Raw genomic sequence first — 144,179 nt, 5'->3', positions numbered from 1 at the left:
GTGGCATTAACCCTGAGTGTCATTTGGCCATGCTCTCAGCTTTGGGGTTCCTGTGCTCTGAGTAAAGCACTGGCAGCTGGGTGCTCTATTCGGGGCGGTAGCGGCCAGGGGAAATCCACCCCAAAACACTCTGCAGCTCCAGCCTAAGGAGCGAGTTTTGGCGGACAATTCAGAAACTCTCCTTGTCTATCCGAAACCCCTGTGTGACTCACATCCTTTGCATGTCAGTTACTCCTAATGCTCCATAGTTTGTTAACAAGATACTCTTTCCATGTACGTGAGGAGGGGAGAGGTGGGCGGGAGGGGCAGAGAGGAGGACGGATGGAGGGGAAGGAGAGAAAGTGGAAGCAGAATGAAAGAGAAGAAGGGAATCCCGCCTTTCCTAGTTTTCCCCGGGCCACACAGCACCTTCCTACTGTTACAGAGAAAGAATAGTCATGACGCTCCTTAAAGATAATGAGGCAGACTTCATTTAGGTCCCTAGCGATTCGTGCAGGGACCAGGGTGATGGGATTTTACAAAGGATACGACTCAACTCCGGATGCCATGTGGGCCAGTGGGGGTCACAGCCAAGGGGCAAGGAGGGGGCACAGGTGGGACATTCCTGAGAGGGAACCTCAGGGCTTGGAGGGGCTCTGGCTCAACCCACCTACCAGTGGCGGGTGGGGATGAGAAACTGGATCAGGTGTTGAGGCTGGAGGGTCCTTGTAGGGTGACTTAGCAGGGTGCTTGCTAAAGTTGGCTTTTACCAGGAGGTGCACAGGTGGGCCTGAGAGAAGTGTCAGGACCCGCATTAAAGTTTGGTCAGGCAAAGAAGCTTTGTCACTCCTCAGCCTTCAACTCACGAAGGACTGAAAATTCCTCTAACTTCCTTCCCCACTTGGAAGCCCTCTGGTTCTGAAGTTTATCTGACACCCTGTTTGCCAGTGACCTTACATATCAGAGTCCTCACATCAGTACTGTTTTCCTCCCCTTAAGTGTTGATGTTCACCCCAGTTTTGTCTTTGGGCCCTTTCTTTCCTTGCTGTACGTACTCTTCACGGGCAAGCTCAGCCACCTGTTGGGTTTCAGCCTCCATCTGTAATCTAGTTTTTCCTAAATCTGCTCCGTCTGCAGGATGTCCCTCCCCTGAGCTCTGGACTTCTGTGTTTAACTGAGTATGCGACAGTTTCCCCTAGACATCAGTTCAGACATAATTCAAATGGACGTTTTCTGAAATTGAACTGATTTTCTGATAGCAGTCCTTCCTTTGGAATTGCACAGATAGTTCAGGAATCTGGGCTCTCACTGGAAATCCTTCCATCCTTTTCTTTGCTACCCATTTTCTATACGGTTACAGAACTTATATTAATTCCAAGTGTCTCTTCCTTTCTTTTGGCTTTTTATTTGGAAATAGAATAAATAGATAAATAACATAAAATATCAATAAGAAAAATAAGTAAAAGAAAGAAATGGAGAAACCATACCTGGGGAAATACCTTTTAACAATTTTATATTTGAACTATTCCTTACGTTACCCACAATTGTTAAGAAAAATTAATGAGTTGAAGAAAACTCTTATCAAATAGAAAATATATAAGTGGAAAAAATTCCAATAATGTTTGCATTCAGTGCTCTCAATCACTTGACAATAAACTAAGTTTGAATGGAGTACTTTTATTATTTTAGATTTTTTTTACTGGAGTATACTTGATTTACAATGGTGTGTTAATTTTTTCTGTACAGCATTGTGACCCGGTTATACATATACATACGTATTCTTTTGTATATTCTTTTCCAGTCTGGTTTATCCCAGGACGTTGAATAGAGTTCCCCGTGCTATACCGTGGGACTCTCTTGTTTACCCACGAATGTGGTACTTTTATAGAAGACAAGCTCTCCAGCGTGTTTTTGTTGGTTTTGCTTGTTTTTCAGCGGGCCTCTGAGGCTGCCCGGATCCCATCGTGAACGGCCACATCAGCGGCGACGGCTTCAGTTACAGGGACACCGTGGTTTATCAGTGCAAACCCCGGTTTCCGGCTCGTGGGGACTTCCGTCCGGATATGCTTGCAAGACCCCAAGTGGTCCGGACACACCGCAGTCTCTGTCCGTAAGTACACCTGTGAACTAAGTCAGCGGGTGCTTCCCTTCGTGGTGTTTTCTTTTGTCATTAGGTCGTAACACAGACACGTTTAAGCTCAGAGAAAGGATGGAGAGCTGTCGGAAGAGAGAGAACGTGGGCGCCCCTCCCCTTCCGTCTTTGGTCTTCCTCCCATTCCATGTCCTTCCGACGCCTCCTGCAGGCTCCCTCCACATGTAATTTGCTCACCAGCTCATCTCAGATGGGTCCCAGGATGAGGGATGTCAGGCATGCATTCCCCCAATGTTATCCCAGGACGACAAGGTGGAAAGAGCATCCGACCAGAGGAGGATAGAGGTGCTGGGTCCGAGTATGCAGGTTGGCTTTGCAGGGGCCCCACGGTAGCCAGCTCCCGAATCTTCTGTGTTGTTTTGTGTTTTTGTCATTGCTTCATCATGAGCACAGAGAGTTTGTATGCAATCCTTCCTTTAGTAAAGAGGTGAAATTGTATGTAACCATTGTCCTCAAACATTATAACTTGAGAGACAAATGCTGACTCCTATTTTTCTCTCTTTTTTTAACATCTTTATTGGAGTATAATTGCTTTACAATTGTGTGTTAGTTTCCGCTTTATAACAAAGTGAATCAGCTATGCATATACATATATCCCCATATCCCCTCCCTCTTGCGTCTCTCTCCCTCCCACCCTTCCTATCCCACCCCTCTAGGCGGTTACAAAGCACCGAGCTGATCTCCACGTCCTACGTAGCTGCTTCCCACTAGCTATCGGTTTTACATTTCGTAGTGTATATAGTCCATACCACTCTCGCCCTTTGTCCCAGCTTACCCTTCACCCTCCCCCTGTCCTCAAGTCCATTCTCTAGTAGGTCTGCGTCTTTATTCCTGTCCTGCCCGTAGGTTCTTTGTGACCTTTTTTTCGTTTGTTTTTTAGATTCCATATATATGTGTTAGTGTACGGTATTTGTTTTTCTCTTTCTGACTTACTTCACTCTGTATGACACACTCTGGGTCCATCCACCTCACTACAAATAACTCAATTTCGTTTCTTTTTACGGCTGAGTAATATTCCATTGTATATATGTGCCACATCTTCTTTATCCATTCATCTGTTGATGGACACTGAGGTTGTTTCCATTTCCTGGCTATTGTAAAAAGAGCTGCAGTGAACGTTGAGCCCTCTTTCATGTGTTTGGTGGCAATCTGTATATCTTCTTTGGGGAAATGTCTATTTAGGTCTTCTGCCCATTTTTGGATTGGGTTGTTTCCTTTTTTGATATTGAGCTGCATGAGCTCCTTGCATACTCTGGAGATTAATCCTTTGTCAGTTGCTTCATTTGCAAATATTTTCTCCCATTCTGAGGGTTGTCTTTTCATCTTGTTTATGGTTTCCTTTGCTGTGCAACAGCTTTGAAGTTTCATTAGGTCCCATTTGTTTATTTTTGGTTTTATTTCCATTTCTGTAGGAGGTGAGTCAAAAAGGATCTTGCTGTGACTTATGTCATAGAGAGTTCTGCTTATGTTTTCCTCTAAGAGTTTGATAGTGTCTGGCCTTACATTTAGGTCTTTAATCCATTTTGAGTTTATTTTTGTGTATGGTCTTAGGGAGTGCTCTAATTCCATTCTTTTACACGTAGCTGTCCAGTTTTCCCAGCACCACTAATTGAAGAGGCTGTCTTTTCTCCAATGTATATCCTTGCCTCCTTTATCAAAGATAAGGTGACTATATGTAACTGGGTTTATCTCTGTGCTTTCTACCCTGTTCCATTGATCTATATTTCTGTTTTTGTGCCAGTACCATACTGTCTTGATGACTGTAGCTTTGTAGGATAGTCTGATGTCAGGGAGCCTGATTCCTCCAGCTCCGTGTTTCTTTCTCAAGATTGCTTTGGCTATTCTGGGTCTTTTGTGTTTCCATACAAATTGTGAAATTTTTTGTTCTAGTTCTGTGAAAAATGCCAGTGATTGCGTGATAGGGATTGCACTGAATCTGTAGATTACTTTGGGTAGTGGAGTCATTTTCACAATGTTGATTCTTCCAATCTGAGAACATGGTATATCTCTCCTTCTGTTTGTATCATCGTTAATTTCTTTCATCAATGTCTTATAATTTTCTGCATACAGGTCTTTTGTCTCCTTAAGTAGGTTTATTCTGAGATATTTTATTCTTTTTGTTGCAATGGTAAATGGGAGTGTTTTCTTAATTTCACTTTCAGATTTTTTATCATTAGTGTATAAGAATGCATGAGATTTCTGTGCTTTAATTTTGTATGCTGCTACTTTACCAAGTTCATTGATTAGCTCTAGTAGTTTTCTGGTAGCATCTTTAGGATTCTCTGTGTATAGTATCATGTCATCTGCAAACAGTGACAGCTTTACTTCTTCTTTTCTGATTTGGATTCCTTTTATTTCTTTTTCTTCTCTGATTGCTGCGGCTAAAATTTCCATAACTATGTCAAATAATAGTGATGAGAGTGGGCAACCTTGTCCTGTTCCTGATTCTAGTGGGAATGGTTTCAGTTTTTCACCATTGAAGAGGATGTTGGCTGTGGGTTTGTCATATATGGCCTTTATTATGTTGAGATAAGTTCCCTCTATGCCTACTTTCTGGAGGGTTTTTATCATAAATGGGTGTTGAGTTTTGTTGAAAGCTTTTTCTGCATCTATTGAGATTATCATATGGTTTTTCTCCTTCAATTTTTTAATATGGTGTATCACATTGATTGATTTGTGTATATTGAAGAATCCTTGCATTCCTGGGATAAACCCCATTTGATCATGATGTATGATCCTTTAAATGCGCTGTTGGATTCTGTGTGCTAGTATTTTGTTGAGGATTTTTGCATCTATGTTTATCAGTGATATTGGCCTGTAGTTTTCTTTCTTTGTGACATCTTTGTCTGGTTTTGGTATCAGGGTGATGGTGGCCTCGTATAATGAGGAAGAGTTTGAGAAGAATAGGTGTTAGCTCTTCTCCGTTTGATAGAATTCGCCTGTGAAGCCATCTGGTCTTGGGCTTTTTTTTTTTTTTTTTTTTGCGGTACGCGGGCCTCTCACTGTCATGGCCTCTCCCGCCATGGAGCACAGGCTCTGGACGCGCAGGCCCAGCAGCCATGGCTCACCTAATAAGACTTTAAATGTCATACCTAAAGATTACTTCATTTATCCCTTTAGGGGTCTTCAGTTTTACATCTAGCAAAGCTTGTGGTCTTGCGTCTAACAGGTTCTACATCAGGCTGCATTACAAAATGGAAATAGATTATTTTGCTTTTCAGCATTCTACTTGCATTAGGATACACATTCTTGCCACATTAGGATGTGGCAAGAATTGCTTTTAAATACTATCTTGCACACAGTGTGTTCCACACGAGAGGGCTCAATTTACAGAATTTTCAAAGAAAAGCGAAAATAAAGTGATATAGATATACTTAGTATAATTTCTCATTGATGTCTAATATTTCTGTTAATGTGTGTGTGCTGATTCATTTCCATAGTACATCCTGTCTGACATTCCCAAAGGTAGTATTGTTATTATCATTAAGATAGTCAAGACTTGGCAGAACTCTGAAAACAAAACATCCCCAAATTTCATTACTGTAAAGTCTGATTTAATAAACATCAGTCCTTTAAAAAAAAAAGCTAACTTCTTTCTTCTACACTAAATGGTAAAAGTTCAAATCATAAGTTAATATGATTATATTATAAATATAAATTCCATAGAACGCTCACATTATTAATATATGGTATAAATAATTGAATTTTTCTAAATCCCATGATCTTTTCCAAATTCACATTTTGATTTTTGAACTAAATCAAGTGGTTCTATATACTGTCCTATTGGTCTCTTAACTCTCCAAGGCAAAGTGGTATGATTAGATTTATTTATCTGTCAATTGAACAAGTTTCTTTTCTTGAGATGTTTGCATCAATATTTCAGGCCTGGTTTTGCTTATCTTCCTTCACTTTCTCCTCCTGATGAGATACGAGTCAGTATAATTTTAAACCTCTGTGATTCTGAATTTTAAGTGGTTTAATAAGCCATCATTTCCTGAATTTACTCAAGCTGCTATAAATTTACCAAATGATGAATACTTTATTATGCCACTCAGCTATTATACAAAAGCTGTGAACATTTGCTGGTTATATTTTTGAATATCTTTATGGGTTTTGTTAATGCTAAATTCTAGCAGCGCCTTCCTTAAAACCAGGAGACACCTCTGCTACCAGGAAATTAAAAGTAAAATAACAATTAAAAGCCTTTTAGAGAACACAGAGCCTTTTCGTAGGAGTTTCCTACCTTCCCTTGGGTCACGGTGACTCATTATCAAGGTTCCCAAAGTGTAATTCATCTTTTAATATATAAGGCAGTTTCACACAAGAAGTTTTCTCACTTAATTTTGTGCACTTCCCTGGAAGAAGGTTGACCTAGAAAATCTTCAAGTTTTCTTCCGACGCTAAGAGTTTGGAATCATTAGCTGACCCGGTGTCACAGAAAATCACATACCTGTGACATGTTCTAAGGAATGGACAACTTGTGTGTGCTTAGGTGGGGGTTTTCCTGGGACCTCAGCTCCTAGATCTACTTAGTAGAAAGAAGGAGGAAGCCAGAAGTACCAGATGGGAACAAGGATGCTCAAGGACCCAGTCAAAGAAGCTGGTGTTGATACAGGCTTCCCAGGATGCACAGTTTAAAGAGTGTGACTGCAGTCAGGTGTGGAGAGGGGAGGGGAGCCCGGCATTACTAACAAGGAAGGCAAAGAATGACATGACCTGTCAAGCACATATGAGCTTCAAGGTTCACGCTGGTACTCGGGGGGGTTTTCGGGGAGGAGTGTTTTATCACAGGCTTCTATAGACTGTGGGGCTGATGCGACTTACACATTGGAACGAAAATTAAATTTGGTTTAAAAGCATGGACAGACTTTGGCCTATTATTGGGGCTTGTAGATCTGTGCATCTGGGATAGGTAGAAATAAGACAGGATTTAACCAAAGGAATCATCATTAATTGTAAATATCACTTCAGACTTCTATGTGTGTGTGACGGCACATCCAAAAGGAGAGGGTAGTTAGAATATGTTTGTTTGTGCCTGATAGTACTTCCATGTTCAAAAATAATCTATCATAATAATTAGTTATGCCAGTTATCGGGGGTATAGCATGACCAGAGTCTAATAACGTCCTTGCAAACTATTCCAAATAAAATTGTTATTCCAACCAAATTCTGTTTGGTTGATGCAGTTCCTCTTGGCCTCTTTTCTCACTCTTTAGTCACTCCAGTCTTTCACTTTTTCTTCATTTCCAACTTCAGGGAACTTGTCAGATAAACAGACTCTGAAAGCTCTGACAAATTCCTTGAATAAATGTGTTCAGGACCTCACATGGGAGCGAGGGCACCTTGACAGGAAATGGGACAGCGCAATGCAGGTCCAGATATCATACTAACGTCAGGTCCTTGGTGGTCCCCCGTGCTACATCCTTCAGAATGCAGTGGGCAGCTTCTGGAAAGACCTTGGGTTCACGTTGTATCCCTTGAATATCCAGATAAACTAAAGCCACTTAAACAACAGCACATGTTCATGATTATAAAACCTCCTGACTCTCTCCATCCCTGTATACAAATATGCTGTCAAGGAAAAGGAAAGAGAGTGGAAGCTGCATGGGTCGGTCCATGTTGAAGACCCCAAAGGCCCTGATTTAGAGATGAAGGTACAGAGGAGGGCAAGTCAGAATGGATTACATCAATACCTCTGTCTAGTGTGTTTGTTTATTCTGATCCCACTGAGATCTTGGACATGTAAACCAAGTTCAATCTGTCACTTGAGAGGAGGTATATTTTTAAAGTTCCCAGACTATCATCATCCTTCTTATAAATGGCAGAGACATTTAAAGCTGCATCCCACTTGAGAGCTTTGGGCGTTAATTGTTAGACTTTGGAAATTATTAGGGTATTAATGTAAGGAGAGACAGAGAGAGAAATAGAGTGGGAAGGAGTGGGAGGGAGAGGGGAAGAGAAAATTGGAATATCCAATCAAGGTGAAATGATGTGAAGCAGTTGACTTCCATACTTTGTACCATTGTAGGGACTGCTATTATTGGCCAAATTATCTAAGCAAATAGAAGCAATTACAATTTTCAGAGTAAAATCAAACAAAATATTTTTTAACTTTAAGAATTGTCAGTAACATCAAGGATATATGTTATTAAAACTAAAAATATTCACGTAAAAATCAAATACCAGTGGGAATGCATCCCTTCTGAACCCTATTTTTTCAAACTGCATTTCATTAGAAATATCATGGTTATAGGGAAGACATACTATATCTCTGTTATAAGGGTTCATTTTCTTTCAGATTATCTTCAAAATCATACTGTATTGAAGATGTTGGTGATGCTATAAAATACTAATAGTATTCATTATAATTGTTATTTATTGCCATTTTGATTATTATTATATTTAACTTTTGGATTGTCCTAATTTTTAAAAGTTATTTTACAGAGGCAAATAAAATCACTGTGTGCTCTCAGAGACTTTATGGTCTGGAAGATAAGAGACACATATATTAGGTGCATAATCTAATTAATATTCTTTCCTTTTAGTATCAACATGGAGCCCAGCTATGATTTCCTACATATCTATGAAGGAGAGGATTCCAACAGCCCTCTCATTGGAAGTTTCCAGGGCTCTCAAGCCCCAGAAAGAATTGAGAGTAGTGGAAATAGTCTCTTTCCGGCATTTCAAAGCGATGCTTCTGTGGGCTTGTCAGGGTTCGCCTTTGAATTTAAAGGTACTGCGACCAGCTTAAGTTGTGAGGAAAGTAATTTGTATCGAGATTGCTTTACATAAGCATTTATTTATAAAGTCTTGCCTATCTGTTTAATGCATAAAATTCTGACATCTCTCTCAATCATCTGGGGAACAGGGTCGATGTCGCCAGTGGAGAAGAAATTTCCAACATGCATTTCTACCTTAGCTGAAAGAAAAGAAAGTGGGGGAGGGAGATTTCTTTTTCCAAATTCATGGCCATTTAAAGATAAATTATGATTTGTACAATAAATAATTTGAGTATATGTGTTTTGCTATCTTAATTTGTTTCTTCAGGATGACTCAGTTGAAGTACATAAATAGCTTAGTCTGGTTTTTGTTTTTTGGGTTTTTTTGTTGTTGTTTTTGGGTTTTTTTTTTTTTGGCTTGCAGGATCTTAGTTCCCCAACCAAGGAATGAATCCGAGCCCTCAACAGTGAAAGCGTGGAGTTCTAATCACTGGACTGCAAGGAATTCCCAATAAATAGCTTAGTTTTATCTCAAAATTTTTCAAGATGTAAAATATCGATTGCCATTTCCCTGTCCTGACCACCCATGGTGGTTGGTTTGATGGGGAGCAAGCACTGATCCTGGTCGGCACTTTCTTCTTTGGTCACCTCATGGTGACTCCCACTTCTTTGGGATCCATCACCCCCTGTCACTAGCATTCAGAGAAAACAGACAGACAGACTCACAAACAAAGATCACCCCAACCTAAGCATTTTGCTGTTGGGTTCATGAAAATAAACATATATATTTTTCAAATCTGTTTCTCATGTGAACAAGGAAAACACGGGTACATTACAAAGAATCAGAGCAAAGGATTTATCAAAATATTCATTGGCAGTAGTGAGTGCTTTATAAAAAAAATGAAAATATATACATTTATTTAAACTTTTGAGTTAGTTATTAGTTACTAGAATTATAAAATAAAATATAGGGTATGTTTCATCTATGTTAACCCTTTAATGGACTTGTATTTCTTGATATGTTTTTTTTTTTTTTCGCGGTATGTGGGCCTCTCACTGTTGTGGCCTCTCCCATTGCAGAGCACAGGCTCTGGACGCGCAGGCTCAGCGGCCATAGCTCGTGGGCCCAGCCGCTCCGCGGCATGTGGGATGTTCCCGGACCGGGGCACGAACACGTGTCCCCTGCATCGGCAGGCGGACTCTCAACCACTGCGCCACCAGGGAAGCCCTTGATATGGTTTTTAAGTAGGAAATTAATCTACTTCCTCAAAAACACCGAAATCTACAAATTTACTGATCTTTGGTACAATATACAATTAAAAAAAAATTTAAACAATTCAGCAGTTGAAGGAGTTGCTGTGCTTTTTGGATGGGATCCATTAATGTTCATGAATAATTAACAGCAGTACTTTTAAGTATTTGCCATATCATTAGATAGTTTCTGTATTAATAAGAACTCATTGAAGTACATGTCACCATGACAACGCCCATTCTATAATGAGTAAAAAATCACACGTTTCATCTAAATATAAGACTGTAAGGAATGGGAGAGAATATTTGCAAATGATGAGACTAACATGGGGTTAATATCTAAAATATATAAACAGCTCATACAGCTCAATACCAAGAAAGCAAACAATGCAATAAAAAAATGGACAGAAGACCTAAAGTGACATTTTTCCAAAAAGAAAGACATACAGATGTCTAACAGGCACCTGAGAAGATTTTCAGCATTGTCAGTTGTTAGAGAATTGCAAATCCAAACAACAATGAGGTATGACGTCACTCGAGTCAGCACGGCCATCATGAAAATGTCTACAAATAACAAATGTTGGCGAGGGTGTAGAGAAAAGAGAACCCTCCTACACTGTTGATGGTGCAGCCACTATGGAGAACAGTATGGACGGTCCTCAAAAGCTAAAACTAGAGTTGCCATATGAGCCAGCAATGGACTACTACTCAACCATAAAAAAGAATTAAATTCTGCTACTTGCAGAAACATGAACGGACCCAGAAAAATTATGCTTAGTGAAATAAGTCAGACAGTGAAAGATATTGTGTAATATCACTTGTATGTGGAATCTAAAAATAATGCAAATGAATGTATATGCAAAACAAAAACAGACTCACAGACAAACTTACAGAAAACAGACTTATAGTTACCAAAGGGGAGAAGGAAGCAGGGAGGGACAAATTAGGGGTATGGGATTAACAGATACAAACTACTATGTATAAAATAAATAACAACAAGGATATTTTCTATAGCACAGGGAATTACAGCCATTATCTTGTAATAACTTATAATGGAGTATAATCTTCAAAAATACTGAATCACTATGCTATACAAGTAACACTAATATAACATTGTAAATCAATTATACTTCTATAAAAAAAAAAAGACTGTACATCTGTCATCATCTTGTATTCCCCAGGGCATCCTAGGGTAAGAGAATCTGCGGATGAGTGAGTAAATGCAGAAGAACTTCTGTCCCTCATGATAGGGGGACAGGGCTGCCTCTTTGTTCTGGTTCTTTGGGGGCCAGCAGAACCTTCTAAATGGGTGCTAGAGCTCTCATGCTTTAAAAGTTCTCCAGTGGAGCCTGTGAAAAAAAAAATCATCAGAAAACAAGGAAGGACACAGCAATGATACAGCATCCAGCAAGTACAAGGCCCCATACGGTGAGGGAAGCAGGGAGTGGACCTGGCTCTTGGGCTTGACCAGAAGGAACCATGGGGCAGTCCTTCCGAGTGACCCCAGGGCCCCGGCGGCTTCGGTGCAGGCATTCTGGTAGGCGTCCGTAAGCAGAGCCGACAGGAACCAGGGCGGAGCACACCGCATAATGAAGTCATCTCATTGGTAAACGTGACAACTTGTAAGCAAAAAGCGTGCCATGAGTTATCACCAAACATCCTGAACTGACAACTGAGTAAATGCAACTAAAAGCTTTGATGCAGTGCATTTGGAGAAATGAATAAAAACTGGCCACCAGAGGTCTCAATTTGCAACACAGAGCAGAAAATCGTGGGAGTGGTATTTAACCAAACAGTACACTAAACCAACAGACACTGTAACAAAAAGTGATCAAAAAGGCTGAGCAGGCAACAGGCATGTAGTTTATTCTCCATCATTTTTTAAAATATAATTTTATTTATTTTATTTTTTATTTTTGGCTGCATTGGGTCTTCATTGCTGCATGTGGTCTTTCTCTAGTTGTGGCGAGCAGGGGCTACTCTTCGTTGCGGTGTGCAGGCTTCTCACTGTGGTAGCTTCTCTTGTTGCGGAGCATGGGCTCTAGGCGCACAGGCTTCAGTAGTTGTGGCTCGCAGGCTCTAGAGCACAGGTTCAGTAGTTGTGGCACACAGCCTTCAGTAGTTGTTGTTCGTGAGCTCTAGAGCGCAGGCTCAGTAGTTGTGGTGCATGTACTTAGATGCTCCACAGCATGTGGAATCTTCCCGGACCAGCGTTCAAACCCGTGTCCCCTGCATTGGCAGGCGGATTCTTAACCTCTGTGCCACCACGGAAGCCCTTTCTCCATCATTTTATAGGAGAAAAATATACGCCCTAGACCAGTGCTTGTATTTATTAGACACTCAGTACATTCTGTTCGATGACAGAGTAAATGACATCCGATGGAAGGATTGTTCTCGTGCCCACAGTTTTATTTATTCATCCCTTATTTGCTTAAAATAAACAATCTGTGTTCTCTATGGCATCTAAGGCAGCAGTAAAGAATTATCAGAATGTCACCTACTCCTTGAAATATCCAAATTGGTTTTCAATAAAGTGATTAGAGTGTTGGTCCCAACACAGTACACAACTATTGCTGTGAGTCTCTAACCAGAGCAAAAATAGAGAACCTGGAGGGGTTTCCACAATTTATATATATTATATAATATATTCATGATATATGTGATAATTAATATATTATACATGGCATATGATACCTATGATGTATGATAATATATAATACATATATTACAGATGCTATATGATACATCTGATAATATATGATGTATGATATATGATATATATGATAATATCATGTATGATACACGTGACAGTATAATGTTTATATATTTAAGTTGCACTTTAACCAAAGTATGTAAATAAAATATTCTAATAGCTGGCTATAATAATTAGTCCAACGGTTGCCAAAGAGATCTCTGTTTGGCTGATGTTGACACATAGGTCATTAAAAATATAATGAGAGATATTGAACAAATACAGTTAAACAGGCCTCTTCTCTGTCCTGCCGGACGTCACAGAGTTTCTGCTTTTCCCTCTTCCACTGTTTGTTATCCATTCCGAAGAGGATGTAGGATGTAGTTTTCAGAGCCCATTGCATCTTTACTCTTTACCGGCGTACCTGCCACAATCTCCCAGGAGCATCTCCTTCCTAACACTACTGTGTGGATTTACTCATTGGCCATAGGTAGACACTCAGGAAGGGAAAAATTCTTAAAAAGGAGCAAAATCCACATTGATCACAACCCCCAAAAAGGTAAAATGCAGGCTTCCATTTCTACTTTCCAGAGATTTTTTTATGTATTTGCTTAACCCTGGGGCAAAGATTGTCAAGCCAAATAGAAAGAACTGAAACATATTTATTTTATCCACTCAAGTTATCCTTGAGCCTATATTGATATTAATAACCCCATTCATGAATTACACGTTCATGACAAATAGCATTTTCTTAACTTTAGGCCAAAAAGTGAAGAAAAACATTTCAGTATAACATCTATATTGATCCCTTGAAGATTTGTAAAATTCAGTTCAGAGCCTTCTGACATTACAAGGGGCTTTGCTGATGGAGTGCAGGACGTTGACAAGCACAAACAGAAAGCAACTCAAATGATGGAATTGCACACAACAGAAGGAGATATAGATACATGATTTAGAGACATTTGGAAGGTCTGCTGAAATATGACATTTACAATGTTAAGGCTACCAAGACATAAGTGGAACTATGTCCTGTACCACACAGCTACAGGACTGTGAGAAAGAAAGAAGAGAGCTTTGTATTTATATCTGGGAAAAGAGAGGCTTTTAGCCAATGCCTCCTTTAGTGGCCCCCAGAGCTGGACAGATCTCTGCAGTGTGTTTTTGTGAAAGTTATTTAACCGCTCTTGAGCTTCAGATTCTCCAAATGTAGAATGGAGCCACAGATCATCCTCACGTTGCAGAGGTGGGGTGAAGATTTGAATGAAAAACATGCAGTGTACCCAGCTCAGCGCCTCATACATAACATGCCCTCAATTCCTTTGAGCAGTTATTAGAATTAGAATAGAACTGTGTTGAGCAACTATTACATCCCAGACACAGGGCTTGACTCTTATGGATCAGGGTATATTCTTGCCTCCTTTATCAAAAATAAGGTGACCATATGTGCATGGGTTTATCTCTGGGCTACCTTGTTCCATTATCTGTATTTGTGTTTTTGTGCCAGAACCATACTGTCTTGATTACTGTAGCTTTGTAGTACAGTCTGAAGTCAGGGAGCCTGATGATTCCTCCAGCTCAATTTTTCTTTCTCAAGATTGCTTTGGCTATTTGGCGTCTTTGGTGTTTCCATATAAACCGTGCAATTTTTTATGCTTGTTCTGTGAAAAATGCCCTTGTATGCCCGTTTTAATGTGCTGTTGGATGCTGATTGCTAATATTTTGTGGAGGATTTTTTCATCTTTGTTCATCAGTGATATTGGCATGTAGTTTTCTTTCTTTGTGACATCTTTGTTTGGTTTTGCTATCAGAATGGGTAGCCTCGTAGAATAAGTTTGGGAGTGTTCCTCCCTCTGCTGTATTTTGGAAGAGTTTGAGAAGGATAGCTGTTAGTTCTTCTCTAAATGTTTGGTAGAATTCTCCTGTGAAGCCATCTGGTTCTGTGAAGCCATCTGAAGCCATCTGGTCTGGACTTTTGTTTGCTGGAAGATTTTTAATCACACTCTCAATTTCAGTGCTTGTTGAGTGGTCTGTTCATATTTTCTATTTCTTCCTGGTTCAGTCTCAGAAAGTTGTGCTTTTCTAAGAATTTGTCCATTTCTTCCAGTTTGTCCATTTTATTGCCATATAGTTGCTTATAGTAATTTCTCATGATCCTTTGTATTTCTGCAGTGTCAGTTGTTACTTCTCCTTTTTCATTTCTAATTCTTTTGATTTGAGTCTTCTCCCTTTTTTTCTTGATGAGTCTGGTTAATGGTTTATCAGTTTTGTGTATCTTCTCAAAGAACAAGCTTTTAGTTTTATTGATCTTTGCTATCGTTTCATTCATTTCTTTTTCATTGATTTCTGATCTGATTTTTATGATTTCTTTCCTTCTGCTAACTTTGGGGTCTTTTTGTTCTTCTTTCTCTAATTGCTTTAGGTGCAAGGTTAGGTTGTTTATTCGAGATGTTTCCTGTTTCTTAAGGTAGGATTGTATTGCTATAAACTTCCCTCTTAGAACTGCTTTTGCTGTATCCCATAGATTTTGGGTCGTCGTGTCCCCATTGTCATTTGTTTCTAGGTATTTTTTTATTTCCTCTTTGCATTGAGTCACTGAGGTGTATGTGTATATGTCTGTGTGTGTGGTGCTACAGACTGTGAAATGAATCACTATGAGTTGTGTGTGTGTGCGTGTGCTGGTATAGACTGTGCATTGAGTCACAGTGAGCCGTGTGTGTGTGTGTGTGTGCTGCTATAGGCTGTGCATTAAGTCACAATGAGTTGTGTGTCTGTGTGTGTGATGGTATAGACTGTGCCTTGAATCACAGTGAGCCGTGTGTGTGTGTGTTTGTGTGCGTGCTGGTATGGTCTGTGCATTAAGTCACATTGAGCCGTGCATGTGTGTGTGTGTGTGTGCTGGTATAGGCTGTGCATTGTGTCAGAGTGAGCCATGCATGTGTATGCTTGTGTCTGCTGGTATAGGCTGTGCTGTGCATTGTGTCAGAGTGAGCCATGCATGTGTCTGCTTGTGTCTGCTGGTATAGACTGAGCATTGAGTCAAGTGAGCTGTGTGGGTGTGTGCTGTTTGTGTGTGTATGGTGTAGGCTGTGCACTGAGTCACACTGAGCCATGTGTCTGCCTCTGTGTGTATGGGCATGTGGGCTGGTATAGTCTGAGCATTGAGTTAGAGTGAAGTGTGTTGTGTATCTGTGTCTGTGCTGGTATGGAGTGTACACTGAGTCACAATGAGCTGTGTGTGTGTGTGTGTGTGTGTGTGTGTCTAGGTGGTGGTGTAGAGTGTGCACTGAGTCACAGTATGGTGTGTGTGTGTGTGTCTGTGTGTGTGCTGGTATAGGCTGAGCACTGAATCACAATTAGGTGTGTCTATGTGTCTGTGAGTGCTGGTATGGGCTTTGCATTGAGTCACTGAGGTGTATGTGTGAGATTCTGTGTGTGTGCTGCTACATGCTGTGCATTGACTCACAATGAGTTGTGTGTGTGTGAGTGCTGATATAGACTGTGCATTGAGTCACAGTGAGCTGTGTGTGTTTGTGTTTCTGTGTGTGTGCTGCTATAGGCTGTGCATTGAGTCACAATGAGTTGTGTGTGTGTGTGTCTGTAATGGTATGTGCTGTGCCTTGAGTCACAGTGAGCCGTGTGTGTGTGTGTGTGCTGGTATGCTCTGTGCATTAAGTCAGATTGAGCCAGGCATGTGTGTGTGTGTGTCTGTGTGTGTGTGTGTGTGTGCTGTATAGGCTATACACTGAGTCACAGTGAGCCGTGTGTGTGTCTGTGTGTGCTGGTATGGGCTTTGCATTGAGTAACTGAGGGGTGTGTGTGTGATACTACAGACTTGGCATTGACTCACTGTGAGCCTTCTGTGTGTGTCTGTGTGTGTCTGAGTGTGGTGATATAGGCTGTGCATTGACTAACAGTGAGCCGTGTGTGTGTGTCTGTGTGTGTGTGTACTGGTATAGGCAGTGCTTTGAGTCACACTGACAAGTGTGTGTGGGAGTGGGGGGTTGCTATATGCTGTGCACTGAGGCACAGTGAGCCGTGTGTGTGTGTGTGTGTGTGTGTGCTGGTATAGACTGTGCAGTGAGTCACAGTTAGGTTCTGTGAGTGTTTGCTTGTATGGACTTTGCATTGAGTCACAGTGAGAGGTGTGTGTGTGTGTGTGTGTGTGTGTGTGTGTGTGTGTGTGTGTGTGCTGCTACAGACTAAGCACTGAATCATAGTGAGCCATGTGTTTGTGCTGGTACAGGCTGTGCAGTGAGTCACAGCCGTGTGTGTGTGTGTGTGTGTGTGTGTGTGTGTGTCTGTGTGTGTGTTGGTATAGGCTGAGCATAGAGTCACACTTAGCTGCGTGTATCTGTGTGCTTTGCATTGAGTCATTGGGGTGTGTGTGTGTGTTTGTGTGTGTGCTGGTATAGGCTGAGCATTGAGACACAGTGCACCGTGTGTATGTGTGTGTGTTTAGGGGCTGCTATAGTCTGAGCATTGATTTAAGGTGAGATGTGTTGTCTGTCTGTGTATGTGCTGCTATGGACTGCACACTGAGTCACAATGAGCTGTGCATGCCTGTGTGTATATGCACTGGTATATGCGGAGCATTAAATCAGTTAGGTGTGTGTATGTGTGTGTGTGTGCTGCTATGGGCTTTGCATTGAGTCACTGAGGTGCGTGTGTGTGTGTGGTGCTACAGACTGTGCACTGAGTCACAGTGAGCCTTGTGTGTTTGTGGCCGTGTGTGCTGGTATACAGTGTGCACTGAGTCACAGTGAGCCGTGTGTGTTTGTGTGTGTGTGTGCTGGTATGATCTGTGCATTAAGTCACATTGAGCCATGTGTGTGTGTGTGTGTGTGTGTGTGTGTGTCTGCTGGTACACTCTGAGCATTGAATCACAGTGAGGTGTGTGGTGTGTGTGTGTTTATCTGCCTGTATGGACTGTTCATTGAGTCACATTGAGGTATGTGTGTGCATGTGTCTGTGTGCTGGTATAGGCTGTACATTAGTCACATTGAGCCATGTGTGTGTGCTGGTACAGGCTGTGCAATGAGCCACAGAGAGCCGTGTATGTGTGTGTGTGTGTGTGTTGGTATAGGCTGAGTATTGAGTCACATTTAGATGTGTGTGTGTGTGTGTGTGTGTGTGTGCTGGTATAAACTGTGCATTGAGTCACAGAGAGGTGTTTGTGTGTGTCTGGCTGTGTGTGCTATTATAGGCTGTGCATTGAGTCACATTGATGTGTGTGTGTCGGCTCAATATGATTCTAAGCAAAATGCTTATGATAAAATGGTAAAGAAAAAAAATGGGTAAGAAACCTACACATATCAAGATTGGTGCAGAGGGAGTGATCAAGACAGAGTAGTAGGACATGAAGCTCACCTCCTCCCACGAATACATCAAAAATACCTCTACACGTGGATCAATTCTTACAGAATATCTACTGAATGCTGGCAGGAGATCTCAGACCTCTAAAAGGGCAAGAAAATCTCCACATAACTCGGTAGGACAAAAGAAAAAAAAAAAGAAAGTGAGAATGGAATCAGGAAAGGACCTGCACTGCTGGGAGGGAGCTGTGAAAGAGGAAAGGTTCCTGCACCGTGGAAGTCCCCTCACCAGCGGAGAGATCAGCCAGGACAGGGGAGAGCTAAGGAGCCTTGGAGGAGAATGCAGCAACTGGTTTGCAGCAGCCAGAATGGAGAGAAACCTGCACAGACGGTCAGTGTCACTGCTCTGCACTCCCCAGCCTGAGATATGCGTCCGCCAGTGCCGGTATGATCTAGGTGTGGAAGCTTGGGCTTTGGAGATCGGACCAATGGAGAAGACTGCGGTGGGCTGTGCAGAAATAGACTCATGGAGAAGACTGGGGTGGGCTGTGCTGAAGCCTGAGGCAATGGCATCTGAGGGTGTACACGGAGGAAGCCTGGGCCACCTTAGAGGCCAGGTGCCACTGTGTAGGCGACGCACAACGGGATGGGTGGGACCTGCCATTACAGCTTTTTTCCCTGCATAAGCTCTCAGGAGGCAGGACATCACCTAGACGAGCTCCAGGAGCCGTCATGAGCCACCTCTGCTCCCATCGTGTGCTCTGGGGGCGTGCATGAGCCACCACCGCCAGCAAGAACCCCACGACCGCACACCAGCCACTGCATATGCATACGCCCTATCAAGCCAGCACACACTGAGGAAAGAGGCAACAGGCATCCATACTAAAAACGGCCCTTGCACCAAAAATACTAAACCCACACAAGCTACATAGGGACACTGCCACATACAAATATCCCTCCACACCACAGGAGATAAAAGTGTTTCTCCTAAACTCACAGAATAAGAGAAATATAAGTAAAATGAAGAAGCAGAGGAACCACTCCCAATTAAAAGCCCAAGAGAATTCCCCTGAAAGAAACAAACAATGGAACAGACCTCTTTGGTCTAATAGACACCAATTTCTCAAAGGAGATAATGAAAATACTGAAGGAATTAAGAAAGACTATTGACAGAAATGCAGACTATTGTAAAAAGGGACTAGAAACTATAAAGAGCAACCAAGAAAAATTAGAAAACTCATTTGCCAAAACAAAAACTGAACTAAAGGCAATGAGTAGCAGAGTAAATAGTGCAGAAGAATGAATAAGTGACCTGGAAGATAGAATAATGGAAATCACCCAATCAGGAGAGCAGACAGAAAGCCAAATGAAAAAAAAATGAAAGCAATATAAGAGACCTGTGGGGTAACATAAAACATGCCAATCTACACCTAATAGGGATTCCAGAAGGGGAAGAAAGAGAAAATGGGATCAAAAATGTGTTTGAAGAAATGATGGCTGAAAACTTCCCAAACTTAAAGAAGGAAACAGATATCCAGGTACAGGAAGCACAATGGGTCCCAAACAGGGTAAACCCACACAGAGCTACACCAAGCCCTATTATAATAAAAATGGCAGAAGTTAAAGTGAGGACTCTAAAGGCAATAGGAGAAAAACAAAGAGTTAATCACAAAGGAACTCCCATAAGGCTATCAGCTGATTTCTCTACAGAAACATTGCAGGCCAGAAGGGAGTGGCAAGATATATTCGAAGTCCTGAAAGGGAAAAATCTGCAACCTAGGATGCTCTATCCAGCAAGATTATCATTTGGAATAGAAGGAGAGATAAAGAATTTCTCAGACGAGCAAAAACTAAAAAAATACAGCAATGCTAAATGCTAAGGGAAGTATTGAAAGGTCTTCTCTAAATACAAAAGAAGTCAAAGTATATAGGAAAGAGAAAATCACAATTGGAGAGCAAATCACCTAAATAAGCCAGTACCCAGATTTTTAAAAAATTTCTATGAAAGTGATGATAACCACCATGAACAGCAAAAGGATGAACGTGGAGTGTAAAAGAGGACATCAAAATCATAAAATGTGGGGTAGGAGAGTAAGAAAAATAGATTTTTTTTTTCAGTTCCTCCAATGTGTTTGAGCCTATATGACTACCAGTCTAAGGCAAGCAGATATAGGATGAGATTAACATACTTGAAAAACAGGGTACCACAAATCAGACACATACAATAGAATCACAAAAAACAAAAAGAGAATATAATACGAAAGAAAATCATCAAACCGAAAAAGGAAAAAGAAAAATAAAGGGACAAAAAAGAAATATAAAATCAATGGGAAAACAAGGTTAAAATGGCAATAAATACATATCTCTCAATAATTACCTTAAACATCAATGGACTAAATGCTCCAATCAAAAGACACAGAGTAGCAGATTGTAGGCTCTTGTTTTCTAATCCAATATGCTGCCTAGGAGACACCCACTTTACGGCACAGGACACACATAGATTGAAAGTGAGGTGATGGAAAAAGATATTTCATGGAAATAAAAGAAATCAGGGGTCACAATACTCGTATCAGACAAAATAGACTTTAAAACAAAGGTCATAAAGAAAGATAAAGAACAACACTATATAATGATAAAAGGATCCAACAAGAAGTGGATTTTACACTTGTCAACATATATCACCTAATATAGGAGCACCCAAATACATTAAATAAATACAGACATAAAGGGAGAAATTGACAGGAATAAAATAATAGTAGGAGACTTTAACACCCCACTCACATCAATGGACAGATCTTCTAAACAAAATATCAATAAGGCAACAGAGGTCTTAAATAATACAATAGGACAGTTAGACTTAATTGATATGTTCAGGACATTACATGCAGAAAAACCCAGCATACACATTCTCTTCAAGTGCACATGGAACATTCTCTAGGACTGACCACATATTAGGGCATAAAACAAGCCTCAACAAATTTAAGAGGATAGAAATGATCTCAAGCATCTTTTCTGACCACAACGGCATGAAACGAGAAATCAACCAGTGAAACAGAAACGAGAAAAAAATGATTACACAGAGACTAAACAATATGCTACTAAAAAGAAACCAATGGGTCAACAATTAAATAAAAGATGAAATTTAAAAACAACTTGAGACAAATGACAATGAAAACACAATCATACAAAATCTACAGGATGCAGCAAAAGCAGTTCTTAGATGAGAGTTCATAGTGATACAGGGTAAACAAAATCGACAAACCTTTGGCCAGGCTCACCAAGAAGAAGAGAGCGAAGACCCAAATAAACAAAATAAGAAATGAAAAAGGAGACATATCAACTGACACCATACAAACACAAAACCATAAGGGAATACTATGAACAATTATATGCCAATAAATTCGACAACTTAGAAGAAATGGACAACTTTCTAGAAACATACGGGCCACCAAAACTGACTCAAAAAGAAATAGATAATTTGAACAGACCAATCACTAGAGATGAAATAGAATCCGTAGTTTACAAACTCCCCCACAGGGCTTCCCTGGTGGTGCAGTGGTTAAGGAGCCACCTGCCAATGCAGGGGACATGGGTTCGATCCCTGATCCGGGAAGATCCCACATGCTGCAGAGCAACTAAGATCGTGTGCCACAACTACTGAGCCTGTGCTCTAGAGCCCACGAGCCACAACTACTGAGCCCATGTGCCACAACTACTGAAGCCTGTGTGTCTAGAACCCGAGCTCCAAATGAAGAGTAGCCCCTGCTCACCACAACTAGAGAAAGCCCGTGCATGGCAACAAGATAGTGCAGCCAAAAATAAAATAAATATAATAAATAAATTTATTAAAGAAAAACTCCCCCTCAAACAAAAGTCCAGGACCAGATGGCTTCACAGGCAAATTCTACCCAACATACAAAGAAGAACTTATACTGATCCTTCTCAAACTCTTCCAAAAACCTGAAGAGAAGGGAACACTCCCAAAGACATTCTATGAAGCCACCATCACCCTGATACCAAAACCAGACAAAGACACCACCAAAAAAGAAAATTACAGGCCAATATCTTTGATGAATATAGATGCAAAAATTCTCAACAAAATATAGCAAACTAGATCCAACAACACATAAAAAAATCATACATCACAACCAAGTGGGATTCATCCCAAGCTCATAAGGATGGTTCAACATATGCAAATTAATCAATGTGATACACCACATAAACAAAAGTCAAAAACCACTTGATCATCTCAATAGATGCAGAAAAAAGATTTGACAAAATTCAACATCCATTCATGATAAACACTCTTACCAAAGTGAGTATAGAGGGAATATATCTCAACATAATAAAAGCTATTTATGACAAACCCAGAGCCAATATAATACTCAATGATGAAAAGTTGAAAGCCTTCCCGCTAACATCTGGAATAAGACAAGGATACCCACTTCCACCTCTTCTATTCAACATAGTATTGGAAGTCCTAGCCACAGCAATCAGACAAGAAAAAGAAATAAAAGTTATCCAAATTGGAAGAGGTAAAATCGTCATTATATGCAGATGACATGACTCTCTATATAGAAAACCCTAAAGACTCCACACAAATACTAGAACTGATCAGTGAATTCAGAAACGTAGCAGGATACAAGATTAACATACAGAAATTGGTTGCACACCGAGGCCACAACAGTGAGAGACCCGCGTACAGAAAAAACAAACAAACAAAAAAACTAAAAATTGAATTACCATATGATCCAGCAACCCCACTCCTGGGCATATACCCAGACAAAACTCTAATACAAAGAGATACATGCACCCCTATGTTCATAGCAGCACTATTCACAATAGCCAAGACATGGAAACAACCTAAGTGTCCACTGACAGATGAATGGATAAAGAAGATGTGGTACATGTATACAATGGACTAGTACTCGGCCATAAAAAAGAACAAAATAATGCCATTTGCAGCAACACGGATGCAACTAGAGATTATCATACTATGTGAAATAAGTCAGAAAGAGAAAGTCAAATACCATATGATATCACTTATATGTGGAATCTAAAATATGACACAAATGAACATATCTATGAAACAGCAACAGACTCATGGACATAGAGAATAGACTTGTGGTTGCCAAGGGGGAGGAGGTTGGGGGAGGGATGGAATGGGAAGTTGGGGTTAACAGATGTAAACTATTATACATGGAATAGATAAACAAGGCCCTACTGTATAGCACAGGGAACTATATTCACTATCCTATGATAAACCATAAGGAAAAAGAATATAAAAAGAGAATATATATATATATGTATAACTGAATCCCTTTGCTGTACAGCAGAAATTAACACAACATTGTAAATCAACTACACTTCAATAAAAAATAATAATAAAATGACTGAGAGAAAAAAAAATGATTGGTGTATTTTACTCTGTGTAAAGTTTACATTCAAAGACAAGCACTGTAAACAAATACGGCTCACTAGTTAATGTCATGCTTGCTGAAATACTTAAGGAGACATGTACTAATGTCTGCAATTTACCACAAAATGCATCAAGGGATAAGATGGATTGGGGCTTTTCTGGTGGCGCAGTCGTTAAGAATCCACCTGCCAATGCAGAGGACACGGGTTCGAGGCCTGGTCTGGGAAGACCCCACATGGCGCAGAGCAACAAAGCCCATGCAGCACAACCACTGAGGCAGCGCACCACAACTACTGAAGCCCGCGTGCCTAGAGCCCGTGCTCCGTAACAAGAGAACCACTGCAATAAGAAGCCACACACCACAGCAAAGAGTAGCCCCCGCTCACCGCAACTAGAGAAGGCCCGTGCTCAGAAACAAAGGCCCAACACAGCCAAAAATAAAATAAATAAATTTTTAAAGAAGAATAATGAAAACCAAAATGCATATGAAGCATAATTCCAACTTTAAAAATATGAGCTGAAGTATTTACAATAGCCAGGACATTGGAGCAACCTAAGTGTCCATCGACAGATGAATGGATAAAGAAGGTGTGGCACGTATATACAATGGAATATTACTCAGCCATAAAAAAAAAACGAAATTGAGTTATTTGTAGTGAGGTGGATGGACCTAGAGTCTGTCATACAGAGTGAAGTAAGTCAGAAAGAGAAAAACAAATACCGTAGGCTAACACATATATATGGAATCTAAAAAAAAATGGTTCTGATGAACCTAGGGCAGGACAGGAATAAAGACACAGATGGAGAGAATGGACTTGAGGACACAGGTAGGGGGAAGGGTAAGCTGGGACAAAGTGAGAGACTCGCATGGACATATATACACTACCAAATATAAAATATAGACAGCTAGTGGGAAGCAGCCACATGGCACAGGGAGGTCAGCTCGGTGCTTTGTGACCACCTAGAGGCGTGGGATAGGGAGGGTGGGAGGGAGGGAGATGCAAGAGGGAGGGGATATGGGGATATATGTATATGCATAACTGATTCACTTTGTTATAAAGCAGAAACTAACACACCATTGTAAAGCAATTATACTCCAATAAAGATGTTTTAAAAAATGAGCTGAAAAAAGATGGAGAGAAAGTGGGCTAAAATATTAACTGTGGTGAATTAAACATGGTTTTTATTCACTGTTTCATATTTCATGCACTAATTAACCAAGTTCTCTTTTTCCAAAATCCACATGCTATGCTCTCCATAATAAAAGCAGTATCACCTGCCCTCTTGCCCAAGGGAGAAAGGCCCACTGGGCAGCAACAGCTCCCCACTTGTGCTACCCTCCTGTGACGGCGGCTTTGAGCACCTGATGGGGCCCCCAGAGTGCTCTAATCACAGCTGTAGAGATGTGTCCTCGTTGGCTTCACACGGATGACCAAGCCTACGCCTGACTTACCTGCTTTGGTTCCCAGGTGCAGCCCCACCTACCCTGTCTTCATCTTTGCCCATCACGGGTGCTAACCGCCTGCCAACTTCTTCCAGCCACACCCTCTAGCTTCCTAGCGTCTTGTCGGTTATCTGAATTTCTTATTTTAAGTCATCTTTGTCCAGAAGCTAAAAAGGGAAACTTTATAAAATTTTCTATGTAATAATGTAAAATCCCTGCATGGCAAATATAGATAATAAACAAACAAGGAATTATAAAATGACAATTGAGAAATACTTGGAAGATACAGGACAAAGGGCTGATTCACCTAATTTATGCAGAGCTCAAAATCAAAAGTTAAAAAAAGAAGATGGAAAAACCCAACAGAAGACAAAGATGAAGTAAGCAAAGGGTACAAAGAAACACCAATCACCAAAAAGCAGGGGGAAGTGTTGAACCTCACTGGTAATGAAAGAAATGAAAGCCCGAACAATAATGGAATATAATTTCTTAACCTTGCAAATTGCCGAAAGGTCAATGAAAAAGTTGTATATCCTCCAGTTTGAGGATGGGCGATTGGAAAATGAATGCTCATGCATTGTTGTGAAAGCATAAAGTGATGCAACTTTCTGAAGGACAATTTGACCATATCTAGTAAATTTATAAATGCATGGAGCCACTGAGCAAGACCCTGATTGGAATTTATATTGTAGAAATATTTATAATTTCACCAAGATTAGATATATGATGTTCATTGCAACCTTTTTTTAATAAAAGTATGAAAAAAAGAAAGAAAGAAAGAAAGAAAGAAAGAAAGAAAGAAAGAACAGAAAGAACAGAAAGGAAAAGAAAGAATGAACTTGAAGCAGTCTCTGAACAAGGGTCAAATTACTAGGTATTTGTAAAAGTAGAGGCTTGAAGATAGGTAAACAAAGCAAAAATCGAGTATCAAAACCAAATTCTAGTGACTTCCCTGGTGGCACAATAGTTAAGAATACGCCTGCCAATGCAGGGGACACAGGTTAGAGCCCTGGTCCAGGAAGATCCCACATGCCACAGAGCAACTAAGCCTGTGCGCCACACCTACTAAGCCTGTGCTCTAGAGCCCGCGAGCCACAACTACTGAGCCCGCGAGCCACAACTACTGAGCCCGAGAGCCAAAACTACTGAAGCCGGCGTGCCTATAGCCTGTGCTCCGCAACAAGAGAAGCCACTGCAATGAGAAGTCTGCGCACCTCAATGAAGAATAGCCCCCCACCCCCGCTCGCCACAACTATAGAAAGTTTTTTATACTGCACATGTATTAATTTTTAATAAAGTTATATATTATCTTTATCAACATGTGAAGAACACATCTGCATTTTATAAATTGCTCTACGTTCATAAGCATTCTTCTATTTCTCCATCGGAGGGCAGCATAAGACAGTAAATAGCAAAAATAATTTCAAGGTGTTTGGTCTGAAATTGAATGCTGCTCTTCAGTTGTTTATTTTGACAGCCTGCTGATACAAATTAATCATTAGATTGTTTATTTTTCTGATAACTGACTATATATTCACTGTAAACACTGATATATTGGAGAAAAGACAAGTCACCTATAATAAGGGACCATCTGGCATTTATCTTCACATTTCTATGTGTGATGAAAAGAGGAAGGGTCATATTTTTTTTTAAGTCTGCTGACAAAAAGTCCCCCATACAATAATTTTCTAATCTACGGTTCACATCAAATGTCTCTTGAGCATTTCCCTGCTTCCCTAAGTTCTCTGACATGGTGGTTTCTAAAGGCCGCCTGGTGTTCCAGCCTGTGGACTCGCTGTACCTTGCTTCCCTGATTTAAACTGGTCATTAAAGTATAAACTGGTCTTTAAAGTATAAAAGATTTCCCATGTATAAAATATACATAGAAAACTATACCACCCAATTAATCACTACTCGAATTTGATAGATGTGAATTGTTGCCATTTTTACTTCAGATATTTTGAAGAAAGGAAAGTTTACAGGTAGGGTTGGAGGTCCCCATGTCCAATTCATTTCTCTCCTTCCATCCCCAAAGTCACCTCTGATCTGAAGCTGTGCTTATTTTTCCTATCCTTCATCTCAGGCTTTAATTACAAAAGTATGTTCTGTAAACAATATAGTATTGTCCTGAGCTTTTAAATTCTACATATAAATGTAATCACCAAGGCATGTCCTATATTTGCTTAACATTATGATTTAACCCCTGTTGATTTAGACCTAGTTAATTTTAACTGCTTTAAGGTATTATAATTTATAAATAGAATTTATTAACACATTCCCTATTGATAAGCATTTAGGTGGTTTCTAATCATTGAGTATCACTGCCCTTTTGATGGGGCAGGTGCACACAGCTTCTCTAGCTGTTATACCTAGAGAAGAATTAAGTTTGGGATTCCAGCAGAGGAATGGCGGGTTCGAAAGGGTCATCCCCTTCAGCTCTACTGGCTACTGCTGAATCACACTCCTGAATTACCAATTTTCAATTCAGTGGGTCGTGAATTAGTCCCATTTCCTCACTTCCTCTTTGTGGTAGGAGGCATGGCTTTAAGCACCTCGGAGGTTAAGCATCTCTTCGTGGTCACTGGCAACAAGGTTTTGTCTTTTGTGAATCCATTGCCTTTGCTTATTACCTGCTTGGGTTCTTTACCTTTTTCTTATCCATTTGTACAAATTGTGTATCTATGTCTGATTCAGACTGGGTGTCTAGAGAAAGCACGTGGCATGCCCAAACCGGGTAATTTAAGGAGAGCTTGGGCTTCCCTGGTGGTGCAGTGGTTAAGAATCCGCCTGGTAGTGCAGGGGACATGGGTTCGAGCCCTGGTTCTGGAAGATCCCACATGCCATGGAGTAACTAAGCCCGTGCGCCACAACTACTGAGGCTACGCTCTAGAGCCCGTGAGCCACAACTACTGAGCCCATGCGCCACAACTACTGAAGAACATGTGTCTAGAACCCGTGCACCACAACAAAGAGTAGCCCCCACTCGCTATAACTAGAGAAAGCCCGCGCGCAGCAGCGAAGACTCAACACGGCCAAAAATAAATAAATAAATAAATTTATTAAAACATTTTTTATATGTATATATACATATACACATAAACACCAGGTGTTGCTGCCAATCTCTGCCATTCGTTGGCTTGTAGATATATCACTTCAGTGTCTGCCTCCATAACATGGTCTTCTTCCTGTGTGTCTGTCTTCTCTCTTCTTCGAAGGACACTAGTCATATTGGGTTAATGGTCCACCCTATGTCAGTATGACTTCATTGTAATTTAGCTAATTATATCTGCAATGACCCTATTTCCAAATAAGGTCACATTCACAGGTACTAGGGATAGGTACATATTTGAACATATTTGTGAGGGGACATATTTGTGAGGGGACATATTTGAACATATTTGTGAGGGGACATAATTCAACACTCAACAGCAGGGAGCCCAGAGCGTAGGAGCAGAGGACATTCTTCCTGCCAGCAGTATCATGCTGACCTTGGGGAGGTAGCTGGGCTGGCAGAGAAGTCCTGGGGAACAAGTGGTTTGATTTGCTGGGACAGGGCCTCTTTCCCCAAAATGATCTTCTGTGCTATCGCTGAAAATTGCTGTCCCTTTGGAATGTTCAAAGGGCACAATGACTAGAAGTCAAAGGTATGGACAGGGCCCTGTGCTCTGAAGGGCTTGTGCTTGTTTTAATTGTCTACCCTCTTGAAATTATTAGTATTTTTTTAAACAAGGGGTCTGCCGTGGTCTGAATGTTGGTGTGCCCCCCAAGTTCATGTATTGAAGTCCTAGTCCCCATGTGATGGTATTGGAGGTGGGGCCTTTGGGAGGTGCTTAGGTCATGATGGTGGAGCTTCACGAATGTGATCAATGTTCTTTTCAGAGAGACCTCACAGAGCTCCCTAAACCCGTCCACCATATGAAGACGCACCGGATCACGCTGGCACCCTGTTCATGGACTTCCCGGCCTCCAGACCTGTGAGAAAGGAATGTCTGTTGTTTATAAGCCGCTCTGTTTAGGGTGTTTTGTGGAAGCAGTCTGAAAAGGGTCCCGCCTTTTCATTTGGCACTGCAAAATGTAGACAGCAAACTGTGTAGCCAGTCCTGGGTGGGGATACCAGGCAGGGGAGAGGCAGGGAAACAGGCAAAAATCAAACATTGCTGACAGCATGGTTGGCTCGGGGCTGGCTTTTGCCCATTTCTACTTCTGTGCCAGGTTAGCCAGGCTGAAGTTCGTGGAGGCTTGGCCTACGGTTGAATGACACACAAATCCAGACTGTTAAATACGCTTCTCATGGAAAGCTGACTAGCTCTTGGCACCTCTTAAATGATAAATAAAGCCCTAACGATTATGAAGTTGAGTAACGGAAACACTAACCAGATGGCTCTCTGAATGAATATAGTAAAATCGTTTTTTTAGATGCCCGCACCCCCGTGCCACCCCCTTCCATGTGTGTAACACAGCGCTTCACAAACCAATGGGTCCGGGCTGGCCGTTTGGATGAGATCCCCCGCACTGCTGATGCTGCCGTCCATGAATCACTCTGTGGACATGAAGGGTTGTAGAAACACAGAGCAACTGGATATCAAGTCAGGAGGTGTAATGGGGAGTTTACGTGTCCACCTGACTGGACCACAGGGTGCCCAGATATTGGGTCAAACATTCTGGGTGTGTTGGTGTGGGTGCTTCTGGAGGAGAGGAAAGCTTGAATCAGGAGACTGAGGAAAGCAGATGTGGGTGGGTCTCATCCAATCCGTCAAATGCTGGAGTAAAACAAAAAGATTGACTCTCCTGTGAGTCAGTAAGTAAGGGGGAACTCCTCCTGCCTGACTGATTGCGCTGGGTCATCCGCTTTTTCCTGCCTTTGGACCTGAAGTGAAACATCAGCTCTTCTGGGGTCTCCAGCCTGCTGGCCTTGGACTGAAACCATATCATTGGCTCTCCTGGGTTTCCCATTTGCTAAGTCAACTTTCCTTACTCAACCTGCATAATCACGTGAGCAAATTCCTTATAATGAATCTTGGTATATGTATCCTATTGGTTCTGTTTCTCTGCAGAACCCTACTACAGAGGTCAGATGGGATAGCTGAGCTTTGATCTCAGGGCTGATGCTTTTTAGCAGTGGCCAGATCACATTGGCCTAGTTACTTACATTGTCTGGGCCTTGATTTCCCCACTAAAAGCCTAGGTAGAACAAATGTTACCATCAATTACACGTGTATTACAGGGCTTCTCTACATCAGCACTGACATTTGGGCTGGATAATTCTCTGTTGTGGGGTTGTCCTGGGCCCTGTAGGATGTTGAGCAGCAGCCCTGGCTTCTACTCATTGGATGCCCATAGCAAACATCTCCAGGTGTTGCCAAATGTTCCTCGGAAGCTGTTTGGGGAAAGTCCTCATTTTTTTTTTTTTTTTTCTTTTGTGGTACGCGGGCCTCTCACTGTTGTGGCCTCTCCCACTGCAGAGCACAGGCTCAGCAGCCATGGCTCACGGGCCCAGCCGCTCCACGGCATGTGGGATCCTCCCGGACCTGGGCACGAACCCACATCCCCTGCATCGGCAGGCGGACTCTCAACCACTGCGCCACCAGGGAAGCCCGAAAGTCCTCATTTTTTATTTATTTATTTATTTATTTATTTTTTGCGTTACGCGGGCCTCTCACCGCTGCGGCCTCCCCCATCGCGGAGCACAGGCTCCGGACGCGCAGGCCCAGCGGCCACGGCCCACGAACCCAGCCGCTCCGCGGCACATGGGATCCTCCCGGAACGGGGCACGAACCCGCGTCCCCTGCATCGGCAGGCGGACCCCCAACCACTGCGCCACCAGGGAAGCCCCCTCATTTTTTGAATACCGTTTTCCAGTCGTGTGAATCGAATGCAACTCAAAAAGGGTGTTAACTGTCAGATGCACGTGGAGAAAATGCTGTGCTCTGACACACGGTTTTTCCATATCATAAAAATCATAAAAATCAATTACAACTTTAAAGGATAACCGGTCACCTATAAAAATCGGCAGGGTTCTGTTGTGAAAGAAGAAGAATGACTATTACAGCATTTACACCCTTCCGTAGACTCCACTTAAATGTCTGTGGCTCGCTGAGCATTGCATACATATTTCGGGCAAGGTACTATGGGAGCTGAAGTGCAAGCTGTCCCCTGCTGAAATTTCACTCCCTATAAAAACAGTGTCTCATAAAAGTGTACACATTTTTACTTTACAAAAAAATGTAAAATGTCCACTTTTGTTCACTCCACCGACAATTTTAGCATTAGAAACAGGGCTTTTTAAAAACCTGTAACATAAGTGATGTATAAAATGTCATTCAATAACACAGATTTCTGGAAAGAGGAACATAGGAAATGTGTATGAAATACATGGAAAGGAAGATTCTACAAGCTGTCTTCTGTGGGGTCTGCTCACCTATGGCCTGGGTTGTACCATTAAAATGGAAACTCTTACATTTATACTTTTCACCATGAATCCACACTCCAATGTAACCACAACTGTTTTATATTACCCTCATAAAATGAGTCTTTGCCTTTTCTAAGCAAAACAGTATTTTTTAATTGGTTCATTTTCCAGTTGTTTGGATTTTTAACAGACACACAGCATAAAAGGGCACCACATTCCAAGCAGTTCTACCAACTCCAGAACCATCCAAGGCTTGATCAGACAGCTGTGGCTCTAGCCTTTGGTTAAAATTATAATATGATCTCACCTGATTTTCAAAATAACTATGCATCTTTTTAAGCCAATAAACTGTGCTATAATCTCTCTAAGTTTCTGAGTCCAGAAGCTTGCCATGTTCAAAGAGAATGTTAGGGAACCATGATCCTTTTGCTTTTCTTTGTTTTTCCCTGTCTGAACCCAGGCAGCGCTGCCTTTCCAGTGCAGGGAGGAGGAAGCAGGAGCCTCTCACCACGCTGGGCCTTTTCAACTCTCAAAATCACTGGGAAGCTTGCAGTATTTCCTTTCTGGCACTCAGGCCCAGTGTGGAAAGAAGTTGCTCCAGACAGGACAAGATATCAGATAATCACTGTAATCCCTTGGTTTCAACAGAATTCCAGCTCCACAAAAAAATGCCTCTCCCCAAAAGCAGCTGAACCACTGAAACCAACAGACAATCGAACAAAAAGTTAACGAAGAAGTCATTACATGAACTTAATTAATCGTAATCTGGTGGTGCTTTTAGAAGCATCCGTTTTTCACTCCGTAGGGTTTATTTACGTGAATAATAAGACAATTTAATGCTCTACTCGGATCTTGCACAAAAAGGAAACCTAAAATTCAACTCTTGTGTTCCCGTTATTCCAAAAGCATATGGGTCTAATCATAGCCCATTCTGACCGCAGTACACAGGCTTTTTCAATCAGATTTTTAACTCAATTTTTAAGGCGTTAAAGAGTAACGGTCACAAGTTTGATGGTTACTCCAAAGAATCGGGAATCCTTGAAGTGTCCCATCTGGCACAGTCTTCCAATGGAAACTAGGTTCAGCCCGCCACACAAGGAGCCCACACCACGAGGCTGGGGCGCACGTTTGTGCTCCAAGATGACATTTCATCTGGCCACCGCGAGGTCGGGGGCGCCTGTAGGGCCACAGCCTGGGGACAGTGGGCCGCGGAGGCCCGACAGGGATGGGCGAGACCGCGGAGGAAAAAGGAAGAGAGGGCCATCCGTCAGCCCCTGGAGAGGAAATTCCAGACGCCCAGCTCCCAGGCTTCGGTGAGCGGGTGACGTGAGGGAACCAAGTCAGAGTGTCCGCCCCGCGGTGGAGGCCGGGGATTCCGCACTTCTGGGGCTCGAGGCCGGGAGAGGGGGAGCCTCGACCCTCGGCCAGGGGTCCGGGGATGGGGGCGCCCGGATCGTCGCCGGGCGCGGAGGACTCACGATCTTCGCCCACACGCGGAGGACTCACGATCTTCGCCCACACCCGGAGGCCTCCCGGGTCCTCGATCCTCTCCCTGGGCCCAAGGTATGGGGCGCCCTAATCCTGGTCGGGGTCCGCGCCCCCCTTACCGGTCGCGGAGGTCGATCCACGACGTCTGGCGCGTGTTGTGGTCGATGTAGAAGACGCGGCCGTCGTAGTCGCGCGCCTCCTCCCTGCCGGTGGGCAGCAGCAGCTCGGCGCTCTCCCGGGCCCATGCGGGTGGCGGCGCGGAGGGTGCCGGGGTCGCGGGGGCCGCGACTGGGGCGCGAGCTGCGGCGTCTCCCGGGGGGGCTGCGCGGGCTGAGGCGGCCCCCGCCGGGCCTCGCGCGGCTGTCCCGGCCGCCGCCGCTCAGCCACCGCATGGCGGCGCGGGCCCCGCCGCCGCCCGGCCGCCCCATGCGCGCCGCCTCCTCCGCCAGCAGCCGCGCACCGACGCGCGCCTGCCGCCCGTCTGCCGCCTGGCTCACTCGAGTCGCCGCCGCTCGTGGAGTCACAGCCCCAGAGCAGCCGCAGTCGCTACCGGCGGCCCCTCACACCCCGCCAACCCCGCTCAGTGTTCTTCCGTCTTCCGCTCCTGCTCCGCGCGCTCCTCCCTCTTCTCTCCCGCTCCACCACCTCCATGGGCCTCGCCGGGAAACCGCATGGGAGCCAGGATGGGCGCCTCCGCGTCCGTCCGCCCCCGGGCCACATTGGAGAGGAAGGAGGGCCGGGAGGACGGCGCCCCACCCGAGCTGCAGGCGCGGCCTGCCGGGGGCTGACTCTTGAGGCCCAAACAACTCCCGGGGGAGAGGGCAGTCACCTCACTGCACCCATTCTCTGGCCTTGCGTGTCTGGGGTCCTCCTCTCTGCCCACTTGGTGGGGGAGGGGAGCTGCGCCCTGGGTCTCCCGAATACCCAGGGTGGTCCCGCGAGGGTGGGTAAGTCCCCGGGAGGGAGGCCGAGGGGGCTCCGTAGCTGGAGGAGGAACCCGAGGCCGGTCCTCTTGGGTGGGACCTGGAGGACACACGTGGAAGTGGGGAGCTGGGCAGGTGGGCACTTCTCATGCCTGCCAGGAGAGCCCAGCAGGGCTGATCCGAAGTCCCCACTCTGGGCCACGCCCCCTGCCCTGCCCTGAGCTCTTGCATCTTCCAGTCTGGAGGATCCAGTAGTGTGAGTGGAGACCCAAATAGGCCACTGCTCGGGCGGAAGCCAGGTCAGCTCCTAAAACATGAAACCTCTATGGTAATTGGTAATTATGAATTATGTTCCACTCACATCTCATAGCTGGAGAAACTGAAGTCCAAAGATGGGGCTCTCTCTTCCTCCAAATCTCCCAGCTACTACTTCGTGCTCCAGATCCCTGACCACAAGACTTAATGCCGGGAAATGCAGGAAAGTATCAGGGAGGTTTTAAAACACTGTTACCGTGATACAAAAAGATATGATAAAAACCCTGACAGCAATCCATATCTAGCTACATAGGGGAAGAGACTAGAGGAAAACCTCCCCAAATGCTCACAGCCGTTTGCATTCCTTCAGTGGGATGATTTTTTTTAAATTATCGTATTTACTGTCTAAATTATTTGTAAAAGGGTTATATTACTTTTATAAGGGGAAAAGTTGTTTTAAAAAAGAATGTGAAGGCATGGAGACTGTAATTGGGACATATCCGAGGGAGGCCTTTCCTCCTCTTCTCCCACCACAACGCAGAAACTTCCTTGCTCCCCAAGAATCTAGCCCCACCCGAACATCATATGCCGGAAATTCCACCACGGGAGTCCTTTTAGTTACACGTGCACAGTTATTAAATGTCCAAGGGAAAGGGATGGAGCGTATCAAAAAAGCAAATACTTTGTGATCTTGCATGTTCCAGAGAATGCCCATGTGCTGAGTGTCCCTACCCTGACATCTTCCCTTCTGATCGGCATGCTTTACTACCAAGGAGGCTGCCACTGCCTTGTCCCTCCCTCCTGGCCCACGCTGCAGTCACCTTACCACCCAACATGGCTGGGCTGAAGCTGCAATCCCGCCCTCCCTGCCAGGCATCGTGTCCTTTCAGAATTTTGCAAATCTGGGCGCTATCGCTAAAAATTATCCTGAATGGGGCTGGAGTGCATTGGAGTGACACCAACCTCAACAGAGAGAGAGAACAGCCACACACATCAAAGGACTCACAGAAGGAAAGGCAAGATGAAAAAGTATCAGATAAAGAATAAGGGGTGGGGGAAGCTACACCCCATGAGGAGCTAAGAGGCAAGTGCTGATGGGCCTTTCCCTGAGGATGAGATCTTCTGGACTCCTCAGACTGGCTGCAGACCTACCATATGCAGGCACTGTGCTGGGCGTTGGGATGCTGCAGAGAACAGGAAAGAGTCTGTGCACCCCCAGCCCGCAAGTCGGGGACTAAACTAAGAATAGGCATTTAGGACTGTGGCCTGTCTACAGACCAAGCCAGGGTGCCAGTTCAGACTGGGAACTCAGGGGAGGCCTTGTGAGACCGAAAGGAAGATGGCTTGGATGAGGAAGCTGAGGCTCCGGTCCTTAGATTCTCGAGTCCTGAGCCCTTGCCCCTTGGCACGTGTAGCCGCAGTCCTCAAGTACTTGCTGATTTACTAGCAGATACGGCGCCTCAGCCAGATCTCCCTGGCTGGGGCGCACACCCTTCTCAGAGGATTACCCTTGGCTGACAGATGTCTGAGAGGTGATACTCCCCACCCCACCCCCGCCCCAGGACTGCTCCTGCAGTATGACAGACCAGGCCCCTGGCCTTGGTGGGACAAAGTGTAGTGCACCTCACCCTCCAGGGCCCCCACCTGGGCTACCATGGCTTTGCTAGCTCCTCTCCTCTCTAGCCTGCCTCCCCTACCCCCATCCATCACTTGCATGAGAACTACCCCTCCTTGAGCACTGCTTCTAGGGAGCCTGAACCCAGAGAGTCTGCTGTGCTTATTCTTCCAAGCACTTAGCGAATATAAACCGTTTGACCATCGTGACAACATCTACACATAGTCCTAACTTCATTTGCACATTAACAGAGGAGAATTGGGAAGAAATGTCACACGGCGTGCCAGTGGAGACAGATGGAAGCCCCTCACTGAAAAGGCTTTATCCACAGGCCCACCCACGGCCCCTGGACCTCTCTGAGTCAGAGAAGTGAAGCAGGCCAGCCGCATTTGTCTTCCTAAAATGAGCCAACAAAAGGAAGAGACCAGAACTTGGGATGACCGAGGCCTCCATCTTCCCTTGTAATGTTTGCCCCAGGCAGAAACGGATGGTCCCTAAAGACCTGTGCGGGGCATTGGGATGGTAGAGATGTTGGTGGGGGGGGGCGGTGAGAGGAATCTTGCCTCCCCAGCTTTGCCATATATTGGGAAGTCTTGTGTGCGTGTGTTGATTGTTAGGAAGAATAAAGCCTGTCTTCTCACAGTCAAGTGGGGCTTTCCATGTTGGACTGAAAAACACAAGCATACACAAAGCACTGCAGGGAAAGGAGGCTTTCGTCTGAGCCGAAGGTACAATTATGCATTCTTTATTGCCTCCATGTTCATACCACAGCCTTGCCAACAAGGAAAAGTACAAACATTGTAGCGACCTCTCCTGGCACCAAGATTTCTGATGGAAAAACAGCTCAGGAAAAATCCACTTAGGCCCTGGGTACTGGAGATGCAAATATTGATACTTGTTCTCCTTGCAGACCCTTTGGGGAATCCCCTTGCACGAACTGTTAAAATGCCCTCACGTGGAGCTTGCAGAATATTTTCTTTAAAATGCTTCTTAAGGAGTAAATCCAACACACTCCTTGCATGCCAGGCAAGCATGCCCAGAGGTTGAAGATATTTACTCGGATTCTGCCTTCTCTTCCCAAAGGATAACCTTGAGTTATCAAGGAAGGTACAAAATTGCCTCTATCCACATTCAATACTTGGGAAGCTTCTGGAAAAGGGAGCACCGGGAGGGCTGCAATCGTCATGTCGAAAATGAGAGAAATAAATACCGCTGGAGAAGTCTCGCCTGCCTAACCTGAGACCTCTCCCCGGGCTCAGGAACTAAAAGCGGGCGGGTGGGGCTATTCCTTGAGGGTTTTTTTCCTGACTTTAAGTCTTCAACTTTAGACAGTTATTTGACTTGTGATCGGAAACGCCCTTGTTTGGATTTTGAGTGTGGACAGGGAGCCTGGGAGCATTTTTCTCAAATGGGACTTCCTTGACTTGGGTAGATTTGTGCAGTTTTGAGGTGAGGTTTTTCTCATGTCCTGATCTTCCATTCCAAAGGGATGGCAGAGTATTCTGATAGAGTCAGCTGTGTGAATAAACCAGGCCATCTGTTTGGCCATTTTAGTGCTTTATTCTGCTGTGTGTTGGCTTCTTCGCGTACAGCAATGCCCTTGGCGTTGGTTCATGGCTGTCATGTTGTAGGCAGACTCGGCATTTGTACCTGGGTTATTAAACTTCAGTTTTAAGAAAAAAAAAAGTAAGACCAATTTCTCTCCCAAACTTAGAATATTTGCTGTCACCCACTTGCTTCCTCTCCAGGTCTCCCCTCCCAAAGCTATATTTTTACTTCTCCTTCCCAACCCTTGGGTTGTGTTGCACAAAATGGGAATGAGCCAAGTGGAAATGTATTCCAGGCAAACCATAATTTTCAGAAGACACAGCTGCCATGAGCCGGCATACTACACGATGCTTCCTCCTGGCTGGGTTCTCTCCTGTTTAGGATTATGACTCTGGTCCCCTGTGGATTTGGAAAAACAGATTCTTCAACTGCAGACCTCTGCTTTAAGAGCCAAGCAGACCAGCTTGGAAGCCTCAGGCTTACAGAAACAGGAAGGCGGATTTATCCGACACAGAAATGAGCAGTCTCTGGGTTATTAACATTTGATGACACCAGCATTATAAATTAGTCTCTTTTGTAGCATGAATGGAACAGTTTTGGAACACAGGCAACGTCGGTAGATCCTGAAACAACAACCCCGAGATGTTTGTTATGTATCAGTGCTTTAAACCTAATAGCATAAAATATGCTGCCATAAGCAAGGTCACCGAAGGCCAAGGTTTGTAAACAAACTCTTCTAGGGTTTTATAGTAATTCCATTCAATGTTGTATTTAACAACATTGGGTCTTACCAGCTCAGGGTGTGTTGGTGAATTATTGTAGCTGTACTTTCTTTTTCAAGTTACAACAAAGAAGTTGCAAACGTGAGGAGACATCTTTACAGATGTGGCTACAGATGTGTAAAAAAAAAATCTCAATATTTTCAAAACGGAATTTCTTTAGTTGGAGTATGAACCCACCTTAGGTTTAAATTCACTATGTCTACAGATCAGTACTGTGCATATAATTTTCGTGGTTAGTTTTCTGGGAATCATACCCAAAAACTTTGTTAAAAAATATAACGTTGGGACTTCCCTGGTGGTCCAGTGATTAAGGCTCCTCGCTCCCAATGTAGGGGGCCGGGTTTGATCCCAGGGAACTAAGAATCCCACGTGCTGCATGGTGCGGCCAAATAAATAAATAAATAAGATTAAAAATAAGGTTAATTCACCATTTTTGCGACTGGTAGTTTCTGTGGGTGAGTTGTATGTGGTTTACATTAGTGACACGTATGTGTTCCACATACATCAACTCAGAGTTCAATGGCCACTTTATAAAAAGGTATTTACCATTTAGGTGGATAATATGTGAAGAACTTTTTTGCCTCTTTTGGAAAAATTCAGTGCCTTTGACATGTATATGTCTGCTTCTTGCAGGGTGCTGTTGATATTAACCTATAGGTGGACTGATCTGTTGAAACTTAGTGTTCTGTTTCCGATAGCTCAGTTGGGGTTGTACGTTACTGGAAATGCCAACCTCGAGCAGTCTGAGTGGTGGACCATGTCACATTTGAGATCAAAGCAGAGTATTAAATGATCAGGATGATGGTGGGAGGCCCAAACTATATCATGACAAAAGCTTTTAGGGATCCATTTGTTCACGAGATGGGGCTTGACCTGTGCCACATGGAGAAATTCTGTGATATATTAAAAGTCTTTTGAACAGGCTGTTGCTTTAAGGAGAAAACAATGCATGGTTCCGGAATTTGCCAGGTTGGAGCCCCACATAACAGGGCCAGATGGCATCATTGCTACCTTCTTGGAGCCTTTATTCGGTGTTAATTAATAGGAGGCTTACTATATTTACCCCGCAGAGTCTATTTTGGGATTATATAAGCTTTCTGATAAGCAAATAATGATTTTTCCATTTTTCATTCTTTAAGATTATAGGTAGTCTCTGTATACATGGGGGAGTGTCTTGTTTTTCAGGCTATAAGGAGTGGGCTTCTGTAAGAATCTTCTTCCATTTAGATGGTCAACAACCACTTCTTGGTTTGTTCTGCATATAATATCTTTCTTTCTTTTTTTTTTTTTTTAAGAGGAGTGAATGGAAAAGTCATTCATTTCCAAAAATAGCTCCCGGATGCTTGGAAATCTCTAAGTTTCCTTTTCTTCCCTTTCGCTCTGATTTTGGAAGTGGAAACTGTGTTTCACCTCTGGTAGGTTCTAGTGCATAAACCGTTGGGTCAAGTGACATGTTAAAAGTCACCGGGTGAGCCCGGTGAATTGCTTCTAGCCTGGGTCCTTTTGCTAATTGGCTGCCTTTCCAGTAAATTCAGTAAAATTAATCTGATGGCATAAAAGCAGAGCTAAGTTTTCCTGAGTTCAGTTATTCCCTTTCAAATCCAGTAAAATGAAGTAATAGTTATAGATTCTTGGCCTCCTGTGTGCTGGGATGGTGGATGGAGACCAAGTTTGTCTGGGAGATGGGAGACACATAAAATGGAGACAGTGATGGTCGCCAGGCACCATTTTCATGTGGTGATGGCTTCAGAGAAAGGAGGAGGGCTCACTCAAGCCTGGGGGTTCTGTATCCTTGTCCATCATCTCCTAGGTCGAGCGTTTCTCGTGCTTTCTCAGTGCTGGGGCTGAGAAGGGGGAATGTGAGGAAAGTGCTGCGGAAGAGGAAGTGCTGGGTGCGTTTGGAATAAGAGAGCGAACCGTTCAGTTTGACTGACCCCGAGTCTTCGTGTACGGCAGGTCAGGCTCGGGCAAGACCACACGTGGCTTGAATCCTCCAGCTGTGTTCTTGGAGGAGCCAGGGCCTCTTCCTTCAAACCCCTCATCTTGTATCTGAGGGCTGTAGCCAAGGCGTGCGCCCCACCGGCTGTGGGAAGGACAGGGACTTGAGCTGAGTCTTCTGACCCTGATGCAGTGCTCTGTCCCGTACGCCACCCCACTGCCCAGTCCCTACTCAGTTTAAGCATACCGCCTCTGTTCGTTTGTTCATTCGATCACCCATTCATTCATTCAGTAACTGTTGCACAGCCTCTCCATCTCAGGCACGCTTCCATGTTCAGGGCTCCAGTGGTGACCGCCAGCAGACAGGTACCTGCCTCCATGGCGCTCACACGTGCCCGTGTCCTCTTCCCTGAGGCCTCACCGTGCTGTTCCTGCCTCCTGTTCTCCCAGCTGGGATCCCTTGGGTCTTAGGACCACGTGGAGTGTTTATCGTGTGCCAGGCACTCTAGGCACTTGGTGGATGCTCTCCCTGAAAGCCCACGGGGGCTGCATGAGTTGTAGGTGGACGGGTGGTGGAGCTGAGGCCAAGGGGGTTGACTTAGTAACCTCGCTTCCCAGAGCCAACGAGGAGGCGTCTGTCTGACTCCGGAGTTGAGCCGAAATTCACTACCTAACCTGACCTTCCTTCCCTTGGCTAGGTAACTGTGTGCCCCTTGTACTGTGTTATACCCACTGGTTACTTTTATCTTATATTCACTGTTGTTTGATATTTAACAGACACCTCCCCCCCGCCGCCCCGATAGAATAATGGCCCTCCAAAGATGGCCATGTCCTAGTCTCCTAAACCTGTTAGTAAGTTACCTTCCAACACAAATGGCATTTGTAGGTGGGATTAAGTTAAGAGTCTTGAAATGAGGTGATCATCCTGGATTATCTGGGTGGGCTCAGTGTCATCAGAAGAATCCTTACAAGAGGGCAGCAGGAGGGTCAGAGTCAGAGAAGATGTGCCAGCAGAGTCAGATGTTGGAGTCATGTGGCCACGAGCTGAGGAATGCAGGCAGTTTCTGGAAGCTGCGAGAGCCAAGGAGGTGTATTTTTCCAGAGCTTGCAGATGGAACACGGCCCTGCTGACACCTTGATTTTGGCAGAATGAAACTGATTTTTGACTTCTGACCTCCGGAACTGTGAGGTAATAAATGTGTGTTGTTTTAGGCCACCTGGTTTGTGGCAGTTTGTTACAGCAGCAGTAGGAAACCGATTCGCCCCATGTGTTGTTTTCCCAGAGACAGTGGAAGCATGTGGTCAGCTTGGTGTCCATTGATAATATTTGGGGGGGGGGTAATTCTTTGTTGTCACGCTGTCCTGTGTAGTGTAGCATATTTCGCAGCGTCCCTGGTCTCTACCTAGTGCCTGCCAGTAGCACACCCCTCCAAGTCATGACAACCAAAAGTGTCTTCCGACATTGCCAAGTGTCCTCTGGGGGCCAGATGGTCTGATGGAGACTCGCTGAGCTCCTTCTATCTACCTGGTTGCAATGATTCACATTTAGGAGCTGAATTTGTTTCGAGCAGATTGGTGGTTACTAAGATGTTCCATAACAGGGGGTAAGACCACAGAGACCTGCTGTCTGTTTTTTCCATGAAGAACGGACGTTAAACATATTTATGTGAAAACCCCTGAATTTACTAACCATGCAAATGGTGATACGAGTACATGAAACTTTGGGAAAGTAGTATGAATGTATTCTTCAATTTGTAGAATATTCTCAATCAATGGGTAGATACTGAATGTCAAGTGTATACAAGTGTATATGCAGTGGAACAGAAGAAAATGAACCTTGGGACTTCCTTGGTGGTACAGTGGTTAAGAATCTGCCTGCCAGTGCAGGGGACACGGGTTCGAGCCCTGGTCCGGGAAGATCCCACATGCTGCGGAGAAGCTAAGCCTGTGCACCACAACTACCGAGCCTGTACTCTAGGGCCTGCGAGCCACAACTACTCCCACGTGGTGCAACTGCTGAAGCCCACATGCCTAGAGCCCATACTCCGCAACAAGACAAGCCACCACAATGAGAAGCCCGTGCACCACAGCAAAGCGTAACCCCCGCTTGCCGGAACTAGAGAAAGCCCACGCACAGCAACGAAGACCCAACACAGCCGAAAAAAGAAAATGAATCTGCTAATACTTCAGTGTTCTGCAGTAACCCAGAGAGAGCTGGCCTGGCCTTCTGCGTGTGTGTGTCTGTGTGTGTGTCTGTGTGTGTGTCTGTGTCAGAGAGAGAGAGAGAGAGAGAGAGAGAGAGAGAGAGACAGGGATCAGGTTGCCTGGGATGCCCCCAAGAGACATCCCCATCCCTCTGTGGACAGAGGAGCCGCTGGTGAGAGGATGGCCTCTGCCTTTGCTCAGAAGCTGTAGAAAGACAGGGCAAGGGCATCCTGAAAAGTTGCTTGTGGAGCTGGGGAATCCTCAACATTTTCCATCTGGAGGGCCCTCTTTTTATTTCGTTAAAGCTCAAGGGGTTCAGGGAGGGAGAGGGAAAGAAGAAGGGAGCTGGCTGGGCCAACCCCTGGGGGACAAGCCCCACAGTTCAGTGGGTGGGACATCGAGCCAGGCAGAGGGCTCCTGTGTGCCAGCCTCAGTGCTGTCAGGAGATCGGGCACTGCCCCGGTGAGTGTGACATTTCCAGGCCACCTGGATCTCGGGCAGGACACCAGAGAACCACTGCAGGAGGTGAGCTCCGTCCTGTGCAAAGGTGCCTGTCTGCAGTGCGGGACAGCCCTCTAGTGTACGGGTCAACTGGGTTTGTCCTGAAAATTACCGCGGTTTTTAAAAATTGAGATATGCTTCACATACCATAAAATGTGCCATTTTAAAGTGCCCTGCTTAGTGGTTTTTCGTGCACTCACAAGGTTGTGCACCTCACCACTATCTAATTCCAGAACATTTTCATTGCCTCAAAAAGAAACCCTGTGCCCTTTAGCAATAACTCCCATCTCCCTCAGCTCCTTGCAACCACGAATCTGTTCTCTCTCTCTATAGATTTGTCTGTTCTAGACATTTCATGTACTTGGAGTCGTGCAGTCTGTGGCCTTCTGCGTCTGGCTTATCTCACTCAGCATCATGTTTTCGAGATTTGTCCGAGTCGCAGAGTGGATCAGGGCTCCATTCCCTTTCGTTGCCAAATACTGTTCCCTGATGGGGCTGCACTGCGTTTTGGAAGCCGTCCTGAAGCGCTCTCCCTGTCCAGGTGTCCTTGCAGAATCTAGGAAATAGCTATGTCTTTAATTCCACGATGTCAGAGAAAACTGACCATTCATAGGTTTAATGTGTCAAGATAGGTCTGTGTGTTTATTCCTGTCTTACCCCTAGGTTCTTCATGACATTTTCCCCCTTAAATTCCGTATATATGTGTTAGTATACGGTATTTGTCTTTCTCTTTCTGACTGACTTCACTCTGTATGACAGACCCTAGCTCCATCCACCTCATTACAAATAGCTCAATTTCGTTTCTTTTTATGGCTGAGTAATATTCCATTGTATATATGTGCCACATATTCTTTATCCATTCATCCGATGATGGACACTTAGGTTGTTTCCATCTCCTGGCTATTGTAAATAGAGCTGCAATGAACATATTGGTACATGACTCTTTTTTTTTTTTACATCTTTATTAGAGTATAATTGCTTTACAATGGTGTGTTAGTTTCTTTTCTATAACAAAGTGAATCAGTTATACATATACATATGTTCCCATATCTCTTCCCTGTTGCATCTCCCTCCCACCCTCCCTATCCTACCCCTCCAGTCGGTCACAAAGCACCGAGCTGATCTCCCTGTACTATGCGGCTGCTTCCCACTAGCTATCTGCCTTACATTTGGTAGTGTATGTATGTCCATGCCTCTCTCTCGCTTTGTCACAGCTTCCCCTTCCCCCTCCCCATATCCTCAAGTCCATTCTATAGTAGATCTGTGTCTTTATTCCTGTCTTACCCCTAGGTTCTTCATGACATCTTTTTTTCTTAAATTCCATATATATGTGTTAGCATACGGTATTTGTCTTTCTCTTCCTGACTTACTTCACTTTCTATGACAGACTCTAGGTCCATCCACCTCATTACAAATAGCTCAGTTTCGTTACTTTTTATGGCTGAGTAATATTCCATTGTATATATGTGCCACATCTTCTTTATCTGTTCATCTGATGATGGACACTTAGGGTGTTTCCATCTGTGGGCTATTGCTGCAATGAACATTTTGGTACATGACTCTTTTTGAATTATGGTTTTCTCAGGGTATATGCCCAGTAGTGGGATGGCTGGGTCATATGGTAGTTCTATTTGTAGTTTTTTAAGGAACCTCCATAGTGTTCTCCATAGTGGCTGTACCAATTCACATTCCAACCATCAGTGCAAGAGTGTTCCCTTTTCTCCGCACCCTCTCCAGCATTTCTTGTTTCTAGATTTTTTCATGATGGCCATTCTGACTGGTGTGAGATGATATCTCATCGTAGTTTAGATTTGCATTTCTCTAATGATTAATGATGTTGAGCATTCTTTCATGTGTTTGTTGGCAGTCTGTATATCTTCTTTGGAGAAATGTCTATTTAGGTTTTCTGCCCATTTTTGGATTGGGTTGTTTGTTGTTTTGTTATTGAGCAGCATGAGCTGCTTATAAATTTTGGAGATTAATCCTTTGTCAGTTGCTTCATTTGCAAATATTTTCTCCCATTCTGAGGGTTGTCTTTTGGTCTTGTTTATGGTTTCCTTTGCTGTGAAAAAGCTTTGAAGTTTCCTTAAGTCCCATTTGCTTATGTTTTTATTTCCATTTCTCTAGGAGGTGGGTCAAAAAGGATCTTGTTGTGATTTATGTCATAGAGTGTTCTGCCTACGTTTTCCTCTATGATGTTGATAGTTTCTGGCCTTACATTTAGGTCTTTAATCCATTTTGAGCTTATTTTTGTATATGGTGTTAGGGAGTGATCTAATCTCATACTTTTACATGTACCTGTGCAGTTTTCCCAGCACCACTTATTGAAGAGGCTGTCCTTTCTCCACTGTACATTCCTGCCTCCTTTATCAAAGATAAGGTGTCCATATGTGCGTGGGTTTACCTCTGGGCTTTCTATCCTGTTCCATTGATCTATCTTTCTGTTTTTTTGCTAGGACCATACTGTTTTGATTACTGTAGCTTTGTTGTATAGTTTGAAATCAGGGAGCCTGATTCCTCCAGCTCCGTTTTTCTTTCTCAAGATTGCTTTGGCTATTCGTGGTCTTTGGTGTTTCCATACAAATTGTGAAATGTTTAGTTCTAGTTCTGTGAAAAATGCCAGTGGTAGTTTGATAGGGATTGCATTGAATCTGTAGATTGCTTTGGGTAGTAGAGTCATTTTCACAATGTTGATTCTTCCAATCCAAGGACATGGTATATCTCTCCATCTATTTGTATCATCTTTAATTTCTTTCATCAGTGTCTTATAATTTTCTGCATACAGGTCTTTTGTCTCTGTAGGTAGGTTTATTCCTAGGTATTTTATTCTTTTTGTTGCAGTGATAAGTGGGAATGTTTTCTTGATTTCACCTTAAGATTTTTCATCATTAGTGTATAGGAATGCCAGATATTTCTATGCATTAAATTTTGTATTCTGCTACTTTACCAAATTCATTGGTTAGCTCTAGTAGATTTCTGGTAGCATCTTGAGGATTCTTTGTGTATAGTATCATGTCATCTGCAAACAGTGACAGCTTTACTTCTTTTCTAATTTGGATTCCTTTCATTTCCTTTTCTTCTCTGATTGCTGTGGCTAAAACTTCCAAAAGTATGTTGGATAAAAGTGGTGAGAGTGGGCAACCTTGTCTTGTTCCTGATGTTAGTGGAAATGCTTTGGGTTTTTCGCCGTTAAGGACGACATTGGCTGTGGGTTTGTCATATATGGCCTTTATTATGTTGAGGAAAGTTTCCTCTACATAATAGAGGAAACTTTGCCTACTTTCTGCAGGGTTTTTATCATAAATGGGTGTTGAATTTTGTCGAAAGTTTTCTCTGCATCTATTGAGATGACCATATGGTTTTTCTCCTTCAGTTTGTTAATATGGTGTATCACGTTGATTGATTTGCGTATATTGAAGAATCCTTGCATTCCTGGAATAAATCCCACTTGATCATGGTGTATGATCCTTTTAATGTGCTGTTGCATTCTGTTTGCTAGTATTTTGTTGAGGATTTTTGCATCTATGTTCATCAGTGATATTGGCCTGTAGTTTTCTTTCTTTGTGGCATCTTTGTCTGCTTTTGGTATCAGGGTGATGGTGGCCTCATAGAATGAGATTGGGAGTGTTCCTCCCTCTGCTGTATTTTGGAAGAGTTTGAGAAGTATAGGTGTTAGCTCTTCTCTAAATGTTTGAAAAAATTCGCCTGTGAAGCCATCTGGTCCTGGGCTTTTGTTTGTTGGAAGATTTTTAATCACAGTTTCAATTTCAGTGCTTGTGATTGGCCTCTTCATATTTTCTATTTCTTCCTGATTCAGTCTTGGCAGGTTGTGCATTTCTAAGAATTTGTCCACTTCTTCCAGTTGTCCATTTTATTGGCATGGAGTTGCTTGTAGTAATCTCTCATGATCTTTTGTATTTCTGCAGTGTCAGTTGTTACTTCCCCTTTTTCATTTCTAATTCTATTGATTTGAGTCTTCTCCCTTTTTTTCTTGATGAGCCTGGCTAATGGTTTATCTATTTTGTTTATCTTCTCAAAGAACCAGCTTTTAGTTTTATTGATCTTTGCTATCGTCTCCTTCATTTCTTTTTCATTTATTTCTGATCAGATCTTTATTACTTCTTTCCTTCTGCTAACTTTGGGGGTTTTTTTTGTTCTTCTTTCTCTAATTGCTTTAGGTGCATGGTTAGGTTGTTATTCGAGACGTTTCCTGTTTCTTAAGGTAGGATTGTATTGCTACAAACTTCCTTCTTAGAACTGCCCTTGCTGCATCCCATAGGTTTTGGGTCATCGTGCCTCCATTGTCGTTTGTTTCTCGGTATTTTTTATTTCCTCTTTGATTTCTTCAGTGGTGACTTCGTTATTAAGTAGTGTATTGTTTAGCCTCCATGTGTTTGTATTTTTAAAGATCTTTTCCTGTAATTGATATCTAGCCTCATAGCGTTGTGGTTGGAAAAGATGCTTGAGACAATTTCAATTTTCTTGCCATTCGATTTTTAACTGGCAGAATGGCAGTGTCACCAGGGCTAGTGTAAGGCACAGTAAGCCCTTTCTTAATGTAAGCTGATATCAAAAGTTCTGTTTCTTCTGTGGCTTCCCGCCTCGACAGGTATTGACTGATATTGGACAGGGGTTTATTTTGGTCTGTGGTAATTTTAATGGCTGCTGCAGATGTATTTTCCCTATGTCAGTAGGATCAAGTGACCCCAATTCTTCAGGTACTAAGCCTGGCAGTTTCTTGTTCAGCATCACTCTCAGTCACAAACATTATATGATGTAGACATCTGAGTAATCTTTTAGGGCTAAAACCATTTCTCCCTTAACAGTAAAAGAAATATGAGCATCATAAGTTTCTAATAAATCTATACCTTTCAGGTTAATAGGGGTATATTCTACTAGGAAAAAGGAGCTCCTTTGTTTAAGTTCTCCTAATTATAATTCTAAAGGTAATGATTTAAGCGTCCTAATATTTGCATTAGAAACCCCTACCATCTGTCCTGAGGTGTTAGAGAGAGAGAGCCTTTAATTTTGATAGGGTTCAAAATGTAAAAGGTAGCTTCTGTATCTATTACTGCTTTAATTGTTTTCTCCTCATATAATCATGTGTATTTCTTCCAGGGTGTTAGAGAGGAGGAGGTTCCCTCAGATCAGCCTTACTCTTGTTTAACTTGAAATTACAGTCTGTATCTGGTTTCCCTTCTAGGTCTCTCTTTTCTTGTCTTGCAGTTTCCCCAGTAATGACCCGGTGTTGTTCAGTAAAAGCAAATTTCAGAATTTACCAGTCGCGGATTGAATAGGGTTGGGTTAACTTTAGACTGACATTGATTATTTAATTGTTGCAACTGAATGTTCATAATTTTTATAGAGGCATCTTTTTCTTTTTAGTACTTTTGAAAAGTTGATCAGCCAGCATGACAAGGGCATTTGTATGTGATACAGACAAATCATGTCTAAATGATTAACATGCCTAAATCGTGTCGTTTAGAGCAGCCGATTCCTCATCCAGACCTTCTAAAAAGATGGAGTTAAGCAAAGAATCATCTTGGTGGTTAAAGAATGATTCGGGTGTCATGCCGTAATATTGTTTAAAAGTTTCCTTGAACCTCTCATAGTGATCCAGGATTGATTCATCTCGTGTTTGTTTACGTTGCTGAATCTTTGACCAGTCGGCAGTTTTTGGAAAAAGCTCTGTGATAATTCTGAGTAATTTGTGAGCTAACTCCTTGCATTCACCTTGAGCCTGTGGGCTGTATAAATCAAAATTTGTTAAGGGGTCTCTCCATCCTGCTTTCTCTACTTATTCCTTTGTTTGACTTTTAGAAACTAATAGCTGTATTACTTGATATAAATCGGAAAACCTGAGCTCATAGGTTTGGACGATTAGCTCAAAATCCTTAGCAAATCCCAGTGGATCTTGAGTACATTCGAGAAAGTCCTTAGCTAAACTAAGTTCTGCTCGGCTCCAGGATGTGTACGTAAGCGCAGAGTACAGTTCACCTCTTCCTGTAATAGGTTTCTCCTTCAAGGGAGCTATGAGTACTTCTGATTTTATGTCTTCCTTTCCCGGGGAAGGGGAAGCAGCAGGAGAATGGGGTTGGTGGAAGAGAGAGAGAGCGCGGGTTAGGCAGTTCGGATAAAGGAGGATATAAAGAAGGAACGGAGTGAGAGACAAGGTTAACGCTAGTGGCTTTTAAAAATTCTAGTAGCATTTTGAGCAACCTTTTGTTGATTTTTTGCGAAGAAGTTACTTTATCATTTCCCCTTTTAGACGCTTCTAAATACCAATTGAAATAAGCATTCCATTTCTGTTTGATCTTTTTCTAGCTGCATATGCAAAAAAAAATCCCCCGGTTTTCAAATGTCAAAACAGACCCAATTGGGCCATTTAAGGTTGAGATCTCTTGGTGTAATTGCCCTAATTCGGTTGGTCCTTGCAAGCGTGAGCTCCATACGTATTGCATGTGAATCTGGCTAGAGTGTTAGTGTGGAGGCTGGCTTTCTGACACTCCATGTTTCCCTGTTTGAGAGTGTCTGTTTCCCATTTTAAAGTTGAATTTGTTGGGGATAAAATTTTCTAGTGAAATTGTGGGGTGGGCCAGTGTGCTGCTTGTGAGTCTAACTCCTCCGGGATTTTGCCCTAAAGTCGTTTTAGCTCCTTTTACGTGTCTTGGGTTTTCCCTCTGGTAATGTAAAACCACCACAATGCTCAGAACTTATCCGTGCTCCCAGCAGAGCAAGCTTTCGTTAAAATGAGTGGGTTTCCGCATAGGGATGGTTGCACAGTACAAGGACTTGCCTCCACCACTGCTGCAAGTTAATTATAGAAAACCGGACATCTCAAGTGAATGAATGCAGCACTTTTCTACTTAGGGGAAGATACAAGAGTCTGGGCTCACTGAAAGCATTCCTTTGATATGCACCTTAGCTATCTAGGGTCAGAATCATGTTCTTTCCCATCCTGAGTCCCCTCTGGGTGCACCATCGGGGGCGGCTGTAGTGGCTGAGGGCTTGATGGTGGGCTTCCTGTTTTTATCTTGAGTTCCCTCAGGGCTCAGCACTGGGGGCAGCTGTAGTGGCTGATGGCTGTTGTTCACTGATATGGCAGGTGGCATCCTTAGTCCACAGCTTCATAAGTATTTTTTAAAAGTTAGGTATTTCCTTTGAAGTCCTATTTGTTTATTATTTAGTTGCATTTTGGTTTGTTTCTTTTGTTGTTTATTTGGGATCCAGTTAACAATCAAGTGTTCCATTTACTTAACATGATATAATTTCTTTTCTGATTTGAGAATACCTTATAGATATCATACCCTTTTCCAGTCAAATTCTTCAGTGTATTTTCCTAAAAACAATGATTCTGCCTCATTACCATAGTAATCAAAATCAGAAAATTAACTAATTAGTACTATTTTCAAATCTATAGACATATTTAAATTTAACCAATTGAAACACAAATGTGGTTTAAAGAAAAAGAAAAAAAGTTTGTCAAGGTTCCAATAAAGGTTTATGCTTTGCTTTTACCTCTCAAGTCCCTTTATCTTCATTATTCTGGAACATTTTTGTCTTTTATGACCTTAACATGTTTGACAAATTCAGGCCCATTATTTTGTGGGATGTCCCTCCATGTGGCTTTGTCTGATTTTTCCTCATTAGATTCAGGTTTGTGTTTTTGGCAGAAACATCTAGAAGTGACGTCGAGTCATATGTGTACTATCAGGAGACACATGTTGTGAATTTGCTATACTGCTAAAGAAGTCAGCTTTATTTATGTTGTTAAAATGACGTCTGTCAACGTTTCTCCACAATAAAATTAATATTTTTCCCTTGTAGTTAGTAAGTGTCTTGGGGGGAAATCGTCCCCCTTAATTTTTAAAAGTAAATTTTTTGTTATAAGTTTGGAATCACAGCTTTGTTTTCCTGTCCTCTGTATCATAATCCAACACTGTCATTTATTTTGATGCTAGTTTTATGCTTTTAAAAGAAAACATGAAGTTGTGAGTTTCAGTCTTTGCTAAAAATCCTGAAGCAGTCCTAGGAAACCATGTCCCTAGAGAGCAAACAGTTTATAGATCTAAAAATCAAAATATCGGTCAATTTTAGTCCTATTTGATTTATGTGAATGGATCCATAGTACAAGTGTCTGATTTTAAGTTTTTTTTACATTACTTTATTGTAAACTCCTAGATTTAATCATGCCATTCTCTTTTCACAGCCAGTTCTTTAGCCTAGGTCTGAGGTCCTCAACCTGATAATCATATGCTACACAACGTATATGGATTTTTTTCTTGGGGAGAGGATCCATAGGCTTCGGTATATCTTTAACGGATCATTATGGGAACTTTTTGCATAAATTGCCTTTATTTTCCACCCACATTAGTTTATTTTTCATTTCAGCCTCAGATTGATTCCCTTAAACATCTTTCCCTTAGGTCATCACTTTGCTTAGGATGCTGTATCTTTTTTCTGACTCATCAGTGCAAACCTAGGTACTTTATCCTAACTTGCAGACCTGCTATTAGCTAAATAGATCTAATAGGCTTTTTATGGCTTCCCCCAACCCCCTAGTCTTTTTGGTGCCACTTTAAAGTTTTCTCCTGAATTTTTACATTTGCTTTGTGCCCACTCTATGCCATTTCAGACTGCGTTCTTTTTCCTTTTATGTCGCACATTACTCAGATTTTCTTCTTGTTGATTTTCCCTTAGTAATTCATCCTGAATTCCGTGAGTATTTACATATTACAGTCAATACTACACTGTTGCATATTGTTTTCATGTTTCTTTGGAATTCTTCAGGTATTTAATGTGTGTAACTGATCTGCTCAATGGATGACACATTTATTGATAGCAGGGACAATATATAGTTTTCTTTAATTTTTGTAGATACCAGTACCTACTCTCCATATCTATTCTTTCCTCAGGTATTTATTGAACACCTGTTATGTACCACCGATTGCACATGCAACAGCACAGAAAAGAAACAGCCCTGCTTTCAAGAGCATGCATGCAAGAGACCAAATAAATCAGTAAAGTATAATACTGATTGTTTTGAGCTTTTAAAGCTTTATTAAGTTTTTTATTGTGGCAAATATATAACATAAAATTTACCTATTTAACCCTTTCAGGTGTATAATTTAGTGGCATTAAGTACGTTCGTAATGTTGTACAGTCATTGCCATTACATTTCCAGAACTTTTCCGTCATCTCAAACTGAAACTCTGTACCCATTGAATAGTAACTCCCAGTTCTTCCCAAACCAGGTCTTAGTAAACACTGTTCCACTTTCTGTTTCTCTGAGATTGCCTAGTTTGGCTACCTGCTATAAATGCGGTCATACAATATTTATCATTTTGTGTCTGAATTATTTCACTTAGCATATGTCTTCAGCGTTCATCCATGTTGGTTGCATCAGAATTTCCTTTCTTTTTAAGGCTGAACAATATTCCTCTGTACATATGTGACACATTTTGTTTATGCATTCATCTGTCGATGTACACTTGAGTTGCATCCATCTTTTGGCTATGATGAATAATGTTGCTAGAAAATTGTTATACAAATATCTGTTTCAGTCCCTGCTTTCATTTCTTTTGGGTGTATACCTAGAGATAAAAATGGGTCATCATATGGTAATTCAACAGTAAATGTTTTAAGAATCCATCATATTTTCTTCTACAGTGGCTGCACAATTTTGCATTCCTGTGAGCAGTGCACTTGAAGTTCCATTTTCTCCCAGTCTTTGCCAAAACCTGTTGTTTTCTGCTTCTGTCACAATAATTATCCTAATGGATGTAAAGTAGTATTTGTTGTGGATTTGCTTTTTATTTCCCTAGGGATTCATAGTGTGATCATATTTTCATGTAGTTTAATGGCTATTTGTATATCTTCTTTAAGTTCTTTGCCAGTTTTAAAATCAGATTTGTTTGTTTTTGACTTGTAGGAGTTCTTCAGCTACTTTGGATATTACTTCTTTACTGGATACCAGATTTGGGTATATTTTCTCCCATTCGGTGGGTTGTCTTTGAGGTCTGTTGATTGTGCCCTTTTTACTTTTGTGGCCTGTGCTTTTGGTCTCATATCTAGAACATCATTGCCACGTTGTGGGAAGTTTTCCTCCTCTCTACTAAGACGGAAATTAATGGCTATAAACTCTTACCTTACAAAGGAAGAAATATCTCAAATCAACAAACCAAAACCTTACAACTTAAAGAACTAGAAAAGAGGAGCAAATAAATGACAACTAACACAAGGAAGGAAATAATGATTAAACCAGACATAAATAAAATAGAAATCAACCCTGCTGGCAACCCTCCTGACCTAGGACTTGAGTTCCATAATTGTGAAAAAATACTTTTCTGTTGTTTAATCTCCCTAGTCTGTGGTATTTTTTTAATAGATCTTTATTGGAGTATAATTGCTTTACATTGTTGTGTTAGCTTCTGCTGTATAACAAAGTGAATCAGCTATATGTGTGCATACATCCGCATATCCCCTCCCTCTTGCGTCTCCCTCCCACCCTTTCTACTCCACCCTTCTAGGTGGTCACAAAGCACTGAGCTGATCTCCCTGTGCTATGCGACTGCTTCCCACTAGCTATCTGTTTTGCATTTGGTAGTGTATATATAAGTCCACGCCTCTCTCTCACTTTGTCCCAGCTCACCCTTCCCCCTCCCCATGTCCTCAAGTCCATCCTCTGCGTCTGCGTCTTTATTCCTGTCCTGCCCCTAGGTTCTTCAGAGCCTTTTTTTTTAGATTCCATATATATGTGTTAGCATACAGGTATTTGTTTTTCTCTTTCTGACTTACTTTACTTTGTATGACAGACTCTAGGTCCATCCACCTCACTACAAGTAACTCAATTTCGTTTCTTTTTATGGCTGAGGAATATTCCACTCTATATATGTGCCACACCTGCTTTATCCCTTCGTCTGTCAGTGGACACTTAGGTTGTTTCCGTGTCCTGGCTATTGTAAACAGAGCTGCAGTGAACATTGTGGTACATGCCTCTTTTTGAATTAGGGTTTTCTCACGGTATATGCCCAGTGGTGGGATTGTTGGGTCGTATGGTGGTTCTATTTTTAGTTTTTTAAGGAACCTGCGTATTGTTCTCCATGGTGGTTGTATCAATTTACATTCCTGCCAACAGAGAACCTCAGATCCCAGGGAATATTCATCAGAGTGAGGTCTCATGGAGTTCCTCATCTCAGCACCAAGACAGCTTTACCCGATAGCCTACAAACTCCAGTGTTGGAAGCCTCAGGCCAAACAACCAGTAAGACAGGAACACAATCCCACTCATTAAAAAAAAAGAGAGAAGGCAAAAAAATACGGCACAGATGAAGGAGCAGGGTAAAAACCTACAAGACCAAATAAATGAAGAGGACAGAGGCAATCTACCCCAAAATGTAAGAGCAGACACTGTGCTGCTTTTTAAGAGCAGCTGTGGCAAACTAACACCTGAAGAAAAAATGATTTGACCACCGTCATTGTCAAAACACTCAAGGACTTAAGTAGAAATAAAATCCCTCAACATATTAAAGTCCATGTATTGAAAATCCATAGCAAACCTCATATTAATGTTTGCTTCACATACTATAGAGCTCTTACGTTTGGTTCAAATGTATTTATAATTGTTAAATTTTTCTGAGGAATTGACATTTTTATCAATAGACTTTTCATCAATATGTCAATATTAAATTGACATATATATCAATCTTTGCATTTTGTAATGGTTTTTGGCTTGTATATCTCCCTTCTCTCTTCTGGTTACTATTTCCACAGAATATTTTTTCTTTTACTTTCAAGCTATCTGTGTCTTTAGATCAAAAATGGGTCTCCTGAACAATATGTTGTTGGTTTCTGTGTTATGTGTTCTGTCAGTGCATGTCTTTGGGGAGTTTAGTCTCTTTACATTTAAAGTAATTTCTTACAAGGATGCTTTCTGTTGCTGTGTTGTTACTTGTTTTCTCTGTATCTTACAGGTTTTTTTGCCCATGATTTCCTCCATTTCCTCTTTCTTTTACATTTAGTTGATTTTTTGGTTGTTTGACATGTTTCGTATCCCTTCTCATTTCCCTGTATGTATATGTGATAGGTTTTTTTGTGTGTGTGGTTATCATGGGGATTACATGTAGGATCCTAAAGTTACAACAACCTAATTTGAATTGACACCAACTTCACTTCAGTCGTGTACCAGAGCCACTGATAATAATCCTCAGAGTGAGAAATCAACAAGATGGCAGACGAGGAAACTCTAGGCTCTCTTCCCCCATGGAAACATCAAATATATAATATACAGGTCAAAATAGTTTATAAGAACTTTAGAAATGAGTTAAGAACCAAGTACATGTCTAATCAAGAAAAGCTGCATTCAAAACAGAAGGAAATTTCATGCCATTTTGCTCACCTTTATCCCAGACCCTTTCCAATGTAGCACAGCGTGTTTGGGAAGAAAATGCCAATTCTCATTTCTTCTCTTAGGCAAAGGTAATGAGTGGAACCTGCTTACAGTGTTCTGCCTTACCTGGGGACTACCGTAAGGGCTGGTTCTTGTCTTGCCAGACTCACACCACTAATGGTATAGTTTGGATATCAGCTTTGAGGCCACATATATCAGGGCTGGTGCCACAGTATGTTAGAGCCGCAGGGGGTCTGCAGTCCTGCTGTCAGCCAGGAATAAGAGGTTATAGGCAGATGAATATAACAGAAAATACGGTCCAGAAAAGAACCAGGGTGAGAATTTAGTTATATTAAGACGTTTAAAGGCAGCTGTATATACTGGTAACAGGAATCAAAGCAAGCCCAGTCCTAGGAAAGAAACGTCCTCAGACAACTTTTCTAATTGCCTGTGTCCTCCACGCTTCTCCTTATCATCTTACTGTGGTTTCCTTAAATGTGTCCAGGAATTTCTCTCTTGCTGCTTTCTGTGTTACATCATTATCTTTGTTCAGTTTGATACTAATGTGTCTTGTTGTGGGTCACCCTGAGTTTATCCTACTTGTAGTTGTGAAGCTTCTTGTATTTATATGTCTATTTTGTCAAATGTGGAAAGTCTTCCTATATCTTCAAAAAAATCTTTCTACTACTTTCTCTTTTCTCCTTATAAGGATCCCATAATGGTCCACTGACACAGTGTCCTATAGATCCTATGGGCCGTGTTCACTTTCCTTCAGTCCTTTTTCTTTGTTTGCTGGATTCCTTCTTTTCAATTGTCCTGTCTTCCAGTTTGCCTCTTGTTTTTATATCTAGTTAAATATGTCATTTTACCTCTTTAGTGAATTTTTTCTTTCACTTGTTTTATTTTTTTCACCTCCAGCTTTGCTTTTTTAAAAAGTAATTTATATCTTTTACTCATTATCATCATTATTATTTTATTCATATATTGTTTCCTGATTTCCTTATTTTTTGTCCATGTTTTTTTCCTTTTGCTCTTTGGACATACCTAATACAATTATTTGAAATTGTAGGTTTGTTGTCTGTGCTTGCTTTGAGATGATTTCTGTTGCTTTATTTGCTTCCTTTGAATGGGCCATCTTTCCATGTTTCTTTCTATGCCTTGTGATTTTTTTTGGTTGTTGTTGAAAATTGCACATTTGAAAAAACAGGCACTTTTCCCAGATTTTGCAGACTGTGAGCCTCGACATCACCTTGAAGTGAAAGCTTATGACCTCCCCAGTTTTTTCCGTCAGTGTGTGTTGAGTCTTTCCTTCAGCGTGTGTTGCCTGACCCCGCTTTCTGCTTCCTCAATTCCCCTATATAAATAGCTCAATTTTTGAAGGCTCAATTTTCCAGATTGTGTGTACCCAGCTTATTGTAGGGCTTTTTGTGGTCTATTGTATGTTTATACCAGTAGGTCAGTCCAGCAGCAGCTTTCAGGAGTCCCACCTGCTGCTTCTGATCCTTTTCTATGACTAAGATGGGCCATGCTGCTTCTCCTGCACCTGAGATTCAAGTGAGGCAAAACTAGTCCAAACCTTTAGCTCCCTAACATGTAAAAATGTTACAAGTAAGGTCTACCCTACTTTTTCTAGTTTAAGGGAGGGAATTGGGAACTAGGCTGCTGTCTCCTCTAAGTTAAAAGACCATGGTCAAGGGTTAGTAAAAAATGAAATGCTGTAAACTTTCCTACCACTTGAATATTTTTTCACTTTGAATATTTTATCATTTTTCTTCATTCATTTGCTCACTAAAGACTGCGATTGTTTGCAGAGCTCCTGTGGGTCTATTCAGCAGTGTATGGTTTTGTTTTGTTTTGAGGTATAGTTGAGTGCTTTTTGATGTTTCCATGAAGAAACCAGGACTTAGAGCTTCCTAGTTCACCATTTTCGCAAAATCACCCTGTTTTAAGAAAGCATTTTAACAGAGAGGCTAACGAACAAATAATATCATGAGGGTTTAGATTTTTAGGAATGGTGGTCATTTTGAGGCATCTCTGAGAAGGTGAATTTTGAGTAGAGACCTTAAGGAAGGAAGTGCAGGAGCTGGGGAAGAGCATGAGGCACTGAGGCACTGAGGTGGAAGGCCTAATATGGTCAGAGAATAGCAAGGAGCATGGGCTGGGGCGATGAGCAGAAGCAGTTGTCACAGCTGAGAGCAGAGTTAGTGAAGGGGCCAAATTATGTAGGGTCCACTCAGGACTCTTGTTTTTTTTCTGAAAGGGGTAGGAAATTGAGGAGTAGTTTTGAGGCCAGGGGTGACGTGATTGTACTTCAGTTTTACGGGGATCTCCATAATTGCACTAAGAATTGACTCAAGGGGAGGGTAGGCATGGAATCAGGCAGGGCAATGAGAAGTGTGTAGCACTAATGTGCTGAGTAGGAGATGATGGTGACTTGGATGAAGGGTTGGTGACAAGGGGTCAAAAAACAGCTGATTTTTTCTCTCTTCACTTTATTGAGATATAATTGACATAAACACTGCGTAGGTTTAAAGTATACATCATAACGGTTGGACTTACATACATGTTAGAATGATACCAGAGTAAGTTTAGTGACCATCCATCATCTCACATAGACACAAAATTACAGAAATAGAAAAAAATATTTTTCCTGTAATGAAAACTCTTAGAATTTACGCTCTTGACCACTTTCATATATAACATACAGCAGTGTTCATTCTATTTATCATGCTGTACATACATGCTTAGTAGTTGTTTATCTTGTAAGTGGAAGTTTGTACCTTTTGACTGCCTTCATTGAATTCCCCCTCCCCCAATCCCCACCTCTGGTAACCACAGATCTTGTCTGTTTTCAGTGAGCTTGTTGGCTTTTGAAATATAACTGACCTACAACACTTTGTTAGTCCCTGTTATGCAACATACTTCTGTACATGTCAGAGTGATCTCCACAGTAAGTCGAGTTAACATCTGTCACGACACAAAGATAGTGTGCAGGTATTGGCTCCGTTCCCCACCCTGTATATTCATACCTGTGATTCATTTGTTTTGTGATTGTAAGTTTGTACCTCTTAATCTCCCTCACCTATTTCTTTCCTCCCATCACCTGTCTCCCGTCTGACAATCCCGTTTGTTCTCTGGATTTATGACTCTGCTGCTGTTTTGTTAGGTTTGTTCAGTTATGTTGTGTTTTTAGATTCCACATATAGGTGAATCCGTACAGCATTTGTCTTCCTCTGTGTGACTTATTTCACTAAGCCTAATATGCTCTAGGTTCATGCATGTGCAAAATACTTGTAATTCTGAAAATTGTGCCAACGCAGTTTCTCTTGGTCTAGATAATGGAGTGTGAGAGAAAGACAGGAGTCCAGGATGACACTAAGATTTTTTTGCGTGAACAAATGAAAAACTTTTGGTAGAGTACAGAAATTCACGTTTAGACTCATTAAATGTGAAATGCCAGTTAGAGCTCCAGTGGAAATGGCAAGGTTGTTTGGTGACTCCACTAATTTAATGCTTGTGTTCTAGAAAGAGTCGTGGTAAACAATAAATTACTATCTAGGTTGATAAGGAAACCAACACAGAAGATCTCTTCCCGGAAGAGGTGGCGAGTCTGCCGAAGGGGAGGCCCGGCCGCAGGGCCCGCGGCTCGCCCTTCACGCGGAGCAGCCCCGTTGTCCGTTCCCAGACTTTTTCGCCCGGAGCGCGAAGCCAGTACATTTGCAGAGTAAGTCGGGAGTCCTTTGCCACCTGCCTGGAAGGATTCTTCATCGGTCGCAGGTGGGGCTGGGCAGCAGAGGGTTGGAGCTCCCGGCAGATCCTCATCTGCACGCAGGGTTGAGAACTCTGAGACAGGTGGAGGGGGAGACCCCACCTGCTGTGGTCCGTGGAGACAGGACAGCAGGTTGGAGGTTGGCCGGCCGTGGCCGTGTGACAGTGACGGCACGGACTAGCAGAGACGAGGCGCTGTTGAGGATAAGTGCTCACGACGCAGCACACTGGGGCGCCGTTTGGCTCGAGCAGAGCTGTGACCCTCCAGCTCCTCTGACGGGGCTCGTTGGAGAAAGCATCTTCCCTTGAAAGGGCTACCAAGGGGCCGCTGCATTAGGGCAAAGCCAGAGGTTGATCATATGAGAGAGGCAGACCCTCAGGCTTCCGTGGGAGACACTGAGGGGTCTCCAGGCCCACCCTAAGGCTCAGAAATTGTCTAGGACTCACGGAACTCAGAAAAGCCGTCGTATCCACGATGATGGTGCGCCGCAGGGAAGGGGTGCAGACCGACGCGCAGAGGGAAGGGGTGCAGACCGACGCGCAGAGGGAAGAGGCGTCGGGCAGCGCTCCGGAGAGACGTGGCGGAGCTTCCAACCCTTCTCCCGCAGCGGAGTTGTGCGGCAGCTCTCACTTCCCGGAGCAGTGGCAGCGTGCCCGGAGCACAGCCGACCAGGGACGCTCACCCGAGGCTTGGTGCCCAGGGGTTTTGTAGGGGTGGTCACGGGGCACAGCTCGTGGCTGGCGTGGCTGACCTTCATCTGCAGCCCCTCCAGGGTCAAGCTGGTGGCCCAGGGCCCCCCTCACATTGTCAGCAGAGACTGTGCGGCCGGGCCAAGGTCCCCAGGTAAACAGAGACACTTAGAACGTTCTAGGGACTTACAGGTCACTGCCCAGGAGCTGAGCAGGGAGCCCATCTTTCTTGGGCAGGGAATCCTTTACTCACAGGAGGGAGCAACAGGGGCTGGGGCCCGAGTGGCCACGTTTGCGAGGCCTGCAGCTCCTCTCCCCACGCAGTGAGGTGTCCCGGTCGCGCTGCCCCGGGCAGCCCAGGGTCAGGCGGGGCACTCCCGCCCCATCAGGCTGCGGCCCTGTGGGGCCTGATGCTTCATCACGCGGCTGGAGGTGCCTGATCGAAGGCCATCCTTCCTTATCCTAGACTCCTGCTGAACCCCTGTGGAGCAGCCTCCCGCCTGCTTGCTGAGGAGGACGGGGCGGTGAAGGAGGAAGCCCTTCACCTCCCCAGAGACAGGCCTCCAGCCCCTGCACTGTGCTTTGCGCCCTGCACAAAGGCACACGCACTGACCGGCGATGCTTCTAGAGGCCTCTGTTTTTATATATGTTTGTGATGACTGGGAGGCACGTAAGTGCAGTGCTGCAACATTTCCTGCTATCTGGGGTTCACTGGCATGGAAAGTAAGGCCGTGAAGGCCAGGACTTTGCTTTCACACAGATACATGTTGATCCTGAAATGAAGACCTGCCGCCAAATGAAATACGTAACGTCTCGGCTCCCGTGAAGTCGGCATTATTTATTTTTCTTTTTAAAGACAGGCCTTTTCCCTTGACGGGCAGGGTGGGTGTTAGTGGTGTGGGCTTGTCCTCCTGCCAGGAACGAGGCTCTTATCTGGAACGCCACTCTTCCCAGCTCTTGCCAAAGCTAGAAACACAGCAAATGAGAATGACTGATAAAAAGTGAAAAGCGCTGAGGGGAGTGCGGGTTTTCATGAGCGTCACACCGTACCAAGTGGCAGTTGGCATTGATAGGACCGAAATTGTGTTGCGCGATTAGCCTGGAAAACCTCAGCTGGTTCGGTTGATGGACCTGAAGCAGGGGTGGGGCCGGGGGTTGGTCTGCTATTTGGTTTGTCTTTGTTTGGCCTGAAACTCTTGTGTGGGGTTTTCTTGTACGCGAAACCCAAAGTCTTGGTAAAAGCTCTAAACGTCATAACTGTTCGAGTACCTGCACGAGAAACAAAATAATCCAGTTCAGAGTACACAGAGAATGAATGTTGAATTCTTGAGGAAGTGTTTCTGAACCTCCATCTTTTTGGTGTAGCTTTATCGTAGTGACAGCGACAGTTCAATGCTGGCCCGCAAGTCCCCCCTTGTCCGAAACACTTTGGAAAGATGAACCCTTCGCTATAAGCAGGTATGTGCCACGTAGACTAATCTGCCGTCTGTATGTACGCTGGGAGTTATTTCCACAAACCTGAAGGGGTAATATTTTAGGTAAGATTAATTGAAAGGTAATATGTTTATTTCCTTGTTTACTTAGATATAATTTTTAAAAGTGTATGTAATGTCAATGTTACCAGTATTTGTTAATTTCCTAAGATAATGTCATAATCTAAGATAATACATGATCTTTACATTTTAAAATATAATAAATTAATAAACAGCCATTCTGTATGAGAGATTCTTCTTTCTTTTTTGACAAGGGAGTATATACAGTTTAGAAAATTTGGGTCTTTCACCGTGGCGCATTCTCCTACATAGGACTGTTCTACAGTTTTCCTTTATATACACCGGAGTTTTTCTCCACGTCACGCCAGTTTACACAGTTTTGCTCCTTTTAATTTGTAAGGTAGTGGTTCCCTGACTTTCCTGGGCAAGAATTCTTTGAAAGAAAAAGAAATTCCCAGATCTCCTTGTGGTGGTTGTATTTAGAGTAGCCGCTGACTGAGAGTGATAAGAAAATACATAACTCAGCAACAAAAGTATTTCTCAGCAGCCATGCTGTTGGCATTTTGGCCTAGGTCTGTCTTTGTTGGGGGCTGTCCTGTGCACTGTGGGCCGTTGAGCTGCATCCCTGGCCTTGACCCACTAGTTGCCGGTACCACCCCCTCCCCCAGTTGTGACGACCAAAAATGTCCCCGGAGGGCCCAAGTCACCCGTGGTTGGGAACCAGTGAGCTCTACTATGAATTCAGGAGAGCTTTTAAATGAGTTTGTGTTTATTAAGTCACTTAGATTTGCATTTAACTTCTGTATATGTGCAAAATAGTGTTAGGGGTGTGTAAAACGCATACAGTTATTCAGTCCTCCCAACAACGCTGATAGGCTCGTGGAGTTGTGATTTTGTTGCACTAACTGCCTTCCCCAGCGTTGTTAGCCGTGGCGTGGGAAGTACTGCTCTCAGCTCCGTGTACAAAATTCTATTGTCATCTTAGAGCTTTCTTGAAAACAGGACACTTGCTTACTTCAGGCGTGTGTGGGGACGAGCGTTTTTTGTTGTTGTTGATGTTCGGCCTCGCTGTGCGGCTTGCAGTTGTAGTTCTCTGACCAGGGATTGAATTTGCAGCCCAGCATTGGAAGCGGGGAGTCCTAACCATCGGACTACCAGGGAATTCCCTGGGGAGGAACGTTTTTGACAGCTTGTGTGTGTTTAACCAGAAAGCCCTCAACGTGGTTTATAACGTGCTTTTTTCCCGTTATACAGTAGGCCATTAAGATTTTGCCATGTCGGTCTATTTTTCATCTTTTTACACAGTAGCTGCGTTTTCTGCGGGCCTTATAATGTAATTGATCACTTTTCTCTTGTCAGGTATTTAGGAATTTTTCTGTCATAAAGCTTTTGCACATCATCAGCTGTGCCTTTCAGGTGCAAGTCAAATGAAATTTCAGAACCAAAGAAAACACAACATTTTGTGGCTCTTGCTTATATTGTCAAGTAGCACTTGAGAAAGATGACGCCCTCCTGCCCCGTGTGAGAGGGTCTGTTTCTCTGCGCTTTAGCCAAAGCCTAGGTCGTCATTACAGCGGACAGCTTGCTGTCACTGGCTCGTTACCGGAGTGGAGGTTTGAACTCGTGTGGCCCCCATCCGTGTTGTGTTGGCGTCGGGCCACGCTGCGGCTGTCTCTCTCCAGTGGGGTCGGTCACTCGGGGAAGAAGTTGCGGGAAGGGCGCGGGCGGGGTGGGCGCGCTCACGGCCGCGGTCTCGCAGCCCTGCAGGTCCTCCGTGGCGGCGCTGGCGGCGCGCACGTCCCTGGACCTGGAGCTGGACCTCCAGGCGTCGCGGACGCGGCAGCGGCAGCTGACCGAGGAGCTGTGCGACCTGCGCGAGCTGCGCCAGCGCCTGGAGGACGCCCAGCTCCGCGGCCTCGCCGAGCCCCCGGCCTGGCTGCTGCGCGACGAGCGCTTCCGGAGCCTGCTGCGGGAGGCCGAGAGGCAGGTGAGGCCCCGGCCCGCCAACGCGGGGAGGGGGCAGGCGGCCGGGCCTTTCTCTCCTCCCGGTGCCCGGAGCTGGCAGGGGCTTCCATCGCTCTTCCTTAAAACTGGAAGCAAACCCGTCTGGTTCACCCCGCGTTGCTGTTCCAGACGAGACAGACCAAACTTGACTTCCATTCAAGAACAGGCCGCTGAGAAGACGCTGAAGAAGGCCTCCAAAGGGGTGTGCCAGCTGCGCGGGCGGAACCTCAAAGAGCCCATCCAGCTGGGTGCAGGCGTTCAGGTGGGGAGAAGCCCAGGCCTCACTCTCGCGCTTGATTTTTACTGTCATACCTTTGTCATTATAAAGAGTAAAAGTATTGAGAAAGACCCACAAGGAAGTCGAGAACAAAGCTGGAATCCCCACTGCTGTTAGCATTGTGCGATTTTTCTCCTGATTTATTTTCTGTGGAGCTTTAATTAAGGCCAGGTATGATCATTTTTGTTTAATTTTGCATTCAGCTTATTAAGAATTAACATACCACATGTTACTGCCTAACCTGTTATTTTTTTCATGACTGATTTCATCTAATAAACATAATTCACTTACTGGCTCTTGTAATATCTTTTTATGTTTATGATCATAAATAACAGCAACTTACATATGTACAGTATGTGTTATCTTTGCTTTTTAAAATTTAGAGTGAAGCATACTCTATATTCAGGAAAATGTTCTTTTCTTACGAAGATAGTTTAGTGAGTTCTCATAAACTGAACATGACAGAAATCAAAACATTATCAGCATTTCCAGATTACTCTGCAAATTTCCTTAAACACTGTGTTGAATTCTAATGACATAAATTAGTTTTGCATGGTTTTGTTCTTTTATACAGCCGCAGTTAACACAGTTCTATCCATACTACTTTGTGCCTGACTTTTAGCTTTGTTTTTTTCTATACCTGTAATTTTTATGTCCTTATCATAAAATAACACAAGATATTATAACCACTTCCTTCAGTTTTGATTTAGAATTCATCTATTGATATATTTTTAAAATGTATTCATTTGTTAATAGAACAAGAATGAACACTTACTATGTAGCAGGCACTCTTCCAGCCACTGGAGGTAAGTCCCTGCCCTCCTAGGAGTATCATAAATTCTATTAGAATTTTGAAAATTTGTATACGAACATATATTATGGAAATTCAAATTCTGATTGTTCTTTGAACAAGGAAAGCCATCATTGATATGAGAGCTTCCTGCCAGCTTTCAGTGTCTGCATATCACCTTCTAACATAATTTTCTCCATGCCCACCCAGGGAGAAGATCACATTTTTCACGAGACCGCGGGCTAACATACCTCCGCTGCCGGTTGATGTTTGCTGGAGTATTTGCCTATTTTATTTCTGCGAAGTTCTAAAATTGTCTAGCTAAAATTGTCTTTCAAATATTTGTGCAAAGTTATTAATATACAATTTTTTTTCGAAAGTCTATAAATATGTATTTTTTGATAGTGACAGGAGCAGGGCTTGGCTTTTCCTTGTTGTTAAATTAACATCTCAAACAGGTTATTTTATAAAAGAGTAGCTGTTGTGTGAAGATTCGACAGTTTCCATGCTGTTTTCTTTGACTTGAAGGGTGGAAGACAGAAACTCAGGCAAATTCACTCTATTGTCATTTATTCATGGTTCTTTTCTTCCTCCTTGAAGGAGAATACTGACTTTAAGATGTATTTTAAGACTGAAACTTGGTTCTTCAGTATTTGCCATGTGGTAGATGGATCTTTGGGGCCAGTTTTGTGTTCTGACATCGGAAATGCAAACACTATGTGCTGAACTCGTCACTCGTCCCGTTTCTCCTGTGTGCATTTATCATGTATAGTGTACACTTTCGCACCCTTTATGTTCTGTTAAGATGCCACCTTAGGGGCTCAGTCCTAAGTCAGTGCGGGGTGCGCTTTGCGGAGCTTGGTCTCCCGCGCGGGCTGGGCGCCCATAGCCCCTGGTTTCCGTGCACCTTTCCGTGCCCACCCCGGGTCTGAGGCTGGTCACGGAGCCCCCGGCAGGCACACAGCCCACCCTCACTCGGCCTCGGCAGCCCCGCCTGCCTTTCCAGTCCGCCCCATCTGATCTTGACCGACAAGGAGGGCAGTGGTGGAGCTTCTGCTCTGCTGCTCTGCCCTGCAGGAAAGTGAAAATAGAAGAAGGAAGGTGCGTTTTCACTGAGTCACTGGATCCGCTGATGGATAGAGCAGTCACGACATGGACAGGATAACCTTTGAAGGCGCTTTCTTGAGGAAGCCAGCTTCCGTGGGAACTACAGCTACCAGGCGAGTCACTCACAGGAGAGCATGTGCTTTCGCTCAGAAGGCCCCCGCCCATGCTGGAGTCTTGCCAACATTTCTTAAGAAATCTTAGAACTAGCTCACGAGGAAAAAAATTTTTTTGGGGGGGGGAATTCTTTATGAAATAAAACTATACCATTCTTTTAAAATGCCAGATGTTATAGTTTGCCTAATATGTATTTATTATATATGAAATGCACTCTCCTTCATGAGGCCTCAGAGGAGTAAACGAGGTGAGTCACACAAAATGTAAGAGAAAACGGAACCCTCCTCCTGGGTCTTTGTGCCCCTCCCTTGAAAGTGCCCCTCCCTTGAAAGTGCCCCTCCCCCCTTAATCAGCAGCATCTCTCTTCTCCTTGGTCTGTAAGCACTCCCTTGTATAACCCACCTTCCTTTTCACATTTATTAAAAATGAATTTTGTAAAAGCATTTCATTGATATGTGACCTATCACGGACAGTGAAGTTGTCTGTGGTGGTAAGGCTGAAAACTGTGTGCTTTTTCACACTTGTCACTTCTTGCTATGTATTTCTGCCTCTAGTCCCGGTTTTTTCTCTTTTTTCTTTTGCTGATTTCTCTGCATATATACCCACAACAGAGGTAGAGACACAAAACACATGAGTGCTTGCCAGAAGTGACACCCCCAGGAGACAGCGTTGCTGCTCGGGTCAGGTTGGTGGCAGGCCCTCTCTGTCCCCAGCTGTTGAAACTTCAGATTGATGGGTTGGCTGCCGCTGGACTCGGGGGTGTGTGGAGAGCAAGTCATATGCGTCTGAGGTACATGGCTCCCCAGACGTGGGAGAGCCCCGGCCGCGTTGCCGGGCCTGTGTGTAGGCACTGCCAGTTGAAGCTCTAAGTGGGTGGAAAGGTTGAGGTAGCTTTCCTGCTGACCCCTACAAAGTAGCAACGTGGGGAAACCCACTGTGCCAATACAGAAGGCCCGCAAGGGTTTTCAAATGTCACTGCCCACTAGACACAGGTTTCTGTTTGGAATGCTTCCCCATCCCAGAGTTAAAAAAAAAAAAAAAAAAAAGGAAATCCCTCCTTTGCCCCACCAGAAACGAATGCAGCCCCAGCTTTGGTGTCAGTTCAAGGAGCGCTGTGTTTTGCGCCTTTCCCCTGTGCTTCTCCGCCTCCCTCCCGCGTCTGTCTGCTTTCGCACCTGAATGGGACCATAGTGAGAAAGGAAGGAAAAGCCAGGCCAATGAAGGACGGGGAGGTGACGGGTCCGTGCTGCTCGCAGGCCGTGCTGGAAGTGGCACGTGGACAGCGACAGAGGCCAGGCCAGCAGGCAGGGCACGAGGCACCCTAACTGGCTTCTCTTTCGTGATCGATTGTGCAGCTTCCCACTAGTTAAGACTGCCACCCCCTGGAAAATATCCCACATGTCCGAAAAGTGAAGTCCAGTCGTCTTAAGGCGTATTTTCTTATGTTTAAGTTTGCCCGTAATCGTGCCTTGGACAATCCAAAGTCTGCCACCAGGGTCCTTTAGAAACAGTGTGATGAGTAAAAGGGAATTCGGTCTTCATTTCATCTGCTCACATAATTGTCACCACGGAAATAAGTAACTTTGTGTTGTGGGAATAAGTTATAATCAGTATTCATCTCTGTTTTTATCACTGTTCTAATTGTGTCATTTGTATTGTTTGAAAGCATTTCTTCTACAAAATTAAACTAACCTGCCTTAAGAACAGAATGGAAATGTGTGTGATTAAAAAAAAATGTAATTAGAGACTTAAATATATTAAAATGTATATAATTGTATTCAACATAAAAAATAGAGGTATGAAAATAGAATAGTACAATGAAGACACATGCAGCCCTCTCCCCTACCCCTTCAACATGGATCATTCTTGGCCCATCTTGTTTGGTCTACACCTCCGCCCGCCCCACCTTCCCGAGTTCTGAAGCAAATACCATACACCTTTCTGGTTGAGCTGGAAACATTTCAGTACATATGGCTAAGAGAGAAAGACACACACAGTATCCTTATCACATCATAACATTTAATAACTCCTCAATGGCATTCATCATCCATGGTTCACCTTTTCACTTGCCTCAAGATCATTCCTTTTTTTTTTTTTTTTAACTGAACAGAATCTAAATATCTGTTTATTGGGATTTTTTTTTAAGTCTGTGGTGTTTTGGGGGGAGGGGGAGCTTTCTTGAGATAGAATTCACATACCATAAAATTCACCCTTTTAAAGCATGTAATTCATCAGTTTTTAGTATATTTGGAGTTTAGTATGTTCGTAGTGCAAATGCTACAATCAATTGTAAAACTTTTTCCTCACCCCAAAAAGAAACCCTGTGCCGGTTAACCGTCACCCCATTTCTCCGCCCGCCCCCGGTAACTGCTAATCTTTCTCTCTCTGTGGATTTGCCTATTTTGGATGTTTCCTGGAAATAGAATCACATGCTATGTGTGCTGGCTTTGTTCGCTCAGCATCATGTCTTCTGGGCTCGTCCACATTGTAGCCTGTGTCAGGACTTCACTCTTTTCTATTGCTGAGTAATATTCCTTTGTGTAGATAGACCACATCGTGTTTATTTGTTCGGCAGTTGATGGCCATTTGGGTTGTTTCCACTTTTTGGCTGATAGGGATAATGTTGCTGTGTACATTTGTGTACAAGTTTTTGTGTGGACATAGGTCTTTATTTCTCTTGTCTATACATAAAAGTAGAATTTCTAGATCATATGGTAATTCTATGTTTAACCATTTGGAGAACTGCCAGACTATTTCCAAAGCAGCTGCCCATTTTATATTCCTACCAGCAGTGTACAAGGGCTTCAATTTCTCCACTTCCTGGCCAACATTTGTCATTTTGATCATTGTCATCTTCATAGGTGCACAGTGCCATCTCAGCGCAGTTGTGTCGGTTTTTTTTGTTTGTTTTTTTTATGGAACGCTTCACGAATTTGCGTGTCATCCTTGCGCAGGGGCCATGCTAATCTTCTCTGTATCGTTCCAATTTTTTTAGTATATGTGCTGCCGAAGCGAGCACTGTGTCGGTTTTTAATTCACAGGACCCACGCCCCCTACCACACACACACCTTTGTAATTTGTGTGTTTTCTGATCTCCCACAGCCTGGACTTGGCTCATTGTATCCCTGGGTGTAGTTTAACATGTTCCTCTGAACTTTATTTCCTAAAAATAAATGCTGAAAAAAGCTGTTGTTGAACCTAAAAGCTTGATCAGATTCCCTTTTGTTTTTTTCCTTTCTTTTTTGGGGGCTGGGATGGGTGGCAAGACATATCTTCATCCATCAGGTAGCTTATAATGTTTCTTTTTATAGGGTTTGCAACTATTGATAATCAATACCTAGATCCATTAATTCACTAAGGGTTGCAAAATGATGATGTTCTCTCAATTTTTAAAACATTATTATTTACTTTGAAATGCTTTTATTAAGAGAAACTTACTAGTCTATTTGGTTATCCAGTGGTACAGTTTATATGGGAAAAGCAAGATAAATGCTTGAATTTTTTCTTTATTGACCAGTTTTGAAAATAATGGTTTCCCCAGCACTGTTACAGTGGTGACCAATTTGTTTATGGATTTTTTTTTTTAGTATCGTTATTAACACAAATTTAAATATGTTTGGTGTGCTTTAATCCACTGGAGTGGTTATCCTTATTAATGCTCAAATTCCCTCCTCTGTAGCTGAGGCAGACTGCTGGTTGACTGCTGGGTCCTTTTATATGTCCTCAGGAGTCTAAGATGGCTTCCTTGCTACTGAAACGGAGTGGGACCCTACAGAGCTTTCCCAGGGACAGACACTTGCCCAGGCCCTGTGTCCCCTGCCCACCTCTTGTGTGTAGAAAATCTTTAGCATCTTAGACCTTCCCTGAGTTCCAAAAAGAAAAATTTAATAAGAGAAGAAAAAAAAAAAAAAACAAAAAATATTCAAGTAAGACTTAGAATAACAGTTTGGCCATAAAACAAGGTCAAGGGCCTTTGGTTCTTCCTCAGGGGCTACAGATAATACCCTGGGCCGTACCCTTCAGTTGTCTGCAGGCACTAAAACCTCCACCAGGTGGAAGAAGTTAATTGCATGCTGGTCACATAGACCCCAGACCAGTTGGAACCAGAAGGTTGAGATTGAGATTCCTGATTTTTAAAATCACGCTGTTACCTCACCATCAACCCATGAGAGAATTGTGCACGAGCTAGCTGATCACACACCCTGTCACCCTCTCGCTCACACTGTCTTTAAAAACCCTTCCCTGAAAGCCACTGGGGAGCTTGGATCTTTTGAGCTAAGCCGCCAGTTCTTCCTTGGCCTTGAAACAAACGCTGCGCTTTCCTTCACCACAAGCCAGTGTCAGTACATTGGTTTTGCTGCTCTATGGGCGAGGGGACCAAGTTTGGTTTGGTAACACTACCCTGCTTGACCAGATGTTTGTGACCTGGAAATGGTCATTTCTCCAGGGAGACTTGGTTTCTTGGTGTCAGGAGTACTCGTTACTGCTGGGTTAGTCATTGTTTTTAGATTTATTGTCTGTCTCTGTTAAGTAGACTGACAATATTTTCTTGTCACGCATCTCAATTTTTGCTTTGAAACAAGTGATCAGACACTGCCACCTCATTTTGGAGCAAGATTTGCAGGCCCTTGGTTGCATCCAAAGGCAGAGGCTACACGTCTTTTGGTTTGGAAACACCGTGTCTGGGACCTATGGCGAGAGGCACGCAGCCTTTTAGAATCTATGGTTTTCCGTCCTTCCCACCAACAGACACTCTGGCCAGATTGCTTTTCCTACTCTGCAGTTACAGACAGAATCCCCTGGGTAATAAACACAAATTGTTTTATTGCAATGGAATTAGTTTAAAAGAAACGCTTTGCAGCACTGCCCAATAGAACTACCTGCAATTATGGAATTGTTTTATATCTGCACTAAAATATAGTAGCCACTAGCCATATGTGGCGATCAGGCACTTGACATGTGGCTAATGTGACTAAGGAATTGAACTTTATTTATTTAAAAAAATTTTTTTAATTCATTTAGGCTGTGCCAGGTCTTAGGTGTGGCGTACATGTGGGACCCAGCTCCCCGACCAGGGATTTAACCTGGGCTCCCCGCATTGGGAGTGCAGAGTCTTACCCCCTGGACCATCAGGGAAGTCCCTGAATTTTAAATTTTATTAAATTAATTTAAACTTGAATAGCAGCTTGTGGCTAGTGGCTACCATATTGAAGCAGTGCAATTTTACCCTGTATTACTGTGTAAGGGGAATAATTATGTCCAACTGGCCAGGGGTTACATGCCCTGCTTTCCCCGTGGGTGGGTTTATGTGAGTTGACAATGGTGTGCAAATGAACTGGGCCACGTGGGGCTTTATATATAGGTGTATGTGTGTTAGATTGTGAGTCTTTATAACTTCTTCCACTCGGCTCAAAATATGCTAGGTATTTTGATAAGCAGATATAGGGGTACACATTTTTCCTTGCATCTCAGGCTCCAGTAAGGCTCTGCAAAGCGGTGCTTACTCTTTCCAGAGCCCTCACTTAAGCATCAAAACGCCCCCAGGTGGTGGATCCTTTTACTACCTCTACTGCTCCCCACTTTCTAGAAGGGAAAATCGAGGCTTGCAGAAGCTTGACAAATAGCACAGACAATAATACTGTAATATGGTTGTTATGTAATACTTCAAGATGGTGTCTGAGAACATTTGAAGACAATGTTGGTTCTGGTGTAACGCTGTATCCCAGAGACAGTTTTTTGTTTGTTTGTTTGTTTTACCATGTAGTGTGCTTCCATGTCTATGAAAACTTCCCTTCTCTCTCTGTGTCCCAGTCACTGGGTTCCGCTCCCCAGAGATAACCACCCTTTGCAGCTTCCTGTGCATCAATTCTGAAATAGTCTATGAAGATACAGGCAATCATACTTCCCACGTGCCAGCAGTACCACATTTAAGGGATTATAATGAAGCAGAGCTTCCAGCATGTTATACAATGGTGAACTCTTTAAAATGACTGGGAAGGGCCTGCCCTGGAGGTCCAGTGGTTAAGACTCCCCGCTTCCACTGCAGGGGGCCTGGGTTTGATCCCTGGTCGGCCGGGGGATTAAGATCCCTCATGCTGCGAGACTCGGCCAAAAAAAAAAAAGAAAAACAAAGCCTGGGAAATGGAAGATTTGAGTGAATGAAATTATACTGTATAAGCAGGGTTTCTCTGCTTCGGCACTAGTGATATTCTGGGCTGGAACCTTCTCTGTTGCAAGGCTGTCCTGGGCACTGTAGGTTGGTGAGCAGCATCCCGGGCCTCCACCCACCAGATGCCAGGGCCCCCCCCCTCCCCCCCGCCCCGAGGTGTGGCAGCCAAAACTGTCCCCAGACAGTGTCCTAGTACCAGCAGCAGATAAGAGGAAAAAAATGTAAAAGATTCAAAGGGATTAACAAGTAGAAGTCTGTGAAGAAAGCAGAAGGTGCCAGTATGGAGAAATTAAAGCTCAAAGGTTATAACGTAAGTGTTTGAAGAATCTTTTCAGGAAGGATCTTAACGGCTATCTTTAAGTCTTCGCACATAGCAGAATAAGAAGTGAATTTAAATGGAAGAGAAATTAAGGCTGGACCTACGGACGATGAAATGGTAACATCACTTCTGAGCTGCCATCTTCCTTCCTAAAGATTTTTATGAGCAGAATAACCTAGGATGATTAGGAATTGTTCTCTCCGGGCTTTGCGGTTAAGATTTGAGAATCTTCAAGGAATGAAATCTGCGTTAAAAAGTAGCAAAATGTACATAATCCATGATCATGCCTCCTACAGTGCTTAAAAAAAAAAAAAGCAATAGCTGTTTCTTGTTACAGAAGCAATGCATGTTAATCGTAGAAAAATTAGAAAATGCTGCTAAGCTAAAAAGAAGAAAATGAGAAATACCCTTAATCTCACTAATGAGTGAAATACTAAGGTCGATACTTTAGTAAATTTGCTTCCCAGTTGTTTTCTCTGTTCAAAGGTATATGCTTGCGAAGATATAAATATATTAAACTGTAGGGGAAACTCTTCCCTTCTTCCCTTCTAGGTTTCTTGACTGGTCTAATAATTAAATTGACATAAGATGGATTAACAGGAGAGAAACAAATTTAATTTCCTGTGGTAGGGGAGCCCATAGAATTCTGAGACTCCAAGAAGTCACCAAAGCAGGCAGCTTTTATACCTTCTAGACAAGAAAACCATAAGTTTGTGTAGAATTGGAGAAACAAAGGGGTTTGGGCTTGGGCTAGCAAATTAGTGCAAGTAACAAGGTTTGTTTATACAGCCTTCCAGGTGGTGAATTTCCTGTCTCCGCAATAAGGATGCCTTTTATCCACCTGGTGGGGGGCAGGGTACCTTCACATGCCTTTGGGGGGACCAAGGAAGGTCAGAGTGTCTTTTATTTGCACAGGCTGTTTCTTAAGTAACTTTAATTCAAAATAATCAGTATGCCAAGTGGCCTATTTTGGGGGTGGTATCTTCTGCTTCCCTTCAACACCTACATACATTCGTCGGATCATTCAGCACATAATGCTTTGGAGCTTGCTTTTTTTCATTTAAGACACCGTGAATGTCCTTCCATGTCGAAAAGTATCTATTACCATATCTGTTTTAATTCTTGTGTTGTACCGATGTCTTATAAACCTAATCTATCCTCTGTTTCTGGCCACTTAACTTGCTGCTGGTGCTTTGAGGTCATAAATAATATTGCAGCAATTCTTCCTTTCACGATTCTTTTTTCCTAATGAGGCTAGTTCCTGGAGCAAATGACAGCAATAGCTGTCGGGCCCACTCTATGTTTCAACCCGCGCATATTTGCAAGGTTTTTGGTAGGAATTGCTAAACATCCCACCAGGAAGATTGTTCAATTTACATTCTTATGGCGGGGGGGGGGGGGGGATCTTTTTTTTTAAGTCCTTGCCAAAAGGACAATTTCATGGGTGGAGGTGGAGGACGTTGGAAGTGATCTCATTCTGTTGAAAACTGTGCGCCCCAGTTTTAGGCTTTTCCTGAATTGCCTGTTTGTTGTAATGTTCTTCACACTTGAACAATCACCTGGAGAAGAGAAGGTGAAACTAACCTACTGGCAAAAAAATCGCCCCACGACGAGGAAGGTGCCTCTGCTTGAGTCATTTCCGCCAAGCCGGAACATAGAGCAAGTCACTTCGGACCTCGGAGGGCATTTTATAGACCGCCCCGCGTCCCAGCTCCCGTCGATTCTTGGAACTCCCACCACCATAGTCCCGGCAGCCCAACCCCAGCGGGCAGCGCGTTCCGTGTCGGGGACGCGGGGTTCTCTGTGCACCCGAAGGAACCGACTGTACGAGGCTTGGAAGGGCCGGCCTCCAGAGCCGAGGTGACCCAGCCTGCCGGGCAGGGCTGAGTGGCTGGACGGAGCACGCAGCCTGGCTCTTGGCTCGGGGTAGTGGGGGCCCGCCCCGCGCGCCGAAGGCTGAAATCGGCTTTTGCCTCCGGCAGGAAAATGAGCTTGTCAGTTTCTGTCTCTAGTGGGCCCTCAACCCACTGGAGCATGGGATTTCGGTAGCATTTACATTTTATATCTCAGGAATCTGAAAGCAAAAGGTAAGTTGCTTATCACTCAGAAAAACAAATGAGAGGAAGGACCTGGAATACCGTACGGCCACTTTGTTGATTTTTAAAATCGAGTTGGAAATAATCGATCGCTGTGCGAGACAAGGGCTGTTATTTAGCCCCAAATTAGAGACTGACCTTCTGAACAGAAATGTGGTTAAATCAGGAGGGGATGGTGGTAAAAGGGCCCGGGGTTAAATATAGAAGGACATGAAAGCTGCCGCAATAAATAGCAAGTAAGTAATAACCCTGGCCTGCTTGTGAAACAGCCCGTTTCACATCTCTTTCAGGGGCGCCAGCGAAGGTGATGTTAAAATTGCAATTTAAATTCAAACGAAAGGAAACTAATCTATATGAAACTGGAATACAAATAAAAACAGTTCCTGCTTTTGCTCTTTCACATTTCAAAAACAAGAAAGTTGATATCTTCACTTATTAAGTCTGAAATATGCCATTTCAGATTTATGAAATGATCACAGTTGGAATTTTCTAAGTCCCTCTAGGCAAGGCTATTTCAGTTGTGAATGAGAAATATTGACATTGTACATATTTTCTGTAATAGAAGACTCACTTCCGCAGAATGTGATAAAAATTAGAAAACGTGTAATAATGAGTTATTGCGAATTAACTTTCATGTCTGAGAGATCACATTCTTTACCAGAAGATTTAGGAAAACAGACACAAGTACAACCATGCTTATGCACTAGCCCTTTACTTTGAACAGTCAAATGTTCAAGTAAGAAGTATAACTACGTGGTGTCACTGTTGTTTTCTTCGGCAAAAACACGTTGATATTGGAATGCAGGTATTGAGAGTAATTACAAGCATTATTCATCAGTGCAATTGGTATTACATTCCACAACGTATATGCTTCAAATTAATGTATTTGATATACGGTTTGAAACATGGACCCTCTATGCAAAATATGTATACGCACTCTGTATTTTAACTGTCATTTTGATTTGCACAAAATAGGTTTGTTTATTTAGTTCCACTGCATTTGATAAAGACTCTTTAAAAATAAAAGACTAAATTATTTCCTTTCATTACTAATCACCTTATTGAAATCCTATTACCTCCGTGGAGCCTGGAGTCATTTGGGTCTCCCCTTCTGTGTGCTGTTTGTTTCCCACAGTTGGTGGAAGGCTAGGCCAGCTGCCCACACCAAACACACCGCCCTGAAAGGAGGCCAGAGCGAGGCTTCCCGGCCACTCGCTCTTCGCCTCCAGTGACTTCCAGGGTCTTCCCTCCCTCCCCTCCTCGCCCTGAGGGCGTTACGTGGCGGCGTGGGCCCGCCTCCCGGTGACGTCAGCAGCCATTGCACCGAAGAAAGGATGCGGCGCAGGTGGGCGACCGGCCTGCGCCATGCGGCACTGCAGGTAAGGGACTCTGCAGGAGGAGCCCCTGCAGCCCGTCGGCGCCCCAGAGTGGGGTTTCTGGCTGCTGCGGATGCTGCAGGCACCAGGCAGCAGGGGGGGCGCAGAGGGCGGCTGCAGGCTCACGCGTGACTTGGGTCTTGGCAGGCGCACCCTGGGAAAGTGGGCAGGGGCCAGACTAAAAGACCCGGGCTTCTTTCACAGGAGGGGAAAAAAAATCAGAAATGATCACAGTACACGCATTGTAAGGAGAGACAGGGGCTGCTTGGCAAAGATAACTGTTTACCGACGGTCATTGTGCTTCTTAAATAATGACAACATTTAGTGATTCTCCTTACAGGGGTTTGTCCTCAGTAGTCAGCCTGATTTCTTTCAAAGCCAAGCTGCTTTGCTTGAAATGGAGTGGAAAATTCTTGGTTAGCATTTGAAGAGCTGGATGTGCGGTCTAAATTGTTTGGCATTATTTTGCAAGGTTCCAGCATTTAAAGGGGATATGTCAGAAATGTGTTTGTTTTCTCCAGGTGTTTTAAATAGATTAAAATATAACAGTATCCAATAAAATAAAGCTCCCAATGTGCGTGTAGGAGAGTGCAAACCAGCTACGTCTGTTAAGATCAAAAAGGTCTTTAGAAGGGGGTGGAGCTGGAAATGAACACCAAAAGCCATGAATTTCCAGTGTTCATTTTGTTTTTTACGCGGAACTCTCACTGTTGTGGCCTCTCCCGTCGCGGAGCACAGGCCCCGGACGGACGCACAGGCTCAGTGGCCATGGCTCACGAGCCCAGCCGCTCCGCGGCATATGGGATCTTCCCGGACCGGGGCACGAACCCGTGTCCCCTGCATCGGCAGGCGGACTCTCAACCACTGCGCCACCAGAGAAGCCCTCCAGTGTTCTTTTTAATTCCATTGCTAAGTAATTTGCTTGCTGAAAGAAGGGGCTTGATGACTGCAGTGGCAGATGGAGGAGGGATCAGCTGACTTCAATTTTAGCAGGACAGGAGGTGGGATTTTAATGGACTCTTTTGAGAGTTCACACCTGTGTTTACATTCCTTTCTCTGGTTCACATACGACCCGAGGCCAGGACATGTGTGGGTACCCTTAGGAGGAGAATGTGGCGTTCTTTCCTGTAAAACGTGACCCCTCTGGAAGCCGTGGTATCACTGAATTGTATTGGAACTCACACCATGGATCATTTGACCCATCCAGCAACTATGGGAGGACCTGTAAAACAATGGTATTTTAGTTGATAATTAAATAAGGCATTTTTTTCAGCGTTTGGACACCCTGATGTGTTGCTGCAGTAATTCAGTAATTAATTTACTGCAGTTTTCTTCATTTGGTTCAGGTTGGCTATTAGAGTCAAGGTCCTCAGGCCCCTACCTTCCCTTGTCCCCCAGCCCAACCCTAGACAGAGCAGATGAGAGACAGATGTAGTAGAGACCTGATTCCACTTCTGGCTTTGGGACTGTGGAACCTGGGACAAGTCACTTTGTGTCTTTGGGAGTCAGTTTTCTTGTCCCCAGAGTGACCAAGGAATTTATATCAGGGTTTCTCAGCCTTGGCACTATTGACGTTTGGGGCTGGATAAATCTGTTTGTTGTGGGCACCGTCCTGTGCCCTGGAGGATGTTTCTTTAGCTGCATCACTGGCCTCCACCCACTAGATGCCAGTGGCCCCCGCTCCCCAAGTTGTGACAATGAAAAATGTCTCCAGACCCTGCCACTTGTTCCCTCGTGGGGCTCCATTGCCCCTGGTTGAGAACCACTGATTTGGACGATCTTAGATGTTCTGGCTCTGGTATTCTAGAATTCATTTTCCTATGATTTGTTTCATGGCCCTTGGTCAGAGATCCGATTCCCTTTCATGATGTTGTCAATGCAGAGACTTTTTTATGCTCTGGGGTTCCAGAAGTAGCTTCAGTCAAAAAGGGGAGGCCTGTTTTGTGTGCCAGTCGTAGCTGGGAAGCTAGCTTGCCAGAGTGTCAGGGAAGGAGGGAAGAGCACAAGCAGCACACCAGCGTGTCGGGAACTGGGACAGACCAGGGTCCCCATCCTTATCTGCAAAAGTGGGAATAGGACCCGTGTGGAGGTGTCGAGGGGAGGGAGGGAGGTAACGCGGGTGCTGGTGCCCGTTGTGGCCGTCACGGTCACGCGCTTTACGCTCCAGTGTAGGACTGGCCGCTAAAGGTCTGGCTCTGACACTTCAGACAGCGGCTTTTGCTGCACCACTTCACCTCTTGGAACCGTTGCCGAAAATGTAAATGGGGCTACTGTACTTGCTGGTCCTGCTTCTTCGGCTCTTGGGGGGATCAGATGGATGTAAGAGGGTCAGCAAGCTGGAAACTCCCGGGAGACAGGAAGCAGTCATGGCAGTGGCATTGCGAGGCATGGGCTATGTGTAGTGGGTTTGGGGGAGGGAGCTTATAATCAAACAATTATCCTTGTCCCCCCCACGGGCCTGGGACTGTGGTGTGCCCCTCCCCCAGTACGCTTGCCCTCAGCTCGTTCTCTCAGCCTCTTCCTGGCCCCATAAAAACTGCTCTCCTGGGGGAGGGTTGGTTCTTTAGCGAGAAGGAGCCAGTGTGCAGAGGCCGGGGCACAGGCAGCCTCCTTTGTCCACTTCCAGCCATTTTCTTTACAGGTGGCGCCCACAGCCGGCCAGGTAGCTTGTCCCCAGAATGGCTTGGCACGCTATGTGGGTCATTGGGCGTTGTCTCTGCACCCAGTCAATGATGTGAAAGAAAATGAAAGAGGAGGAGGGCTTCCCTGGTGGCGCAGTGGTTAAGAATCCGCCTGCCAATGCAGGGGACACGGGTTTGAGCCCTGGTCCTGGAAGATCCCACGTGCCGCGGAGCAACTAAGCCCGTGCGCCACAACTACTGAGCCTGCGCTCTAGAGCCCGTGAGCCACAACTACTGAGCCCATGTGCCACAACTACTGAAGCCCGCACGCCTAGAGCCCGTGCTCCGCAACAGGAGAAGCCACTGGAGTGAGAAGCCTGCCCACCGCAAGGAAGAGTAGCCCCCGCTCGCCGCAACTAGAGAAAGGCCCTGCACAGCAAGGAAGGCCTAATGCAGCCAAAAATAAATAAATAAAATAAATAAGTTAAAAAAGAAAAAAAAGAAAATGGAGGCGGATCCTCCATCAAATGAGACTTAAGCGCTGGAATCACTATCCTAGGCAGCCCTGCTGCTGTGACAGAATATCACACACCTGGTGGCTCATCAACGACAGACATTTATTTCTCACAGTTCTGGAGGCTGGAAGTCTGAGCTCAGGGTGCCCGCATAGCTGGGTTCTGGTGAGGGCTCTCTTCTGCATTGCAAATGGCTGCCTTCTTGTGTCCTCGCATGGCGGGAAGAGAGCTCTCTGGCCTCTTCTTATAAGGGCACTAGTTGCATCGTGAGTGCTCCATCTTCATTACTTAATCACCTGCCAAAGGCCCCACCTCCTAATACCATCACATTGGGGATTGGGATTTCAATATATGAATTCTGGGGGATACATTCAGTCCATGACAATAACCAGCTGTAACTTGTGCCCTTGATTGGATCCTGGCTTGAACAAACGTCAGTAATAGGCTTTGGGGACACCTGGGTTATTTTTATGTGCCTGCCTTCTAGATCATGCGAGGAGACTTGTAAATTTGATTAGATGCCATAATCCCGTGGTGTGGTAGGCATCCAGCTCAGCCACTCCTCATTCCTGACACCGAAACGGTGAGATGAGACATGGTTGTTTCCTGCTGCCATGTTTCAGGGTGATCTGTTACACAGCAGTAGATAACTAACACGTGTATATGTACAGGAGTCTTATTTTTCAGTGATGCATGCTGAAGTAATTAGGGGTGAAGTGTCATGAGAGCAAAAACTTTAAAATTTTTTTTTTTTAACATTTTTGGAGATCTTTTTAATGTATGGCTGAAGAGAAGACAGATGAATTCTCAAACCTGCTTCTGCGTTCAGTCTGTTGCAGTATCACATGTCATGTAGCCTCTGGAAAATTCCACTGTACACTCATGAGAGAATGAGAATGGAAAAAGGCAAATAAAAATGTACAATTATTATAAGAATGTTTTCGGCAGCATGGACCCCCTTAAAAGGCCTTGGGGACCTCAGGGTGTTCCCAGACTACACTTTGAGAACCACAGTAATTTACTTTTAAATGGTTCAATTGAATGGAGAGAGAGCGAGAAGAGGCAAATATAGTCAAATAGGAACACTGGTTGAATCTGATTGGTGTTATTAATTGGACTCTTCTCCATAATGTGCTGTGTATTTGAAAATGTGCACAATAGGAAGTTCAAAAGAAGGTAGAAAAGAAATGTAGACTCTTGGACATGTGAGGGATTCTGATTGAGATCTGAGGGTGAAGCCCAAGGGGAGCATTCTTAACCTGAGCTCCAGGTGCCCTTGACCGCACGAACCTGAGGCCCCAGGTGAGACCTGCTGGCCCGGAGGTTCCCAGCTTGCCCGACAGCCCTCCAGCCCTGCACCCTCCCAAACCAGACCCAGGGTGATTAGTTAGTGGCGAGGAGGTTGGGTGTATGAGCCCTCTGCAAATTTTGGCATGTGGGCTGCGGGAAAGGCCTTATTATCAAACCCTTGCTTGACTGTGTTGTCGGCCTGGCCAGAGATAAGTTGTCCTTTCTGAGGGCAGGGGTGGTTTCCTTTCTAGAGAGTGATAAGTAGTTTTTGAATGACTTGTTTTCCATCGAAATAGTAATAGATGCTTTCTGGGAGGATTTCACGCAGGATAAAGGTTATGGAAAGAAAACAAAGTCTCTTTCCCATTCCCGGTCCCCCATCCCACTTGCAAAGGCAACCACTGATAACTGTCTTATATACTGTTTCAGAAAATGTCTGTGCAAATACATCCATCTATAGAATGTACGTAGCACTTCCCTTTTTCTTTTTTCTTCACTAGGATGTAATTTACGTGGAATGAAATGCATAGATCTTAATTCAGTTGGTTTTGACCAACTGAAGAGAACATTCTTGGTACTCCCACAGGGCCTCATCTTGCCCTCCTTTAGTCAAATCCTCTGGCTGGAGGGTACCACCATGCTGATTTCTGTCAGCACAGTTTACTTTCGCCTGTTCTTGAACTTCATATACCTGGAGTCCTATGATCTGTACACTCTTATGTCTGGCTTCTGCACTGATTGTGCATGATTGTGAGATTCATCTGTGTTGTGTCATGTAGCACCGATTCATTCATTCATTCCATCTTCTTGTGAAAGTACTTGGGAGAGTAATATACTTGATAGACCTCGTTTCTCTTAGTCCTGCTGTTTGGAAGCTGTTGTACATCAGCTCGCTCACAGCATGTTCCAGAGTGTGGACAGTGTGCAAGTTTACTTAACCAGTCCCCTCTTGATGGGTGTGTGGATTCCTCAAGCTTTTGTAATCAATGCTTGTGGTATTATACCAATGTCAAAATGCCAAACAGGAAAAGACCTCTGAGATTAATTAAATGCATAGAATTTAGATGTTGGAAGCTAGCTAGCTTCAAAAATCAAAGCAACCCTTATATTTTACATATGACCAAGAGATGTCCCGAGAAGTCAGGTGACTTGCCCAAGGTCACGTGACCAGTGGCAACAGAGTTGGGGAACAGCCCAGGTCCCCAGATGCCTTGTACAGAATGTTCTTTTTTGCACTGTAGGCTCTGTGAGGGAAGGAACCGTGTGTGCTTTGTTCACCACTGTAAACCCAGCACATAGCACGTGGCAGAGTAAGTGTTCATTAAATTTTCGTTGGATGAAAAATTAAGTGAAATGTTAGTACCCTGAGAAAAGACCACCGATATCCTGAGAACTGCAAAGGCGTTTCCATGAGACGTGAGCCTCGATATTCATTCGTTCATTCATTCATTCACTTCCTCATTTACTTCTTTGTTCAACCAGTATCTGTTGGGTCCCTGCTGTGTGTCTAGGCCAGTGTTTCTCACCCTGGACACTATGGGCTCTCGGGCTGGATGATTCTCTGTGGTGAGGGCTGTCCTGTAGGATGTTTAGCAGCGTCCCTGGCCTCCACCCACTCGATGTGGGTTGCAACCGTTCTCCACTTGTGACAGCTGAACTCCAGACATTGCCAAGTATCCCCTGGTAGGGAAAATTGACCCCAGTTGAGACTACCAGTCTAGGCACTGGGGTTTACCATGGAACCAAATGGCCAAGGTTCGTGCCTCGGTGGAAGTGACATTCAAGTCGAGGAAAGAGAAGATAACTGATAGGTTGTGCTGTCGCATGAAATATAGCGGGAGGCGGAGGGTGGGCAGTGGTGGATTCAGAACCCTGGTTAGACAGGGCGGTCACGGAGGCCCGTCTGAGGGCTCACATGTGACCAGGGACTGAGGGGGAGACACGTGAACATCGAGGGGGCAGAGAGCTCGGGCTGAGGGAACAGCCAGTGCAAAGGCCCTGAGGCGAGGCAGCAAGGAGGTGGGCGTGTCCAGAGAAGAACCACCCAGAGAAGCGTGGTGGGAGAGGTGCTTGGAAGGGTGGCTGGGGGGACCCTGTGGGGACTTGGAAGGAGTGGCACCAACCCTGGTGACTCTAGGTGTGATGGCAAGACACTGGGTGCTCTTGAGTGGGAGAGTGACACTTCTGGACTTGTGTTTGAAAGGATGGCTGTGGCTGCTGTAAGGAGAAAAGTCAGAGGTGGGTGAGAGAGAGAAAGCAGGGTGGCCAGCGAGGAGGTGGGGACGGTGGCCACGTGAGCGGTGACCTGGGTGGCCAGGTGAGCTGTAGCTTAGAGGACCGTGCCCTTAACTAAGTTAGCAGCCACGTCGTGCTCGGAGCCAGGCGGGCCTTGGACATCAGAGGAGCACGTGTGGTCAGGTCACACTGTGAGTGTGTGATTACAGCGCCTCGAGCTGGAGGCCACCTGCCGCACCTGTCAGGACAGTGTCACCAGTGACGGGCGGCAGTTCGCAGGGACAGCAGAGGCGACAGCTCTTGTATTCCACATACGACACTGGAAAGGCTCCCCTTCCGGCCTCCTGGTGTGGATGAAGTCGCTCGAGCTTTCTCGCGGGCCCTTGAGCCTGCCGCCTGCCTCTTTCCCCGTGAATTGGCTGTTCTCTGTCTGGAGGGCTACGCCACCCCCTGTGCTGGCCAGCCTGGGTCAACCACGGTCCACTGTCGCCGAGCCCTCCCGTGCAGGTCCTTGTGCCGGTCCTGAGAGCAGGGAGCTGGCCGTCGGTTGGACTGATGGAAGTTTGAGACCAGAGCCTTCCCTGTTGGAGGTGACTGTCCGCCTCCTGGGGTCCCGTGCGGGGAGAGCCCCGCAGGCTAGGCCGGGCCCTCGAACCCCCGAGGATGCTGCGGGGCCCACTCCCACCAGCGGCAGCGCTGATCCGGGGGTGGGGGTGGGGTTTGGCTGGAGGGAGTGTGACACAGACACGCGGAGTTCTGTTAATCCCCTCGGGAGGTCTGTTCCTTGCCCTGGTGCCCGGGGACCTGCTGACTCATTTCTCGTGGCTGCTGTTGCTTCTCCTGGGCTCGCCCCGCACTTTTTACCACGTCTCTGGGGGTGGCCGGAGCTTACCTCCTGCCGGGATCTTAGCCTCCCTTCTGGGTTGCGATGGTCAGTGTAAAATGTATTGTTTCCATCCACCGGAGCCCTTGGAGGTGCTGGTTGGGTTAGGACGAGAGGGGCCACCGCAGCGATCCCAGACACATTATTTTCCTCTTAGCTCCGTCAGGCCTCCCACCAGCCTGCCTTTTGCCCAAAACATAGGAGTTGACTGACGTTTCAGCCCTCACCTTGGTAGCCCCGCTGGAATACGGTGAAGCCACCCCGTGGCCGTGTTCCCGCTGTGGCCTTGCTCTGAGGACACTGCGAAGGACGCCTCTAGGCTGCATTGGAGGACTCCGTGCATTTAACCTTCACGGAGATGCTAGTTGTGAGTGTCTGTGACATTGTTTTCATCCACGAGGGGGAGTAGCCCACATGAGCAGGAAGTAGATTGTTGCGGAGGAAGATGGTCTGCAGAGGTCCCAGGAGAGGGAGGGACGCCGCGGCGTTTCTCACGGGCATCGTCTTCAGCCGCTGTTATGGGCCGATACTGTGTCTCTCAGAGCTCACGTGGTGAAGTCCTAACCCGTAGTACCTCAGAATACGACCTTACTTGGAGACGAGATCTTTATAGAGGTAATCAACTTAGAACGAGGCCACGAGGGTGGCCGCAGTCCAGCGTGACTGGGGTCTTTATAAGAAGAGGAGGTTTCTGCACGGACAGGCGCAGAGCGAAGAGGGTGTGAAGGGGCGCGAGGAGAAGACGGCCGTCTACCAGCCAGGGAGAGAGGCCTGGGATGGATCCTGCCCTCACAGCCCCCAAGGAACCAATCCAGGCGTACTGTCGCCTGGATCTCAGGCTTCTGGCCTCCAGCATTGGGAGACAAGAAGTTTCTGCCATTTGAGCCACCTGGCCTGTGGGGCTGGTCAGGGCAACCCAGGTGAACTAATCCAGCGGTGTTTTCCGGGGCACACGAGCCATCGCCCACCCGGGAGGTTGGACGGTAACCCAGCAGCCTTTACTTGAGCGCTTTCCGCGCAGTTTAGGAGAGGCTTGGCGAGCAGTGCCCTCTCCGTGGAAGCAGGTAGCTCTTGGGTCCCGAGAGGAACGAGGCGTGTTCAGTCCTCTCACGACCCAAGAGGAAGGGCCCTCAGGGCCCCGGTGGGAATCTGGCTCCCTGCTCACTGTCTGTGGGACTTGGGCTTGAGACCTAACCTCCCCTCTGCCTCAGTTTGCTGATCTGTAACGTGGGCCTGAGGGTGACGGCATTTGCTTCAGAGAGTGTCAGGACCCCTGGTGGTGGATGCGTGTGAAGCGCTTAGGACGGGAGCCCTGTACAGAGCCGTTGTTGTTCTTATTACTGTGAGGAGGGGGCTCTGGGGACGGTCTCCATCCTTGGCCCTGGGTGCCGGGAACGCGGAGAACTCATGGCCATCTCCCTGCCCTCTGGTGGGGGGGGGATGTGAGAACAGAGTCCATTGCGTCACCGGAGGCCGTGTGCAGTTGGCCTCGGCCGCTTCCCAGCACGCAGGCCGTGTTCCGAAAGGGGCCACATAGCCGCGCAGCCCTGGGGCCACAGGAACCGTGCCACGGAGGGCGGCCGCGCCCTGCACCAGCTCGCCAGCCTTGGGGGGCAGAAGGGGTGCGGGGAGGGCTGGGTGCTGGGCAGGGGCCAAGGCGGAAGCGGGGGGGGGGGGAGGTAGAAGTGACCCTACCCCTCTGTGCCCTCTCCAGGCACCATTTTGAAGCTGACAAACTTTAATTCTCACGTCTCTTTCTGCGCACCCTGCGGCTTGAGCTTTCTTCTCTTGGGGACGCCCGAGGGTGCCGTGGCCCTCGGCCTCTTGCCACGTGGCCACCAGGGGGCTCGTCTCAGTGTCAGCGCCGCTGGGCCTAACCCCCCCGGGGAGCGCCGTGCGGTGGCTGGAGCATTGGCTAGAGGGGGTGGATGAAGCGTGGCCCGTCACCCGCCTAAAGGTGTCTGCACCTTGAAAGCGAGACTCCATCATCTCAAATGAATTTGAAGTTGCTGGGGTTTCAGGTGAGATGGCGAGGGGAGGGGAGGAGCTTTGACTAGTGGGGGAACTGGCCTCCAGGACGGGCCCGATGACTGCCTCCTGTGTTCATGGCCAGGTGGAGCCTCTCCCACACTGAGTCCCTCAGGGCTGACTGCCACCGGCGGGGTGCGCTGGAAGGGACGGCGTGTGACTCGCCAGGCTAGGTCATAAGAGACGGCTCCTTCCACCTCGCTCCCGTGTGCCGGGAGCCACATAGGAAGTGCCTTTGAGTCTCAGCACGGACGAGACCCTTAGTGTCAGCAAAGCTGGTGCTGTCAGGTATAAATATGGAAAAGCAAAGTTCTCGTTTGCAAAGCTTCCTGAACACAGGGTTTTTTACATTTCCCCTACCCTGTTGTTCCATGAAGAGCAGCTCCCTTTTTTACTGTGGCCAGGGGGCATATCTTTATATCATGCCCCATACATGGAGTTGCTTTGAGCCAAGAGCCTGGTATCCCTGGGCAGAGAAAGCCCTTCCTCCCTGGGACTTCCTGCTGATGAAAGTTCTTCCTTCCTCTGTCCTGCAACGGCCCCTCTTGCCCTTTTGCCAAGAGGCGCTCTCTTCTCCTTGCCCAGGGCTGGTGCCTGGGCTTTCCTGCCCACACTGAGGTTGAGGCCTCCTGGTGGCTGGTGCCGTGTAATTGGTCTCTCTTGCCCAGTGCTGTAAGCTGGGCCCTCTCTGGAGGAGAAACCTGGGTTCCCGAAGACATGTGATCAGAGCCGGGGCCCCGCCAGTTGGCGAGGGAATCCCAGGGCAGGTGCTGGGCGTGGAGGCCACGGGGGCATAGGCTACCAAGGTGACAGAGAACTGACCTTCTCTGGGGGCGCTGCACCTCGCTCACTCGCACACCTCACATCTCCCTGCTTGGCCCCGGAGGATGGCTGGTTAGCCAGAGACGGGTAAGATTCCTCAGGGAAGGAACAACCTAAGACAGGCACAGTCGCAGAGGGGCCATCAGGAGAGAACTTGGGGGCCAACAGAGGTGGGGCATAGACCCTCACCCCCCCAACTTTGCAGGAGCCTGAACCCTCACCCCTTTTGAGAGAGGTCTCTTGTCCCCATGGCTGCTTCGCTTCCCACGCCCAGCTCAGATGGGAACCCAGGTAGTAGACCAGAGACCTGGCCAATGGCAACTGCTCTTCCGCCGCAGCAGGGCTTTGTTTCCCATTTCCTCCGTGAACCACAGCTTTTCTCTGTGTGGAAGCAAAGCTTTCCTCTGTGTGGTTCCCCTTGTCTTCCCCTGCCTTTGCCTAAGGTGATTTTTATAGGATTGCTATTGGTGTTGGGAAAAATGTATAGTTTTAATGCAGGGGTTTAAGAAAAACCCCAAGTTAGGGTAAAAATCAAGAGGAGAATTGTAACTACTTCGGCTCCTTTAATGATTATATTTGTTGGGGAAATACAATGGTGGGAATATTTCTGCAGTAGCTTTTTGATTTTAAAAGAAAAATTGTAAGAGTCATGGCCTCCCAGTGAAGTTATAAACATGTTGGAAAATACCTGGGTATGGTGGCGAGTTTTTATGCAACAGTGAGTTTAATCAATGAGTTTATGGTACAATGCCCGCTCCCATAGTTTTTTAGAAGCATAAAAATAATGTGTATTGTTTTGATTATTATGGTAGGGTTGGGAAATTTGTAGATGAAATGTTATTTGAATATTGTTAATCACTAATAGAATTATATGTTTAAGTTTATGGCTTGATCAAGCAGAATGTACAAGTACAAGAACACTTTAATCTCCTGAGAAGAACAGAGTTCCTGACGTAGATGTGACCAACATGTACCTAACCACAGGAGATGAAAGAGACTCTGGGCGATGGGAAAATTACCTAACTTGTTTTGATCAATCTGCTGATGTAAATTACCTTTGTTTTGTGGCCTATGTGGGGGAGTTTTTGGCGTGGGAATAAGGATGTTGAATTTGAAAATGAGATCACTTTATAGTATAAAAGCTTTTGGAATCTTGAAAATAAATTTGTCAGATCCTTGCATCCAAGAAGAGGTGTCTTGAGTTCTGTCCACGCCGACTCCGTCTTCCCCTTTGGGTGAATCCTGTTCAGCTGGGGCTGGTCCTCGGCAAGTGGCGCCCGAACAGGGACCTGAAGGGGTAAGTATAATTTTCGGACGGATAGGAGTCTCACCGTAGGGTGCTGCAGACCCCCAGTTAAAGGAGAACTGGTTAGGAAGGTGAGTAAGGCGGTGTCAAGATGGGACACGCTGAGTCCAAAGAGAGGCTCTTATTTATTGATATAGTTAAACATATGATAAATGGAAGAGGAATTAAGGTAACTAATAAGCAATTAACTCAGTTTTTTCAGTTTGTACAGGAACAATGTCCTTGGTTTCCAGAAGAGGGAACAGTTAATGTAGAAACCTGGCAAAAAGTGGGGCAAACTTTGCAGGTATATTACGCCCATTTTGGGCCTGAAAAAGTTCCTATAGACACTTTTGCTTTGTGGAATTTAATTAGGGAAAGTATTGCTCCCCTGCCTGAGGGTCAAAAAAACCCTTATAAATACCCTCCTTTATGCAAGGAATAGCTATTGCTATTATTATTGCTATTATTATATTGTAATGGTAATTGTGATTATTATAATTATAATTATATGTATTTATATGTAATATATATATATAAAATATATATATAATAAATAAATAATAATAAAATAAATAAAATAAATAAATAAATAAATAAAATATGTATATGTTTATATAATTATATATATATATTAAATATAATATAATAATAAAATAGTTATGATAATAATTATATTATAATTGCTATTATTACCAACGTTATCAATGGAAGGTTTTACCTCAAGGGATGAAAAATAGTCCCACCTTATGTCAGAAATATGTTGATTAAGCTATATGTTTAATTAGACAAAAATATAAAGAGATATATATTATACATTATATAGATGATATTTTATTAGCTGGAGAGGATAGAACTGTTTTACATGATATATTGCAAGAATTGATAGAGGCTTTAGAAAAATATGGATTAAAGGTAGCCCTTGAAAAAATTCAAACTGAACCTCCTTATAATTATTTAGGGAGAATAATACAGGAGTTTACTATTCATCATATACCTTTCCAGTTAAGAATTGATAATTTAAAGACCTTGAATGATTTTCAAAAATTTTTGGGAGATATTAATTGGATCAGACCCCTGTTGAAAATATCAACCATGGAATTAAAACCCTTGTTTCAAATTTTACAAGGAGATTCTAATCCTTTGTCTCCCAGAGAATTAACTGAAGAGGGAAGATTAGTTATACAAAAGGTAGAAGAAGCTTTACAGAATGCCTTTTTACAAAAAATAGATTATAAAAAGCCATGGGAATTGGTAATATTGTCCACCCCTGTAATACCTACGGGAATATTATGGCAGGATGGTCCCTTGGAGTGGGTACACTTAGCAGCTAATCCTAAAAAAAAAAAAAAAAAAAAAAAATTGTTGCTTCATACCCATTTATGGTAAGTTTAATTATCATAAAAGGAAGGAAAAGGAGTAGAAAATTGTTCGGGAAAGATGTGGATAATATTATTGTTCCCTATAATAAAAAACAATTAGAAGCCTTGTTAATGTTTGAAGATTATTTGGGAATTGCTTTAATGGCTTATACAGGACAAATATTGTATCATTTGCCAAAGAATAATTTATTACAGTTTTTTAAAGATAATGCTGTTATATTTCCAGTATGGTATAGAAAAAAACCTTTGGAGGAGGCTGTATTAGTGTTTACTGATGGCTCTTCAACAGGTAAGGCAGCTTATATTATTGGAAAAGAAAAATATAGTTTAAAAACAGAAGGATGTTTTGCACAGCAATCTGAAATAATGGCAATAATTGAAGTATTGAAGAAAACACGAAATTGTAAAATTAATTTATATACGGATTCATTATATATAGTTAAATTGTTTCCAGCTATAGAAACAGCAACTTTTCCTGATAATAAAAGTAATATTATATTATTACTTAAGTTACTGCAAGAAAATCTTTGGTTAAGACGACAACCCTATTTTATAGGACATGTAAGAGCTCATTCTGGATTACCTGGATCCATATCTATTGGAAATGCAATGGCAGATGCCTTGATAAAGGTTTATGTGATAGAAGAAGATAAATTAAAACAAGCTATAGATTCTCATAAATTACATCATCAAAATGCAGCCGCTTTAAGGTATCAGTTTGGCTTGACTCGAGAAGCTGCAAGAGAAATTGTTAAAAATTGTAATGCTTGCCCTACTCATATTACTGTGTTACAACAGGGAGTAAATCCCCGTGGATTACGTGCAAATGATTTGTGGCAGATGGATGTTACTCATGTTTCTAGCTTTGGGAAATTATCCTATGTACATGTGTGTGTGGATACTTATTCTCATGTTATAATAGCAACGGCTAGAACTGGCGAAGCTTATAAAGATGTGTGTCAGCATTTAATGTTTTGCTTTGGATATTTGGGAATCCCCCGAAGAATCAAAACTGATAATGGTCCGGCTTATGCCTCCAAAGCCTTTTATCATTTTTGTCAACAATTTGGAATTTCTCATAGTATGGGAATTCCCTATAACCCACAGGGACAAGTTATAGTTGAAAGAAGTAATCAGATGCTAAAAGTAATGTTAGCAAAGCTACAAGAAGGAGAGATGAAATATTTCTCTCCTCATCAAAGATTGAATCATGCTATGTTTGTGTTAAATTATTTAAATATGAATAGCATTGGGAAAACCCCCATGATGGTACATTGGGAAAGAAAAGAAGGTTTAAAAAGACCTATGGTATTTTGGAAAGATGTTTTAACAGGTAAATGGAATGGACCAGATGTTTTATTAACAAGTGGTAGAGGATATGCTTGTGTGTTTCCTCAAAATTTTGATTCACCTGTTTGGATACCAGATCGTCTAGTGAGACATCCCGTGGCGGGGAACTTAACGCAGCGAATAACAGGAAATTCTGCTGACGAACAAAATATTAAATCAAGCGTTAAAGAAAGTGAAACCAGACGTAAAGCCTGTGAAACAACTGATTCCCCCGCTTCAGCAGCTTTCTCTTGAATCAAAATGTAATGAGGAAGTTCAAACTTCCTCTCTGTCTTTAGGGTCTAAAGCTTTATCATTTAATAAAGAAAGTCAGAGAGGAAGCAAGCGCCGATATGCTGCGTCCACCTTAGATGCTCCCGAAGTCACCTGGGGGGCTATTAAAAGGCTGTGTAATAATGCTGAGGCTATGGTAAATACTCAAGGTTTACCGCTCACTACCTGTAATTTTTTATGGCTCTTTTGACCTTGCTTTCAGTTTAGGTAAGTGCTAATACAACCTATTGGGCTTATTTTCCTGATCCGCCTATATTACATGCTGTTACTTGGAAGGATTCTGCTGTTAAGTGTCTTCATCTTTATCAGAATTGACAGATGGTATAAAGGGAATGCAAAATTATGGGCAATTTGTAATAAATAGAAATTATACGTTTAAAGGACAAACTAATCTTCCACCAATTTGTTTTTATGTAAAGAAATATAGCTTAGATAAAGAAAAAAAATGGATGTTTGCCAGTAAGTGATATTGGCTTATTAACAGATTCTCCTAAGGAGCCTTCAGGCAGAGATAAAACCACCAGACATTTATGGTCTTTAATAGGAAAGTTTGTAGATTCAGGTATTAGAGGAGAATCGAAGATCCATCCATCTAAATATCCTGATTGTGATATTAAACCAGATAAAGCAATAGATGAATGGAGAGGAATAGATATTAATGTTGGGTTTCCATCTTGGGTCTATTGCATGCATAATACGGAAGCAAAAATTGTTATTCCTGGGAGCAAATATTATGTTTCTGATTGGAGTATGGATAAGCCTGATAGTGATTATAGACAGTATTTACAACATGTAATACGATATAACTGGAAGGACTCTTTAATTCCTTCTCCTTTAAGAATTAATAGATGGAATAGTTTTGGTTGGATAGCACCTATGTATACCTTTAATCATAAAAATAATGTTTATATATAACCTCAATTATGGAGATTATTATTAGCTGTAGGAAATGTGACATTGAAGAGACCAAATGCTAAGGAAAATGTATATTATGTACAAACTTGTGTTATGTCTCCATATGTTTTATTGTTAACTAATGAGTCTGATAATTTGCAGATTGTACGAAAATATCATAGATTTCATGTGTTATGTACAGAATGTATGTTGACCACCTGTATAATACCCAATATGAAAGTTCAAATTATTATGTTGTTGAAAAAACCTGCTTATATTATGTTACCAGTTATTTTAGAAGAATCTTGGTATAGTGATAAAGGTGTAGAAGTTATTAAAAGGGTCAGTGAATTAATGAGGCCTAAAAGATTTGTTGCTACTTTAATTTTAGGAATATCTGCTTTAATAGGGATTGTAAGTTCTTTTTCCTTAGCAACGTATACATTAGTTAAGGAAGTACAAACTGCTCAATATGTTAATGATTTGTCTAAAAATATATCCTTAGCCTTAGCAATTCAGGAAGCAATAGATAGAAAGTTAGAAGCTAAAGTTGATGCCCTTGAAGAAGCAGTTTTACATATTGGTCAAGAACTTACTGCTTTAAAAATTCGCCTATCTTTAACATGCCATAAAAAATATTCTTGGATATGTGTTACTCCCTTAAAAGTAAATTATTCTGAATACTCCTGGGAAAAAATTCAAATGCACATTTTAAATATATGGAATTCTAGTGATGTAGGAATTGATTTGGAACATTTACATAAACAAATTCATGATATTGCAGCCTCTCAATATGATATAAATCCCTCTAAGGCTGCTGCAAAATTTTTTACAAATTTACAAAGTTATTTTAAGGGTAATTCCTTTATGCATATTTTAATAAATTATGGGGCTGCCGGAGTGGTTATAATTTTGCTCCTTATTTCTTTTTCAGTTATTATCCGATTAATTCAAGCTGCCCTCCAGAGTGTATATAAAACCAAAGTGGAATTGCATACTGCTTTTTTAAAAAATAAAAAAGGGGGAGATGCCGGGAGCCACATAGGAAGTGCCTTTGAGTCTCAGCACGGACGAGACCCTTAGTGTCAGCAAAGCTGGTGCTGTCAGGTATAAATATGGAAAAGCAAAGTTCTCGTTTGCAAAGCTTCCTGAACACAGGGTTTTTTACATTCCCCCTACCCTGTTGTTCCATGAAGAGCAGCTCCCTTTTTTACTGTGGCCAGGGGGCATATCTTTATATCATGCCCCATACATGGAGTTGCTTTGAGCCAAGAGCCTGGTATCCCTGGGCAGAGAAAGCCCTTCCTCCCTGGGACTTCCTGCTGATGAAAGTTCTTCCTTCCTCTGTCCTGCAACGGCCCCTCTTGCCCTTTTGCCAAGAGGCGCTCTCTTCTCCTTGCCCAGGGCTGGTGCCTGGGCTTTCCTGCCCACACTGAGGTTGAGGCCTCCTGGTGGCTGGTGCCGTGTAATTGGTCTCTCTTGCCCAGTGCTGTAAGCTGGGCCCTCTCTGGAGGAGAAACCTGGGTTCCCGAAGACATGTGATCAGAGCCGGGGCCCCGCCAGTTGGCGAGGGAATCCCAGGGCAGGTGCTGGGCGTGGAGGCCACGGGGGCATAGGCTACCAAGGTGACAGAGAACTGACCTTCTCTGGGGGCGCTGCACCTCGCTCACTCGCACACCTCACATCTCCCTGCTTGGCCCCGGAGGATGGCTGGTTAGCCAGAGACGGGTAAGATTCCTCAGGGAAGGAACAACCTAAGACAGGCACAGTCGCAGAGGGGCCATCAGGAGAGAACTTGGGGGCCAACAGAGGTGGGGCATAGACCCTCACCCCCCCAACTTTGCAGGAGCCTGAACCCTCACCCCTTTTGAGAGAGGTCTCTTGTCCCCATGGCTGCTTCGCTTCCCACGCCCAGCTCAGATGGGAACCCAGGTAGTAGACCAGAGACCTGGCCAATGGCAACTGCTCTTCCGCCGCAGCAGGGCTTTGTTTCCCATTTCCTCCGTGAACCACAGCTTTTCTCTGTGTGGAAGCAAAGCTTTCCTCTGTGTGGTTCCCCTTGTCTTCCCCTGCCTTTGCCTAAGGTGATTTTTATAGGATTGCTATTGGTGTTGGGAAAAATGTATAGTTTTAATGCAGGGGTTTAAGAAAAACCCCAAGTTAGGGTAAAAATCAAGAGGAGAATTGTAACTACTTCGGCTCCTTTAATGATTATATTTGTTGGGGAAATACAATGGTGGGAATATTTCTGCAGTAGCTTTTTGATTTTAAAAGAAAAATTGTAAGAGTCATGGCCTCCCAGTGAAGTTATAAACATGTTGGAAAATACCTGGGTATGGTGGCGAGTTTTTATGCAACAGTGAGTTTAATCAATGAGTTTATGGTACAATGCCCGCTCCCATAGTTTTTTAGAAGCATAAAAATAATGTGTATTGTTTTGATTATTATGGTAGGGTTGGGAAATTTGTAGATGAAATGTTATTTGAATATTGTTAATCACTAATAGAATTATATGTTTAAGTTTATGGCTTGATCAAGCAGAATGTACAAGTACAAGAACACTTTAATCTCCTGAGAAGAACAGAGTTCCTGACGTAGATGTGACCAACATGTACCTAACCACAGGAGATGAAAGAGACTCTGGGCGATGGGAAAATTACCTAACTTGTTTTGATCAATCTGCTGATGTAAATTACCTTTGTTTTGTGGCCTATGTGGGGGAGTTTTTGGCGTGGGAATAAGGATGTTGAATTTGAAAATGAGATCACTTTATAGTATAAAAGCTTTTGGAATCTTGAAAATAAATTTGTCAGATCCTTGCATCCAAGAAGAGGTGTCTTGAGTTCTGTCCACGCCGACTCCGTCTTCCCCTTTGGGTGAATCCTGTTCAGCTGGGGCTGGTCCTCGGCACCCGTGGAGCACTTGTTCTAGAGGAAGCTGACTGCCATGTCCCGAGGACGCTCAAGCAGTCCCGTGGAGGCGCAGGGTGCAGTGGAACTGAGCCCTCGCGCCAACAGCCAGCACTGCCTTGCCTTCAGATGCCTGCGGCCCTGGGCAACAACCTCCAGAGAGACCTCGAACCAGAAAGACCCAGCCAAGCTGCTCGTGAATCCCCAACCCATAGATACTGTGTAAGATTATATGTGTATGATTTTAAGCTGCTGAGTTCTGAGGTGGTTTGTTATGTAGCATTCTAGATAATACACCTGGGGAGGAGAGGAGCTCCATGCACAGTTTAGGTTATTGAGTGTTAAGTTAGGGCATATTGATGATGAGCTCCAGTGTACTGATTTAAGTAAATGGACAACTGTGTATATTTCAGGAAAATGTCTACTTCCCTGTGGATCTTCATAGCCTGGAGACTTCAGTCTCCACTAGCCCGCAAATGCCAGTGGGGTCTGGATGTCTGCTGTCACTTCAAGCACCCAGCATTGCAAATCTGGGATGCCGCTTTCTTTGGGAGCATCTCCCCTTTTCTCCCTGCACCAGTGAAATGTGCTCCGGCCTGTAATGCAGCTTGGAGCCCATGTCATGGTGGGTTTGCCAATCCCAGTGCCCTTGCTCCGTCAGAGGGTTTAGACTTTGGACATGAATTATTTCAGTGGGAGATCAGTTTTTCTAGTTAGGTATTTTAAAAGAGAAAGAAAGTAGTTCACAGGCGCACTTGCATTGCTACAGAGGATAAAACTGCAGACCATGGTGCATGTGAAAGGCGATGCAATCAAAGAGACGTGTCCCAACCTCTCATTTTCACGTCTAGTGACTTGAGTATGGTTTTCGTATTCTTTTTGTCCTGTGTATACTCACAGGTAAGCTATCTTGCTTGTATTTATTTTTGAGTGTGCCTGTGCAGTGATGTCCCAAGGATTGAGCTGACTTCTTGATAGAGTTTTCTATCTCTAGATGGATATAATATTGTTTGTTTTTTTAAAAAAATGTTTATTTAAATGTGGTTGATTTACAATGTTGTGTTAGTTTCAGGTGTACAGCAGAGTGATTCAGTTACACGTATATATGTAAATATATGTATTCTTTTTTTTACATTCTCTTCCATTACAGGTTATTATAAGATATTGAGTAGAGTTCCCTGTGCTGTACAGTAGGTCCTCGTGGGTTATCTATTTCATATTTTAATCCCAAACTCTGAATTTATCCCTCCCTCCCCCTTTCCCCTTTGGGAGCCGTAAGTTTGTGTTCTGAGTCTGTGGGTCTATTTCTGTTTTGTAAGGAAGTTCACGTGTATCATTTTTTAAGATTCCACATATAGGTGATGTCATATGGTATTTGTCTGTCTGACTTACTTCACTGAGTGTGATCATCTCTGGGTCTAGATGGATGTAGTTTTAATAACGCTCCTTGTAGAGGAGAGATCGTGTATGCGGTGGGTGAAGCTTTTTAGGGTTAACGGATATTGTAACTGTACAGCAGGCTCAGCAAACACTGCCTCAAAGGTGCAGATGGTGGATGGGGGTGAGTAACGCAGGCCTCTGCCCTCAGGAGCTCAGAGGCAGCAAGCTTTGAAACAATGATTCCAGTTTATAAGTAAGATCGGTAATCAAAATAGTAGTAATTAAAACACGACGGGAAGGATGCAGGGAAGGAAATGGAGTGGGGAACAGGAGCGGAATGAAGGGTTATAAGGGCCCCTGGTTGTTAAAGCCCGGTCTGCGGGCCAGCAGCAGCAGCAGCCTTCCTGGGAGCTTGTAAGAAAGGCAGATTCTCAGACCGTGCCCCAGAGCTGCTGAAGCTGAATGTCTGCGGGCGGGACGGGGACCCAGCCCTCACGATTTGCCAGGTCACCTGTTGCAATCAATAAAGTGTATCAGGGAGTTTTCCTGCGTTCTTACATGGATGGCAGGTTTTACTTTGCCCATTAGTACAACTTACCCATTTGGTTTCTTTTAAGGGTCGTGCTTTGGTGTCATCCCTAAAAACTCTGCCTAGCCCTAGGTCACGAAGATTTTGCCCATTTGTACAGGGCCATAAACATCACTCAGGGATTTACGCAGGCAAAGGCATCCCTGGTTGAAGAAAGAGAAAATGGCCTGCGATGCTGCCTTCATTTGGGTTCTCTCAGAAGCGGAGCCTGAGACGAGGATTCTGGTGCAGGGCGTTTCTTGGGTGCTGCAGGGACCCTGGGAGGGGCGACTGGGAGAAGAAGGCACCCGTTAGAGCCTGGGCTGTTAATGCAGCTCACCATGTGGGCAGCCGGAGCTCAACTGCATGCTTTGGAAACTCTAGGAAATGATGCTTGCAGTGTCACGAGCTCCCCAAGTCACCTGTGGGTTCACTAGGAGGACCTAGGGGACTCGGTGTATAGTTGTCTTCGCTGCTGTGACTTCCTCTGATGGAAGGATATAAAGCAAAATCAGCAAAGGGAAAAGGCGATGGGGCAAAGCCTGGAGGAAACCAGGCTCTGGCTGCCAGAGTCCTCTTCCCGTGGAGTCCCACAGGGATGCGCTTCCTTTTCCCACAGTGAGCTGAGGCAACACGGGTGAAGTGCTCTCTACCCAGGAAGCCTGTTAGTCTCAGTGCCCACATTTCTGTTGGGGGGCGGGTCCTGTAGGCACTCTCTGTCCAGCTTGTATCAAAATTCCAGACTCCCAGAAGGAGAGCAGGGGTTCAGTATCAGTCACAGTATTTGGACAGCCAGTTTAGGTACCGCGAGCCATTCTTATCAGTTCTGGGGATGGTGTCAACCCTCCCGAAATCCACGTTCCCAGGTGCCAGCCGAGGGCCAGCCTTGCCAGCAGGCCTTCCTGAAGAGAGCAGTCTCTGGCCTGCAGTGCTAAGTCTTTTCTGCACAGGTATGAAACACATGCCTTGAAATGACCCCATTCAGGGGGCGAGGCAGTGGGAGTATTTATGCACCAGTTCTCGAGACATCGGTTAATACCTGCTCCCAGTAATGCTCTTCAGGCGTGCCACGCCAGCAGAGCCACCTTCCACGGGGCCGGAGGCAGTGACCTCAGGCACACACATACAGCTGGGAATCAGCTGGAGCTCACTGGAAGGTCTTGAGGGATATGGGTGGGGCACTGGGAGCATCAGGTACAGTAGTTATTCTAGAAATTGGGTGGGGACGACAGAGCCGTGTGTCCAGGGCAGTTCACATGCGTGTAGGCATGCGGCAGTATTACAACTGTGGCTGAAACGACCAAGGTCAAGGCTTCCCTCTAACTTCCTTGGGCTGTGGCAGGAATGCTGGGTAGGAGGCACCAGGAGAGCCATGGATGGGCACCTCCTCCCTGTGTCTGCCTGTTTGTTTCTCTTCTTCTGAGCCTCTCATATGCATATATTTGTTCACTTGATGGAGTCCCATAAGTCCCTTAGTGTGTGTGTGTGTGTGTGTGTGTGTGTGTGTGTGTGTGTGTGTGAGTGAGCGAGCATTGTGGGGGCAGAAGATACTTGTATGTTTAACAAATGTTTGCTATAGCCTCAAACATGCATGGCAAAATAATTTTTTTTCTTTATCCACACGAGCACATTGGGAGACCCGTGTCTGCTGTGTAATTTGAAGTTAGCTGTGAATTTGTATTGGATTGCATTTTTGAAGCGTGTCATGGGGTTGTGTGCACAGAGATCCAGGGCATGAACAAAGGCAGGCCCGCGTCCCCTCATTCATTTTAAGGTCCTGATTCACCCCCCCCCCCGCCCCAGTCAGAGAACTGAGTGGATGGGGAGCTGGCCTGGCTGCCCTAGGAGGAGGGGCTGGGGGGAAAGGGTTTACACTGGATCACAAGTTCATGATGATGATCGTGGTAATGCAGGCCTCGAGTAGAGGTGTGACACTCTTCAAAAGCAGGAGCTCCAAGACTGCCCTCTTCCCCAGTCCCCCCTCCAGTATCACAATCTGCATTTTAATAAGACCCCAGGGGATTCATGGGCTCATCCCAGCCTGATTCAGGCTCTCAACTGAGAGGCTGCACTTTGGAAGCACCTGGGGAGCTTTAGAAATGCTGATGACTGGGCCCCCCAGACCCGGCTTTAACTACTCCGGGCTGGACCTGGGGTTGGGGGCCTTTGTGAAAGGCCCCAGGTGATTGGGCTGTGCAGCCAGGGCTGGGACAGGCCTGGGACCTGCTCACTGCACCTCCACAGAACTCTCCTTTCTCAGCCACCAAGACACCTGCCCTCCTGCCTGCCTCTGACCATGGCTTCTTTTTTAAATTAATTAATTAATTAATTAGGCTGCGTTGGGTCTTCATTGCTGCACGCCGGCTTTCTCCACTTGTGGCGAGCGGGGGCTACTCTTCGTTGCGGTTCACAGGCATCTCATTGTGATGGCTTCTCTTGTTGCGGAGCATGGGCTCTAGGTGCACGGACTTCAGTAGTTGTGGCACGTGGGCTCAGTAGTTGTGGCTCGCGGGCTCTAGAGCGCAGACTCAGTAGTTGTGGCATACGGGCTTAGTTGCCTCGTGGCATGTGGGTTTTTCCCGGACCAGGGCTCGAACCTGTGTCCCTTGCATTGGCAGGCAGATTCTCAACCACTGAGCCCCCAGGGAAGCCCCTGACCACGGCTTCTTAATCTGCTTGGTCCGTGATTCTGTCTCTGGCCCCCAGTCCCGCCTGGCTCCCCGCGTTTCTTCTTTTGAGATTCTTTTCCCATATAGGCTATTAGAGAGCACTGAGTAGAGTTCCCTGTGCTGTACAGCAGGTTCTTAACTAGCTGTCTGCTTTATATCTAGTAGTGTGTGTATATGTCAGCGCCGATCTCCCAATTCACCCCTCCCTCCTCCCTAGGTTTCTGACTTCAGCCCGGTCCCTTTTCTATAGTCAGAGTGTGGTCCGCAGACTGGCAGCAATAGCTTGTGAGAAATGCAGAGTCTCAGGCCCTACCCTGGCCATGCTGGATCAGAATCCGCATTTTAGCCAGCTGTCCAGTGCTCCAAATGTGGGGGAAGGTAGGAGAGGCGCTGCTCTCGCTGTCAGAGCGGGGAGAACTGGTGGGAGGGGCGCCGCTCTGGCCGTCAGGGCGGGGAGGACTGGTGGGAGGGGCGCCGCTTTGCCTGCCAGGGCGGGGAGAACTGGTAGGAGGGGCGCCGCTCTGCCTGTCAGGGCCGGAAGAACTGGTAGGAGGGGCGCCGCTCTGGCTGTCAGGGCGGGGAGAACTGGTGGGAGGGGCGCCGCTCTGGCCGTCAGGGCCGGAAGAACTGGTAGGAGGGGCGCCGCTCTGGCTGTCAGTGCGGGGAGAACTGGTGGGAGGGGCGCCGCTCTGGCCGTCAGGGTGGGGAGGACTGGTGGGAGGGGCGCCGCTTTGCCTGCCAGGGCGGGGAGAACTGGTAGGAGGGGCGCCGCTCTGCCTGTCAGGGCCGGAAGAACTGGTAGGAGGGGCGCCGCTCTGGCTGTCAGGGCGGGGAGAACTGGTGGGAGGGGCGCCGCTCTGGCCGTCGGGGCCGTGAGAACTGGTGGGAGGGGCGCCGCTTTGCCTGCCAGGGCGGGGAGAACTGGTGGGAGGGGCGCAGCTCTCGCTGTCACGGCGGGGAGAACTGGTGGCGTTGGCAGGAGCCAGGGAACCCGGCCTCAGGAACTGGAAGGCCTTTACTTATTCAGTTTCTCGGGTGTCGCTGTTGACATTGGCGCGGGCCGTTCTTTGCTGTTCGGCCGTCCTGCGCATTTAGGATGTTTATCAGCATCCCTGGCCTGTACCCACTTGATGCCACTCCCCGACCTCCCCCGCAATTGTGACATTCCGAGAATGTCTCCAGGCACTGCCAAGTGGCTGCTTAGGGACACAGTTGGCCCTGGAAGGCCACTTTGGGGAGAAATGACCTGTGAATCCACATGGTTCAAAGGTCACCAGTTGACTCTGGGGCCCCCAAATATAACCCCTGCAGGGAAGTGCCCAAAAGGCTCGTTTGGTCCAGTTTTGAATTAAGGCAGAATTTCTCCACCTCAGTGCTGTCGGCACTTGGGGCCGACCTGGTCACTGTAGGGTGCTGAGCAGTATCCCTGGCCTCCACCCACTAGATACCAGCAGCACCCCTGTCTGAGGTGACAAAATGTGCCCAGTGACCCCTGGGGGCAGAATTGCCTGTTGGGAGCCACTGGTCCGTCCATCGTTGGTCTGTGTCGCCCAGTCTCATCCCCCCGCTGTAGACCCGCCGTAGAGGTGGTGGCTCCCAGGGTAGCCACTCCCCTGGAAAGAGGGTCCTCCTTTTCTCTGTCGTCCGCATGTGGCACTGCATGGGTCTTCTGCTCGCCCCACAGCCAGTCGCTGTGCCTGGCGGTTGGCGACTGTCATTGGCCAGCCTGGGTCACGTGCCCACGGTGGGGAGGGGAAGCTTTGGTACCAAATGGAGGGGGGGGATAATTCTGGGGGGGGGCGAGAATGGCCTGCCCTTGCACTCCTGTGCGCAGGTAAATGCTCGGCTGCACTACCATCTAGTCAGTAACCAGCTCGTCTAGCGAATGCCAGGTGCCGGCGTTTCTCTGCCTGTTTCCAGGCCACCTTGGAGGGCGCTCAGCCCTTTTACAGGTGAGCAGCCCAGGCTCGGCGGGGCTGGAGGCACCCACATTGGCCTGCAGGGCCCAGGTGTCCTAAGCCCCCATGCCCCCTTCAGCTTCTTCCTCCAGGCCTCCCTCCACGGGCCTGTCAGAGGGCTCTTTCAGAGCATCCTCTTCTTCTCCAAACACTTCCGCATCTCAAAAGAAAGCGAGCGTTTTTAGGCAGCCCCGAAGTCCCTGCCCATCGAACTGGAGCTTTTCTTCCCTCCAGAGTCCCCTTCTACCCAAACCTCCAGGACCGTGGAGAGTGGGGAAGGGATTGTGCTCCAAAGAAAAATGACACTGCTATCGCCGGAAGAAGGAACAGATGCGTGCTGGGCAAAAGCCACAAATGAGAATCGTGCCTAAGAAGCTGCATTTCCTGATGGGCAGCCCACATTTTCAAACACTTCTTCAAATTGCAAAGTATAGCAAACACGCCCCAAAGTGCATAACACCTGACTGTATGGCTTAATGGATCGAGCACGAAGTCTCATGTCACCACCTAACGTATAATTTATAGGATGCCACGTAGATGGAATCACACAGTGTGGATTCTGACGCGACTCGACTCTTCGGTCAGCAGGCTGTGTGAGACACACCCACTGCAAGCACACCTTGGGAAGCACTGGAGTCAGAGGGTGTGTAGAAGCCGAGAAGCCACTGAAGGTGACAGAGGAGTGGCCACGGGTCGGAGCGGGAATTGGCCTTGAGTTGCTCAGGGCACAGAGCAGAAGCCATGGGCTGTGGAGACAGGAGTTCCTGTGACCTGAGGCAGGAGCTGGGGCTAAAGGAGGCTGAGGGAAGGATGGCAGGTGAGGCAGGGCAGGGTACTGGTTGGAGCAGATGGAGAGGAGGCAGGCCCCGCCCAGTGGACTCAGCTGCCCCAGGCAGCAGGGCTGCTCACACAGCACCCTCTGGTGGCCCCGTGGTGCAGTGACACCCCCTCTGAGCCCCAGGGAGCCCAGGCTGGTGGCCTTCAGAGGAGCGGCCAGCACCAAAGAGCTGGCGGCCAGCAGACGTCAGCCCTGAGTTTAGTGCCTGCTGTAATCCATGCAGGTTGCAAGAAAAGTGACTTGTGATTGGTTGTTGGAGCTTCTGGAAAATCTGTAAGACATGAAGCTTTTTTCCATATATTTTGTTTTTAGTTGTCATCTAAGGCCTGGCTCTGAACTCAGTGTTCTGGGATCCTCTCCTCCTTGTGTCCTACTCCTTTCACGGTCTCTTGTGAGTACGTGTGATCTCTAGCCCTGATGGCCTTGACCACTTTGTCAAAGTGATGCTATGACCATATTTGTATTCACAAGCCAGGGGCATCTGGTGTCTTGAAGCATTAGGATACCTAACTTGCTGGAGAAACTTTTCTGATGGTAGGATATTCTAGAAACCTTGATGTGTATGTGTGCGTGTTAAGAACTACCTTTTATTCCCTTGCAGCTTCCAGGTTGAAACGTCGCTCGGGAGGTCCTGTGCTTGCATTTGCAGGGTCCCATCCTTCCTTTCCAGAATCCTGTGCAGGACAGCCATACCTCTTCATCTTTTTTTTTTTTTTTTTTTTTTGCTGTACGCGGGCCTCTCACTGTTGCGCGCTCTCCCGTTGCGGAGCACAGGCTCCGGACGCACAGGCCCAGCGGCCATGGCTCACGGGCCCAGCCGCTCCGCGGCATGTGGGATCCTCCCGGACCGGGGCACGAACCCGTATCCCCTGCATCGGCAGGCAGTCTCTCAACCACTGCGCCACCAGGGAAGCCCGCCTCTTCATCTTTGTACATTCCCAGTGATTGGTGATGCTTGCTTTGCTGCTTCTGTTGGTAGGTGAGGCTTGAAGGCTTGCCAGTGGCTCTGGCACTGTGGACAAGGGCCTGGCAGGTGGCAGATGCCCCGTGACTGCTTGTGTCAAGTAGCGCCCAGCAGCCCCCGAGTGCGGCCTCTTTCTGTAGGTCGCGCGTCAGGGCACACAGGCACATGTCTTCTTTCTGCTCTGTCTGGGCTGCTCTGTGTTTCAATGACTGAAGGGCTGAGTAGACGAATTGTAACCGAGGCTGCATGGCCCCTGAGCTGAAAATATTTCTCATCTGGCCCTTTGTAGGAAACATTTGCCAAGCCCCGAATGGCAGTTGAGTTACTGCGAGGGCACAGGGAGGAGACAAACGGCAAGGCCAGCTTGCTGGAAAGGCTCACGGGGCCGGGATGAGGTTTTGGTGGCAGTTTCTCCCATGCCCACACTGCCAGAGGAACCTGCTGGAACTCACCCTTGGGGTGACCAGCCTTCCTTGCTGATTGGAGACTTTCGACTTTTTTTTTTTTTTTTTTTTTTGGCCGCACTGTGCAGCCTGCAAGATCTTATCTCCCCGACCAGGGATCGAGCCCGGGCCCTTGGCAGTGAAAGCGCAGAGTCCTAACCGCTAGACCGCCGGGGAATTCCGAGACTTTTAATATTTTAATCTGGGTGATGACTTTTCGTTCCATCTGCCCAAGTCATCTGGGGATTAGCTAGTAGTGTCATGGTTCCAAGTGGGAAACCAGCCAAATGTCCATCCACAGTAGAATGGATAAACTCACTGTGGTCTGTTTGCACCATTGAATACTATAGGACAGGAAGCGGCAAAGAACGTCATCCCGTGGGCCAAATCCAGCTCACTGCCTGAGCCAAAATGAGCTAAGAATTGATTTTTATATTTTTTAATGATGCAAAGAAACTGAAGGAACTTGGTGACAGGTGAAGATTATATGAAATTCAGACTTCATTGTCGATAAGTCGAGTTTCATTGCCACATAGCCCCAGCCATTAATTTGTGTATTGTCTCTGGCTGCTTTTACGTGACAGTGGCAGAGTTGAGTAGTCCCGACAGAGGCCACATGGCCCACGAAGCTACAGATATTTACTCTCTGGCCCTTAATAGAAAAAGTTCACTGTTGTAGAGCATAGAGAATGAATGAACGATAGTTAGATAAACTCAACACCATGGGTAGATCTTACAACACAGTGTAGAACAGAAGAAGCTGGAAACAAAATATCCCGTTTATATAAAGTTCAAAAACGGGCAAAATTCATCTGTGGTGTGAGGATAGTGATTACCTTTACAGGTGGGGTAGGGGCCTGGAAGGGGCCGTGAGGGAGCTTCTGGGCGCTGGTCACGTTCTGTCCTTGATCTGGGAGCTGGTTATGTGCGTGAGCTCACTTTGTGAAAATTTGAGGAGGTGTACACTTAGGACTTTTGCCTTTTTATGGATAGATGTTTATTTCAATGAAAAGCTTACTTAAGAAAAGTGATTTCAGTCTGACAGCTCCTCAAAAGGTTAAATGTAGAGTTACCATATGACCCAGTAATTCTGTTCCTAGGTGTCTACCCAGGAGAACTGAAAATACATGTCTACGTGAAGACTGGAATGACCATAGCAGCATTAGTCACCATAGCCCCAAAGTGGAAACAGCCCAGATGTCCATCAGCTGATGAGTAGACAAACACAACATGTGTATATCAAATACAACGGAGTATTATTCACCCATAAAAAGGAGTGAAGCACTGATGCTCCAACATGGGCAAACCTTGAAAACATTATAATAACAGAAAGAGGCCAGACACAAAAGGCCGCATATGATATGATGCCATTTCTGTGACGTGTCCAGAAGAGGCAAATCTGCAGAGAAGGAAAGCAGATGAGTGGTTACGAGGGGCTGGGCCAGGAGAGGGACTGCTGTGGGCATGGGGTTACTTGTAGAGGATGAAAACTTCTAGAATTAGATAGTGCACCTCTGTAGCCAGAAGGAGAAGGTCCCAAGATGACAGCCACCTCGCCTGCTCTTTCGTGCTGCCCTTCCAAGCACAGGTGACTCGAAGGTTGACAGGGGGAAGGCCTGACTTTTCCACCAGGTAATCCAGACCTGCCCCCAGATCCAGGCCAGATGAGTAATGCAGAGCAGTTTCCAGAACATAAGTAAAATGAGGACGTTAGATTTGCTACTTCTGTTTACTAAAATAGCAGTTGCACGAAAAACAGGGCAAGTTGGAAGATTGTAGATAACTCACTTCCTGGACTTGCCCTGTGATTATGCCCAGGCCAGTCCGGCGTCCCTGGTCTCTATTTCCCTCTGGCTTGATTGGAGAGGAGCAAGCATCTTCCTAGCAGCTACTGGTGCACATGCATTTCCATCAAGGACAGGAGCGTGGACTCTTGGCTTCTTGCTGGTTACAAGATCCCCCTGCTTACCTGGGGCTTGCTTTTTCTATGTTTTTAATAATCTTTTCTGAGTTGCACTTTTGGGTTCCCATTTCTAACTGTTAAGGGCAATAATGCTCACAGATATCTCTATAGCTTTTGAGGATGTGAGATTATCACTCAGATGATCTCAATTTTGCCAACAGTGAAGATTATGTTCTTTTTTCAAATGATTTTCTGCTCTGTAATGACTGATAGAAACAGTTGTCAGTGAAGACAGCTCTGAAATTTCTGGAAAGTTCCCTAGGCTTAACCAGTATTTGTGCAGAGACAAAAAGTTTTGATGAATAAAGATTCTTTGCTTGTCCCAGAGCGTGTGGAAGGGGCGGGTACTAAGATTCAGTCTCTGTGACATCTGCTCTGGGTGGAAAGCACCTGAGAAACAGTCCAGCCCAGGACTGTAGTTTTTGAGAGGAGGGCGGTGAGGGTCAGCGGGGGTCAGCAGAGGTCACACAGCCAGATGGGATTCACGCAAATTTCTCGGTTAGTGGTCTTTTCATTTTGAGTAGATGTATTTCATTTGAAAGAAAATAGTCTCTAATAAATGTAAACACTTTGAGGAGTTTTCAGGAGAAGATATTTAAAATGCCAGGCATGGATTCGTGTTTTAATGGCCTCACGAGTTCTTGGTGAACAGAAATCGCAGCAGGTCCCCCAAACGTTCAGTTTGACTTGCTTAATCTCCCTGAGCAGAACTGGAATCCATCAGGTCCCTTCTGTGAGCTACAGACATCAAAGGACTGATTAGATAAACTTTGGGAATGAGGGAACATGCAGGGTGGTAAGGAAAATGTGTTTTCATGAAATACTTAAGGGTTTTTTTTTTTTAAACATTATTATTATTATTTTATTGGAGTGTAGTTGCTTTCCAATGTTGTGTTAGTTTCTGCTGTACAACAAAGTGAATCAGCTATACGTATACATATATCCCCTCCCTGTTGGACCTCCCTCCCCGCCCCCCCCACCCCCGCAATCTCGCCCATCTAGTTCATCACAGAGCACTGAGCTGAGGTCCCTGTGCTGCACAGCAGGTTCCCACTAGCTATCTGTTTTACACGTGGTAGTGTATATATGTCAATTCTATTCTCCCAATTCATCCCACCCTCCCATTCCACCCCCCATGTCCATTCTCTATGTCTGCGTCTCTATTCCTGCCCTGCAAATAGGTTCATCTGTACCATTTTTCTAGGTTCCACATGTATGCATTAACACAACGATATTTGTTTTTCTCTTTTTGACTTACTCCACTCTATATGACAGGCTCTAGGTCCATCCACATCTCTAGAAATGACCCAGTTTCATTCTTTGTTATGGCTGAGTAATATCCCATTGTATATATGTGCCACATCTTTATCCGTTCATCTGTTGTTTTTTTTAACATATTTATTGGAGTATAATTGCTTTACAATGGTATGTTAGTTTCTGCTGTATAACAAAGTGAATCAGCTATATGTATACATATATCCCCGTATCTCCTCCCTCTTGTGTCTGCCTCCCACCCTCCCTATCCCACCCCTCTAGGTGGTCACAAACCACCGAGCTGATCTCCTTATGCTATGCGGCTGCTTCCCACTAGCTATCTGTTTTACATTTGGTAGTGTATATATGTCCATGCCGCTCTCTCACTTTGTCCCAGCTTACCCTTCCCCCTCCCCATATCCTCAAGTCCATTCTCTAGTAGGTCTGCATCTTTATTACCGTCTTGCCCCTAGGTTCTCCTGACCTTTTTTTTTTTTTTTTTTAGATTCCATATATATGTGTTAGCATACGGTATTTATATTTCTCTTTCTGACTTACTTCCCTCTGTATGACAGACTCTAGGTCCATCCACCTCACTACAAGTAACTCAATTTTGTTTCTTTTTATGGCTGAGTAATATTCCATTATATATATGTGCCACATCTTCTTTATCCATTCATCTGTCGGTGGACACTTAGGTTCCTTCCATGTCCTGGCTATTGTAAATAGTGCTGCAATAAACATTGGGGTACATGTCTCTTTTTGAATTATGGTTTTCTCTGGGTATATGCCTAGTAGTGGTGTTGCTGGGTCATATGGTGGTTCTAGTTTCACATTTTTTTTTTTTTTTGCAGTACATGGGCCTCTCACTGCTGTGGCCCCAACCCGCTGCCGAGCACAGGCTCCAGAAGCGCAGGCCCAGCGGCCACGGCTCATGGGCCCAGCCACTCCGCGGCATGTGGGATCCTCCCGGACCAGGGCACGAACCCGTGTCCTCTGCATCGGCAGGCGGACTCTCAACCACGGCGCCACCTGGGAAGCCCCTATTTTTACTTTTTTAAGGAACCTCCATACTGTTCTCCATAGTGGCTGTATCAATTTACACTCCCACCAAAAGTGCAAGAGGGTTCCCTTTTCTCCACACCCTCTCCAGCATTTATTGTCCGTAGGTGTTTTGATGACGGCGTTCTGACTGGTGTGAGGTGATACCTCATTGTAGTTTTGATCTCCATTTCTCTAATAATTAGTGATGTTGAGCATCTTTTCAGGTACCTCTTGGCCATCTGTATGTCTTCTTTGGTGAAATGTCTATTTAGGTCTTCTGCCCATTTTTTGATTGGGTTGTTTGTTTTTTTGATATTGAGCTGCGTGAGCTGTTTGTATATTTTGGAGATTAATCTGTTGTTGGTTGCTTCATTTGCAAATATTTTTTCCCATTCTGAGGGTTTTCTTTTGGTCTTGTTTATGGTTTCCTTTGCTGTGCAAAAGCTTTTAAGTTTCGTTAGGTCCCATTTGTTTATTTTTGTTTTTATTTTCATTATTCTAGGAGGGGGGTCCAAAAAGACCTTGCTGTGATTTATGTCAAAGAGTGTTTTTCCTATGTTTTCCTCTAAGAGTTTTATAGTGCCTGGTCTTACATTTAGGTCTTTACTGCATTTTGAGTTTATTTTTGTGTATGGTGTTAGGGAGTGTTCTAATTTCATTCTTTTACATGTAGCTGTCCAGTTTTCCCAGCACCACTTATTGAAGAGACTGCCTCTTTTCCATTGTATATTCTTGCCTCCTTTGTCATAGATTTTTTGACCAGAGGTGTGTGGGTTTATCTCTGAGCTTTCTATCCTGTACCATTGATCTATATTTCTGTGTTTGTGCCAGTACCATACTGTCTTGATGACTGTAGCTTTGTAGTATAGTCTGAAGTCAGGGAGCCTGATTCCTCCAGCTCCATTTTTGTTTCTCAAGATTGCTTTGGCTATTTGGGGGTCTTTTGTGTTTCCATACAAATTGTAAAATGATTTGTTCTATTTCTGTGAAAAATGCCATCGGTAATTTGATAGGGATGGCATTGATCTGTAGATTGCTTTGGGTAGTATAGTCATTTTCACAATGTTGATTCTTGCAGTCCAAGAACATGGTATATCTTTCCATGTGTTTGTGTCATCTTTGATTTCTTTCATCAGTGTTTTATAGTTTTCTGAATACAGGTCTTTTCCCTTCTTAGGTACATTTATTCCTAGGTATTTTATTCTTTTTGTTGTGATGGTAAATGGGATTGTTTCTTTGATTTCTCTTTCTGATCTTTTGTTGTTAGTGTATAGGAATGCAAGAGATTTCTGTGCATTAATTTGGTATCCTGCAACTTTACCAAACTCATTGATTAGCTCTAGTAGTTTTCTGGTGGCATCTTTAGGATTTTCTTTGTATAGTATCATGTCATCTGCAAACAGTGACAGTTTTACTTTTTCTTTTCCAATTTGTATTCCTTTTATTTCTTTTTCTTCTCTGATTGCCATGGCTAGGACTTCAAAAACTATGTTGAATAATAGTGGTGAGAGTGGACATCCTTGTCTTGTTCCTGATCTTCGAGGAAATGCTTTCAGTGTTTCACCATTGAGAATGATGTTTGCTGTGGGTTTGTCATATATGGCCTTATTATGTTGAGGTAGGTTCCCTCTATGCCCACTTTCTGGAGAGTTTTATCATAAATGGGTGTTGAATTTTGTCAAAAGCTTTTTCTGCATCTGTTGAGATGATCACGTTTTTTATTCTTCAGTTTGTTAATATGCTGTATCACATTGATTGATTTGCGTATGTTGAAGAATCCTTGCTTCCCTGGGACAACTCCCACTTGATCATGGTGTATGATCCTTTAATGTGTTGTTGGATTCTGTTTGCTTTTGTTGAGTTTTTTTTTTGCGTCTACGGTCATCAATGATGTTGGTCTGTAATTTTCTTTTTTTGTGATATCTTTGATCTTGGTATCAGGGTGATGGTGGCCTCGTAGAACAAGTTTGGGAGTGTTCTTCCCTCTGCATATTTTTGGGGGAGTTTGAGAAGGATAGGTGTTGGCTGTTCTCTAAATGTTTGATAGAATTCGCTTGTGAAGCCGTCTGGTCCTGGACTTTTATTTGCTGGAAGATTTTTAATTACAGTTTCAATTTCATTACTTGTGATTGGTCTGTTTATATTTTCTAATTCTTCCTAGTTCAGTGTTGGAAAGTTGTATCTTTCTAAGAATTTGTCCATTTTTCCAGGTTGGCCATTTTATTGGCATATAGTTGCTTGTAGTAGTCTCTTATGATCCTTTGTATTTCTGCGGTGTCAGTTGTTATTTCTCCTTTTTCATTTGTAATTTTATTGATTTAAATCCTCTCCCTTTTTTTCTTAGAGTCTGGCTAAAGGTTTATCAATTTTGTTTATCTTCTCAAAGAACCAACTTTTAGTTTTATTGATCTTTGCTATGTGTTCTTCTTTTCTATTTCATTTATTTCTTCTCTGATCTTTATGATTTCTTTCCTTTTACTAACTTTGGAGTTTTTTTTGTTGTTGTTGTTCTTCTTTCTCTACTTGCTTTAGGTTTAAGTTTAGATTGTTTATTTGAGATTTTTCTTGTTTCTTGAGGTGAGATTAAATTGCTATAAACTTCCCTTTTAGAACTGCTTTTGCTGCGTCCCATAGGTTTTGAGTTTTTGTGTTTTCATTGTCGTTTGTTTTTGTGTATTTTTTAATTTCTTCTTTGATTTCTTCAGTGATCGCTTGGTCATTTAGCAGCATAGTGTTTAGCTTCCACGTGTTTGTGTTTTTTGCAGTTTTTTTTTCCTGTGATTGATTTCTAATCTCATAGCATTGTGGTCGGAAAAGATGCCTGATGAGTCCAGGAGGGATATGAACTATTACTGTACCCATTTTACAGATAAGGAAATTGAGGCACAGAGAGTTTAAGGCTTGGGTAGAACCCCATGGCAGACATAAGTTGGCCTGGACCTTAGCACAGAAGTCTGGTTTTTCCCGGGAAGCAGAGCCAATCAGATTTAAGAGGATGGACAAACCAAAAACTGTTAAAAGAAACTTTGTTGTTAACTTCAATGCTGATTTAGTAACTCAGAATGAGGCGTGGGCTAGAATTTTCAGGAAAGGTGCTCTCTGTTCTCTGTACCTGAAGTGCTCCTGGAAGCCATGGCACAGAGCCAGGGACTGCTTGGGGGTGTTCTTGGTGGCTCCTACCATCCTTTTCTGAGGGTCAGATGTCCCCCAAATCATCCTGAGGATGCCAGTGCAGAGGAGACTGGTCTGGACTCATGAGGCTGTGCAGGAGTCAAACTGACAAGCTAATTCTCTTTGTACTTTTTTTTTTCTAGGCTGTCTCATCTGCTCACAGATTTATTTTTGAGTCTGTTTATCCTATGTGTGATAAAATTGGGACTTAGACATTTTTGGTAGGTGCGTAGATGGAACCTAAAAAAATTCTGTAATGGGGCCTTGCCTTTGTTACCGCGGCGGTTCAGAGATAACCACACACTTAAAGGAACTCAAAACACTTCAGTGAAGATTGACCACATGCCAGAGACAGTGATGGGAGTGCAAATATAAGTAAGTCATTTTTCGTCACTGCAGAGGGTCATGGTGGAGTGGGAAGATGTTCCAGCCACAATGTAATTAGGAGTTCTGATAATGCTTTGGGGCAGAGTGACATCAGCAAAATGGTAAGATAGAAAGCTGCGGCTATTGTTCCCTCACAGAAACAGCAATAACAATGATATAGAGACCTTTATGAGAATTCTAGATTCCGGTCAGGAAGTTGCAGGACCCCAGAAGAGCACAAAGCCAAAAACAGTTGCTTTGAAACAGATAAGAGGAGTGATTTCACTTTACCTGTGTCGGCCCCTCCTCCAAGATGGCACAGTTCAGCAGTGAGAGAGACTGCCTGCAGTTTCTCCTCCTGGGGAAAGAGAGAGTAGAACGTGTCTCCAACATCTCAACCTTTCAGAGCCCTACCTCAGGGCTCGCCTTCCTCCCCACTTATAGCACTGATGGAACCAGCATAGGTTGGAGGCCTGAGGGTAGCTGAGAACAGTGAAAGTGGTGGGTGGCTTGTGGCAGCTGGCATGGATTTGCATGATTGGGAGAAGACCCTCAACTTGAGGCTTCTCACTCATGAGGGAGAGGAGTAAAGAGTGCGTCCAATGTCCTGGCTTTTCTGAGGACAGCCTGAGGGGACTGGTTTCTGTTTAACTTCATTCCTCATTTGGAGCAAGAGACAGGAAGAGAGGTGGAGTTTGCATCCAGCTCTCTGGATTTTTGCAGGGCTGCCTGAGGAATTGATTTCTCTTTGGTCTGATTAGAGGTATGGACAAGGAGCTGCCTGGTTGCCACTGAGAACCCAGGAGAGTGAGGTGGCTTGCTGCTATAGAACCAGAGAACTTGCAGAGCCAAGGACAGATACCAGAGGGAGCAAGAGGTTATGATCTCGTGAACAAATAAACTGGCAAGTTCCTTTAATTAGTACTTTACACGCACAGGTCCAGAGAAAATGCATCAGCAGAAAAGGTTTGAGAGGCCTCCAGATTCTCTAGTTGGGCTGACTAGTGAAGGTCCTTCTCGATACAAAACTAGTTTGTAAAGACTGGGAGAGGTGGCTCTCTTTTCACATGTGTAGATACCAATAGCAAAGTTGAAAGAACATGAAGAATGGGCAAACACGACTCAACCAAATAAACAAAATAAATAACCAGAAACCAATCCCAAAGAAACACAGGTATATGATTTACCTGATAAAGAATTCAAAGTAAACTGTCATAAAGATGCTCAACGAGCTCAGGAAAACAATCCATGAATAAAACGAGCATTTTAACAAAGAGATAGAAAATATAAAAAAGAAACAGAAATTTTGGAGCTGAAGAATATAATAGTAGAACAGAAAACCTCACTTGAGGTGTTCAACAACAGACTTGATGGAACAGAAGAAAGAATCAGTGACCTTAAAAGCAGGTAATTGGAAATTATCCAATCAGAGGACCAAAAAAAAAAAAAAAAAGAGTGAAGAAAGCCTAAGGGACTTAAGGGACTCCATCAGGTGAAAAAGTACATGTATATGGGAGTCTCAGAAGAAGAAGAAGAGAAAGAAAAGGGCAGAAAGCTTATTTAAAGAAATAATGACAGAAAACTTACCAAATCTGGGAAGGAAAATGGACATCCAGATCCAAGAAACCAAAAAAATTCTGTAAAAGATGAATGAAAGAAGTCCACACTGAGTCACATTGTAATCAAACTGTCAGGAGTCAAAGATAGAACTGTGAAAGCAACAAGAGAAATCCACTCATGTCATACAAAGACTCCCCCATAAGACCGTCAGTGGATTTCTCAGCAGAACCTTTGCAGGCCATAAGAGAGTGGGATGACATATTCAAAGTGCTGGGGAAAAAAAAAAAAAAGAAACCCCAGCTAACCAGGAATTCTATATCTGGCAAAACTGTCCTTAAAAAAATCAAGGATAGATAAAGACTCCCAGATAAACAAAAGCTGAGGGAGTTCGTCACCACGAGACTTGCCTTAGGAAATGCTAAAGGGAGTCCTTTGAGGTGGAATGAAAGGATGCTAAACAGCAACACAAAAACATTTGAAAGTCTAAAACTCGCTGGTAATCATATGGACAAATACAGAATACTGTAATGCTGCAGTGGAGGTGTGTAAATCAGTGAATTCTGGTATAGAAGTTAAAAAAATAAAGTATAAAAAAGAACTATACCTATAAAAAATGTTAACAGGTGCACAATATAAAATACGTAACTCATGACATCAATAATATAAAATGTGTATGGGGGGAGAGGTAAAAGTGTAGAGTTTCTGTATGTGATTGAAGTAAGTTGTTATCAACTTAAAGTAAATTTTTATCACTATGTTTTATGTAAGCCCCATGGTAACCACAAGAAAATACTTATAGAAGATACACAAAAGAAAATGAAAAGGAATCAAAGCATGTACCTACCAAAGAAAAAAATCAAATGAAACACAAAGGAAAACAGTAAGAAAGGAAAAGAGGAACAAAAGAGCTACAAGACAGGCAGAAAACAATGAACAAAATGGCAGTAGTAAGATCTTTCTTATCAATAATTATTTTAAATGTAAATGGATTAAACTCCCTAATCAAAAGACTTCACGTGGCTGAATGGATTAAAAAAAAACCAAGATCCAACTCTATGCAGGCTGTAAGAGACTCACTTTAGAATTAAGGACAAATAGAAGCTGAAAGTGAAAGGATAGAAAAAGATATTCCATACAAATGACAACCAAGAGAGCAAGATGGCCAGAAGAAACAGAGGACTTGAACAGTGGTATAGATCAAGTGGACCTAACAGACATTTGTCGAATGTTCCACCCAACAGTAGCAGAATACACATTCTTCTCAAGCACACACAACATTCTCCAGGATAGATCTCATGTTATGTCAACAGAATAAGTCTCAACAAATTTAAGAAGATTGAAATTATACCAGCTATGCTCTCTGATCACAATGGAATGAAACGATAAATCAGTGGAAGGAAAATAGGAAAGTTCACAAACATATGGAAATGAAACAACGCACTCTTGAACAACCAGTGGGTCATAGAAGAAACCAAAAGGAAAATTAGAAAATATCTTGAGACAAATGAAAACAAAAACACAGCATACCAAAACTTATGGGATGCAGCAAAAGCAGTATTAAGAGGGACGTTTATAGTGATAAACACCTACATTTAAAAAGAAGATTCTAAATAAACAACCTGACTTTACACCTCAATGACCAAAAAAAGAACAAACTAAGCCCAAAGTTAGCAGAAGGAAGGACATAATAGTGATTAGGGGAAATAAATGAAATACAGAATAGAAAAGCAGTTGAAAAATCAATGAGACTAAGAGTTGGTGTTAACATCAATTTTTTGTTAAATAGCCCCATCTTTTTGTTAAAGATCAACAAAATTGACAAAGCTTTAGCTAGACTAAGAAAAAAAAGGAGAAGACTCAGATAAAATCGGCAATGAAGGAGGAGACATTGCAACTGATGCCACAAAAATAAGAAGGATTATAAGAGACTCCTATAAGGAGTTATATGCCAGGAAACTGGATAATCTAGAAAAAACTGATAAATGCCTAGAACTATACAACCTGCCGAGACTGAATAATGAGGAATAGAAAATGTGAACAGACCTGTAACTAGTAAAGAGGTGGACTTTGTGATAAAAAAGCCTCCCAACATAGAAAAGCCCAGGACCAGATGGTTTCATTGGTGAATTCTATCAAATTTTTAAAGAAGAATTAATTCAGTTTCTTTTCAAACTCTTCTAAAAGAAATTGAAGAAGAGGGAACACTTCCAGACTCTTTTACGAAGCCAGCATTACCCTGATACCAAAGCCAGAAAAAGACACTACAAGAAAATAAAATTGGAGACCAGTATCCCTGATGAGTATAGATGCAAAAATCCTCAACAAAATACTACAAACTGAATTCAACAGCATATTAAAAGGATCTTACACCATGACCAAATGGGATTTATCACTAGGTGCCATGATGGTTCAACATCTGAAAATAAACCCATGTGATACACTACATTAACAGAATGAAGAATAAAAATTACATAATCATCTCAATAGATGCAGAAAAAACATTTGACAAAATTCAACACCCTTTCGTGATTAAAAACATTCAACAAGCTAGGATAGCTTGTTGAATATGAAAAGCCCACAGCTACCCTCATACTCTGTAGATCCTCTCTTGCTTTTAAGGATTGGATAAAAGACCTAGGTGCCCTTTGTGTCTTCCAAAGTCCCTGTGTAAATATGGTTGTGTAAGAGAGATGCTCTTTCTTCAGGATGGTCACCTCCAGTGTGAAGTTCGATTCCATCCTGTCTCTGTTGCCAGCTGTGTTATCTGTTGCTGCAACTAAGTTAGTTGTCCTCCCTTGCAACTAACCTAGCCATCTTCATTTCTTCTCTCCCTTGGAGCCCACGTAAATCATACCTGTTAAACATTGTTATGATGCTGCTACATGACAACCCTTTCAGAAACACCTGGTGGCTTAAAACAATAACCATTCATTTTTCTCACGGTCTGCAGGTCAGCTGGGTGGTTTGATTGGGTCAAAGCCAGCTGCTCTTGGCTGGGCTCACTCATGAATCTGTGCTTGGTGAGCCTGGATGATCTAGGATGGCTTCAGTTGAGATGACCCACCTTGACTCCCTGTGGTCGCTCATCTTCCAGCATGTAGCCTAGGTTTCTGCTCATGGCAGAAGGCCAAGGAAGAAAGCAGAGGCCGCGTCGCCTTTGGGGTCTAGACTCAGTACATGCATGCTGTCACTTCCACTGCATGTCCCAAGGCCAGCCCTGATTCAAGAGCTGGAGAAATAGACTCTACCTCTTAATGAAGAGGAGCTGCAAGGTCCCACTGAAAATGCTGTAGATGCAGGGACAGGTAGAGAATCTGAGCTGGTTCTGTGTTCAGTCCACCGTGTAGATCGGGAGTCAGCAAACGTTTTCTGTAAATGGCCGAATAGTAAACATTTGAGGCTTTGGGGGCCATTTGGCCTTTGTCATAACTACTCAACTACTCAACTTGGCGATGTGAAAGCAGCCATAGACAATATGTGGAGTGGGCATGGCTGTGTTCCTCTAGAACTTATTTACAAAGTCAGGCAGCAGGCCGGATTTAGCCCACAGCCTGCAGTTTGCTGTGCTCTGACCTCGACGATCCAGACCAAGTAGGAATCTCAGATACAGGATCTAGGATGCTGTCCTTCCTGAAATCATAAGCAGAGGTGTCATCTGCCAGCAGAAGTGCTCTTATTGGCGAGAAGAAATAAAACCAGGTGAGAGGAGCAAGGGCTCCCCTCTAAGGTGCAGATGACTATAGTTGACCCTTGAACAACGTGGGAGTTAGGGACACTGACCCCCAGCGCAGTCGAAAAGCCGCATCCTGCTCTCACTGCCTCAAAACCAAAGGAATTGATGAATGACTCACCCAAGGGCAGGAAGCTGAAACAGTCTGGATAGAATCAGGACTCAAACCCTAGTTCTTGTGATTCTACATATTGGGCTCTCTAATCGAACACAAACTTTTCCCCTCACGTAGGTAAAGATCTGTAAAACGAAAATACAGGTATGATATTTATCGAACTAAATCCACGTATAAGTGGACCCACCCAGTTCAAACCTGGGTTGTTCAGGGGTCAGCAGTCTTTGCATCCCTTTGGGTGCCGTATTGAACTTACACAGGTTAAGTTTATTTATCATCAAGTCCCTGGAGTTCATTCCTTTTTGTTCCTGTGTTTGGCTGGATCCTCATTTCCTATCCATCTATATCTCCCAGGGGATCCCAGATAGAATTCTTTCCATTTTTCTTTTCTTAAAGTTTTTGGCCATGCCACACAGCTTGCAGGATCCTACTTCCTTGACCAGGGTTCGAACCCCTGCCCTCAGCAGTGAAAGTGCTGAGTCCTAACCACTGGACCACCAGGGAATTCCCGCTTTCCGTTATTTCTGACCTGGATGCCCTCTTCTTACGCTTCTGGTCCTCCTGTCTTTCTTAACCCGAGCTTCAGAAGCGAAGTGACCACCTCCTTCTGGGCCCCCAGGGAAAGCCTCCAATTAGATCTACGGATTAGATCATGTTTATTTTCCTTTACCAATTATGCGTCTGATTGTCAGGACGATGACATGCTCCACCAAAGTTTAAAGATACATTTGTTCTCCAGAGTGACTTTTTGTTTCAATCATTATTGCCTGGAGTTGTTGCTTCACTAGAGATTTGATTAAATTTCAGGTAACATGAACTTCTTTTTTTTTTTTTTTTTTTTTTGCGGTACGCGGGCCTCTCACTGTTGTGGCCTCTCCCGTTGTGGAGCACAGGCTCCGGATGCGCAGGCTCAGCGGCCATGGCTCACGGGCCCAGCGGCTCCGCGGCATGTGGGATCTTCCCGGACCGGGGCACGAACCCGTGTCCCCTGCATCGGCAGGCGGACTCTCAACCACTGCGGCACCAGGGAAGCCCATGAACTTCTTTTTAATAGAATGTCCAGGTCTCTGCAATTCTTCGATCTGCTGGCTCGGGTTTTCTTACACGGGCTACCCATTGTGGGTCAGCAGCCTGCCATCTTCTTTTTCCCCTCAGAGATTTTCTTTACCGCATAAAATACAAGGCTATTACCATCTTGTTTTTCTAGAAATGAAAATGAAATCTTTGCTTTCTAATTTTATTCCTTCCCTTTTATTATTGGTTGCCACTGACTTCTGCAATATGATTCTTCCCTGGACATTAATCAGTGGGTATAGTTTTCAGCTTGACATGGCTCAGACTTCAAGCTTTTAAAGTAGCAAAGTTGCATAGACAGTCAATAAATCAATAACTATCGCCATTTTATTGCTTGTAAGGTGATTACTCCACTTTACCTGTAGCGACTTTTCAATTTGATCAAAATGCAGTTTTGTCAGGTCGTGGTTGAGTCCTCCAGATATAAAAATACATAAAGCAATTGAGAGAAGCCTGTGCTCAAATATTTTAATAACTACCCTGCACTTCTTTAACCATCTTATTCCGGCACTTTTGTGGTTCCCGTCCTATAATTCAAATTTCCATGCTCTTTGCCAAAGAAATTTTGGTTTAGTGTTTATTCCAACCTCTTGTCTTTGTAAGAGTGTATTATTTTTCTTGCTAACTGGTGGTGAACATTGGTCCTGCTGCAAAGCGTTTTCTCTGTGTCTGATTATTTCCTGTGTGATCTGTAAATCAGGTTCTGATGGTGGTGTAACATGGAAGATGACTTGGTTTATTTGAGATTGTTTTCCAGACAATGGGAGGCGGAATAATAGGAGCGGAATTATTATCTTAGGCAGGAAAGGAAGAAATCCTCCACTTTGCTTACTGCCCTGGCAGCAGGCACCCTTTTGACTGTATTTTAAGGAAAATTAGAAGTGAGGGCCTGCACTCAGGGCTGCTTGCCCGGGGCAGTGTGCTGCCAGCCTGGTATGGCTCTTTGTCTTAGTCTGTTCCTGCTGCTATAACAAAATACCACAGACTGGATGGCTTATAAACAACAGACATTTATTCCTCACAGTTTGGGAGGCTGGCAGTCTGAGATCAGGGTGCCAGCATGGCCAGGTGATGGTTCTTTTTCCAGTCACAGATTTCCTATTGTGTCCTTACATGGTGGAAGGGGCAGAGGAGCTCCCTGGGGCCTCTTTTATAAGGGCACTAGTCCCATTCTTGAAGGTACTGCCCTTATGACCCAGTCACCTCCCAAAGACCCCACCTTCTAATACCATCCTTTGGGGGTTAGGCTTTCAATGTATGAATTTGGGTGGGGAGACACACACGTTCAGACCATAGCATGGCTCACGTGGCAGGTTGTCCTGCCTCCTTGTCATCCCCATGGCATCCCCCGCCCGCCCCCAGTGCAGAGGACCACTCCCTCTGTGGATCACCTTGGCTCCCACCAGTGAGTTAAGTCTTAGCATTTTCACTCTGCTGTTGCTGTACGTCTCGAGTATCCGCAGAGGTTGTCTGCCTCAGTGGTCCGCTTTATCTCCCAGGAGAACCAGTTACTGGTTTGACTACAGTGATTTGGTTTTGAGTGGTATGCCTCAACCCTGTTTCCCCCAGGCCTCTCATGTTGATGCCCTGCTTTTGCAGAAGGTGAGGTTTTCCAGAAATGGTTATAGTTGACCCTCATTATGAGCGGTTGGTTCCGTATTTGTGAATTTGCCTGCTCACTAAAATGTATTTGTAACATCCAGAGCAATACATGGGGCGCTTGCCCAGTCATTCGCACAGTGCACGTGCAGAGCCTCAAAAAGTTGGAGTTGCCAGGAATGCACGATCCCAGCTGAGGTTGGAGAAATTGGTGCTCTGCCGTCTTGTTTCAGTGCCCAGACCAGAAACAAGCGTTCTTTTCACAGTCTCTTTAGTGCCATATTTTTCGCATTTTTGTGCTTTTTTTTATTGGTAATTTTGCCGTTTGCAGCGGCCTTGAAATGCAGGGCAGGAGTGTCTGTAGTGTTTCGAGAAGCCTTCTGTCTGTAGCCTTCACGAGAAGGCTGTGCTGGGCCTCATGGAGAGAATATGTTTGTTAGACAAGCTTCCTGCAGCGTGAGTAACAGTGCTGTTTGGCTATGAGTTCAGTGGATGAACCAACGATATATATTTGATAAGGTGTCTTTAAACAGAAACACACAAAACAAGGTTGTATATTGATTGGTTGCTGAAGATATTCTGACCAGAGGCTCGAAGGAACCTAACCCTGTAATTTCTCTTGGGGACGGTGATTTAGTACTCACTAATTAGGTGGCCATGGTGACTTTATAGCACAAAACTACCACAAATAATAAGAAAGTAACATTTGTCAGAAACAGACTCACAGACTTAGAGAATGAACTTACGGTTACTGAGGGGAAGGGTGGAGGAAAGGGATAGTTAGGGAGTTGGGGATTGACATGTACACCTGCTGTATATAAAATAGGTAACCAACAAGGACCTACTGTGTAGCACAGGGAACTCTGCTCAATATCCTGTAACAACCTAAATGGGAAAAGAATTGGAAAAAGATACATGTATATGTATAACTGAATCATTTTGCTGTACACCTGAAACTATCACAACATTGTTAATCAACTATACTCCAATATAACATAAAGATTTAAAAAAAAAAATTAACGTTTGTGTCTCCCCAAAATTCATATGTTGAAACCTAATCCCCAATGTGATGGTGTTGGGAGGAGGGGCCTTTGGGAGGTGATGAGGTCATGAAAGCTGAGTCCTCATGGATGGGATTAGTGACCTTATAAAAGAGACCCCAGAGAGCTCCACCAGATGAGGACACAGTGAGTAGATGGCCACCTGTGAACAGGAAGTGGGCTCTCACCAGACACTGAATCTCTAAGTAAGTGCCTTGATCTTGGACTTCACAGCCTCCAGAACTGTGAGAAATAAATGTGTGTTGTTGATGAGCCACCCAGTCTGTGGTATTTTTGTTACAGCAGCCTGTGCTCACTAAGACAGACTGTATGTATCTTTCATCACAGCAGAGGTGCCTATGCTGAAATGTCTTTCCTGTGCAAAAAAATAGCACACGTGGATTGTTCTGCCAGGTCTGTGCAGATGTTCTGCTCACGTTTTTAACGACAGGTTTTCTCTCCCAGGTGTAAGTAGCATGGTCAATGCAGGAGCGATGAGTGGCTCTGGAAACCTGATGGATTTCCTTGACGAGCCGTTCCCTGATGTGGGGACGTATGAGGACTTCCACACCATCGACTGGCTGAGGGAGAAGTCACGGGACACCGACAGACGCAGAAAGGTACATGCTGTTCATAAGGACACTGTGAGGGGAATCCCTTCGGAGGGCTGGGCCATGCTTCTATCGGACAGTCACTGAGCTAGAGCTTGGGTTCATGTGTCGTGTGCTGAGCTAGGTTCTAGAGAAGAGAAGGGCTAGTGGGAGAGGCAGAGATGTGGACAGGTAATTGTAATACCAGGTGCTTTGGGTGGAAGGCTATGTCATACAGAGGTGTGGTGTGGAGGGCAAGGAGTGGGGCTCTGGAACCAGACAGATTGGGTGCATCCTGACTTTGACATCTTTAGGCTGGCTGACTTCTGGGGTGCCATTTCTGGACCCCATCTTCTCATCTGTAAGGATGGAGTTAATTATACCAGAAGATTAAATGGGGCTCTATGTGTATGAAAGCACATATTACAGTGCCTGGCCTCTCGTAGGCAGTCAATATATATTTTTATGGGCTGCAGTAAAGTTATGTATCAAGTGCTGTGGGGTCATTTAGGAGGGATGTTTAGGGAGGGAGTTTTTAGAGAGGGTGCGATCTCAGTGGGGTCTTGAAGGATGACTAAGAATTTGCCAGGCAGAGGAAGGGGAAAGGATTCTCATCAGGAGTGGCTTTTTTAGGTCACAGAGGCATGAAATACCGTGGCACATTTAGGCAGTTCAAGGAGCTCTAAGGTTTGGTGGCAGATTCACGGAAGGGGAGGACTAGAGATGAGTCCGGCCACGTGGGCGATGGGGCCACATTGGGAACCACTGAGTAGACCATGAAGAGGAGTTTAGATTTCCTTTTTTTTTTTTTAAGATTTATTTTATTATTTTAAAATTTTATTTATTTTTGGCTGCGGCGGGTCTTAGCAGCAGCACACGGGATCTTCATTGAGACATGCGGGATCTTTTCATTGTGGCGCGTGGGCTTCTCTCTAGTTATGGTGGCTGGGTTTTCTCTCTCTACTTGTGGCTCACAGGCTCCAGGGTGCGTGGGCTCTGTAATTGTGGTCTGTAGTTGTGGCACACGGGCTGCAGAGCACGTGGGCTCTGTAGTTTATGGCACGTGGGCTCTCTAGTTGAGGTGCGCCAGCTCAGTAGTTGTGGTGCGTGGGCTTAGTTGCCCCACAGCATTTGGGATCTTAGTTTCCTGACCAGGGATCGAACCTGCGGCCCCTGCATTGTAAGGTGGACTCTCCACCACAGGACCACCAGGGAAGTCCCTGGATTTCCTGTTTACTTATTTATTTATTTGTTTGTTCATTTTTGGCTGTGTTGGGTCTTCATTGCTGCACGTGGGCTTTCTCTAGTTGTGGCGAGCGGGGGTTCCTCTTTGTTGTGGTGCGCTGGCTTCTCATTGAGGTGGCTTCTCTTGTTGTGGAACATGGGCTGTAGGCGCACGGGCTTCAGTAGTTGCGGTGTGTGGGCTCAGTAGTTGTGGCTCGTGGGCTCTAGAGTGCAGACTCAGTAGTTGGGGTGCACGGGCTTAGCTGCTCTGCAGCATGTGGGATCTTCCTGGACCGGGGCTCGAACCCGTGTCTCCTGCAATGGAAGGTGGATTCTCAACCGCTGTGCCACCGGGAAAGCCCTGGATTTCGTTTTCATGGCCACAGGATACAGAGAGATGCACTGCCAGGGGAGAAACAGGAAGCTTGGAAATGAGCTCAGGAGAAAGAGGAAGAAGATCTGACAGAGGGCAGTGAAGTGCCGATGGAGAGAGGCTTGGGGTCCAGATCCTTCACAGGAGCCGTTGCCAGGATGGAGGTGGGCAGTGGGGCCAGGATGACGCCCTGGCTGTGGTCAGAAGAGGGTGATGCCTTGGATGACGAGAGGAGGGAAAGGGGACGCGGCAGATTTCAGGGGGAGGCCACTGAGTTCGGTTTCAGGCGCTGTGAGTTTGAACTGTTTGTCCAGCCTGTGGCTGGAGCGGGTAGGCAGGCGAGAGAAGCCTGTGCAGTTCAAGGGCAGGGTCAGGGCTGTTGGTGGAGCGTGAGGGGTCCTTGGCATGCGACTGGGTGCTGAAGCTTTAGAAGCGGCCCAGGTGGCCTGGGTCTGGAGAGAGAGGTCAGGAGCAGTTGGGCCCCAGAGCAGTGCCAGAGTTAGTGGGTTCTGGGGGGCAGGCTGGGGCTCAGTGACGGATGCTTAGCGGAAGCAGATAGAGGTGAAGGAGGGCAGCCAGCAGAGTGGCCACAAGTGAAAGGCGGGAGAGAGTGGCGAGGACGGGGCCCCCTCCACGGAGGGGTCAAGTCGGAGACGAAGCAGCCGTGAGGGGGCCGTCGGCGACCGAGGGCGAGCAAATCCAGCGCAGCGCGTGTCCGCTCAGCGCCGGTTCCTTGGCTCGCAGCCTCGCCCGCATGTGCGCATGCTCTATATGGCTGCTCCTGTGCTACAACAGCAGAGTCCAGTAGTTGCCACGGAGACCATCTGACCTGCCGAACTGAAAATATTTACCTTCTGTCTCTTTACAGAAAATGTTTGCCAGCCCTTGCTCTAAAGGGTTATGAGGGGAATGATGATCTCAGGAATGTAGGTTTCTGTTAACACAGGGAGGCAAACGGGTGCTCTTACAATGTGTTTAGATGTAACCATCTGCCTGGAAAGCGTGATCCAGGCTGGCTCCTTCAGCCTTCTTGCTGTTAATCAAAACTACAGTGAGGTATCACCGCACACTGGTCAGAATGGCCATCATCAAAAAATCTACAAACAACAGTGCTGGAGCGGGTGTGGAGAAAAGGGGACCCTCCTACACTGTTGGTGGGAATGTAAGTTGATACAGCCAGTATGGAGACCAGTATGGAGGTTCCTTAAAAAACTGAAATTAGAGTTATCACGTGATCCGGCAATCCCACTCCTGGGCATGTATCCAGAGAAAACTCTTAACTTGAAAATACACATGCACTCCAATGTTCATAGCAGCGCTATTTACAATTAGCAGTAATCACGCCTCGGATAAACCTCATTGGCTATGATACTGCCACTGCACAAAGCTAACAGCACCATTCACAATAGCCACGACATGGAAGCAACCTAAATGTCCACTGACAGAGGAATGGATAAAGAAGGTGTGGTACATGTATACAACGGAATATTACTCAGCCATGAAAAAGAATGAAATAATGCCACTTGCAGCAACATGGATGGACCTAGAGATTATCATACTGAGTGAAGTGAGTCAGAGAAAAACAAATGTCATATGATGTTGCTTATATGTGGAATCTAAAAAACTGGCACAAGTGAACTTATTTACAAAACAGAAACAGACTCACAGACATAGAAAACCAACTTATGGTTACCAAAGGGGAAAGAGGGTGGGGGAGGGATAAATTAGGAGTTCGGATGAACAGATACACACTACCGTATATAAAATGGATAAACAATAAGGTCCTACTGTATAGCACAGGGAACTATATTTAATATTTGTTAATAACCTATAATGGAAAAGAATCGGGAAAAGAATATATAGGTATAACTGAATCACTTTGCTGTACACCTGAAATTAACATTGTAAATCAATTATACTTCAGTTAAAAAAAGAAAGCTCTTGGGACTTCCCTGGTGGTGCAGTGGTTAAGAATCCACCTGCCAATGCAGGGGACATGGGTTTGAGCCCTTGTCTGGGAAGATCCCACATGCCGCGGAGCAACTAAACCCGCGTGCCACAGCTACTGAGCCTGCGCTCTAGAGCCCACGAGCCACAGCTACTGAGCCCATGTGCCACAACTACTGAAGCCCACACGCCTAGAGCCTGTGCTCCGCAACAAGAGAAGCCACTGCAATGAGAAGCCCATGCACCTCAACGAAGAGTAGGCCCTGCTCGCCACAACTAAGAGAAAGCCCGCGCACAGCAACGAAGACCCAACACAGCCATGAAGAAAGGAAGGAAAGGAAGGAAGGAAGGAGGGAGAGAGGGAGGAAGGGAGGGAGGAGGGAGGGAGGAAGAAATGAAGAAAGAGAAGGAAAGTTCGTTCTTGTTGTTAACGTGTAGCTTGGAAAATGAAAGAAGGAATTGAAGTCTTTGTCGAAGAGGGTCTTTTGTGAACAGACCTTACGATTTAGGCTAAAATAATGATTTGTATTCAAAACGGTGACACCGAAGTGATGTCTTCCTTCAGAATGGCTTTGAAATAATCAAAGATCACATCACACTTAGTGAGGTTTTTTTAAGTAAGTGAACTTTTTTGGATTCTTTGGAGACTACCATGGCATCTTTCTAGCTCTGTGAACTAGAAAGCCCATTTAACCACTGTGCTAGGTAACTGAAAGAGTCACGTTAGCGGCAGTCTAGTTGCTTCATTATATTCGTTTTCTCAATCACCGTGTTTCCTGAGGAAACAGTTTCAGAGAAGGAAGCCTGAATTGGAAAGTGTGTCCACATCAGCTCCGATGTCTTTCTGCTTCTAGATAACCAGCAAAAGCAAGGAGTCCATATGGGAGTTCATCAAGAGCTTGCTGGACGCCTGGTCGGGATGGGCGGTGATGCTGCTCATCGGCCTGCTGGCAGGTACGTGGAGTGTTTCTCTTGTACTTCAGGCAAAGGGGCTGTTACTTGAAATACCTAAGGGCACAATACATGACGATACACTTAACATAAATCTATCATCAGTAAAGCAAAAAGACCCCAAGGCACGGACAGGCCCAGGTATGGTCATTGGAGCGCGGTACCGAGAAGGCGGGTTGGCCCTTTCCACACTGTACAAAGGTTTACCGCCATGCTGGATTTTATTGAAAACACACCTTCTATAGTACTTGGCCACGTAGAAGGCGAGAAAGGACGGGAACATGTTGGTCTCTAAAAATAAAACATATGAGACTGGCCTTTACTAACACCGGCAGGCCCTGAGATGAATTGTAAACATCGAGAGACGCTCACGGTAACGCGAGACACCACAGGGTCTGAGGTAGGCCCGGGGCGGGGGGGTGCCTCCAGCCCATGGGTTGTTCTGACCCTCAGCGACTCCGTGTCCTTCATTTTTATAATCCCAGCACCATGTTTGTGAGCAGTAGCTGTTTCCAGAATGAATGAATGAGTATCTGGAGGGGACACCTCCCCTTTTAATAGCAAATGCACAGCCCTCCATGGAAATTGTTTCCTGAAACTTACTTGCTTTTAGGAGGCTGTGAAGGTTAATGTCTAAGGAGAAAAAAATTTGATCATGCTGAAGAGATTCCCTTAAGAAACTCCCCCTGCCTGTAGTAACACACTAGTTCTGCTTATAGGACTGATCAGAGAATGGCTGTGTGATACAGGTTGAATATAGTACGTACTCGCAGAGCACCTGCGGGGCATAGGGTAAAATTTTGTGATTAGAGGACTTTGATTTCTGGCTGCCCTGTCACTCGTTACATCTACAGTGGTAAGAGGGGCCTGGTTGCCGGGGAGGGGCTCCCTCTGCCTGGCATGTCCTAAAGGGCCCAGGAGAGTGCTGAAGGGGCAGTCCTCTCCTTCCGGCCACAGCAGCTACCCACCCATTCCGCCCATCCTGTCCTTCCCCTCCCAGTGGCGCTCCCGGTACATATTGGCAGCAGTGCTGGGAGGGAATTCGAGTTCATGGACATATGGCGTTTTGCCACCCATTCATTAGGCTCTATGAAGTCCTTTAAAGGTAGGTGGGGGGGAGAGGGCGGGGAGGGTAGTTTGCTGCGAACTTCGATGTCTTTCTTTAGAATAGATTTATAAAACTGTACCCTGTGTTATTCTTGGCTCCTGGGAAGGAGGGATGAATACGGGAAATGAAGGAATCAGAGTAGATGTCTTGGTGTCCTGCTGGAGTCACACAGCATAGATTTATCAACTGATCTCAGAGCCCTGTTGGGCTATCTTTAGCAAGTCAGATACCGACCATCGGGCTTCACTGTTAATCCGATTTCCATCAGTTCTTTCAGGAAGAATCACCTGGGGAATTAAAAAAAAATTCTGCTGCCCAGGCTTCAATTAAATAGTAGCTCCCTGGAGATGACACCCTAGCATTGAGTAAAGCCCCCTTTCCCCTGTGATTCTGATATGCAGCCAGGGGTGAGGACTGCTGGAGAAGGGCGATCCCATGGTCACATCAGCAGATGAGTATAGGAGGGAGGCAAGAAAGAGATGATCTTGGCAGTGAAGGTGGCGAAAGTGTTCTTTTGATCTGGATGAAGGAAAAGCCAGAAAACTGCCCCATTCACCTTCCCGTTCCCCAGTGGCGAGCCCCAGGGGTCCCACTGTCTGGCTTGTCACCTCCGTAGTGGCAGGCAGCCCGGCATTATATTCCGACGCCCAAGACGGAGAGGCCCAAGCTGTGGCTCCTCTGCAGGGCGTTAACCAGGAGCCACCACTGGGTGTCGCTGTTGTTCCACACAGGGCAGTTTTTGTTCCAATGTCGTCATCTGCTTGAGGTGTTCTCTGACCAGCTTTTCTAAAAGCACGTCTCCCTCTCTGAGCCTCGTCGCCCTCGCCCACTATATGTATGTATGTGTGTGTGTACGTAACAGCTTTATTGAGATATAACTCACATACCATACAGTTCACCTAGTTAAAGTGTACAACTTGGTGGTTTTTAGTGTACTCACAGAGTTTTGCAACATCACCAAGGCCAATTTTAGAACATTTTCATCAGCTCCCAAAGAGCTTCCTACCCTTTAGCTATCAGCCCCAGTGTCCCTAGCCTCCGCTCAGTCCTGGGCAACCGCTAATCTACTTGCTGTCTCTGTAGATTTGCCTACTCTGGACATTTCATAAAATGGAATCATACAATATATGGTCTTTTGTGACTGGCTTCTTTTACAGCATAACGTTTCCAAGGTTCATCCATGCTGTCGCATGTGTCAGCGCTTCATTCCTTTTGGTTGCCATTGTAGGTGGACCACATTTTCTTTCTCCATTCAGCAATTGATGGGCATATGGGTTGTTTCCACTGTTCGGCTTTTGTGAATGTGCAGTTGTGAACATTTGCGTACATGTCTTGTGTTGGGTGTATGTTTTCATTTCTCGTGGGCAGATGCCTAGGAATGGAAGTGTTTGGTCAGGTGGTGACTCCTTGTTTAACTTTTTGAGGACGTGTCCGACTGTTCTCCTGCACCATCGTAGAAAATGGCTGCCATTGGAACGTGCTGTATTCTCCTCTCTAGCACCTACCACCTTCTGTTGGAGCCCCTCATTTACTTACTTATTCAATCTAGTGTCTTCTCGCACAAGCTGAGATTCCACGAAGGCAGGGACCTGAGTTTGCTTTGTTCACTGCTGTACCCCAGGGTGTGGAACAGTACGTGGCATGTAGTACGTAGGTGCTCAATAAATAGCCCTTGAGTGAATGGATGGACCTGAGTTTCCTGATTTTCATTCGTTTGTTGCTCTCATTCATTCAACATGGATATATAGTTCCAGCTATGTACCTGACGTGAATACAATGGCCCTTGCCCACTTAAAGGGGACACAGGGTCTAGACACCTGGCTTGATCCCCACCGTGGCACACAAACCAGACAAGAGACTCCCCCCACCCTTACAGACTAGTTGGAGTGTGTGTGTGTGCATGTGAGTGGTGTGTGTGTGTGTGTGTGTATACACATATATATAAATACTGATCATATCAGGATGTGATAGGTATGGTGATGGGGAGTGCCTGGGAAGTATACTTAGCCCAGACTTAGGAAATCAGGGGAGGCTTCCTGAAGGAGGTGATATAAATGCCAGCATCTGGAAGATAAATAGGAGCTTGGCGGGTTGGGGGAGGACAGTGCTATCTGAGGTGGTGCAGAGAGGAGGGCCTGGTGTGCCAAGGAACACTGTGCGTGGGATTCGTGATGGAGAGAGAGGAGCCTGGAGAGAAACGTGGGAACGGCGGTCAGAGCCTGCACGCTGCTGAGGATTCGGGTGTTCTGGCTAGAACAGTGGGCGACTGCTGATGGAACCAGGAGAGTGGCAAGGCCAGGTCGCCTGAGGCTGGCGTATGGCTGCCTTTGGGAATTGATGTTCTAATAAGGACCCAGTAAAAGTGTGAAAAGTTTGGTAGCGCAAAGGTATTCCCTGCCTTTGTAAAAGACTGGAATGGGTTATTCTAGAAAGAGACCTAAAATGGCCTTCTCTGACCCACTGCACACTCGATTTTATCCCACTCCTATCGGCCTTTCAAGTAGTTATTTACTTATGTAGCTCCTCAGTCCTTTATCCATAATTTTTTAAAAATCCAGAAAGTTCTAACAAGTGAGATTTTTCAAGCTGGATTCCATTTGATGGCAAAACTTTATTTCAATGACAAGGCAGTTATAAATGGTTTTGTCTCCATTTTGTCTGAATTGTCAGGTTTCCTGGAGGATATTCATGTGTGTGATGCCAGCATCCTGCCCCAGAAGCCGCTGAGGGGGTTACATGATTTATAGGGTGTAGGTACCCTGTTTCTAAGATTCGGAGGGCTGGTTCTGAAAGCTGCTCGGCCCCAGGGGCTTGCGGTGGGGGTCAGCGCTGCAGGTCTCTCCCTCCCACCCTATCGAAGACCCCCGAGGACAGCGTATCATTGGCCTTTGTGTCTCACTGGGCTGGGCACCACTTTTGCCACACCTGGTGCCCTGCCACTCGCTCAGGTGACCTCAAGACTGAAGAAAGAGGCTTCCTGGGTGCGTGGCAGCCCGGGGCACGGGCATCTCCGCCTGGCCCTCTGGGCGCACGTGCTGCCCTGGCCCATGCCTGCCGTCCCTCTGAGTGGCTCTCGCTTCTTCCAGGTACCCTGGCCGGGGTCATCGATCTCGCCGTCGACTGGATGACAGACCTGAAGGAGGGCATCTGCCTGTCCGCCTTCTGGTACAGCCATGAGCAGTGCTGCTGGACTTCCAATGAGACCACGTTTGAGGACAGGGACAGGTGGCAGAAGTGGTTGGAGCTGCTGGTGAAACAGTCGGAGGTGGGTGCAGGGGCGGGTCCTGGCTGGGAGCCCCGTGGCTGGTGTGGGGGGACGTCCGAGCTCTCACCTTGCAGTGTCTCTCCTGACCGTCGTTGTGGCTACTACAAGTGCCACTTGGCTTTTTCTAGCTCTAGGGTTCAAACTTCACTTGGAAAATCCTTTTCCACTATTTCATGTGCACTATGTATGTATTTTCTTTAAAGCCTTTTGTTTGGCTTTATTTTTCTTACTGAGAGAGATCTCTTGATCATGCTGAAGAAATAAGGTTGATTTTTATCCCGTCTGATTGAGAAGAAAAGTTTTTTAATAACAGATTTAGTAAGACATGATCCATATTCTGTGGGGCGTACCCATTAACGGGTACAATGCGATGGCTTTTAGGATATTCACAGAGTTGTGCCACCATCACCTCGATCTAATTTTAGAACTGTTTTTTTTTAACATTTTTTTTTATTCAAACAGAAAGTCGCAAAAATTATAATTATCCTCATCAGTTCACTCAGTCCCATGTTATTAATTTTTTCATCTTGGTCTTTTTTTAGCACTTTTATGAATTCATCAGTTTTCCATTAGAGTTCTGAAAATGCTTATTCATTCAGTTCAGCAGTATAGTCAATTACCAGAAACCTGTACTTGTCAGAGCCTTTTCCATGAATTCCTTGAAGATGAAACCCTTTTATAGGAACATTTTTGCAAAAGCATCAGAGTACACCCAGAACTGTCTGTAAATGACAAAAGACTTAAAAATGGCCATGGTTAAAGATTTGATGAAAGTTCATAATAATGCAGTTGACAAAGAAATTTAGTTATTTCTGAGATATACATTTTAAAGTAATAACTAGAATTATGACTTATAACATTATACCAGGGCATATAAGATTTTTAGAATTTCATGTAATGTCTGAAACATTTATATTAACGTATTTCCATACAAATAACCCAAAGAAAGTTTAGTATTAGTTTCTTTTTTTTTTTTTTATACAACACATTCTTATGAGTCATCAGTTTTATACACATCAGTGTATGCATGTCAATCCCAGTCGCCCAGTACAGCACACCACCATCCCCACCCCACCGGGGTTTTCCCCCCTTGGTGTCCATACGTTTGTTCTCTACATCTGTGTCTCAAATTCTGCCCTGCAAACCGGTTCATCTGTACCATTTTTCTAGGTTCCACATACATGCGTTAATATACGATATTTGTTTTTCTCTTTCTGACTTACTTCACTCTGTATGACAGTCTCTAGATCCATCCACATCATCCACATCTAAACATGACTCAATTTCGTTCCTTTTTATGGCTGAGTAATATTCCATTGTATTCTTTATCCATTTTTATGGCTGAGAAATATTTCATTGTATTCTTTATCCATTCTTTATCCATCTTCTTTATCCATTTGTCTGTCAGTGGGCATTTAGGTTGCTTCCATGACCTGGCTGTTGTAAATAGTGCTGCAATGAATACTGCGATGCATGTGTCTTTTTGAATTATGGCTTTCTCTGGGTATATGCCCAGTAGTGGGTTTGCTGGATCATATGGTAAATCTATTTTTAGTTTTTTAAGGAACCTCCATACTGTTCTCCATAGTGGCTGTATCAATTTACATTCCCACCAACAGTGCAAGAGGGTTCCCTTTTCTCCACACTGTCTCCAGCATTTGTTGTTTGTAGATTTTCTGATGATGCCCATTCTAACTCGTGTGAGGTGATACCTCATTGTAGTTTTGATTTGCATTTCTCTAATAATTAGTTATGTTGATCAGCTTTTCATGTGCCTCTTGGCCATCTGTATGTCTTCTTTGGAGAAATGTCTATTTAGGTCTTCCGCCCATTTTTGGATTGGGTTGTTTGTTTCTTTAATATTGAGCTGCATGAGCTGTTTATATATTTTGGAGATTAATCCTTTGTCCATTGATTCATTTGCAAATATTTTCTCCCATTCTGAGGGTTGTCTTTTCGTCTTGTTTATGGTTTCATTTGCTGTGCAAAAGCTTTTAAGTTTCATTAGGTCCCATTTGTTTATTTTTGTTTTTATTTCCATTACTCTAGGAGGTGGATCAAAAAAGATCTTGCTGTGATTTATGTCAAAGAGTGTTCTTCCTTTGTTTTCCTCTAAGAGTTTTATAGTGTCCAGTCTTAACATTTAGGTCTCGAATCTATTTTGAGTTTATTTTTATGTATGGTGTTAGGGAGTGTTCTAATTTCATTCTTTTACATGTAGCTGTCCAGTTTTCCCAGCACCACTTATTGAAGAGACTGTCTATTCTCCATTGTATATCTTTGCCTCCTTTGTCGTAGATTAGTTGACCATAGGTAGGTTTATCTCCGGGCTTCCTATCTTGTTCCATTGATCTGTGTTTCTGTTTTTGTGCCAGTACCATATTGTCTTGATTACTGTAGTTTTTTAGTGTAGTCTGAAATCAGGGAGTCTGATTCCTCCAGCTCCGTTTTTTTCTGTCAAGACTGCTTTGGCTATTCGGGGTCTTTTGTGTCTCCATACAAATTTTAAGATGATTTGTTCTAGTTCCGTAAAAAATGCCATTGGTAATTTGATAGGGATTGCATTGAATCTGTAGATGGCTTTGGGTAGTATGGTCATTTTCACAAAATTGATTCTTCCAATCCAAGAACATTATATATCTCTCCATCTGTTGGTATCATCTTTAGTTTCTTTCATCAGTGTCTTATAGTTTTCTTCATACAGGTCTTTTGTCTCCCTAGGTAGGTTTATTCCTAGGTATTTTATTCCTTTTGTTGCAGTGGTAAATGGGAGTGTTTCCTTAATTTCTCTTTCAGATTTTTTCATCATTCGTGTATAGGAATGCAAGAGATTTCTGTGCATTCATTTTGTATCTTGCAACTTTACCAAATTCATTGATTAGCTCTAGTAGTTTTCTGGTGACAGTTTTACATCTTCTTTTCCGATTTGTATTCCTTTTGTTTCTTTTTCTTCTCTGATTGCCATGGCTAGGACTTCCAAAACTATGTTGAATAAGAGTGGTGAGAATGTACATTCTTGTCTTGTTCCTGATCTTAGAGGAAATGCTTTCAGTGTTTCACCATTGAGAATGATGTTTGCTGTGGGTTTGTCATATATGGGCTTTATTATGTTGAGGTAGGTTCCCTCTATGCCCACTTTCTGGAGAGTTTTATCGTACATGGGCATTGAATTTTGTCAAAAGCTTTTTCTGCATCTATTGAGATGATCATATGGTTTTTATTCTTCAATTTGTTAATACAGTGAATCACATTGATTGATTTGCGTATGTCGAAGAATCCTTGCATCCCTGGGATAACTCCCACTTGATCATGGTGTATGATCCTTTTAATGTGTTGTAAGATTCTATTTGCTAGTATTTTGTTGAGGATTTTTGCATCTATAGTCATCAGTGATATTGGCCTCTAATTTTCTTTTTTTGTAGTATCTTTGTCTGCGTTTGGTATCAGGGTGATGGTGGCCTCATAGAATGAGTTTGGGAGTGTTCCTTCCTCTGCAATTTTTTGGAAGAGTTTGAGAAGGATGGCTCTTCCCTAAATGTTTGACAGAATTCACCTGTGAAGCCATCTGGTCCTGGACTTTTGTTTGTTGGAAGGTTTTTAATCACAGTTTCAATGTCATTACTTGTGATTGGTCTGTTCATATTTTCTATTTCTTCCTGGTTCAGTCTTGGAAGTTTATACCTTTGTAAGAATTTGTCCATTTCTTTCAGGTTTTCCATTGTATTGGCATAGAGTTGCTTTTAGTAGTCTCTTAGGATGCTTTGTATTTCTGCAGTGTCTGTTATAACTTCTCCTTTTTCATTTCTAAATTTATTGATTTGAGTCCTCTCCCTCTTTCTTGATGAGTCTGGCTAATGGTTTAGCAATTTTGTTTGTCTTCTCAAAGAACCAGTTTTTAGTTTTATTGACCTTTGCTATTGTATTCTTTGTTTCTATTTCATTGATTTCTGCTCTGATCTTTATGATTTCTTTCCTTCTGCTAACTCTGAGTTTTGTTTGTTCTTCTTTCTCTAGTTCCCTTAGGTTTAACATTAGATTGTTTATTTGAGATGTTTCTTGTTTCTTGAGGTAGGCTTGTATAGCTATAAACTTCCCTCTTAGAACTGCTTTTGCTGCATCCCATAGGTTTTGGATCATCGTGTTTTCATTGTCATTTGTCTCTAGGTATTTTTTGATTTCCTCTTTGATTTCTTCAGTGATCTCTTGGTTATTTAGTAACGTCTTGTTTAGCATCCATGTATTTGTGTTTTTTACTTTTTTTCCCCTGTAATTCATTTCTAATCTCATAGCCTTGTGGTCAGAGAAGATGCTTGATATGATTTCAGTTTTCTTAAGTTTACTGAGGCTTGATTTGTGACCCAAGATGTGATCTATTCTGGAGAATGTTTCATGCACACTTGAGAAGAAAGTGTAATCTGCTGTTTTGGGATGGAATGTCCTATAAATATCAATTAAATCTATCTGGTCTATTGTGTCATTTAAAGCTTCTCTTTCCTTATTTATTTTCTTTTTGGATGATCTGTCCATTGGTGTAAGTGAGATGTTAAAGTCTCCCACTATTATTGTGTTACTGTCGATTTGCTTTTTTATAGCTGTTAGCAGTTGCCTTATGTATTGAGGTACTCCTATGTTGGGTGCATATATATTTATAATTGTTATATCTTCTTCTTGGATTGATCCCTTGATCATTATGTAGTGGCCTTCCTTGTCTCTTGTAACATTCTTTATTTTAAAGTCTATTTTATCTGATATGAGTATTCCTACTCCAGCTTTCTTTTGATTTCCATTGGCATGGAATATCTTTCTCCATCCCCTCACTTTCAGTCTGAATGTGTCCCTAGGTCTGAAGTGCATCTCTTGTAGACAGCATGTAGATGGGTCTTGTTTTTGTATCCATTCAGCAAGCCTGTGTCTTTTGGTTGGAGCATTTCATCCATTCACGTTTAAGGTAATTATGGATATGTATGTTCCTATGACCATTTTCTTAATTGTTTTGGGTTTGTTTTTGTAGGTCCTTTTCTTCTCTTGTGTTTCCCACTTAGAGAAGTTCCTTTAGCATTTGTTGTAGAGTTGGTTTGGTGATGCTGAATTCTCTTAGCTTTTGCTTGCCTATAAAGCTTTTGATTTCTCCATCAAATCTGAATGAGAACCTTGCAGGGTAGAGTAATCTTGGTTGTAGGTTCTTCCTTTTCATCACTTTAAGTATATCATGCCACTCCAAAGACACAGTAATCAAAACAGTATGGTACTGGCATAAAGACAGACATGTAGACCAAAGGAACAGAATAGACAGCTTATAAATAAATCCATGCATCTACAGATCTTTGACAGGGTACACAATAGGGAAAGGATACTGTCTTCAACAAATTGTGCTGGGAAAACTGAATATCTACATGCCAAGGAATAAAACTGGACTCTTGTCTCATATAAACAGAAATCAATTCCAAATCAACTAAAGACTTAGACATGAGATCTGAAACTATAAAACTCCTAGAAGAAAACAGGGGAAACCTTCATGACATGGTCTTTTCAATGATTTCATGACTATAACACCAAAACTACAGGCAATAAAAACAAGAATAGGTGAGTGGGACTACATTCAACTTAAAAGCTTCTGCATAGCAAAGGAAACAATCAACGGAGTGAAAAGGCATCCTACAAAATGGGAGGAAACATATGCAAACAATATATCTGATAAGGGGTTAATCTTCAAAATATATAAGGTACTTCTACAACTCAATAGGAAAAAACTAATAGTCCAATTAAAAATGAACTAAAGGCTTGAATAGGCATTTCTCCAAAGAGGACATTCACATTCACAGAGGCAACAGGTATATGGAAGAATGTTCAAGGTTACTAATCATCAGAAAAACACATATCAAAACCATAATGTGGTATCAACTCACACCTGTTAGAATGGCCCCTGAAACCACATACAAGGCCCTGTGTCCCTGTCCTTTGAAGTAAAAGGCTTTTGCTTTAGTCTCCTAGGTTTCCCCTGAGTCTCAAAACTCTGGCTCAAGAATTAGTAATTAGGAAATGTGAAGCGGTAAAAACAAAGAACACTCATTGGGTTGGGAAACTGGAAAAATTTAGATTATAAACCAGCCACATAACAGGGTCACCAAACTCCCAGTTCCATGAAAGACAGAGATAAAAGTCTGACACATATTCCTAAGTTGTTTTTGTAGGAAGCAGATCCCTGCCAGCTGAAAACTGCTGACTGCAAGCACATAGACTCCAGACTGGCTGAAACCAGAATATTGGTGATGCTTGAAAATTCATCTTGATGCCAACTAATCTGAGAATTGTGCACAAGCTGACCATGCCCCCTGCAGCTCCCTCCCTTGCACTGCCTTTAAAACTTTAGTTTCCTAACTGGCAACTTGGAGTTGCTCTTAGGACATTAGTTGGCCACCTTCCCAGGTTGCTGACCTCCTGAATAAAGCAAACTTTCCTTTTCCACCAACACTTGTCTCTCAAGTATTGGTCTTTCCAGTGGTGAGCTGCTGAACTTGGGTTTGGTACTGGCCTTTTCTGGATATATCTACATATATACAGATATGTATACTAGATATATGTCTATATAAAATGACACAAGTTGGTGAGAATGTGGGGAAATTAGAACCCATGTACACTATTTGTGGGAATGCAAACTGGTACAGCTGCTGTAGAAAACGATACGGAGCAACACATTTCTGGGTATTTATTCAAAAACATTGAAATAATTCCTTTGTACATTTTTGTAGTGAGATTAAATAATTAAGGTGAAGTAGATATGATGGTGAGTATAAGCCAGTGATCTTGAATAAAAGAAACTATGATTAAATTCATAGAGAACTTTTCAAAACTATAAACACACACTAATGGAAGAATTAAAAAGAGATCCTAATGGTATAAGAAAGAATTTGGAGTGGGGGAAGACTGAAAGACAGACCCTCCAGATTTCAGACAGAGTTTTGCAAGAATAGCAAAAAATAGATGCAGAGCTGATAGAGAGATGGATCAGAGCAAAAAATGGAAAAGCAGTTGTTGTAGAAAAAGAATCTGTTGAGTAGGAGACAGTTTGTGCTGTACCACTAAGTGAGGCTGAGTCCACAATGGGTTGCTAGCTAAGAAATTCAGCCCTTATGCAGGAATAAATTAAAAGTGGTTCTTATATTTGCAAGGAATGAGAAATAATTCTCATTAAGTTGGTCTGCATCTGATATTTTGTTGACTTGTGGGCAGGTGCCATTGATGTCAGATGAATGAATGAATGACTTACAGCAGTGAATTTTAGAATATTGCAATGAAACCTTGATGTTTTTATTATTTTTCTTATGTTTGTCAGAGATGTGCCTATTTAAAGGACTCTGCTTACCATAGAGTGATTCTGTTTTCAAGATTGAATGTACAGAAAATGAGGACAGACTAGGGATTAACTTTTTTTTTCATCATTTACAGAACACAAGAGGGTTGAATGTTTTCATCTTTCTTGATTTTTTTCACTAATGTGTTCCAATTTATTTTTGACTACACTGTGTCCATCTAACAAGTGTCTTGGAAGAACTCAGAAAGCCTGACAAGCATCCTCTAACGTGTATCATAAACAATTTACTAAAGTGTCATTACCTTTCTAAATGGATAATGAGCTATAACGAGTAACATAAGACATCAAAATATTCTACAGAAAGAGAAACATTGATAATTTAGGTGAATTTTTCATTTATTCTTCAGGAATTTATCACAGCTTCTAAAAGAGAATTCTGTCTTTGTCTTAGACTATTAATCTAACAATAACTTTTTTGGCTAAGGTATTTTCATTGCTGATGATTGACAGGATTTTTAATAAAAGTGTATGTATTTGTAGCAAATTAGTTATTGAATATGCAAATCAATGTTTTGAACGTACATAAAGCAATAATACTTATTTGCTTTACCATAGTGTTCTTGTTTTCTCAAGGGATTCATTTAAAATTTTTAAAATTATTAAACTCTTCTACTATGTTAAAATTAAAATGTTTGTTTAGATTCTTGGAATCAGTCACTATTATGGACTGAATATTTGCATCCCCCTAAAATTCGTATATTGAAATCCTAGCCCCCCAATATGTTGGTATTAGGAGGTGGGGGCCTCTGGGAAATGATTAGGTCATGAAGGTGGAGTCATAATTAATGGAATTAGTGCCCTTTAGAAAAGACTCCAGAGAACTTTCTTGTTCCTTCTGCCAGTGTGAGGACACAGCTAGAAGACACCTGTCTATGAACCAGGAAATAGGCTCTCATCAAATTTCAGTTAACTAGCACTTTGATTTTGGACTTCCCAGCCTTCATAACTGTGAAAAATAAATGTTGTTTAAGTCACCCAGTCTATGGTATTTTGTTATAGCAGCCCAAATGGACTAAGTCAGTCTTTGATTCTTCAAAAATTCCAGTCCTCTAAAAGAGTACATGCGGTCGTATATTCTGTTTTTAATATTAGTAATTGACTTGAATGTGAAAAAAAAAAAAAAAACAACTAGCATCTTTCCAAAACATATTTTATGTTATCAGTTTCTGTAGAAAAAGAAAAAAAATCCTCTTATGGATTAATAATAATATTTACTTGCATAATTATTGTATTTGCTTTTATATTTAGCAAGGAGGACAGTTGGTAATATTGTAACTTGGTCTGCATTTATTAGAGATTAAGGTTTGTTGTCTTTAAGCAACTTGGACCCAAAAGCAGAAGTCCATGTACTGAAAAGTATAAGTAATTAAAGCACTACCAAGGAAAGTGTTTTCCTACCTCCAGAGAGGGGGGATTTACTTTTGGACCATGGAAGTTATTACCATTATGGTCATTAGGGGACGCAGAATTTTTCACACTTCAGGCAAAAAAGTATGTCTGTTTCATTTTCTCCTCACGTACTGAGATCTGTGTGTTTTTGTTAAAGGACATTAAACCTGTTAGCACATGCACATTGGATTAGGAACTTTTATCGTGTGAAGGAGCTCTGGCCAGTACAGAAAAATATTACTGGAGACTTGGAGTCAGGAGAAGAATTTTAGCTTAGCACTTATTGGCTAGAGGAATCAACGATTGTTATCTTCCTTAGTGTTTTGTACTGCAAACCTGTTGTTTTTAATTTTCTGAGTTCTGACAACCCACTGAGCTTACAGAAACTCTGAATCAGAACACAATAATTACATGATATTCAGAGGGGCTACATTGCACACAAATTCACAAAGATAGCTTTCCTTTCTTTTTTTTCTGATTTATCATATGATTTCTAAGTATTACATGGATATATTTTATAGTCTGTTTAATAATATAAGTATATATCACATACAAACTCACTTGCACACATACATACGGTTACAATGACACAGTAACATTTAAGAAAAAAAGTAAAAATCAATAAGAGGCTGACATAAAATCTTTCAAATATAGCTTATTTAACAAGGAGGTGAAACCTGCTTAGAGTTGGCTGTTCCTTTTAATTTCAATGTAACTTTAATGGTCCACACACTGAATTCCCTCTAAATTTGATTGCAACAACTGTCTTGTTGCTTTACATCACAGGACACATTTAAGTTTTTAGTAAGACAATCCTTTAGTAAATTCCAATCTTCTCAAACAAGGTTTTAGGAGAAAAAGTCTTGTAGATTATAGTCAAAACTCTACTTTGACACTCTGTCCTACCCTAGATGATAACCTCTCTCTATATATATTAACTAGCTTCCAGTAAAAGTAATCTACAATCACTGCTCTTCTTCTATTCCATTTATTCTTACTCAAAATATATTTTCCCCATTGTGTATTCTTTCTTCTTTTGTCATAGATTAATTGTTCATATATGTGTAGGTTTATTACTGGGCTCTCTGTTCTGTTCCATTGATCTATGTATCTGCTTTTCTGGCAATAACATACTGCTTTGATTAATAGAGCTTTATACTTTAGTTTGAAATAAGGGCCTGTGATACTTCCAGCTTTGTGCTTTTTTTAAATCAGGATTTCTTTGACTATTTGGGGTCTTTTGTGGTTCCATATAAATTAAAAATTTTTTGTTTCATATATGTGAGAAATGTCCTTGGGATTTTAATAGGGATTGTGCTGAATTTGTAGATTCCTTTATACCTAAAGGTATAAAGTATAATATGGACATGCTAACAATGTTAATTCTTCCAATCTATAAGCTTGAGACATCTGTCCATTAAATTGTGCCCTCAATTTCTTTCAACAATGTCTTACAGTTTTCAGTGTACTGGCTAAATTTGTTGCTAGGTATTGTATTATTTTTGTTGTGATTGTAAATGGGATTGATTTCTTAATTTATCTTTCTGCTAGCTCATTGTTAACATGTAGAAGTGCAACCAACTTTTGTTTATTGATTTTGTACCCTTTGACTTTATTATATTTGTTTATTACTTCTGATAGTTTTTTGGTCAGCTTTCTATATCTCAAATCATGTCATGCACAAATAGTGACAATTTTACATCTTCCTTTCCAATTTAAGTGCCTTTATTTCTTTTTCTTGCCTAATTGCTCTGGCTAGGACTTGCAATGCTGTATTGAATAAATGTGGCAAGAGTGTACATCTTTGTTTTGTTCCGGATTTTAGAATAACTTTCAATTTTTCACAGATGAGAATGTTGTTAACTGTGATATATTTGGCCTTTATTATGTTAAGGTATTTTTCTTTTATATACGTTTTATTGAGAATTTTTATCATAAGTGAGCATTGAATCTTGTTGAATGATTTTTCTGCATTTATTGAGATGATCATATGCTTATTATCCTTCATTTTACTAATGTGGTGTATGATATTGACTGCTTTTTTTATGTTGAAACCTGCTTGCATCCCTGGAATAAATACCACTTGATCATAGTGTGTATGATACTTTTAAAGTATTGTACTTGATTTGCTAACATTTTGTTGAGGATTTTAGAGCCTACATTCATCAGAGATATTGGCATGTAATTTTCTTTTTTGTGCTTTGTTCTTGTCTGGTTTTGATGTCAGGTGATGTTGGCTTCCTAAAATAAGTTAGGAAGCATTCATTCAAGTTTTTGGAAGAGTTTGAGGAAGGTAGAGATAAATTCTTTACAGGTTTGGTAGAATTCATCTGTAAAGCTATTAAGTTCTAAAGTTTTATATTTTGGGAAGTTTTTGGTTACTGTTTCAATCACCTTGCTAGCAATAGATTCATCCATTTATATTTTCTATTTCTTTATGATTCCATCTTGGAATGTTGTATGATACTAAGAATTTGTCTATTTCCTTATAGGCTGCCCAATTTGTTGGCATATAGTTGTTTGTAGTATTCTCTCATAATCCTTTGTATTTCTGTGTATCTGTTGTACTTTCTTCTCTTTCATTTCTGATTTTATTTACAGAGGCTTTTTTTTTTCTTAATGACTGTAACTAAAGATTTGTCAATTTTGTTTATCTTTCCAAAGAACAAGCTTTTAATTTCACTGATCTTTTCAATGGTCTTTTTAGTCTCTATTTCTTTTCTGTGCATTCTCATCTTTATTTTTCCATTCCTTCTACTGACTTTGGGTTTTGTTCTTTTTCTAGTTCCTTTTAGTAAGACTGTTTACTTTAGATATTTATTTCTTGAGATAGGCCTGTATTGATATAATCTTCTCTCTTTTGCTTTTACTGTATCATATAGATTTTGATATGTTGTATTTTCATTTTCTTTTGTCTTCTGGTAATTTTTGTTTCCTGCTTTGATTTTTTTGTTGACCCACAATAGTTTAGTATCATGCTGTTCAGTCTCCCCATATTTCTGTTTTTTTCAGCTTTCTTCTTATAGTTGATTTCTAGTTTCATAACATTGTGATAATAAAAGATGTTTGACATGATTTCAATCTTCTTAATATCATTGAGATTTGTTTTGTGTCCTATCATATGGTCTCTCCTTGAGAAAGTTCCATGTGCACTTAAGGAAAATGTGTATTCCGATTCATTTGGATGGAATGTTCTGTACAGATCTATCAAATCCATCTGGTCTAATGTTTCATTTAAGACCACTATTTCCTTGTTGACCTTCTGTCTGGATGATCTATCCATTGATGTGAGTGATAAATTCCCCTACTATTATTATCAATTTCTCTCATTAGGTTTGTTAATAATTGCTTCACATATTTTGGTGTTCCTATGTTAGGTGCATATATAATAATAAGTGTTATGTCTTCTTGATCAATTTTCCCCTTTATCATTCTATAGCATTCATCTTTGTCTGTTACCCTTGTTGACTTGAGGTCTATTTTTTTTCTGATATGAGTGTGGCTACACCTACTTTCTTTTGGCTGCCATTTTCCATCCTTTCATTTTGAGCCTATGTTTGTCTTCAGAGCTGAGGTGAGTCTCCTGAAGGCAGCATACAGTCAGTCTTGTTTTTTAATCTACTGAGCCACTCTGTGTCTTTTGACTGATGAATTCAACCTATTTATATTTAGGGTGATTATTGATAGATGAGGACTTATTACTGCCATTTGATCTTTTGTTTTCTGTTTGCTTTATATCTCCATTTTTTCTTATTACTTGGGCTTCTGTCTTTTTTTGGTTTTGTGGTTTTCTATGATGATTTTCTCTGTTTCCTCTTTTTAATGTTAATGTCTCTGTTCTAAATTTATGTTTTGTGGTTACAATGAGGTTTGTATCAAACACTGTATAGATAAAATAGTCCTTTTTCTGCTGATAGCATCTTATATTCATTTACCTATACAGGTTCTGTCCATTTTCTCTTTCCCTTTTGTGTTTTCCAAATTTTCCCTTTATACATTATAAGTTTGTTACCAAGTTGAAGTAGCTATAGTTATTTTTTCTCTTTTATCATTTAAACTTTATGCTATAATAAAGTGTTTATAAACCTATTCTGATATAGAGTTGCAATTTTCTTATTCTTATTGTCTATTTATCACCTTATTCATTATTTTATATACTTTTGATTTTTTGTTTTCTGGTAGCAGAGCTCCTTTCAACATTTCTTTTAAGGCAGGACTAGAGTTGATGAGCTCCCTCAGCTTTTGCTTGTCTGAGAAAGCCTTTATTTCTCCTTCATATCTGAAGGACAACCTTGCTGGATACAGTATTCTTGGAAGACAGGTTTTATTTTTCAGTATTTTGAAATGTCATTATGCTCCCTCCTGGCCTGTAGTGTTTCTGCTGAGAAATCTGCTGATAACTTAATGGGGGTTCTTTGTAGGTTATCATCCCTTTTTCCCTGGCTGCTTTTAAAATTCTTTCTTTGTCATATTTACTTTTGACAACTTTAATATAGTCTGTCTTGGGAGAGGTCTTTTTGCACTTCAGTAACTAGGTATTCTCTTAGCTTCATGGACTTGTATATCCAGTTTCTTTCCCAGGTTTAGAAAGTTCTCAGGTATTATTTGCTTAAATTAACTCTCTGCTCCCTTCCCCTTCTATTCTCCTCTGGGATACCCATTAACCTAATGTTGCTCTTCCTAAAAGACTCAGATATGTTTCATAGAATTTCCTCATTTTATTTTATACCTTTATTCTTTTCACTCTTTTACTTGTGTCATTCTAGATTTCTATCTTCAAGCTCACTAATTCTCTCTTTCATATGGTCTGCTCTCTTCCTAATGTTTTCTAATGCATTCTTCATCTTGTTTGTCAATTTCTTCAGTTTCAGAATTTCTGTTTGTTTCTTTTATAGAGTTTCAATCTCTTTGGTAAAGATTCATTTTGTTCATTAATTTTATTCCTGAGCATACTGAACTGCTTTCTGAGTTGTCTTATAGCTCATTGCTTTACTTCATGACAAATATTTTGAAATCTCTATCAAATTGCAATATGCAGTGTCACTAAGTTTGGTTTATGGAGAATAGTAATTTTCTTTCTGTGGTACAGTGTTACTGTGGTTCTTCATGGTGCTTGATGATTTTTTCCTCAGCTGATGCATTTGAAGCCTCTCTCTACTTGATTGTATTGATTCAATAGGTGAGAAATTAGAGGTCCTTTTTGTTGTTGCAATAGGCATTGATATAGCATAAGTTTTCAGTTTCTCTCACCTGAGCCGCCTCTGGTCATACTTGAGAGTCAGTAATTTTCACCCTCCATGGCCTCTGCCAAATGTGTATTCCTGTGCCCTTGTTACCACCACTTATGCTTCCAGGGTCATTGGTGCCTTGCTGCTGTCAATGTCACTGTTGTTGCCACCTGGGTTCCAGGATGGTCGGCTCTTCCTCCGTGCCTGGGATTGACACAGGCTCTACTGCCTCAATGGGAAGAAAGGTAGGGAATCTGGGCACCTCTGCCGTGCTCAGTGTTAAGTTTGCAGGCTCTGCCACTGTGGGTGGGCGGGGGCTGGAGGTGGATATGATGTCTCTGTAGTTGAGGTGATGGTGTCCCTGTCCCTGCTGCTGCTGCTTCTCTGTTGCCTGTGGCTGGGGTCCTGGGTCATGAGTTCCACCTTCCCTGCTGCTGCTGGATTCTCTGCAGCTACAGGCTCAGCTGCCATGACTAGAGAGCCAGGATTGAAGGCACTGCCTCTGCCATTCACCTTGTTCTGCGTCCTCTGTGTGTTCCAGTCCACGCTCCTTTAGATGGACAGATATGAGGAATTCTCCAGCGTCCTGGTTTGTCGGGCAGAAGCACCTTTGTTGAGTTGTGTATAGTTTACTAGTTGTAGATTGAAGGGGAGAGACAAAGAGAGTATACTGTGTTGCTGACATCACTCAAGGCCCATCTTTCAAATGAATTATTCTATGTCACAATGTCCTGCTGATAAAGATGATGTGCAGCAGGAATGTAATGACACATAGAACTGATGAGATAGTGATATTTGCAAGCCAGTTGTTAAATATTTGAAAATTATCCCTGCCAAAAGTAACAACTACCAAAATGAACCTGCCATCTGTTCCTGTAAACAATCTTGTGATTTCCACATGAATTCTCTGCTTACATAAGCCAATCTGGTCATTCAAATTCTGAAGTTTTCTACCTTTTTATCTATAGTTATTCACAAATACCATGGCTTCTGAAGTCATCCTCTCACTCATTGCACAGCATCATTTCTTGTTTAATTATTCCTATTGACTAACTTTATCAATTCTTGACATAGTCTAACCTTTTCAATCCTATACTTCAGTTGCTACCTGAGTGAAAACTACATGTCATTCCTTGTTCAAACTTCTTAAATGGTTCCTTCAGGCACCAACCTATAAATATATACTCTTTTGTATTTTATTCAGGATCCATTATGCTCAGACTGCATGATGAATTTTCCAACATCAAGTCTTCCTCCATCTCAATTCACATTAAAATCTATGTCTC

General features: G+C 43.7%; 6 long non-coding RNA genes, 1 other non-coding gene and 1 pseudogene across 10 annotated transcripts in view; 6 read left to right on the top strand and 2 right to left on the bottom strand.

Annotated features, from left to right (window-relative positions):
• LOC141277707 (uncharacterized) overlaps positions 1 to 1,944 on the top strand; it is a 4,917-nt gene extending 2,973 nt beyond the window's left edge. Inside the window, exon 3 of the long non-coding RNA XR_012329469.1 lies at positions 1,915 to 1,944. This is a non-coding gene — a long non-coding RNA (uncharacterized lncRNA). The remainder of the gene's footprint in view (positions 1 to 1,914) is intronic.
• A 30,554-nt stretch (positions 1,945 to 32,498) lies between these two features.
• LOC117310611 (uncharacterized) lies at positions 32,499 to 51,967 on the top strand. The gene is made up of 2 exons (XR_004524737.2): positions 32,499 to 32,940; positions 51,548 to 51,967. It is a non-coding gene; the product is annotated as an uncharacterized lncRNA (long non-coding RNA).
• Positions 51,968 to 52,374: 407 nt separating this feature from the next.
• LOC117310602 (uncharacterized) lies at positions 52,375 to 68,953 on the top strand. 3 transcript variants are annotated; one of them, XR_012329464.1, is made up of 6 exons: positions 52,375 to 58,744; positions 59,945 to 60,936; positions 62,731 to 62,958; positions 63,105 to 63,423; positions 64,009 to 64,058; positions 64,253 to 68,953. It is a non-coding gene; the product is annotated as an uncharacterized lncRNA (long non-coding RNA). The 3 variants fall into 3 exon arrangements; XR_012329465.1 differs by having other exon boundaries at positions 60,844 to 60,936; positions 64,253 to 68,952; XR_004524733.2 differs by lacking the exon at positions 52,375 to 58,744 and having other exon boundaries at positions 59,540 to 60,936; positions 64,253 to 68,952.
• LOC117310658 (U6 spliceosomal RNA) lies at positions 68,173 to 68,282 on the bottom strand. The gene has a single exon (XR_004524741.1). It is a non-coding gene; the product is annotated as a U6 spliceosomal RNA (small nuclear RNA).
• Positions 68,954 to 73,135: 4,182 nt separating the features above from the next.
• Positions 73,136 to 124,803, top strand: LOC117310596 (uncharacterized). Of its 2 annotated transcripts, XR_012329467.1 has the most exons (4): positions 73,136 to 73,838; positions 74,983 to 75,226; positions 119,912 to 120,066; positions 124,435 to 124,803. It is a non-coding gene; the product is annotated as an uncharacterized lncRNA (long non-coding RNA). The 2 variants fall into 2 exon arrangements; XR_012329466.1 differs by having other exon boundaries at positions 73,136 to 75,226; positions 124,435 to 124,800.
• On the top strand, positions 84,443 to 93,631 carry LOC141277705 (uncharacterized). The gene is made up of 2 exons (XR_012329462.1): positions 84,443 to 86,587; positions 93,430 to 93,631. It is a non-coding gene; the product is annotated as an uncharacterized lncRNA (long non-coding RNA).
• Positions 100,295 to 101,822, top strand: LOC141277706 (uncharacterized). The gene is made up of 3 exons (XR_012329468.1): positions 100,295 to 100,956; positions 101,436 to 101,514; positions 101,725 to 101,822. It is a non-coding gene; the product is annotated as an uncharacterized lncRNA (long non-coding RNA).
• Positions 122,899 to 123,022, bottom strand: LOC117310656 (U4 spliceosomal RNA; annotated as a pseudogene).
• Positions 124,804 to 144,179: the final 19,376 nt, after the last annotated feature.

Source organism: Tursiops truncatus (assembly GCF_011762595.2).
Source record: "Tursiops truncatus isolate mTurTru1 chromosome Y unlocalized genomic scaffold, mTurTru1.mat.Y SUPER_Y_unloc_1, whole genome shotgun sequence".
NCBI lineage: Eukaryota > Metazoa > Chordata > Mammalia > Artiodactyla > Delphinidae > Tursiops > Tursiops truncatus.
This window is presented reverse-complemented; position numbering and strand designations above follow the sequence as displayed.